At 45.6% G+C, this 144,179-nt stretch overlaps 1 protein-coding gene and 1 pseudogene across 1 annotated transcript; both read right to left on the bottom strand.

The window, feature by feature from the left end:
* Positions 1–53,164: 53,164 nt before the first annotated feature.
* On the bottom strand, positions 53,165–130,938 carry LOC126452319 (collagen alpha-1(I) chain-like). Its single transcript, XM_050091062.1, has 5 exons — positions 130,363–130,938; positions 115,313–115,482; positions 83,253–83,422; positions 54,088–57,580; positions 53,165–53,795 (listed from the first exon to the last, which is right to left on the bottom strand). Exons 1-5 carry the CDS (start codon positions 130,936–130,938, stop codon positions 53,165–53,167), a joined length of 5,040 nt encoding a protein of 1,679 aa, XP_049947019.1.
* Positions 130,939–143,564: 12,626 nt separating this feature from the next.
* Positions 143,565–143,682, bottom strand: LOC126452324 (5S ribosomal RNA; annotated as a pseudogene).
* Positions 143,683–144,179: the final 497 nt, after the last annotated feature.

Below are 144,179 nucleotides of genomic sequence, written 5' to 3'. Positions count from 1 at the left end.
GTTCCAGACTAAAGACTTCCTAGCAATACAAATGCGCCTCTGAGGGAGACGAAGAAGGCTTGCCACACAATCACTGACTGTACAGTGATTGATTTTAACAAGTGAAGTCACACTGTAACTCCGATACAGTCAACTTGAGCCAAAACTGCTCAAGACAGACAACTTATGCCACTTGTACACAGAACGCTCAATTGCCATCTGTACTCGGGAAAGCAGGCTGTCCAGAGCAGCGAGAGCTCAGTCTTGTAACCTACTCCGACCGAAAGGCGAGAGCCGACTACCCTAGAGCATCCGTACATGCCGAACACAGAACATTCCCTCCCCCACGACAGTGGCCATGGATAAACGTTCCAATCAGCAACTCGAAAACGGGCAGAAAATTCCACTCTATTGCCGGAGCACTACCATTCCACCAATGGGGATTCTTGGCGCCAATTTCTGCGCCGATATTGCTACGTCACGGAGCTATGCCCTGACCAAGCCAATCACAGTTACTATACGGGAGAAAACGCGGGAATTTGCGCGCCAAGGCTGCTTGGGAACACAAGTCATTCCCACGCCTCACTGGTAGCCCGCCAGAAAGTGTTTTCGCTAAGTTTCTGCGAAGTAACGGAACCTCTAGCCCAGCCGCTACTTCAGGCCCCTCCGGGCGTGTCTTTTGACAATGTCGGCGTCTGGAAAGCATTCACTCGACTCCCTCACACCCGTCGGCTCACCCTTTCGAGATCGGCAGAGCCCGCCTATCACCGGACCACCTGGGTGATGAGAGACGCTGCGTGGGAAGTCCGCGTGTGAAGGAATAGCAGCTTTTCACCGCATGCAATTAGAGACGAAAATCGTAAGATATGATACATTGAGAGGTGGCATGAGCCCCCTCTCATATTTCTAAGTTTTTCTTGCGTGTGGTACCACTGTGTCGTAGAAAGAGAGGGTTAATCGTTTTACAAATCGCCAGAATTTAAAAAACCCGATCCCAACAACTGCTGTATGTTACTGCAACAAGCGGTCTTGGTTCTAGACGTGCACACAAGTATCCATGTTAAAAGTTATATCGACTTTATAAAACCACGTATGGTATTAACCACGAATTAAGTGGTTTTTCCAGACAAATACCGAGACGGTGATATATTATCAGACCAGCAGCCTGCTTACACGTAGCCCATGATGCAACCTCGTCGTAAATCGCTGAATTTTGAATGTGATTCGGCTAAGGAACGTGGTACGAAACGGCTATTTGCAATTCCCTTAAGCCGCCCCCACTAGACATTTCTACAGTATTTGTAACGTATTCTGTCTTGATACCATGTCAGAGGTTCTGCGATATATCCACTGAGTTATAGGTGGTAACTGATTGAGAAGGATCACAAACAGTAGCATATGGTGTGCTGATTGAGGGTGTAAGAAATGTACACTATGATTTGGAATAGAGATCTAGAAAGCTAGACATCGTTTCTAGTGGATAGTGTAGCACTTAAGTCTCTCCATTCAACTACATACCTGTGTTCGATCCTGTGGAGACGTCTTAATGATTACAGCCACAAGTGAATCATGTTTATGGCACTCCCATATCTTGAAACGAGTTACCTATCTGCTACAATAAAATTCCCGCCTCGTTTTAGGTAGCCTCTCCGCATCATGCAATACCCCTCTGACTCGTGCGCAAAACTGCAGGGATGGTAGCGCAGTATTTCGTTCCAATGTAAGTCGGAACTGCGTAGAAGTTGGAGGAAACTATATCTACCACCTTTCGAAACCCATGTAGAATAGGCGAAGCTGAGTTACTGCGACAGAACTGTTTTTTCACCATTCGACGGAAACTGGAACTGGGAGATTCGTGGATTTTGCTACTGCAGTGTGGCGCTTCTCCAAACTACAAGCAGGTACTATAGAGCCACGAATCTCGGGGCCCATTTACGTCTGTCACCCCAACATTCTATCATCGTAATTTTTCCATCGTGAATGGAATAGAATAACGAACTATAAAAACTCCACTAACTTCATCCGATAGAAAACTCGATAAGACTTCTACTGCATCTCTCTCCTCCCACATATCTAAAACAAGTGCCTCATGTGTGCGTATTGATCCACTACATGGACCAGTTTATTCATCACCTGTACTGTAGGAGGATGACTGTATCCCACAGACAATACTGTAATTCGCAAGAGATACTCCCTGTGACCCTGTGTCGTAATTTAACACTTTGTACACGGCCAATGTTTCAAAGTAGTGGCGAAAAAACAAAACGTATGGTTAGAATCTGCCACAGATCTCATAGCAGAAACAAACTGACCATATCACGTCATGATCCATTGCCTCTTGCAGAAAGCTAGACGTCGCACAGTGTAAATCACTGGAAAAGCTGTGACTTGGACAGAAAAATCTCAATCTCAATTTCAGTTTGTAAGAGCTGATGGTAGCGCAAAGGTGTGGCACAGACTCTACTGAACGATAGACCCAATTGGTGAACAAGCCACTGTTAAGCCGGTGGTGGCTCCACAATGGTGTGGGCCGTGTTTACATGGTAGGAACTAAGTCCTCTGGTACAAATGAACCGAATATTGACTGGCTGGAAATGGTTGTATTCGCCACATGGAGATCATTTGCAGTCTTTCATGGACTTCATTTTCCCAAACAACGTTGAAATTGTTTTGGATGTCAAAGCGGCACATTACTGAGCCACAATTTTTCGCAGTTGGTTTGAAGAACCTTCTGGACAGTTTGAGCGAGTGGTTTAGGTACCCAAATGACCCGACATAAATCCCATCGAAGATTTATAGGACTTAGAAGGGTCAGTTCGTGCACAAAATCCTGTACCGAATTCTTTCGCAATTATGGTCGACCGTAGAGGCAGCATGGATCAATACTTTTGCACAGACCTTGCATTGGTTTCTGAGTCCATGCCACGTCGAGATGCTGGAACAGGGCAAAAGGAAGTCCGACACGATATTACGAGATATCGCAAGAGTTTTGTCACCTCGGCGTGTTAGTAACGTAAGATTTATGGGTTTTACAAAGAACTGTGATTCCGCCTCAGTTAATGAAGAATGAAATGGGAACAGAAGATTCTGTTTAGCTTTCAGGAAGAACTCAGTCTTTGGTGATGTCTGAAAAATGCGTTATGGAAATGACGTCCTTTGAAGAAATAGTTCACCTCAATAATGCTGTACTGTCTTTAATTTTTTACAGTAAGAATTTAACGAATGTAAGTAAGTGAAGTTCAAACTTCGCGCTTCCCATCTGACACACAGACAGGCTTATGATAAACTAAGTACCTCCTCTTGGCAGGGAATACTGTAGGATGCTAAACCCTGTTTACATTTTATAGTTGTTACACTTGATCACACACTGACTTACAAGTAGGATGGACACATTACAAGGCTGACAGGAGAAGTTACAAAAATTTGGGAATCCAGGGGACAACGTGGGTTACCTTCAATCAGAAAATTCCCAACAATTAGTAATAAAATGACTTTTATTGAATATGAGGGACTTGTAGTAATTTCAAATTGTGTTGGACACTTAATAATAAGCAGCATTAAAGTACTGTGCCTCTGAGTGATGCCTACGTAGTCCAGAGCTGCGCAACGAAGCCTGAGTCGCGGAGACGACGGACGAACACTGCAGCTTGTAGACTGAGCGGTAACTGGAGACTGTACACGACTCGGCGCACTCAAGAGAACTTTCCGAAGTAGCTCAGTGTTCCGTTATTTAGCGAGGCATCGACAAATCGCTAACTACACAAGTGATGCCCATGGGTTGGCAGCTGCGGCCTCTGGAGAACCTCAGTATTGTTTGTACTAACACTCGGCGGACAGCTCTCTTCAGTGCGCAGCTGTTGTGTTTCAAGCGCTGCTTATCGAATGCGGTTCATTACTCTCTTGAGTAATGATTACCGTCACCACAGAAATATCATCCAAAGCAAGATAATCCGCAGTTTGATACACGTCAGCACACACCAAAAAAGGCACTAAATCAGATGTACCGGCTTATAATTGGTTGCGTAAGGTCCACATCACCTGCGACGTTGAAGTAGTTGGCAGGCGTTGTTTCCTGAGACATCCATAGTCAGGATGGCGATAGTGTTGGCAGGACAAACATCGTGACCACACTACGTATCCACTGACTGACTATATACATCAACTGGCCAGAGACTGAGGGTTTATGAACATCAGTAACATACTGCAAATCCACCCGAAGCAAGAGTGGAATTATGGAAGTTAGAACCTCTAAACTATCCAAATTATCAGTCGGCCAGTGTGGCCGAGCGGTTCTAGGTGCTTCAGTCTGGAACAGTGCAACCGCTACGGTCGCAGGTTCGAATCCTGCCTCTGGCATGGATCTGTGTTAAACCTAAGTTCTAGGGGACTGATGACCCCAGATGTTAAGTAGTTCTAACTAACTTAAGGACATAAGTCCCATAGTGCTCAGAGCTATTTTCAACATTACCCTCAATCATCTAAAAAATTTTCCCCCTCGTTACTAAGAGAAATGGACTACGTCGAGTTTTATTCACCATAGGGTCGGAAGTTACGGATCAAATGTAAAAAAAAAAAAACGAGGATTTTCCACAGTCAGTATCCACTTCGGAGAAGAGCAGACTATAGATCTCTCTCTTTGCGTCCCTTGTGCTGAAACTTGGAAAATAAAAGTAACCCTCAAAAGCTCTTAAAGTGGTCTGTTTTCCCATAGCGTAATATTCCATGGACGAGTCACTCCAAAAGAAATTTGGTCTCGCTGGAGATCTGCCCACCGTCCTCGCAATACCGATACCAGTGTTAACAGAGTGGTGAAATTTTGTTAACTGTCAGGCCTCATCCCTAAACTGGTGGGGAAGGGATGCAGACTTTATAATAAACTGTTCTCCATGTGGCGACAGCCTTCGTCCCCTCCCATGAAATTTCATGTTGACTTTTCGTCTGGGCGCTGATGACCGTTATGTCGAGCGCCCCCTCAACCCCTCATCATCATCATGATCATCATCATCCAAAAGAAATGTAAGTTGTTTCTTTTTTAAAACATCCAGATTCTTTTCCACACTTTCGACATTTTTGCAGTATGACCTTGCACTCCGTGGGGAAAATGCCGTTTTGTCTCTTAAATCTTTTTTGATCCTAAATCCTGTTGTTGAAGAGCCGGTGCAAATGGTAACGGTAACAGCACGTTAACCATTTGTCAAAGACAATTGTGTTGATTTAACTACTTCATAAAAAAGATCGTACAAGTTTTATTTGCGAGAAACTCTCGGTGGTTTTGAATGAAATCTATATTCACTACCGGCTCTGGTCTTTTGATTACCTTAAAGTGCAATAAAATAATTTACAGCGCCCTGTATGGGAAAGTTACTATTTTACTTTTGATGTCACAGTAAGAAATTACTTTATACAATCAGCATTGCAATGCACTGACATAGTTAACCAATTTTCATATAGTGTCAAAATCAGGTTCCACTTTCTCGTGTGGATCCAAGTGTGGAGAGACCCCTGCACGCATGCGCGCTCACAAAAAGGATTGATAGAGTAATTGGTGCGACACAGAAACAAATTTACAAGGAAATGTTAACTGGATAGAAAACCAAAACCTCTCTGCTGATGAAATAGATGAAATAGTGAAGATAGTGCCAACCTGAACCAGCAATAATGTGTTTGACTTTTGGCATTCACTTACTCTCCACGCTACATGTTTCGGAAGGTACCGGTATCTTTCATGTTCAGGGAGGCTTAGGTGAAATACTTACTCTCTTTCGCTGAATGCACTGTCGAGATACAACATTAATTATATGAAAAATTAAATGTTTCAGAGTTGACTCATACCCACATGTGAACCCACCACCTCGATCGCCACACTGCTACTGATGGCACCACTTCATCCTCCTAATCACAACACATCGTCTCCCAGTGCAGGTACTACTGCTTTCGGTGCAGTGCAGTGATGTTCTGGAATCTTCTCTCTGCTGTTCCTCATAACAAATTAACATACCGTTTTTAACATAATTTCTGCTTGTATTTCCTATTTTTAATAATTATAAACAAATATTTTATTATTGACATACTTCACTACTATAAAAATAAAAATTGTAAATATATTTGGGTGACATATTTGTTGCTTCTAGACAGGACAAGGGAATTAACTCAAAAGATGGAAAAAATTAATAACTCAGTCCGGTTGGGGTTGAGGCACCGAACTCATGTCCTGTCTTTTCTTGCAGAGCCTTCAGAGTACATCTGCCAGGCCTCGAGAGTTTGTTCACACACAAGTAGTCGTCAACTAGCCGTAAACTGAAAAGGGAAATAACAAAATTACTTCGCCGGTTCTTATCCTAAACACCACTACAGAGACTGCTGCTGAAGTTTTTCTTAAGCACTTAAATTCACCTTCATATTCTTTCATTATTCGACCAGGACCTTTCGAAAGTTGGATTTACGGTGGAGATAGACAAGATGTTACAATGTGCGAAGCCTTTCTTCACGGTATCGTCCACTCGCAACGAGAGCGTTGGACATTTAGATGAATATCTTTCACAAACCAAGAGAACTTAAATCCTTCTCGTTGGTAGGGAACGCAAAACGAACATTTAGTGGCAAACTTAACGGTATCAACAAATACATATTGAAAGGTAAACACGGCAATTTTGAGGATGTGCAAAACAATCTTAGTCGAATGGTAGTGATGTCTAATCTAAGTATCGAAGCCAGGTCTTCACGACTTGTAAGTTGTTCTTCATCTCGTTTTATAGGTAAAAGTGACTGGGACTTCAGAATGGTATAGACTGAACTAACATACCGTTATTGCGGAGCCATTTGAATTTTGCATCCGAAGTCGAAAGCCGCCTTGAGAGTCGCAGAAACCAAGTACGCAAGCAGACATGCGAACCTAGAAGTGACTTCATAAATGAAGACCGTTAGCAGCCTCAGAGTTCACCATCAGGTGATCTCTTAAAGCGTGTCTCTTTCTCTCTTTCTCTCTCTCTCTCTCTCTCTCTCTCTCTCTCTCTCTTTCTCTCTGTCTTTCTCTCTCTCTCTCTCTCTTTCTTTCTCTCTCTTTCTCTCTGTCTTTCTCTCTCTCTCTCTCTCTTTCTTTCTCTCTCTTTCTCTCTCTCTCTCTCTCTCTCTCTCTCTCTCTCTCTCTCTCTTTCTCTTTCTCTTTCTCTCTCTCTCTCTTTCTGTTTCACGCCCAGTGACTATATCCAACAATCCGAAAACGTTACAATAATTTCAAGCCAAAGGCGTAACTGTTCAGTTGTTGCAAAATCTTACACCAGATGCTGAGAAAAACGACATCACCAATGTGCTGGCTTCCCTAGAAATCATAGACTCAAATACCACGTCATTCTTGCGGCACGAAATCTAAGCCGAAACTGCGTTTTTTAGGACAACCAGCCCTGTTTTCTCCGACCGTGGTAAAGAAAAATACTTCTGTTCGCTGCGCCAAAAATTGCAGGAAGAGTTAGGTACACTTCAGTGTGGGTGGGAGACGTTTGACTTCTCTTAGGACAACGTCCGGTTCTCAGATGTCCGTCTTACCGAGACCTCCTGTTTGCATGCAAACCTGTGTGTTCAGCTACTATAGATAGCTCTAAAACATCAGCCAGAGAATATTACCCATACAACAATTCACTTGACTGATTAAGATTCAAAAGGGAGAAAGAAATGATATCGCCTCAACAATCACTGTTACCGGTTTGTTACTTGAGTCGAAAAGGGTTTATTCGCTGTGTGTGACTTGAACAAAGGTTACATCAGATGTGCCTATCAAAAGTGAATGGGAAGTAAAAAATAAAAATGGCTTGCCGCATATCAAAGGCACCAGTTCTGACACTAAGCTCGAAAACGGAAGCAAAACATTTAAAAATTCAACTTATAGGATTCAAAAGATTTGTCAATTTAGAAGAAGCGTTCCGCAATGTAAAATGATGAAAGATGTTCTAAATTCAGGTAACACAATGGGAATGGAAGATGAAGATCAAAGTGCACGGGTTAAAAGGTGTCAGCTCTTCGATGTACGTTGCACAGTAGGTGCAGAAACTATAGCCGTCTATGACAGATATAAAATAAAGGTTAAGGAGTGTATTTAAAGGTAAAAAGGTGTCAATGGTAATAGTCGCTGATGACACTACTGCCTTCAGTGGTAGTGAAGAAAAATTACAGGACACGTTGAATGGAATGAATACACTACTTTCTTCAGTTTATTGTCATTCTACAATCGTTAGAGGAATAGCGACGCACTTACCATAAAAATTGGAGACTACGAAGTAAGTCAAGAGAAGAAATTTTTTTCAACCCTTATGTGTTATTTTTATTCAATGTGAAAAGAATCAGACATAAAACGCAGATTAGCACAGATAATGAGAATGATACTACTTGATTTCAGTCGGCCAGGAATAAATACAGAGCTTAATTAGAAAAAAATCTGAGAATGTACGTTCGGAGGCCAGCAATGTGTGGAAGTGAACCGTGGACGGTGGGGAAACCGTATAATAAGAGATTCGAAGCTCTTGAGATGTGATGCTGGAGAATCTTGTAAATTGGGTGATGTAACAAGGACGAAGGAAGTTAGAATTCAACGTCATTCGAGACGGAGCGAAGACTCTGATTATTTCAAGAACGGGGAAGGAAATCGGCCACGCCATTTCAGAGGAACCAACCCGGCGTTTATCTGGAGCGATTTAGGGAAACCACAGGAGATGTAAATGTGAATGGTCGGATGCGGATTTGAACTCCTGTCCAGCCGAATTCCAGTCCAATGTGCTAACCACTGCGCCACCTCACCCGGCGCTAAGAAACGGACGATGAAAGACACAAGAAAAAGAGACAGACTAATGAGATATCAGGGACAACTTCCATGGCACTAGAGGGACGGGTAGAGCGTAAACACTACAGAGAAAGACATAATTGTAGGTAGGGTGTATTTAGTTTCTATGTTGGATGTAAGTGTTAGTGAGATGATGAGGTTGGACCAAGTGAGAATTCCTCTTGGGTCTCATAAGACCAGATGACTGTCTGATCAAATACATGAATACTTTAGTGAGTACATGTTTTTCTTTGAGTTTCTTATCCTCTTGGTTGCAACCACGAATAGGAAGAACGATGTGCCTCCATTCTGAAGAATTATCCAATTCAGTAAATGGTAAGAGTAGTTTCTGAACTCGATTGGACAGACAAGCAAGTCTGTCCATGTTACCGTTTTGCCCGATGAACAAACTAAGTGGAAATATGGGAGCTGCATTTGAATGCAAAAAGTGAAATAGTTGTATGACACTGATATCTGGGACACTCTGAGGTAAAGTTTCAGTCACTTAGCCAGAAATATTTTCTTTCCTCCACTATCAATGACCCCTATTCGTATGGTATGTGAGACTACTGTCTCTTTAATTTACGTGACAATAATAAATGTATGTGTAATGTGGTTTCCTGCATATATTGTGTGGTAATGAGAGAACGGAGAGGGTGAAACACGGTGCTGGTACGTTACATAGCCTTCTAGATTGGTACCAAAAGAAGTAACAGACTCATTAAACGATGTACGGATCCACATCCACATCCACATCAACAGCGTCGCGTTACCTCCCTACTGTAGACGTTAAGTGCAGGTTTGTAACAGAATACTGGCGCAAAACGTGGCGGTGAGGAACCTTACGCTGCTACGTCCCCTCCTCTGTCCAGCTAGAGCACTGGTGCCGAAAATTTCTTACACCACCTGAATCGAACCAGGTATCTGAGTCAAAAACCACCGCCCATGCTACATTTTTTAGAACTGTTTTATACAATGGGCAGTAGAAGGAAAGAGGCGGAGGGATGAAAAGTAAGTAAAATGTTTATTATTTCGAGGGTGTCGCCCTGGTCTGTTAAGATTTATCCGACCTTCATGGAGAAATGTTTGCGGATGCGTACGGAACCATGGTTATACCCAGGCGCGAACCTTTTCATCCAAAGGAAATCGACGGCCACGAGTGTCCTCCTTCAGTGTTCCATAAATATGGATATCAATCCGGGATAGATAGAGACTGTTGAGGATACGTAAACGCTTCCCAGTGAAACTTACGCAGCGTAGTCAAAACATACCTTCTCCTATCTTGTAGAGGATTGTCCTGCAGCGGAATAATGCCGTCCGTCAGTATTCATGGGCGGTTCGACTTCATGGCGCACCCATTAGTACGTGACAACTGTGTAAAATTTCAAGCGTGGCGTCAGGTCCAAAGCCCAGGAATATTGACGGACGGAAACATTCTGATGCAGCAAGATGCCCGCCCACAAGTTGCCACAGTCGCTTTGATTGCACTCCATTAATGTTCGCTGGAAAGTGTGCTGACGCTTTTTTCTATCCCAACTTCCGTATCTTGCATGAAAGTAGGAATGTTAATTTATCTATACATTGACTGGTATTGAGGGGTTTTTGTTTTATCCCGGCTAGTTCCTTAATTAACCCCAGTGAGTCACTACACGTATTGTCTTCCCAGTTCTGAAGGAAAAAAAACCATATGTAAATTAATACTAGTGTTTTCAATAGATTCTCGTTCACTTGTTTCAGTTACTAGTCTGCAGTTTATTCTTGGTGAAAATCACGTAACCTAATTATTTATGGACCTAAGTCGAAGTAAAGTTCAAGACGAATGGTCAGTTTCAAATTAACCCGTTATTTTATTTAACAATAATTATTAATAAATCAGTTCATTCACACGATCGCATTAAAAGGGGTTCTTTGAATAAGTATCTGATATTGACGGGATTCCAGATTAGAGATACTAAACAATGTTCTGTCACTTTCGATAAAAAGATAGTTCGTGACAGTTTATGGATATTAAACGGGAACAATGTATTGTGATAGTGGAAAAGCTTTACTTCACGCGACTAGTAATCAAAGTCCGAATCTGTCCAAAAATCGTTAATCCCGTAAAATATTTAAATCTTCACACGAAGTGACGTTGAAGTCAGAGAGATTATTGATCACCTCCCCGTTCCTCTAATATTACAAAAGTACTAATTCTGATCTGAAATTAATGCTTCGCAAAAAAGAATCTCGTCGAAATTTATTCTTGCGCCATGGTTTAATAAAGCTATTGTTGCTCCCTAAAGCTGTACGTCCTAATTGACTTCGAACAGACTAGAGGATAGAGACTGGAGTATCATAATTGCATTGTATGTCTATTAATACTTTAGTAAACGCTTTCTTTGGTGTTCAACACCTACGTTCTGTGACTATAATATTGATTTTCATATATATAAGAATAACTACTAAGTTAACCGTTTCCATCGTTCATCGTTCCTCTCCCCCCCCCCCCCCCCCACCCATGCTTCCAAAATTTATGATTAAAATTCTTTTCTTGTTCTATTATTTTTCTACTATAGATTTCCCTCTATTTGTCTCTTATTTCTATTTCGTAAATTACTACGTGTAGAGGGGCTTGGGACATTTTCTGAATTTATATTTCGAGGGCATGGGAGCTAATTTGGGAGCTATTTTGGTTTATTAACACCGAGAGGGGTTGTAGGTGTTACAGAAGCCCTGGGCATCCTCCACACGGTCCGGATCTCTCTCTGTCTTCAGCGCCCCTGAAAATTAAAATCGCATAGACATTTGTGGCCGTCAGTTTTCTTTGGACGATGCAATCACCATCCTCGCATTGCTCTTCAACAGTGGGAAGCAAGAAGGTGCTTAAAACATCAGTGTAGGCCTGTGCTGTGATAGTGCCATACATAACAACGAGTGCAAGCCCTCTCCATGAAAAACACGACCACACCGTAACACCACTGCCTCAGAGTTTTACTGTTGGCACTACACAGTATGGCAGAGGACGTTCACTGGGCATTCGCCATACCCACATCCTGCCATCGGATAGCCACATTGTGTACGGTAATTCACCACTCCACCCAACGTTTTTCCACTGTTCAATCGTGCAATGTTCACACTCCTTACACCAAGCAAGGTATCATTTGGAATTTATCGGTGTGATGTGTGGCTTATGAGCAGCCACTCGTCCTTGAAATCCAAGTTTTATCACCTTCCGCTTAACTGACATAGTACTTGCAGTGGATCCCGATGCAGTTTGGAATTCCTGTGTGATGGTATGGGTAGATGTCTGCCTATTACACATTACGACCGTCTCCAAGTGTCGGCTGTCTGTCTGTCTGTCTCTCTGTCTGTCAACAGACGAGGTCGGCCCGTGCAATTTAGTGCTGTCCCTTCACGTTTCCACTTCATTATTGCAACGGAAACAGTGGATCTAGGGATGTTCAGGAGTGTGGAAGTCTCACTTACAGTTGTATGACGCAAGTGACACACAACCACTTGACAACGTTCGAAGTCCGTGAGTTCCGCGGAGCTCCCCATTCTGCTCTCTAACGATGTCTAATGACTACTCATGTCACTGATATGGAGTACCTGGCAGTAGGTGGCAGCACAATGCACCTAATACGAAAAATTTATGTTTTTGGGTAAATCCGGATACTTTTGACCACATAGTGTATCAGTTTCCTATGATATACGCCCATCTACTGCGGTCCAGGCTTCGATTCATGTCTTGACGACATTGTCTTATGTTTTCATTAGCTACACATTTCTTGAGGAACATCAGCTGTTTTTCTTCCACGATTATTTCGCTGATTCGTGTACTTTGGTTGGTCATCAGATATTGGGGTGAAGATTCCTCTGTTTGCGTCGACCGTTGTGTTGGTTCTTCCTGCTGTGTTGGTTCTTCTGTCTGCGTATGCTGTGATGAAGTTGATGTTGCCGTCTTCTCTTGCTTATTTGCAATCGGTACGTCGTTTGCACCTTTCTCCTTTATTTGCCGTTAGTGCGACGCGCATAGCAGGAGGCAGGCAGTCTCCATTCCGAAATGGAGCGCCATCCTCAAGTGGTTTTCGGCCTCCTGTGCGCCGGTCTCTTTTCCTGTTGAGCGCTATTGCGCCACTGTGGCATCTTGCACGTATTGGCTGACTGGTGCTGACAGACTCCCCTTCATTTTTCGCAGTCGGCCTGCGTCTCCCCATTCCCACTGGTGGATGGGTGGGCGGGAGGCTGTGCCAGTCAAAGTGGGGGGAGGAGGGAGAAGGGGCTTGCCAGCCCGTTCCTGGTCATTTCCGACGGCGAAGCCGCGGTCTCGTCGCGTGTTGGTCTCCTGCGGCGTTTTCACGGCGTTATCAGCAGTTAGTGAGGTCCCCTAGTTTCTCAACCTCTGCTTCACCCTGCAGTTTCCGTGACCTGAGATGGCCGAAGAGCTGCACCAGTTTGGGGAAACAAGTTAGGAAGCTGCGTGGCGGTGGCCGCATGTCGCGGAGTGCAGGTTTCTCTTGCGTGTTTGGTAGTTGATTCACTTCGCCTCATTGCAGCAATAATTTGTCGAGTCCACAGTGGAAGAGCCTCAACTCGTTTCTAGCGTTCAATGTTCAGGTAAAGCTCAAAGACTTTTTCAGCTTCCCTCGTTCACAGCTAGGTTGAAAGCGGCAGTTTCTTTTTGTTTCTTTTTGTTTGTTTCTTTTTGTTTGTTTGTTTGTTTGGTTGGTTGGTTGATTGGTTATGCAGCATCAGAGCCACATCCCCGAGCCCAGCAAACAGTCTCTTGTGGACGGTTTCTTCATTACACATCCGAGGTAACGCCATAAAGAGCCAGGTGCCAGGTGCCAGGATGATACACGATACAAAGTCTATGAAGCTCTCAAGACTGTTTAAGGAGCGAACTGAATGCTTGTTTTGTCGAAGACAGTGTGTTGTTACCAAGGCACTTGACGCTTATATCGCCGTGTGTGGGGGCCTCCGAATGAGCATGGGAATTTCGTCCAGTCTTCATGCATGCATCTGATGTAGAATGGTGGAACTGGTTCTCATAGATGGAGCTGTCGAACTACAATGGACGCATGATTCCAGCATCATTGAGCACGTCTTCAGTGCGAGTGTATCGGCAGGTATCGTTCTTGCCGGAGGCTGCATCCTCAGCAGAGCTACCCAGATCCTCCTCCATGTTTCGTCTGTCCGGACGACGACCAACGACTGCCTGATGACATTCTGTCATTCTGTTCACTCAACCGACGGAATGCCCTTCGGCGACTTTGCCTACTTAGACGTCCTCCCTTTTCTGCGACTGACTTGTGGCAAACGCCACCACGACAACTTTTCTTACCGCTGCTATACCGGTAACACGGCAGTTTAGCTAGGCGTGCGCGCCCCACTGGACACTCTCTCCTCAGGCTCCAGCAGTGGTGGAGCGCTCAAAAACAGCGGTCCGATCGCTACTGCTGTCCAAGCGGAAGTGAGAGGCCACCCATGTGGTCCGTAGCGGCATTCGCCTTCGGCCGAGAGATAAGCTAGCCGGCTGACTGTGAACTGGCTAGGTCTGGCGTATCGGAAAGTGCTGCGCTCTTCGGGATGTCGTGCAGCCCAAGGGACCACTGGAGATGCCTTAAAGCTACCACATACCAGGGCAACGACAACGCAGCAGACAACTGTTTCCGAATAGTGGCCAATTCCAACCATACCTTGCGCAGCAGACGCAGTCCTATGCACACAGATTCGTTATGGTCACTCCATGGGTTTTAGTACACTTTCTGCTAAGTACTTCTGTTACACTACTCCTGACTACTAAATTTTTTGGTTATCCAGGACTGATCTGACAAAATATAGTGACAAACAAGCAAATAAACACCACTAAGCCTGATAAAGGCAGATGGTGTTGGTTTCTTGAGTTAGATCCACACTACTTAGGTTGTCGGTGTGTACGAACTAGGTTCAGTTGCTGCTCTGGTCGTTGCCTGAGAGCTATGGAGAACACATTACTTGCTGTTAACGTGCAATACGGGTTCGCATTAATCTCTCAGTATATCACGATACTATGACTTAGGGAGCTGTAAGGCTACCTGCTAAATAATTCATCAGCAACCTCCCAACGACAAGTGCAATGAGAAAATGTTCTTGTGAGACTCGGATCAGCAGATCCAGTGTTCAAAGAAATTTACGCCCCCCCCCCCCCCTTGTAAGGGCCGCACAACAGGACAAGGACGGCCCCGTAAATCACAGAGCCACTTGTCGCAGGCGCGCTCGTTAAAACTGCTGTCTGCTCCGTTCTCCCTCAGTGCAGCTCACTGCCGAAGAATACTTTGCTGCCATGCTACACAGGAATTTCTTCTACTGGCTGCATCACTGAAAAGTGCCGATTTAAAACGTATCGTTCCACTCGTACGTGAATTCTTCGAGAGCTTGTGCTAAGTCCAGGCAAGCTGAGTCGTTAGAAAAAAAGTAATTCGCAATGATGAAACATAGTTTTCATTCCCTCTTTACAGATGACTTCTTCACTAACATGCAGGGGAATTCTAGAAATGCTTTTGACTCCGGTGTACTACGCACAAACCATCTTTGGTCAACACCTCTGCTTTCAATTAGTGAATGCACTTTCCATCGCGTTTTCCGCTGCTCCCTACACCCCCGCCAACCCCCCCCCTCCCTACAGGGTCCACAACTCTTTTGAGGATATGTGCGTGGCGAACGAGGGACCCTGAGCTAGTGCAGCTCTTTCCTTTCTGGGCTGCATACCTTCCCTTTCCACATCCACCCCTGTCCGCGATCCTTCTCTCCTCACCCCCCCCCCCCCACCTTCCCTTCCCCTTCCCCTTCTCCCTCTCTTTGGGATTATGTTTTGTGCCTACATCCGGAGACGAACTCTTGTGACTGTAAGACGTGGTTTCACTGTACTGGAAAGTCTTTGTCCATACATTGTCCTACTCTTTATCTTCATTCTTCTCTTTACCTTCTTCTCTGCTGCGGCGTTTGAGAATTCTTCTCTTCTTTCCTTTTCCTTGTTCCCCTTTCTCTTTCTTTTCTCCCTGTGCATATCTGAAGGCCAACCCATGCACTGACACGTATAGCCGGTGACAGGGTAACGCGTTATTCCCTGCCCCAGGTAGACAAGTAGGGCACATCCGTACCCACTGGTAAAAGCCAGGCTCAGGGAGGAGTGATGACCCGAGCTGGTACCTTCCAAACGTGTCGATTGGTCCCTCCATCTCTCAGGAGGTTTGGACAATCACCGGAGGCGGGAGTGCCCTCAGCGCTCCTACCTAGTGCGGTCCCTCTCTACGTCGGAGACGCCGGTAATCATGGGGGATACTTTCGCAATGGTTTCTTCTACTTCAACAACTTCTGCCCACAAGGGAAAGCTAAATGAATGTCAGCCATGGACAATTCTTCCGTCAGTGCCAAAGTTTCTAGTTGTTTCTCAGTCTAACGAAGGTCAAGACTTCTCCACAGTCAACCCTTTCATTATTCAGAAAGGTGTAGACGCAATTGCAGGTCCTGTAAAGTCTTGTTCCTGATTACGAAATGGCACCTTGTTGTTCGAAGCAATTTGTGTGCCTGGAGGGCACTGTCTGTTCCTAACTGCACTGCTACACAGCTTGACTGTCTGAGTGGAAGCGCACTGTACTTTAAATTCATTGTGTGGAGCGGTTTATACAAGATCACTCGACGGATTATCCAATGAGGACATTCAAAATTACCTGTGTGATCGGGGCATAACGGCTGTACACAGATTCATGAGTAGGGTTCAAAAGGAATTGCTTTCGACCGACAGTCTCTTCTTGACATTTTAAAGAGTTTAACTTCCATCGAGCAATAAAGCAGGATATGAAACAATTTCAGTTCGTCCTTAGATCCCCAACCCTACATATTGCTATTGGTGTCAGCTGTTTAATCATACCATTCACTCGTGTTCCAATACAGCCAAATGCGTTACCTGTGGCAGGGATGCGCATGATGGTGATCGTCCACATCCATCACCTCGTTGCATAAACTGTATGGGCGACCAAGCTCCTTCCTGTAGAGATTGCCCTATTTTAAAGGATGAACGAATTACTCAGGAAATTCGAGTGAAAGGGAAAGGTGTCCACCGTTGCTGCTCGTAAGTTATTCCCCAGTAGAAAGCCCACAGTGCTCCCAGCGGCTAAATATAGCACTGTCCTCGCCTCGTCTCTACCTACTAAGGAGGTAGCCACGCAGACCTGAGATCTCACCTTTAGCGCCATGGTTGTCGGACCGGACAGACCAAAGATCGTCCATTCCACCTCCCCACTATCACCTGCTCACTCTAAGGCTCAACCTTCATTGTTTTCTGAAGTCCTGGCATCCGATTTTGAGGCCAGTGATTTAGCAGTAGCCAGTCTACTCTAGAATAGTTTTTACATACCCAGACCTCACAGCCTTCGGCTCCTCCCTCATCACAACGTTCTGCTTCCAAGAAGGCTCATAAGAAACAAAGTTTCTCTTCTCCTCAGCCACGGCGTGTCTCTTCTACAGTGCCACATGGTGTTAGCCACCCTCAACAGTCTTCCGTATCACCTAGACGCACTGCTGACGATCAACCAGCCGATCAGAAGCCGCCCCTAAACAACCTATGGATCAAGATCTTCTGCCTTTGGCTGAATGCCATTCCACACCGTCAGCCGCCGGCCTTCAGCGGTCGTTTGGTTGACAGTAACCAAGGTGAGATTTGTCCCTTTTCTTTCCATCCTACGTGAATTATCCATTCGACAATCTGCGGAAATCGCTCCAATCGGGATGAATTGTCGATCCTTTTAAGATCCCACTTCCCAGTCGTCTTCTGTCTTCAGGAAACAAAGGTATGTCCCAATGATCACTTTGTCTTCCCTCATTTCCAATCAGTCATGTTTGACCTTCCCTCTATTGATGGCGCTCCAGCACACGGGGGATTTATGATTCTTCTCCATGATACCATCCACTATCACCTAATCAACTTAAACAGTTCCTCCCAAGCTGTTTGTGTTTCCCTTTGTGGATACACCTTCTCTCTTTGTACCATTTACATTCCGTCGTCCACATCAATGGCAAGAGCAGATGCCCTTCATCTTCTTGGTCAGCTCCTAGCCCCCTGTTTGATGGTTGTGGACTTAAACACCCACCATCCGATTTGGGGATATCCACATCCTTGTCCGAGAGGCTCCCTATTGATTGACATCTTCCACCAAGCGAATCTTGTTTCCCTCTACACGGGGGAACCTATGGTTTTGTCTGCATCCACGTAAACCTTCTCTCATTTGGACCTTTCGGTCGGTACTGTTTAGCTAGCTCGGCGCAGTGAATGGTTTGCTCTTGCTGATACACGAGTGACCATTCTCCATATGTCCTTAGATTACAATCACCACTGCCATCTATGTGCCCAAGACGCTGGCAGTTTTCCCAAGCCAATTGGACACTTCTCTCCTATCTAGAAACATTTGATGACCGTCAATTTCCTTGCATCGATGATCAGACCACTCATGTTACGGAAGTTATTCTTACAGCCAGTTCAATATCTCGTACCTCCCCTTTGCTCCGCCCCCCTCCCCCCCGCCCCAGTTCCTTGGTGGAATGAGGCGTGCCGTGACGCAATGCGCGATTCTGTTGCATCATCCGCTATAGCAAGATGGCAAGCTGGGACTTCTTTAATAGCTCATTTAACACCTTTACTCCCTCATCTGTAGTTCGGAGTCGAATTCGACGGTTATCCGGCACGTCCAGTTTCTCCCCGATCTCTGGGCTTACTGTCGCACGAGATACCTTAGTGGACCCTGCCGCAATTTCTAACTCATTGGGTCAACAGTTCGTTGCGATATCCAGCTCTTCAAACTACTCACGCAGACTTTCTCCTCTCAAAATCGCGAAAGCTGTAATACCGTTTTTTCTATGCGGGAACCTCCAATACTCTCTTCCTCTCGGTCTTCCACCCCAGGACTGGATGGCATCCACGTCCAAATGTTGCTGCATTTATCACACCGTAGTCTGTGTTACCTCCTTCTCCTTTATAATCGAATTTGGATCGCCACTACCTTTCCCAGAAGATGTCGGGAAGCTATTGTCATTCCTGATTCGAAACCTGAAAAGGACAAACATCTCCCCTCTAGCTATCGCCCCATCTCTCGGACGAGTAGTGTACACTCCTGGAAATGGAAAAAAGAACACATTGACACCGGTGTGTCAGACCCACCATACTTGCTCCGGACACTGCGAGAGGGCTGTACAAGCAATGATCACACGCACGGCACAGCGGACACACCAGGAACCGCGGTGTTGGCCGTCGAATGGCGCTAGCTGCGCAGCATTTGTGCACCGCCGCCGTCAGTGTCAGCCAGTTTGCCGTGGCATACGGAGCTCCATCGCAGTCTTTAACACTGGTAGCATGCCGCGACAGCGTGGACGTGAACCGTATGTACAGTTGACGGACTTTGAGCGAGGGCGTATAGTGGGCATGCGGGAGGCCGGGTGGACGTACCGCCGAATTGCTCAACACGTGGGGCGTGAGGTCTCCACAGTACATCGATGTTGTCGCCAGTGGTCGGCGGAAGGTGCACGTGCCCGTCGACCTGGGACCGGACCGCAGCGACGCACGGATGCACGCCAAGACCGTAGGATCCTACGCAGTGCCGTAGGGGACCGCACCGCCACTTCCCAGCAAATTAGGGACACTGTTGCTCCTGGGGTATCGGCGAGGACCATTCGCAACCGTCTCCATGAAGCTGGACTACGGTCCCGCACACCGTTAGGCCGTCTTCCGCTCACGCCCCAACATCGTGCAGCCCGCCTCCAGTGGTGTCGCGACAGGCGTGAATGGAGGGACGAATGGAGACGTGTCGTCTTCAGCGATGAGAGTCGCTTCTGCCTTGGTGCCAATGATGGTCGTATGCGTGTTTGGCGCCGTGCAGGTGAGTGCCACAATCAGGACTGCATACGACCGAGGCACACAGGGCCAACACCCGGCATCATGGAGTAAGGAGCGATCTCCTACACTGGCCGTACACCACTGGTGATCGTCGAGGGGACACTGAATAGTGCACGGTACATCCAAACCGTCATCGAACCCATCGTTCTACCATTCCTAGACCGGCAAGGGAACGTGCTGTTCCAACAGGACAATGCACGTCCGCATGTATCCCGTGCCACCCAACGTGCTCTAGAAGGTGTAAGTCAACTACCCTGGCCAGCAAGATCTCCGGATCTGTCCCCCATTGAGCATGTTTGGGACTGGATGAAGCGTCGTCTCACGCGGTCTGCACGTCCAGCACGAACGCTGGTCCAACTGAGGCGCCAGGTGGAAATGGCATGGCAAGCCGATCCACAGGACTACATCCAGCATCTCTACGATCGTCTCCATGGGAGAATAGCAGCCTGCATTGCTGCGAAAGGTGGATATACACTGTACTAGTGCCGACATTGTGCATGCTCTGTTGCCTGTGCCTATGTGCCTGTGGTTCTGTCAGTGTGATCATGTGATGTATCTGACCCCAGGAATGTGTCAATAAAGTTTCCCCTTCCTGGGACAATGAATTCACGGTGTTCTTAATTCAATTTCCAGGAGTGTATATAATGTTTTGTAGCGTATGGTCAACTACCAGCCTAAATGGCAATTTGAGTCTTGAAAACTTTTAACACCTGCCCAATGCGGCTTCCGAAAGCATCGTTTCGAAGTTGACCATCTTGCTGCTCTCTCTCCACTTATATCAAGGATAATTTTCTCAGGAAACGCCAAACGGTGGCTACATTTTTTGATCTTTATGAACGACGTCTTCAAGGATGTCTCGATCGCCTCCACTCATGGAGCATCGAAGCCGACTTCCGATTTTCTCCCAGTAACACCTACCTTCACCGTGGCCTTTGCCAGATTCCCAAGAATAGTCCCCCTCCCCCCAACCCCTATAGTTTGACATCCTCCATTTGTGCACACAGAGCAGCAAATGCCAGACGATAGATTTATTTAAACAGCTCAAAGACCCGTCCACTCTCTGGTCCACCGGATTCAGGACTGGCTCCACTTGCTCCACATGGGGTGAGGGGGGGGGGGGTGTCTCTGTGGCATTCCTCTGGATCCCATGGAATGTTTGTATCCACGGACGGAAGCGACGCAGCCAATATAGTGGCAAAGGCTGCCGTCTCTCTTCCTCGGCCCACTGTTCGCATGGTTCCCTTTGCCAATCTACAGAGCGTTTTATGTCGTCGTGTTGCTCTTTCATGGCTCACACATTGAGCTGCACATCCCGATAATAACTTACGGGACATAAAACTTCTTCCCTGTGCTTCGATATCTTCCTCCCGGCGTCGTCGTCGGGAGGAGTTAAAATTAACTCCGTATAGGGCACTGTTTTTTATCCATCGACATGTTTTAAGTGGCGGTCCTCCCCCACTTTGTCCCCATTGCTCTCAACTGTGGACGGCGAGACACCTTTTACTTCGGTGCCCCTATTTCAATCCGCTACGTGCCCGTTTACAATGTCACCTGATATGTCTTCCCTTATAACGGATGACACGCGCTCAGCCGATTGCGTCCTTGATCTTTATCAGTGTCAGTGAGATGACATCGGTCTTTTGAAGCTCTTACCGAGGGAAACAAGGCCCCCTTCAGTAGCAGTTTTCATTCCGTTTTCAGTTTTCCTCCTCCTTGAGTTTGGCTCCCATTGCTGCTTATTTAAATTTCTGTTTTTTACCCTTTACTAAGCCACGAAACGAGCGCTTATGACACTGGCAGTTTTGTATTATGGTTTTAGGGCGCAAAAGTCCACTGCTCTCTAAAGGCATATTGCAAACTTCATTCAATACAACATTCGGGTAAAGTCTCTTTCACGCAACGTGCAGAGGTACCTTCAAGCGTCTTGATCTTTTGCAACGTCGAGCACAAACCAAATCCAGCAGCATAAGAATCGGTTAATAATTATGTTACATGGATATAACTTACTCTTATTATCTTATTGCTTTGTTGAGTAGTAACAATCGTTCATATTCCTAACCAACTATACAACAGGTTTCATTTACGCCGCAAGCGATGTTCAGCTTTGCACTGGAGCTAAGGGCAGGAGGCAGGCCCCTGTCATTATATGTGGTCGGGCTCATTTTTCGGGATCTGGCAGAGGTTGACATAGCGTCTTACGTAAAATGTAAACTCCCATGGTCAGAAACGTGACAATAATTAATTAAACACAGTGTTTTGAGATTGTGACTTTTATGCAGAGTGACACTGGTGTGGTATTTTGGCGTGGAGTGTCTATTTTGTCAGAAGGCTGTGTGGTTCAGGTGTGAGGCTTGATGGCAGGCCGACGAGGCTCAGGAAGAAGCGTCACTAAAAATAGACAATTTCCATTCCGTGCATCGGTTGTGCAGTGTGGTGGGGAGGCGTTCACGCCACCACCTCACAGAAGTGCGCCGGCAGTCGGTCAGGCGGTGGCTGTCGTCTTGAAACGTCCCCTTCGAAAAATTATAAATGACTGTGCTTAAACTGACACACTATATTTTTAGCGCAACGCAATCTGACTTTCAAAAATCCCTGCAAAGGAATGGTCCTGACTAACATTACCCTATACCTTTCACAAATCACTTACCTCACAAAAATCTTCGTTACTTGAAATACTGCAATACAGCGAGCGCCACTACTGCCAGCTAAATGAAAGATTCAAACTACTGAAGGCACTAACTACTGATAGGCATAGTTAGCAAATGAAAGGTTTTGATAAAGAACAAACAATTTATTTACCTTAATAGTGTTCAAAAGTCGTAATATATATAGCAGTCCATGGCATCCACTCTTACAAATTTACTGCCTCTGATGGACACACGTCCAGATCATCCGCTCTCAAAACTCCGCCATTTCTCTCCCCACATCCACCACTGCTGGCGGCTCACCTCCAACTGCGCAACGCTACACGCTGTTAACAGCCAAATGCCCAACAATAGCAAATTGCAACTATGCCAACCAGCCACGACTTCACACAGCACAGCCAGTGATTTTCATGCAGAGCGCTACGTGGCGTTACCAACATAAAAAACCTAAACAGCCTACTTACAGTCTCTCCAGCTGTCTGCGACGCGCCCCGTTCAGCTGACCTCCACGCACGGCGCAGGCTCTTCGGATATGTTGCGTGAGCCACAGCTGTGACGTCAGCGGGGTGTGCTGCAATATAGTGGACGTAGCCCCTCATCAACCCGGCGACACACGCGAGCAGCAAGAGTTGTCTGTGAGCTTTTGGAAGCAGACAACAGGGCCTGGGATACGACCCTCCTGTCTCCGGGCAGGAGTCTGGCTGCTGCTGGAGTGGACCGGCGGGGTCGCTGCGCTGTGGCACGGAGCCCAGTCTGCAGACGTAGTGCTGGAAACAGGGACTCGAACCTGCAGGTGCAGCTGGAGGCGACACGTTGTCTTCTCGTCTGGCAAAGCCCCTGTGTTCTGGAGGCGTCGCTGGACTAAAAGTTGCATCTCTTGCAACATCAGCGGTTATTTATACCCGATAACAGCGCAGTTGTTGTGCCAATACGCCACTCTTGTAAACGTAAGAACAATACCACTGAAACACCGATATCGGAGACATCGCCTTGCCTTCACCATGCAGTACTGCTGCACTGGAAAGCTACGCTGAGTGAGGCTAGCCTGTTTCGCAACACTTTCACATGCTTGATCCTTTAACCCAAATCTCAACAAGCCCTTCTGACCTGGCAACGGGCGCCTAATGAAATGTTCCACCACGTCCTATCGCAAATTTTACTCTTAACCTGCTAGTGGCACTACAGTGGAGATAATACTTCATATGGTTTCTTGCTTTCAGATTCGTTGACTTAGCAAATAAGGTGGCAGTGGATTATGAATTGGCGAGGTTACAGATCAGTCTGTCAGCACAGCCAGGTTGCTTTGACAGTTTGGAATGTGTGAGTTAACTTTGCTAAGCTGGACTTCAACTTAGGTTGGAATCTCACATTTGTTAGCTTACAGATCATTCACCACAACCCTCTTTTATTTCTTTCACATTTGCAACCAAGTTATCTTTTAGCCTAACCTTGACTTAGGGTAATCTGTAGCTTAACCCGATCACCAAAACCGTCTGCAGGAAACCACTCTTTCCAGCAAGAGAAGTGACTGAGTTTGGAAGAGTTGTGTGCAAAGTTTAGTTTCCATCTGCAGACGGCATTTTCAAGGCTGGTGGTAGCTTCTATGGAAATTCAGTTAAAAACCTGGATTGCTGTTGACTACTTACAGAACTTTGCACAAACTCAAGTGGCGGTGGAAATTTATCAACTGGTCAATTCACATGCTGATGTTACCTTAAATACGTTGTGTTTATTAAGTCACTAACGGTTTCGTTCTAGTGGACATCATCAACTCGCACTGAACAGTGTATGAGAATCGGACACGAAGATTTTTGCAGTGTCTACCGTCAACTGGCACAAGGCGCCCTCTCTTTCGTATTTCGCGAAAGTCAAAAACCATACTAGCACTGGTATCTCATTTTTAGTATTTATATATACTTTAAGAATAATACTGCAGATTAACATAAAGGTAAACACATAGAGCGTGATGAATGTATCCACATAGATGACTGTCAATCAAACAATAAAAAGACCAGTTTGAGATAGCAGTCGCCAACAACTCGGTATGTGGGAAACAGGAAAACGGTATCTGACAAGTTTCCTACAGTATCCACGACAGTCGTTACTGTTTGGAGGCGTCCAGCTGTTCTTGACGCAAATCACCATTACTATTCCTCAGGGACAGTGCTGCCAGCAGAGGGTAGTTCTCTAAATGAAATTGCCATAATTTGTTTTCCTTTTCAGCTGTGATAAACCTACGAGTCTGTTTACCTTTGCAATATGAACATGACTTACCTCCTTACTGAGCCGTGGAGCCACATACCGTGCTCCAGCTTTCATCGGAGTTTGATATCTTGCGTTAAATCGCCGCTCAGTTATTAGAGAAACTGTGGCGCGGCAAGTCTTAAAAGGGATCGCGCGACGGCGCTAGATAGAAGAGAGAAGGCCACACTGACAGAGGAAGGGCGGGCGCCAGAGCCAGAGCGAGAGCGCGCGCGTGCGTGTGTGTGTGTGTGTGTGTGTGTGTGTGTGTGTGTGTGTGTGTGTGTGTGTGTGTGTGTGTGTGTGTGTGTGTGTGTGTGTGTGTGTGGGGGGGGGGGGGGGGAGGGGAGGGGAATGTTAGTCCTGCCAAGCTGAGTACGTAAGCATTTATCCTGCTCAAGAAATTCTTGCTAAAGCAGACCTGTGTGAAGTTCACCATACTGTTCACTATGTGTACAATTCCAAAATCGATGTGCTGGTGCACTACACTTTTTACACTTTTTAAATTAAACGAGGTCTTCCCATCATTTTACTAAGCAGTTCAGGTGCTGGTTATTCATATTTCAGCTTTTCAGTTAAGCTTGCCCAGCTTCTTTCTTTGTTCCGTAATTTTTGGGCAATTCAAATTCCCTTCTTTAAACTGTACCAAGTAATTGAGGTGCTGCGTTTGTTTTTAGTATTTACATTTGTCAGTTGGTTTCCCAATTAACTTGTCTACCTCCTTCTCGTAATTTACCGAAAAAATGTTACATCAAGTCCTGTATTTAAATATGCTAACTCCGCCAAGCTCTGATGTTATCTAGGGCCAAGATATTTTATTCACGTTGCTCGGTTATTTTAAGAAATGGTTCAAATGGCTCTGAGCACTATGGGACTTAGCATTTGAGGTCATCAGTCCCCTAGAACTTAGAACTACTTAAACCTAACCAACCTAAGGACATCACACACATCCATGCCCGAGGCAGGATTCAAACCAGCGACCGTAGCGGTGGCACGGTTCCAGACTGAAGCGCCTAGAACCGCTCGGCCATTCCGTCAGGCGGTTATTTTAAGAGCTTAAGAGTTGCATTCCAGGAACTACTATTATTATGTGCAGAAGTTGTTGTTGTAAGAAAAAACAACGAGCCATAGGCATTATCAAGTGGTATTAGGCGACCGCATAATCTAAAGTTAATCTGACGTGTAAACGGATTTCTTTTGGAAACGAGGAGCTTGACCTTCACTTATTGTAAAAAGGATTAACCTACTAGTCGTTTCGTTGCTTATCTTTCAAGTGATTTAATTTGTTGATAACTGTTACTATTTGTCTTATATTTTAAATTTTCACTAAATAATTTTAAAACTGATGAGAAACTTAGTTTCAAAGCTGATGTCTTAATCTAATATAAAATTTTTAGATTTGGCTCTCATTGACAATCTTGCGTAGATACAAATTTCAAAAGTCTTGGTCTCCCAAGTAGAAGAAAGCTTTGCCTATTGTCCATCACTTATAAGTAATTGTGCTTCGACAAGAAATGTTAAGCACTGTTACAAAATAATTTGCTTTACGAAATACCCAAAAGCGTGTAATTTCAAATCGTCGCATCTCCTACTCCACAAGCGAGGGACCACCCATTTGGTCCAAAATTAATTCGTATTTTTCTGATTAAAATACTGTGGAATAATTAAATTTTTTCCTAAGATATGGGACCATTTAATAGCTTAAATACTCGTATAACACTGACATTCACGCCTCTGCTGTAGCTACAGCTTTGGTTGCGGTGCTTCGTTTTCATCTAGAAATTTTTTATTTTTTCTCTGGGCTATTTTGGACAGTTTTCAAACAGTATATTCCTGATTAATTCCTATAATCCGCCTTCTACGTGTTGCTTAAATATAAATTCCAAAGCGTAAACAAAAGTTTGGAATTACTTTATATAAAAATTGGTCCACAAATAGTATGTAGGGTGTATAATAATTACGTGTGATAATTTCTTATGTATTTTTCTGCATTGAACAACCATAAATAACAAGTGAAGTGAACATTTTAGAGACTTTGACAAGTCAAGCCACAATATTCGGAAACGGCAGCAGTCGAACAGGGAAAGCCAGCACGTGTGTGACATTGGTCACGTTTCTGCCCAACGTGAGAAGCATAGATAAAAGACCGAATAATGAGTCACCGCCCTAGAAACTTCTAAACAGTGGCAGAAACACCGAATAAATACCTCCGACAGACGGTGCGTGAAGTGGTCCTTCAATAGGAGAAAGAAGAGACGAAGAAACGTCGCCTGGATGGACGGGTCGATGGTTAGGCAGAGGATGTGATACTTCCCTACAATTATTCTGGGACGGACATCTCCGTGTCACGCCGTAGCCCCTTGCTAGGGGCTACCGCATTGAGTCACGGGAACGATACCGAGTGGAAGAATACGCCGTTGCCGCTGCAGCACGAGCCGTCACCGCATCAGCTGTCACCTAAGATAAATGGTAGAAGACTTTGGGTCTTTATGTAACGATTATTCTATAGGGGACCATGTAGTGACAGTGGATGAGGCGGGAAATAGTTCGGACAGGGATGGTGGATGTGAAATAGGCGGTGAGCTGGATAAGGCAGTGTTGTGTCGGTAGCTGGGCCGACACCGTGACGTTGAGATTGCTGAAAATGAACTCTAGACTAACGCTGTAGCCGATAGTGCACGCAAGGCTACTGCAGACGGGCGTGAAGTCTGGAACATGAGAACTTATAAATGAATAAGAAGAAAAGTATGTAGATGCTTTTTACTTATCTTTTTATTAGTCCTTGGAATACATCTCTCTTGAATACTCGTAAGCTAGAGGCACTGATACAAATGACGCCTTGCTAGTTCGTAGCCATTAACTTAGCTGATGGCTATTCTGTCTCTCGGCTAATGAGAGAGAAAGGCTTCGTACAACTGGGCGGTAGCTAGGTTCTCGTACAACTGGGGCGAGTCCACTCTCGTATCACGAGACCTGCCTTGGTGGTGGCGCTAGGTCTGCGATCACAGTGGCGACACGCGGGTCCGACATGTACTACATGGACCGCGGCCGATTTAAGCTACCACCTAGCAAGTGTGGTGTCTGGCGGTGACACCACATTCCTCCCCCGCAAATCGGCGAACGGTCGTGAGATAAGGCTTCCGCCCGCCGTGGGGAGGACCACATGTTGACGTATGCGATGAGGTGGGGAGCCTAACAACAGGCGAGGCTGTGCCACCCGCACCCGGCCATACGGTCCGAGGGAAGCTAGGAAACGCCTGAAAAACTAGTCCAGGGTGCACGTCAACATGCGGTGTATGCGCCCGTAAAGAGACAGGAGTGACCGAAGGATCAACCTCCATTGCGTCGGGGTAGCCGACGCGCGATGACGTCATGTGGTCCGGAGCGGGCGGGAGTTCCATGGCGGAGGACAGCTGGTCACGGGAAGCGATCGGCGGCGCGTGACCCTGGGAGGCGCTTGGCGGCGGCAACGAAGCGTCGAATGCGGGCGGCGCCGGCGGGAGAACAAGCGGCGAGCCAGTAGATGGGTCCCCAGGGCGCTGACCGGACGGCACCGTCGCTGAAAGCAGACGGGGAGCGGCAGAACCCGAGCGACGACAGAGGCGCCGCTGATTGAGATGCCGACGCACCTCACCAGAGGCCCCCAAAACCAAATACATCGCGCGGCCGAGGCAGCGAAGAATGCGCCCTGCGAGCCAACGCCGTGAACCTCGATAGTTGCGATAAAATACAACGTCGCCTGGAGCAAAAGCAGGAGTCTGCCGCTGCACAGGAACCTGATGCGGCGGATGCAGCAAAGACATCAAGGTACGATGAGGACGACCGTGGAGCAACTCAGCCGGCGAGCGACCATCTCGGGGCTGAGAGCGATACGAAGACAAAAAGAGCAACAATGCGTCCTCCCGAGAATGCGACTCTTTCAATTTCAACATCTGTGACTTGAAAGTCCGGACCAATCGTTCAGCGGCACCGTTTGACTGAGGCGAAAACGGCGCGGATGTCAGATGTTGAATACCATTGGCCTGGCAGAATGACTGAAATTCTGCGGACATGAATTGTGGGCCATTGTCGGAAACAATAGTCTGCGGAAGACCTTCAATGCAAAAGATAGCAGACAACGCTTGGATGGTGGCGGAGGACGTCGTGGAAGACATCCGGACAACAAAAGGAAAATTACTGAAGGCATCGACCAGAACCAACCATCGAGCATTCCAAAATGGACCAGCAAAATCAATGTGCAAGCGTTGCCAAGGGGAAGTGGCTTTTGGCCACGCAAAGACTTTCCGCGGCGGTGCGGACTGTTGTTCGGCACACGCCGGGCACGAAGAACACATATTCGTAATCGCAGCATCGATTCCGAACCAAGTACAGTGCTGACGAGCAAGTTGTTTCGTTCGCACTATACCCCAATGTCCTTGGTGAAGAAGCCGTAAAACAGAGGACTGTAACGAACGTGGGACCACGACTCTGGACTGATCATTATCAGAACGCAACAACAAAACACCACGTCGAACAAAAAGTCTCTCCTTGTGAGCAAAAAATCGGCGAACCAACGGATCCTCAATCCGAGACTTTGACAAAGGCCATTGCGTAGCAACAAAACGTAAAACAGTAGCAAGGACAGGGTCAGCAGCTGTGGCTGTAGCGACACGACGAAAATCAATCGGAAACGATTCGACCACTTCATCGGTTTCCGAATCAATGAACATGCAAGCAAGTTCGGAAGAATCGAATGCTTTATCCTCAGCAACAGGCAAACGGGACAACGCATCGGCGTTTCCGTGCTTAGCAGTGGACCGATACAAGATATCGTAGCGGTACTGCGAGAGGAAAATAGACCAGCGAATGAATTTCTGCGCTGTACGTGGAGGTACAGGCTTGGTCGGATGAAAAAGCGATGTCAAAGGTTTGTGGTCTGTGATGATGGTAAAGTGACGACCATACAAGAAATCATGGAACTTAGTAACACCAAACACGAGAGCCAAAGCTTCTTTCTCTATCTGTGAATAATTTCTTTGCGCAGACGAGAGCAATTTGGACGCAAAGGCAATAGGACGATCATGGGAGCCAACTTTGTGCGCAAGCACAGCACCGATCCCGAAATCCGATGCATCTACCATCAACAAAAGCTGTTTCTGGGGATCGAATGGCGTAAGGCAAGTATTAGAAAGCAACGCCGATTTCAACTGGCGAAAGGCGCGTTCGCATTCCGTCGTCCAGAGAAACGGAACACCTGTACGGCGTAAGCGATGAAGCGGAGCTGAAATGAAAGAGGCATTGCGCACATTCACTCACACCTTGTGATTCTACATTGTTCAATGTTCTTGCGACCTCATCACGCAATGCGTGGGGAACATTGCGCGCTCTGAAAAATTTCGGTTGCGCGTTTACCTTCAGTTCTAAATGTGCTTCATAGTTTTTAGCGCAACCTAAGCCCAGCGCAAAAATGTCTGCAAATTCGTCACACAGCCGAGAAACACTGTCTGTAGGCACAGTCTGATTCACTGATAGGACCTGATTTACAATAGACATGTTAAACAACTGAACTAAGTCTAGACCAAACAAATTCACTGCAGAAGAAGAACGAAGAACGTAAAATGACACAAGTTTTGTTTGTCCCTTGTATGTTGCAAGAAGGCTGCACTGTCCTAACACAGGAATTGTCTGTCCGGAATATGTAGTTAGCTTAACATTTGCGGAACGCAAGGGAGGTTTGCCCAGTTGTTTGTACGTGTCGTGATTGAGCAATGAAACTGCAGCTCCGGTATCGAGCTGGAATGGTATCACTTTGCCTTCAAAGTCCAAGTCCACAAAAAGTTTATTGTTCTGCTGACAAGAGCGACTGTTTTGTGCAATTGGAACAGACACTGGTACAGAATCACTTGCTAATTGACGTGATTTCCGGCGACGTCGACGCACAGTTTTTGTGGGACGAACACAGTTACTGTTAGAGAAAGTGTCACTGGACGAAGCGGAATTAACGACATGAATGTCCATAGGCGAAGGTCCACGAGCCTGAGTGTCCTGGGTTCGATTCCGGCGCGAAGCAAAGGGCCTGGAATGATTGTGATTGTCTGATCTGAGCTTTTTCTGGCAAACACTTTGAACATGTCCTTTCTTATTGCAGAAAAAGCAAATAGCTTGGCGTGACGGGCAATGTTCACGCGAATGTCTAGTAGCACACCGCGGGCATGATTTCACTGCATTTGTGGGCTGGCGCGGCACACCTGGCTTAGCACGCGGCGGCCGCCGTGTCGACGTGCGCAAGGCCCGGTTACCGGGCCGCGCAGCGCGTCCAGCGGGCCGGTTAATGTTACACACGGCTGGCGAAGTTTCAAAAGATTCCTGAGCACAGTCAAGTGTGTCCTGTCTATCCAATATGTCTATCACTTGTTGAAGGGAGGGATTAACTAGTTTCAAAATTTGCTCCCGTATGCGAACATCAGAAACGTTCTGTGCAATTGCATCACGCACCATTGTATCTGAATAAGAAAGACCACAGTCACATTCAAAGGCACAGTCCCTAGTAAGTCCTTGCAATGTTGCTACCCACTCCCTATTAGTTTGACCAGCCGTACGTTTTGTACGAAAGAACGTATACCGTTTTGCAACCACATTAACTGTTTCTTTGAAATAGGCATCTAATGCAGACAAAATTTCCTCGTAGGACAGAGTTGCTACGTCGCGTCGGGGAAACAATTTCACTATCACACGGTATGTGGACACACCGACACAAGAAAGCAAAAACGGCTGCCGCTCATTACCTTGAATTCTGTAGGCAGCGAGGTGAAAGTTGAACTGGCAAGACCACTCGTGCCAGGTCTCATCGGCTGCCACGTATGGTCGAAAGGGAGGTGCAACAGCGTTTAGTGGCAGCGGTAGCGAAGAAGCGGCGGCGGCCGCATCGGTTTGAATGGTACGTTGACCCTGGACGAGCCGTCCAAGGGCATCCAGTAACGCCTGCGTCTGCTGATTCTGCAAGCGATAAAACTCGGACAGTACATCTGGAGAATGTGGCGAAGCCATTACACAATTAAATGTAAGCTATCAGAAAACACTTTAAACCGTCGCCAATGTTGTAAACGAATTAATACAAACTCTTTTGCTCGTCGCCAATAAATGTTGTGTCGGTAGCTGGGCCGACACCGTGACGTTGAGATTGCTGAAAATGAACTCTAGACTAACGCTGTAGCCGATAGTGCACGCAAGGCTACTGCAGACGGGCGTGAAGTCTGGAACATGAGAACTTATAAATGAATAAGAAGAAAAGTATGTAGATGCTTATTACTTATCTTTTTATTAGTCCTTGGAATACATCTCTCTTGAATACTCGTAAGCTAGAGGCACTGATACAAATGACGCCTTGCTAGTTCGTAGCCATTAACTTAGCTGATGGCTATTCTGTCTCTCGGCTAATGAGAGAGAAAGGCTTCGTACAACTGGGCGGTAGCTAGGTTCTCGTACAACTGGGCGGTAGCTAGGTTCTCGTACAACTGGGGCGAGTCCACTCTCGTATCACGAGACCTGCCTTGGTGGTGGCGCTAGGTCTGCGATCACAGTGGCGACACGCGGGTCCGACATGTACTACATGGACCGCGGCCGATTTAAGCTACCACCTAGCAAGTGTGGTGTCTGGCGGTGACACCACAGGCAGCTTCCCTGATTTTCGGCACCAATGTACATTCTGCTGGGCTGCTGGAATCTCATGATCAGCCACACGTTAATGGATCTGAGAGGCGGATGAAGTGAGGTTAGAGACGGCAGTTGCACTACTTGCTCTGTTGCGCATGGTCTCTGTGAGACTGTCAATAGATGATCTTTCACCAAGTATGACCGACAGGCAACAGGATTAGGAGGGGAAGATTGGTACAAATGATTCATGATATCGGGAATGGATGTCAGTCCACGCATGGTCAAATACCTCTTGTCAAGGGTGAGAGGAAAACATCTCTTTTAGGATAAATCCAGACAACAGATACCCTTGGCTAAAGAGTATCTGTAGCAGTTTGCAAACTTCTAAAATATTCTCAAAATAGATTCTAAAATACCAAATGGCATACAGACTACATCCATGAAGAACAAGAAATAGCTGCGTGGTCTGAGTCGTCTTGTCATGGTCCGCGCGGCTCCCTCCGTCGGAAGTTCGAGTCCTCCCGCGGGCTTGAGTGTGTGTGTGTGTGTGTGTGTGTGTGTGTGTGTGTGTGTGTGTGTGTGTGTGTGTGTGTGTGTTGTCCTTAGCGTAAGTTTTAGATTCAGTAGTGGGGTAAGGTTAGGGATCGATGACCTCAGCAGTTTGGCCCCATAATACCTTACCACGAATTTACAAAAATGAACCAATGGAGAAAGCAACATCGAACATTCCACAGACTTACCCGTTATCATAACATGCAATCAGTGAAAAATAAAATACAATGCTCTGAGGTTGAGCTCCTACCTTTGAACTGCGCAGGAGTTTGTGACTGAGCGCTAGTGTAAAGGCACAGAAATCCAACATGTAGCATTATCATCATACTAAAGGACAGACCCTTATTGTAATATTATTTGAACGGGCAGCGGATGATGGATTACCAGTCATGATCATCTTAACCGCCGATACATGTGCTACTGGCCTGCTGACAGCTCCGTTGGCTTCGTCAGGTGGAACTTCAGCGTCCATGGACTGCAAACGTCTGCCGTGGAATAGCGAATCATCTGCTCATATGTCCTACGGTTGCTAGAAGGTGTTTCTCTGCAGGAAGGAACATGTGGTGCCAACATGATGGCTGTCCAGCCCATAGTGCACAAAGTACTACATCATGTTTCCAGAATGAGATTTAATCTTCCAAGAAGTTTCATATCGGCACAGAGTGAAGAACACTGAGCCGGACCGAGCACTTGCCCGCGGAAGGCAGAGGTCCCGAGTTCGAGTCTCGGTCCGGCACACAGTTTTAATCTGCCAGGAAGTTTCATCACGTCAGGTCTTAACGAATTGTTTCAAATTGTTGGACTTGACGTAGAAGACCTGTACATGGCCGGCTCGTTTCCCGGATTCGACGCGTGTACACATTTTCTGTGGGGAACGCTAAAAGACGGCATCTACAACGACATATCAGTACAACTGATGATAAGGGACCGAGACTTTCGGATAATAGAAATAACTGATGACACGTGTTACTAGTGTTCCTGTTGTCTGGGAAAAATCATCAGTCCCGAAGAAACAACGAAACAAAATAAAAGTAGAATCAGTTAAAGTAGAATCGTTATTGGTCGACTAGTTCCACGCAGTAACGATCAAAAGAATTTTTACAAATGGAAAATACTGCAAAGTAAGTAGTGAAATTTCAGATAATGGAGTTACATATTTTTTAGTTTAGATTGCAATGGTCATGGAAACCGGTCACCAACTCACGGTGTTAGCGAACAATACTGTATGATTTGTCTTGGAAAAATATTTACGTAATAATTAATGCAATCAGGCGGGAACGGGCACAATAAGCTAACTTGCGTTGGAGTTCAAAATCTCGTTTTGCCATATCAAATAAATCTAATTGTAAAATCAGTAAAGCAAACTACACTAAGCAAATGCTCATGATTGCTAATTGTGAGTCACTCAATTTGCGTAATAAATAGCTTTGCGTAGCCAATTACAATGCCTACTGCTAAAATTTCTGCTATTTTAATTGTTCTTAAATAAATATTTTCTGTTAACCAAAATATGTCTTGTGTTGTGGTTGGCAGGAGAGCTAACACCGTGTTACTAGAGGAGGCCGAAAGGCACGCGTTTTAGCTCACGCAGGCTGGCGTGAGGTCTGGAACAGGACAAGGAAATTAGAATTTAGAAAAACGGACGTAGCTGGTGGAATACTTAACTTTAATACATTAATGATGAACGTCGCTCTTGAAGGTACATGATTCACAATATCAATAGTAACTGAATATGGCGCCTTGCTAGGTCGTAGCAAATGACGTAGCTGAAGGCTATGCTAAACTATCGTCTCGGCAAATGAGAGCGTATTTTGTCAGTGAACCATCGCTAGCAAAGTCGGTTGTACAGCTGGGGCGAGTGCTAGGAAGTCTCTAGACCTGCCGTGTGGCGGCGCTCGGTCTGCAATTACTGATAGTGGCGACACGCGGATCCGACGTATACTACCGGACCGCGGTCGATTTAAAGGCTACCACCTAGCAAGTGTGGTGTCTGGCTGTGACACCACATCTTATTTAATGAAACTCATGCAAAAGTTAATCAGCAGTTATGTACTAACCACACTTTACATGTGTTGGAAATGAGAGCACAGATTATTGATCTCACGAAGAAATTAATCGTTCTGATCTACAGTGATCTTAACAAAACCAGTATTAATATTCAGTGATTATGAAACAGTAATTTCAGTGAGGATTTAAAGTGAAGATTTCGTTGAGTAACAAAAAATAATTGAGACTGATAGTTAAAGATAATGGAGTTTAAGTTTTCATAACTTTCACTAAACGAATTATCAAAATTAAATTAGCCCTGAAATTTTGTCTTTTTATCGCGAACAATTACATTCGCTTTTAATTAATAATGGCAGGGTAGGACCCTACTTGGGAACTGTTCAAGTTTCAGCACTTGTAACACAGGTTTAACGTTAATTTGGTAATTATTCCAAAATGAAACTACTAGGCTAGCTAGCCTTGATACAGTTCTAAAAGATAAAGTTGGTTTGGTCTTGCTGCAGTGAGTGGCTGCTGGTGCTGCGTAATATAATAATCGCTGAAAATTCCTGGCAATAGGCTCTTCATTAGCGTTGTTTTGCAATAAACTATTTTGGGTCCATGGTACACTTCTTTCATGTTAATTCCTCTTTAACTATTTGTACAGTGTAATTACGCCTAGCCATAACATACAGTTCTTCCTGTTTGGTACCTTATAAGGTGCCGCTAGCAACGACTGCGCATGGGCGCTTTTACCAGACTCCACTGCATACAAGAGCTCGCGCCAGACTCGGCTGCATTGTGCGTCCAGCAGCAGCGTTCCCTACTTCAGTACCCTGACCGTTCAGAACAGAAAATCGCACTTACCAGACCAGCGTGTTTACTACGTGTTATTAGATAATTCTTTTATTGATACTACAATTAAACTACATAATCATATACATTCGTAAGAAAATGTTTACAAAATAGTGGCAAAAGTATTATATAAAAATAACTACCTTGCAACATTAATACTACGAAAATTTCTGATGCTAGACATGATGGTCAGTTGTTTCGTTACTGATCAGATTCCACATAGCTAGTGAATATCCTTGTGTTACTCTTTAGTATGTCCTAAGACAGGTCCTGTACAAGTGCCTGTGTAGGAGTTTTTCAAAATGCAATATCTCAAAACAACTTACTAGAATCCTGCAACAAACAGTAGACATCCTAATTTACCATACTGTTGGTCTGTTAACGTCAATAGGCATTGCTACATTAAAAAAATTAACAATACTTAAAAGAGTATTTTAGTGGAAAATTAATTTCTTTATATTCTCTAACAGTTCGAGCTCTTGACTACGAATCCATTCTGTGAAAACAGCACATAAATAGCACTTTCCATTTCCAGAATAATTGCGGTGCAAGTTTTATGTGACTCACCCTGCATATGTTGGACGGATGCACTATTTCTGCTGTTCTGACCATCTCTCCGTTACACTTTTTTGATCTGCCAGTATCTCTGTTGGTGTCAGTTATTTGTTATTCATTCTCCTGCACAAGTGAGTATAGTATATTGCCCATCTTCACATGCAGATTATACCCAGTCTTCTGAGAGCATTATATTTCTTCCTTTTACGTACGTTGTCGAATGCTTTATCTAGGACAAATAATTCTACTAACGTGACTTCCGGCGGGTTGTACAGCCTATTTAGAACATGAGACAGCTGCACTTAACAACAAAGAGCGGCCGCACATCCTGTGAAGCAGCTGCTAGTGGCAGGCGGCCAGCGTTGCCGCGAACCGACGTGTCTGTGCTCTCAATGTGTGTGTGTGTGTGTGTGTGTGTGTGTGTGTGTGTGTGTGTGTGTGTGTGTGTGTGGGTGGTCTGCTCCAACCGGCTAATAACGGTGCTTAGCGCTCAAACTCTCAGGTAGCTTACCGCAGCGCACCCAGAGTCCCATTCGCTTCCTCTGGTAGTTTATTAAGTCTCGATAAGGGAAGCGGATTTGGACTGCGAACGACCAATATTTGAGAATTAACTGAGGTTACTGCCGGAAATTTCAGCAAGCCTAAGCGGATATCCACAAACAGCAACAGTGCCCCACAATAGGTTCGAGAAATGTGATTATGTGCAAGCTGCTGCTGTTCTCAAACTACAGGTTTTCCATCTGCATTGATTTCTTCGTGTATTTCGTTTCGGTGGTTTCCACCTCAGGTGTTAAAAATTTATTTTGCATAGGTAACTGTAAAGATAGCGTGCAGACTATAGTGTTGTGCGACGTTCGCTGAGGAAAGGAAGAGTGAAGACAGGCAGCAGGACACAACATCCTGCTCTCTAACAGATATGAATGAATTATATGCGTTCTCGATAGTTACAAGAGTGTAGACACAGAGTAATTAATCATGTACAGATTCAACTAACGTTTTGCTGTTGGTGAAAAAACGTTTCAGAATGGACAAATACCTGATTTATGGCGACGACCTTTGTAATAAACTGTTCTACTGCGTACCTCGGCGCCGGAAGGAATCATTCAAGTTTTGGTGGCGGGAACGGAGTCCAGCGTATTCTGCCCGTTCCAGCATTTTTCAGTATTCCACTACTCAGTACTTTGGGTTGATCGTGTATAATTTGTGCCATAAACACCAAAGAAACTGATAGTCTAAGACACGTGCGTCACTTTTAAACATTGTGGACATGTTCATCAAATAATAAGCACTAAAAGTTCAATTCTCATTTCATTCTCAACAGGTATTCATTAGGAACATCAGCATGAGGTCTGACCACCGGACAGGAATAAGCTCCGACTTTTGTCTTGAGAAATTCATTGCCATTCCAAAAACACTAGTTGTATCAGTTCATGATTATTGCTGGCTAGCAGTTAGTACGAAGGCACAAGGCCTTCCATCACATCCCAGACATGCTCTATGAATGACATATCTGTTGACTGGGCAGTCCAGTCAAGCATCAGAACATACCTCAAGGCGTCTGTGGCGGGATCTTTCGTGTGGGGTCTGTCCTGTCGGAACATACCACTTGTTATCCAGGCCATGAAACAAATAACGCCAATTTTCACCATTCATGTTGCTTACTGGCTAGCATTCAATCTCCCTTCAACAATACCAGCTCGGTCCAGCTGTCAGGTGCAAAGCGTGATTCCAGTAGTTGTAGGATCTCGAGGCTCGCTGTTTCCAGCGGCATTTCGCGTAGTCTCCGCAGAGATGATGGCGTCGTTGTAACCACTAGAAACAGCAGCGCGACTCACTGCTGAACACCGCAGAACGCCGCCCAGTACCCCAGCCGGCTCTGACTCTGCACCACGAAAGTCTCCGTGGTCTGTGCCATAGTCTGATGCTCTCATGTCTTTCATGACAATCTTTCAACCTTTCTTAAAATCTGAAACTTGGAGATAAGCCGCACTTGCAAGTCCACTGGAAACGCTGTGTTGCGATATCCACCTGAAAAGTTCCCACAACTTTAGACACAACGGATAACCACCGCGTACCCACACTATTTTTCATCTATAGCAATGGCTTGTTCCTGAGTTGATAATAAGCTCGCATAATGATGACGTTGTACATAACATATCCCATTGGTAGGGAATGCTATAAGATCAGTTTGGCAGCGTTCGGTGGAGGTATTTACGGTGTAACAGTTCCACCTTTCTTCTGTCTCCTTCCCGTATCGCTTGTTGGCTGAATTCGACCTTACTGATGATTACCCCATCACCTCTTCAGCTGCGACGTCGGTCGTGTATACTCACTTCGCAACGTAAAACCACGTTCGTGTTACGTATATTACGTCACTCATTTTTCATAAGGACTGGAATTTTCATAATGAGGTAAAAAAATACTGTTGAACAGTGGTGTGAATAAACCAACCCGTGTTCTAACCAATGTGGAAATCTGCAGACTCTGTAAGGACATACCATGTACCTTGCCGTGGTTGGATATATTTTGTGGTTCAAACATACAGAGACTCGTACTGGAAGTATAAACTTCAGAAGTATATAAGAGGGATTGATGGACTAACGTACAATACCTAAAGAGAGGCAGCAACCTTTCCAGAAGTTGCACGAGCAGCAGTCTGGAAGATTGAGGGAGCTGGCTTTGTAACATTCGCCAGGACAGCCTTGTTATCTTGCGTCTCGGAACGGCTCATACAAGGGGAACAGCTGTTAGATTTTCCGAGGAAATCGAACTCTTCAGTTTATTTTAACCAAGAGAACGACATCATCCTTAAAAAATATGGGAGGTGAAACAGTGCTCCTTTCCGGATGGAAGATTTTCTGGAGGACGTCATAAGGAAAAACACAAGTACCGTTCTACAAGTCGGGGCTTGGAATGGTAGATCCATTAACCGAGTCTGTAAACTAGAGCATTTGAAAATATAAATGGATAATTCAGAAGAGTACAGAGATAGCAACAAAAAAGAAAATAGGAGTTAAGTAAAAGCAGTAGTAATAATGAATAATAACTGTCGGAATGCAAGAAGCCGCTATGACTAGCATAGTGAACGCATTGTTCTGGCCGAGATACAAAAATAATCAACACTCAAGACAATAGCACAATGTAAGTGCGTATTAGCTCAGTAGACGATGAAAATATTGGAAAAACTATAAAGAAACGAAAGAAATTATTGAGATATAGACTTCAATGACAAGTTTTCGAATCTCTAATTCAGTAGTAGGAAAAGCAAGAGAAAGAAATACAGTATAAGGGGCGATCAAAAAGTTTCCGTTCGATGGCCGTACAGTCCAGAATAGATTTGCCAATCAGGCAAAATCGCCGTGTGCATTGGGGCAATTATCCCACCGACGCACCAGGTTGATGGAGTCCGTTCGGCAAAACATCGTGTCACGCTGTGTGAGGACGTCCGTAGCTGCCTGCTGCACATCCTCGTCCGACAGGAATCGTCGACCCCCACAAGGCATTTTCTAGGGTACCGAAGTAGCAACAATAGTATGGGAGAGATCAGGACCAAAGGGACTGATGCAGAAGCACCCCTTATCGCAGTTTTCCAGTACGTTTCGAATTAACTGCGCGCTTTAATTTCCCCAGCGTTGCGCCGTACCGTTCTCCAGTGATGGTGACACCAGGTCCTCGGAACAAATGAGCAATTGACCATGGTAAAGAACAGGGTGAGCATCACCTTCCTATCAGATGGCTGGCTCTTGAACTTCTTGTGATGAGGGCGTGATGGATGACACAACTGCATCGTGGACACCTTCGACTCCAGTTTGCTATGGTGGCATCAGCTCTCTTCGCTTGCAACAACGCGTTCAAGAAGCGTATTGCCTTTAACGCAGCGGGTGCTTCAGATAAACAGGCTACACTAAGTTCTGCAGCCGGTTAATACCCCGGCCACTGAATGCCGAACAGAAAGCAAACTGGGTAGCTGGATACTGCTGGATAATGTGTTGCACGATATCGAAGTAGATATCGAGATACTTTAATGTCCGCGAATGGTTGTGTTCTGGTCCGTCCTAATCGCATCACCACCACGCGCGTTGTCCTTAATGGATGAGACTGGCCTCCCATATCGACCGCCGTCTTGGGTCGAATTTCCACCAGTACGAAACTTGTGTGTAGCAAACCACAGGTGTGGAATGCTGCACCATGCCGCTCCATAAACATTCTCCATTCTCCGATGGATGCCTACGGCTTTTCGTCCTTCGGCAGCAAGCAAAGAATAACAACACGTTCCTCCTGTTTACACGCAGCTTTGTTGGGCGGCAATAATGGTATCGAGCAGCTTAGAGAGACGGACACTAATTGCTCAAGCGATAATTTTATAATCGAGTTAAGGAGAGTAATAGGATGAAGGGAGTCAATCGCAGGGTGACCTAAGGATTTCGGGAGGAGGACCACTTTACCTTCCTGAAAAGTAGCAGCCGGCCGCTGTGGCCGAGCGGTTCTAGGCGCTTCAGTCCGGAACCGCGCTGCTGCTGTCTCAGGTTAGTTAGGTTTAAGTAGTTCTAAGTCTAGGGGACTGATGACCTCAGATGATAAGTCCCATAGTGCTCAGAGCCATTTGAACCGTTTTGAAATGGGGCAGGAAGTGAGACTCCCTGCATCAACTCATTTATGATTGACGTTAAGGTGTCACCAATGAGTGACCAAGAGTGAACATAAAACTCCTTAGGAATATCGCCTAATCCAGGCGACTTGCGGGACTGAGATCCTGTAACTACATCATATATGTTAAAAGAACGTTGGCTTCTGCGGCCGGTGTCATAGTGATTAAAATTCTTCTGGTTATGTCGTTCCCTGAGGAAGGCCGTTGTAATTCGGAAGATACGTCGGTTTTAGTTTATTATTGTAGTGATTAAAATTCTTCTGGGTATTATGCCGCGTCATTGCTAAAAACTACCATCATATATATCATCCTTATGAAAGGGACGCAGAAAGGCGTCATTTAATTGAGGAGTGACGACTCGATGCAGCAAGGATGAAATGTCGTCGAGAGAGTTGTTAGCCCGTACATGGGTATCGTACAGACCTGTAAAATAGGTGTAAATAAATTCGGAAATGTCACGGTGAGAGGTGAACTTGCGGCCGTCAGCGATTGTGAGGGAGGCTAGACACGCACGTTTCCGGCGCGCCCGTAAACGGACTAGATGGTATAGTGACTATTCGTCTTGTTAAAGGGAACGTAGTTGAGACCTCGTCTGCAATCCCTCCATTTGAATGCGTTTGAGCTGCATCTGTTTAGCTTTGATGGGCTGTATATAAGTAACCCGTAGGGCAGCATGCATAGCACTATCATACAGTTGATGTAAGACTGAATAGTAAAATTCTTGATTTCGTCGATCGTCTGCCACCTTCGCAGCTCCAAAACGCTTGAGAGCCCTACGGATTTGTGGTTTAGCATGCAGTGTCCACCACGCCACGATAGAAGAGTACCGGTCCATAGTACAAGTCCTCCAGGACGACACCAAGAGAGGTATCTTGCATGTAGGCTACATTGAGCATCCAGGGAGGGCGAAACAATTTTACCGTTTGCTGCTCGTACTTAAACGTGACGGCTACGGTGCAATGATCAGTAAAACAAAATGATCAGAAGTTGCCCACACAAGGAATCGGAAAGGTAAAAGCGATCGAGGCGACTGCTAGACGTGGGAGTCGCACAAGTGTAGGAAAGCGAGAAACCCACACGTCACACAGGCGCATGGAGCACACCAGGTCGTAGAGTTCTTTACTGAAATTATCTTAGGTGGGGACTTCAATTGTGTTCTACGGCCAGTGGATCAGTCTCCTAATTTTAATCTTTGTCGGGGATTCACCTTCTTCTTGATAGAAACTCGAACTTGCGGTAGTACAACCTGTGCCTAAAGGGGCATTATAGAAGGAGTAAACTGAGATCACAAAACGTGCACCCGATCCCCCTTCCACTGTCGCGTACTTCGAAATCCATCACCGGAATGAACAAGGCAGTGCCCGTAGAAAATTTGGAAGGTACATTAAAAAAAGGTTGAGAACCCAGGAATGGAAAACTGGTCTAACAAGAATTCCTGTAAAAGAATATCATCTGCCCCATATTGATATATAAACTGTCGCAAAGCGGCGAGCCGAAGCTCAGAACATATTCTGTTAATATTCAGAGTATGAAATGTGAATGCTTGCATGGAACTTCAACCCAGAAAGAAGAACAAAGAACGGTAGAGATCCGTCAGTTGCGGAGCAACATACAAGTAATCCTACCAGAATGAATGCTGAACCCGAGAGAGAAGATCTACGGAACAGAACCCTCATCCTCCCACCGCTTTTTCGTCGGCCGTGACGCGGCTCTCTGTGGCTGTTTACGGATTCTACTAGAGCTGTGCGGCGCCGACGCTGCCGCGTTCGGTCGCGTGGGGGCATCATGTAGGTATTCCGTTTCAGATTGCGAGGGAGAGACCTCTACATCCCACTCATCCACAGACATGAGTTCACAGAGGGACGTGGACCACGTTGTTAATCAGTTGTTTCGTGGGAAAAGGCTGCGACGCAGAGGGGGCGATAGAAGTTTCAGAAGGGGGATGGGATACAGAGTCAACAGGAGAAGTGTCCGAGAGAATGGGAGAAGACACGTGGGAACCGGAAGTAGGTTCCTTCACAGGCGTCTCCGAAGGGGTGACCTCGACAACAGGAACAACGCCAGATTAGGTGTCAAGGACCTTTTGCACAGGCGTAAAAGCACCTGTGGCGCCCTCATGCACGATTTCAGACTGAGAAAGGGGGTGCGTTACTGGAGGCCCATCGGAGGGGCGAGCCAACAGGGAAGGTTCATCAGCCGCATCATCCTGTGTTCGGCGACGCTTGTTGTGTCCGCCATGATTTCTCACATCTGGAGTAACGGCGTCAACAGCCCTACGCAAGGACAGCGGGGGCAAATCACGGGAGTTGTCGGTTAACGGATCACTGCGTCCCTCAGTAACAGGGAGCGATTCAGTCTGAGATCCCTGCGGGAGAAGATCAGCTAAAGTCAATTTTTTACGCTCTTCGTATGTAGCTTTTAACACCATCACACGCCGCGGGCAATTAGTACGGAAATGACCGGTTTGATTACAATATCTTCCTTCTTGGCCACTGTACGTATTACGGACCATATAACCACATAAACGTAGATGAGAAGGAATATGTTTTTTGACCACCATTTCCACCGATCGAATACCACTATAAACCTGTAAGCAGTGCTGAGCAGACCAGAGTTCCTTTCGAAAATGACGCATTTCCCCATAAGGAAGCAAAACGGGCCTCAGAAAACAGTCGTCTACCTCGAGCGGAAGGTTAAACACCCGGACGTTCGTATATATCACTTCTGCATTTGCCAAGAGAACCATACTAGTGGAACCATCACGGTGCGTAAAGGGTACCTGAGAACCGTGACGAGAAAATATCGTATCAACGTTGTGCGGATCAAGAAAATTCATAAAAAAACACATATAATTCGCTGTCAAAATATGCAGCGTGCACTTGATCAGTAGTGGCTTTAATTGTATCGACTAACCAGTCATGTATCTCCAAAGAACCGGGCTGGACGTGGCGCGTGGATTTGTCGAAGGTGAAGCTGACAGTACCTGTACGCGGAATTTTCGTGGGAACCATGGTGGACATCACGGCGCGAGACGACGCCGCGACAGGAAGGTCCGCACGAACACGAGATGACAACCACCGATGCGACGCGCACGGACTTCAACACGACATTAAACGGACACGAGGAAAACACGCAGCGCTGCGGTAGAGGCGTAACTAATAGCACAACCTAGTCGCCCGACGCGCGAAACGGGATTGACACCAGACCATGAGCTTCGGACTGACAATATGACCAGTGAACTACCCAAGCACGACTCACGACTCACGACTCGTCCTCACAGTTCCAATTCTGCGAACAGCAGAAGAACTCCTTTGAAGTTTGGAAGGTAGGAAACGAGGTACCGGCATAATTGAAACTGTGAAGACGGGTGTGGATCGTGCTTGGGAAGCTCAGTTGGTTGAGCCCTTGCCCGCTATACGCAATGTTCCCGAGTTCGAGTCTCGGTGTGGTACACAGTTTTAATGTGCCAGGAAGTTTCATATCAGACCACACTCCGCTGCAGAGTGAATATCTCATTCTAATGCTCCCCGGTTCGTGCAGTGTGAATATGACGTATTCCTCGCTCGGAAAATTTCCAAAGATCAAAAGTAGATGAAATTAAACTTAGTAGGTTGTTTGTGTTCCAAGTTTATTTGTTCAAAGAAACAGTTTCTGAAGCAGTACAACAAAAGAAAACAACCGTTCTCTAGAAATTCTCCTTACTAATGTGAAAGAAAACTTCGTCTAAAACAATTGTTCTTCAACGAAACGAAAATTGCTTTGGTCAAGAGAACGTAATCTATGTTCTATCAAATCTAAGTACCCCACCTTGCTCCAGCAAACTACGACAAACTGCTGCTAGAAGGGGGCAAGTTTTTTCGAATAGTGTCTGTAGCTCTTACAGGTATCTCATCTGGTCCTCGTATCTTTCGGCTACAAGGCGATTGCAGTTGCTTTTCTACTCTGTTCGAACGTCGAAATGACAGACGTTGAGAACCGATCCGATGGCTGAAAGGGGGATCATAATAAAATTTTCCGCGGTGAAAGAATTTCGGAAGACCTAATTCGGTATTTAGGCCTTATTATACAGGCACCAAAACAGAAGGTAACAATGAGTGAGTTTGTCGATCGATCAGACTGAAAACCCTACGAGGTCTTTTTATTGCCGGTCTGAGTGGCCGAGCGGTTCTAGGCGCTACAGTCTGGAACCGCGCGACCGCTACGGTCGCAGGTTGGAATCCTGCCTCGAGCATGGATGTGATAACTTCTGAGGTCATCAGTCCCCTAGAACGTAGGACTACTTAAACCTAACTAACCTAAGGTCAAGTCCCATAGTGCTCAGAGCCATTTGAACCATTTTTTTGAATCTGTGGTGAAGCTATGTTCGTTTAGGCATGAGTGTTGAAACACGGCTATTAAACGACGGCTGGTCTTTGCCATCACTTGAGACCTTGCTCAGAACAGCTTGTCTAAGGCGTATTGAACGATGGTTTGAAATGTTTTCCATTTGTGCTCCACATCTTCGTCATCGTTACTAAATATCTGTTTTTGGTTACCCACGTAGTCTACAGTTTTATCCAGTCACTCCTGCTAAGCAAAAGTGTTTTCCTACCTTTCATAACTAAGGTTACGGGTATCAAAATTACGTTGTCATGCCATCGTTACCATCACTGATATCGACTCAGTTAACGTAGAGGAAGCTAAGTTTAGATCTGTTTGTAGGTAGGAGGTCGCAGACGTATCCTTCTCTTGTTGGTTCTCTAGTTATCTACTCAAAGTAATTTTCGGATAAGACATTCAGAATAATGTCACACAAATCTCTGGCACCAGATGGTTATACGGGCAGGTTCTGGTTTCCGGACATATGCATAACGGAGTGTACATCGTATAAATATTATCGATTAATTTTCCCATTCCATTCGATCACTGAACGAGGCATAAATCGCTTCCTACGTTTCTCTATTCGCGTCCTAATCTATCTGATAATATTTTGGTGACAACTACGCCGGACCGACGATGGTAGCAGCTGAGATCGCATGCACTGCTTCGAATGCAGATTCTCTAAACTGAAATTTTTAAAGTTTTTATTGGGTGAATTTCAGCAACCGTGCGTTAACTTAATTACAGAATGTACGTATAGCCACCTCGGCTGCATAAAATTATTGTCAAATTGACCATGGTTTCGACAGCTCTAAGGAGGTCTTCATCAGAATAAAAATTACATAGGGTTACCTAGAAAATATGACATGGCTCAAAATATACTTAACAGCATAACTTCCATAAAATGTACAAACAGTGTACTTACATGTAATCACACCATAGGTGAAAAACATCTGAGCAAAAATGCTCTTGTCAAATTGAAATTATATTTTTATAGTTTAATTTTTATTCATGTGATGTTTGTCAATTGGAACAAAATGTTCCATCGAAATACAGTGGCAGCCACGAGATCGCTTAGGGCCAAACAACTGCATCAAACCGCCGCTGTCGTCAGACTAGACGGCTAACAGGCCAAGGCAGCCGCGAGTTGCACACGAGAAGAGATTCGCGCCTTCTAGCAAAAAGTAGTTTCGCTCATATTAAGTAAGTTTATTTTCTCCTTGTTGAAATAAACTAAGATTAAAATATGATTTTGATCACAGATGACTTATCTTCGTACACATAAAAAGAATAGGTTTCCATATGTTACCAAGTGCGCCGCCCGCCCGATTGTGTTACGAAAAACGGCGGGCCCGCTCAAGGGTTAAACAAGATATACTGTGCCACGAAAGTGCGGTAGGCGCGAAACAATATACCTGAAAAACGTGCCGTGACAGGAAAGCCACAAGGAGCGCTTAACTCGGCCGGTACCTTGACGACGAAATACGAGGTTCAACATACTAGGGACTAAAATGCGATACTGTTGCAGGCGCTCACACATCAAATGTGCATTGGCTATATACTGGCGGAAGGGGAGTTGTCTGTATCGCTCCCTTCATCTACAATGTAATGAGCATAGTAGCCCAACAGCCATGCAATTTAATTTTATCTATGTCGTCGGGAAGTGGGAGGAGCCTGAACGCAAGAGGATAGCAGGCAAAAAGGTACTCTCTACTGATCGAGTTAGATTTAACTGTCATGCTTACGAAGCATACTGAAGACACAATTAGCGTTTCTATGTTGTGACGGGCCTATGGCGGGACAACGACTGTATTGACACCAGATCCCATACGAAACAGGCGCTCATTGGTCGGTAACAGGTCGTGCAGCACTTGATATCACGAGGACGCCAGCGCCGCTGGCGGAATAGTATGGCTAAGTTGAAACCACGCCGTCTTCCAAGAAGTTTGTGGGGATGCCCGTTCAACCGGCGCCGTAGAGGCAGTCCTTCCACCGCCCATTAACAAAATTTTGGTACTAACTGACAGCAATATAAAATTCACAGTAATGGTTTAACTGAAAACGTAGTTGACTGTCACCGACAGGCAGACCAAGGCTGCCCGGCCATGGACAGTAAAACTACTGAAACGTGAATATGTGGATTCCGTGGGAGATAGTCAGCACTGTTCGCCAACCATGGGGCTCGCCGCTTTTTTTTGGGGGGGGGGGGGGGGGCGCGCGCCTTAGCAGCATTTTTTCCCTTCCATGTTGCATGTTGCATGTCTACCCTCTTGCTGTTCTTTTCCCCCCTCCCCTGGGAAACATATCTGTTCTGATTTTGAAAATCTATTCTGATTTTTAGGTAATATCAGAACACTCCCTGTTTTCCATTCATTTTCTCTGAGAGAGGAAAAGTAATTCTCTAATAATTTTCTGTATGCGAAAAATAGGTTGTAATGACATCTTTCATCTCACGCACCTTGAGCGAGACTCTAGAAAGTTAACGACCTGAGCAAATGTTGATGGAGCCTGGTAGGGCGCAAAAAGAATGAGATATTTTTATTGTTTTTAGCTCGTAGCTTGTTGGGAGTTGAAAGAAATTGGCGCCGAGCCCATCCCTTAGTAAATCTTGCCGGGCAGACCCACAGACATACAGGGCAGACAGGTCAGTCCCTCATCGAGACATTGTTATACTGGAGTCCTATCTGCTGCGGCGCCAGCGGAACCCTAGGGTGGGGCGACGGTCTGAAGGAATGCGTCTACACAGTGGAGTTGTATACCGGGGATTGTGTGCAGAGCCACGCGTAATAATAATTCACCTGATTTCGTGTTCGTGGATAGTGCAAATAGGCCAGTGAACCACATCCCCCAGCCGCCTTGGTTGTATAAGAAAAATCTGGCATATGAGAAACGTTGGGAGAATCTTTATTACACCTCACAGCTAGGACTAACAAGTTCCAAGGCACAGGCGATCTAGATAAAGATTTTTGATATTGTATCTGTTCTGTTCACTTGTTGCAATGGGAAGAGATACGACTTCCGATAAAAAATCTCCCCCCTCTGCAAAACCTTAAAACAAGCCAATGATTGGCGGTTTCTTTTTTTCCCAGAGATGCAGGTTTCTTCTACTTGCCTGGTTCGTCATGAGTTTATGCTGTCGTTTGGAAGGAGAGATTTAGCGCCTCTAGAACCCTGTGATTGGCTCAAGATGGGGTGAAGGCGGTGTCGCTCGTGCACTTTGGGGGAAATCGGAATTTCTCTTCTGAGAGAGGTGAGAAGCACTCGGGTGCGTGACTTTGGTCTGGTCCTTACCTTTCTTGTCGAAACTCTGGCATGTGTGGTTGATACTTGGGACCTGTCCTGAGACTGACTTCACCACAGGCTCCCCAGCCTAAACTACTCGCAGGTGAAGTTCTTACTGTACCTACAGGGTAACTTCAAACGTCTCGGCCTACTCGTTTGCTGAGGGCACACTTATTCGATTATGGTTTACCAGCCTTGACGTTTGGTATCCTTGTGCTCTCTGCCGTTTAAGTGAGCCAAATTGATTCTTGGTACGCCCAGCGAACGGATGTGTCATCCACGTAAGCCTACCGTGATTTCAGGGCTCTGGTTGAGAGTAAATTGCGATCCGTCTGCGTGATCGCTAGACCGTGAGGTTTTTACATTTCTTTCGCGGCCACTATCGATTCACAGGAGCCGCCTCCACGTCTCACCTCCGCCGCACACATCTCGCCAGCTGCAAGTTAAATCGTCGCACGAAGCAAACAGGGTAACGTACTGCCGCTCAGGCACTGACAGGGCGTACAGATCTCAATTGCCACTTGCTCTCAGCTACACCAATGTAGGGAAACTCCAGTAGATTTGATCAAATTCTGCTCAGCGTCAGATCAATTCAGCTTGCGTTATCGACATTTTTAGGGTCAGGGTATCTGACTCACTGTTCACCTGTCTCTGCCACCCAGGATCCATCCAGTGGATTAGTAAATAACCTGTTAGTTGTTTAGAAATTTGAATCTATAACTTGTTTATTATAATTTATAAATTGTCTTGGAAAAATAAATGATGATAGTACACCGACCTTTATCTACAATCTCAATCATTTAAAATAGTCCCACCAGTGTTACCTTTCATCTCTTTCTTTCCACCTTCTCCTATCCTTCCTCCGCTGCGGTGTTAGGGGTTCCTATTTTCCTTCTTCCTCCGTATGCGCTCCTGATGGCCATACCACGTGTTTGAAGCGTAATAGGTGACAGGGTAATATATAATTCTCAGCCCCCAGGTCGACAGGAAAGGTTCGCACGTATGTCCTGGGACGGGCCACCAGCAACCCGCCCCCCTCCTCCCAGGCTAGAGGTGCTATCTTCCCAAGTTGTCTATCTGTCTCCCTGTCAGGTGTTTGGGAGGTGTGACCTGAGGTGTGAACGATAACATAAGGCGGCTGCACCTCCTACTGTAGGGGATCCCCAGCTGGAAGGAACACACCATCAGAGGTGCTGGCACTCATGGAGATTTTCTCGCAATGACTCAATCATCTTCACAGTCAACGGCTATGAGATGTAAACAGGATGAGGCTAACGATTCAAAGACCCTCCCAACTGCACCAGGGTTCCTCGTGGTTTGACGTACTGAGGACGGTCAGTCCTTTGCTACGGTAAATCCGTTTATTATTCAAATATGTGTTGGCGCAATTGATGGTCCTGTGAAATCCTGCTCTCCTTTATGCAATGGAACTTCGCTTTAGGAGACTACTTCTGAGTCTCAAGCACAACAACTGCTTGCAGCTTCGCTCCTCCATGGGTACAGTGTTCGTGTTGAGGCCCGTCTAACGCTGAATTCTTCCCATGGTGTTATTTGCATTAGGCTCTTCGATGGTCTGACCAAGGCAAAAATCCAAACGTACCTCTCTGATCAGGATGACATTGCAGTCCATTGGGTGATGAAAAAAGTAGAAGCCTCCTTAGTGTCCATACGCACTATGACAGAAGAACGACTCTCTCAAAAATGAGAAACAAAGATCAAAGCAGGTTATGAGGTTATCAGTCAGACCGTATATTCTGAATCCGGTGCACTGCTACCAGTGTCATAGTTACAACCACACTCGACAGTCCTGTCGACACCCAGCCAAATGTGTGCCTTGTGGTAGCAATGCTCATAAGAGCAATTGGCCTTCTCCTTCTGCCCACTTCATCAGCTGCAATGGCGACGATACTGCCTCCTCCTGTGTGATTGTCCCAGGTATCTCGATGAGCAGGCCGTCTGGGAGATCCAAGTAATGCAAAACGTCCCTCACCTGGTCGCTCGCAAGTTGTCAGGCACTCGTAAACATTGCGTTCTACCATCTGGCACTTACAGTACTGTTCTTGCCACATCTCGCTCAAGAGGACATGACCATGCATACATGCGACCTACAATTTAACACCACAGTTGTGAAATCGCCCAGCATCATGGTAGCGTCCCTGTCTCCTTCTCGAGCTGTGCAAATAGCCACCAAACTTTGGCCTCATGGGGCGAAGTCATCAGCTAGGCAACTGGCAGGCCAAACACAACAGAAGGAACACTCTCGTGAAGACTTCCTATGTCCCTCCAGCCAACTCGGATCTGAGTCTTCTCCTCCCAACCAGAAAAGCTCCAAGAAGTCAAACAGAGGCAAAAGGTCTTCTCCTTCGCCAACTCGAAGATACTATTTGACAGTACTGCCACGTGTTAAGAAATGTACCATTACATCTTTTCTGCGTAATTGTTGCGGTGTTGAATTAATTTAGCTATTCCGCGTAAGTCAGTGCAGACCGTCGCCTGCTCTCGTATTCCGAACCGCATGTAGCAGTCGCAATGTACAGCGATGATAACGTGACATAGCAATTCAAATTCTGAATATTGTTTTTGGAACGCCACGTATATTTTGAGCGCGAGTGAATGCGTTTTAAATATTGGTAGTGCGACTTAATCTCAATACAAAGGAAAAAACTTATTTATTATTAATGGAAATGTTAGGCTTTCAATGAATGAAATGTAACGTAACCTGCAACTGACCCAGCGATAATATAGAGAATGAAACGATTTCTTTTCCCACCAAATTAATCTAATGTTACACAGAAAGAGAGAATGGTACAAACACCTGCGTATTTTTTGAAATAATTGCAAATAGTTCCTGTAACTTTATCTCTTTAAGAATTGAGTTAACTTTTAATCCTTTGAATTACCTAAAAATATTTGAAACCAGAGCTGAAGCCTCACCTAAGCCTTGCAGTGTTAAATCTCTGAATAAGTTTCGTAATCAAAAATATTAACTAACTTTAATGTTGAAAACTGACTATAAAAATACATAAAACCACTTACAATTATTTTCCTTTGCGAATGAAACTCGCGAACAGTGAAATATTTTTTAGTCCACGTAATGGCGCTCTCAGCTCCACCGAAACAGTTGAAGCCAGATGCGCAACTCACAGCAATAATAGTATTATCTTTAAATAAATTTCACATGGAGGGAGAGGTATGTTTGAAAGGAAGCATAAGAGACTTTCAATTAGCAATATATTGTAACCTTAAAGCTCATACAGATAGCTAGTTATACATACATCGATCCATAGGGGGGAGAGAGAGAGAGAGAGAGAGATAGACAGATAGAGAGAAAGTGAAAAACAGAACAAACAGTAGTGAACAACATTGATCTTGTGTGTATATGTATTACATATGAACTTCCATGCTTTCATGGAAGGTATTAAACTGCAGTATTCTTTATCTTCGTAAATGTTTTCAATTAATTGCAATCTTTGTCACAGAATATTATCACACTCGACAAAATGATTTTAATATTACAAGCATATTTTCTCTTTTTACGTTTCATTCATATCAGTTGAATAAATCGCGTCATACATTAGATAGGCTTCCAGGTGACGCCACAACGCCCCTTAGAAAGTTTAAAACATGTTAAGTGACACAACCAGCTTCAAACTTTCCACTGAACTTAGGTTACACACAACAGTTGGCAGGTACATCCATTCATCATTTGAGTGTTTACTCAGGGCTGAAGGCCACTTGTTACTACTGAGGAAACACAGTACCAAAGAGATCCGGGCACTACAGTTACAACTGTTTCCTCTGGATAATCCAGATTAAAAGATAATATTACCATTGATCATTAACTCGCTTCTCCATTCGACGAAACCCAAGGGAAACTGCAGGTGAAAACCCGTGCAGAATGCTTCGGCGTATCTTTATCTGACCTTCACAATGACCTAGTTCCAGCCACATTCATAGCCAAAATCACATTACAATTTACTAGTTCACAAATTTACCAGATGGAATCATACATTAGAAAACTTCAATTAAATATTGCCATACAGAACAATTTTCTATGATATTTGTTTCGAACATGTGCCTTTTCACACACATCATTGTCACACTGCAAAGTAGTATGTTCCTTAAAAGGTAATATAACATCAAGTTTGTTTAAATGTAATGTTTACACCGAAATACTTAATACTAAACATGGAAGATGACCCTCCATGATCATCGATGTAGGCGGACGCTCGTAGGTCGGTGTGCTAGAGATTAGTATATAAATATCGTCATCAAATAACAGAAAATTGTTAAACCAGCCTGTATGGTACGAGTCTTACGGCGACGTGAATAATAAAAAAGGATAAAATGTGGAATGCTCTCTGCACACCAGAGGGGAGCATTAGAAATGGGCATGTACTAAGACAACTCACTTGTTTGAATGCATTTTCCCCTTGATGATAGTGACAAGTGAATTTTTATAAATCATTTTTGTTGTTGAGGAAGCTGTATGTGTGGTACTATACAGGCAGCTATAACAATTGTATGTTGCCTGATGAGCATCCTTTCAATCGAAACTGTGTAATATCGCTCGAGTTAAATCTCGAAACGTTGTCACAGTAGTAATCTCTGCCATATTTACAGTAATAATCCAAAGACTTTATGCACACGGTATTTGAATATTTATCATCCTTCTTTCTTGTATCACTTCCTTCTCGTGTCACTTCCTTCTCGTGTCACTTCCTTCTCGGGTCACTTCCTACTCGGGTCACTTCCTTCTCGGGCCGCGTCCTTCTCGGGCCGCGTCCTTCTCGGGCCGCGTCCTTCTCGGGCCGCGTCCTTCTCGGGCCGCGTCCTTCTCGGGCCGCGTCCTTCTCGGGCCGCGTCCATCTCGGGCCGCGTCCTTCTCGGGCCGCGTCCTTCTCGGGCCGCGTCCTTCTCGGGCCCCGTCCTTCTCGGGCCCCGTCCTTCTCGGGCCCCGTCCTTCTCGGGCCCCGTCCTTCTCGGGCCCCGTCCTTCTCGGGCCGCGTCCTTCTCGGGCCGCGTCCTTCTCGGGCCGCGTCCTTCTCGGGCCGCGTCCTTCTCGGGCCGCGTCCTTCTCGGGCCGCGTCCTTCTCGGGCCGCGTCCTTCTCGGGCCGCGTCCTTCTCGGGCCGCGTCCTTCTCGGGCCGCGTCCTTCTCGGGCCGCGTCCTTCTCGGGCCGCGTCCTTCTCGGGCCGCGTCCTTCTCGGGCCGCGTCCTTCTCGGGCCGCGTCCTTCTCGGGCCGCGTCCTTCTCGGGCCGCGTCCTTCTCGGGCCGCGTCCTTCTCGGGCCGCGTCCTACTCGGGCCGCGTCCTACTCGGGCCGCGTCCTTCTCGGGCCGCGTCCTACTCGGGCCGCGTCCTACTCGGGCCGCGTCCTACTCGGGCCGCGTCCTACTCGGGCCGCGTCCTACTCGGGCCGCGTCCTACTCGGGCCGCGTCCTACTCGGGCCGCGTCCTACTCGGGCCGCGTCCTACTCGGGCCGCGTCCTACTCGGGCCGCGTCCTACTCGGGCCGCGTCCTACTCGGGCCGCGTCCTACTCGGGCCGCGTCCTACTCGGGCCGCGTCCTACTCGGGCCCCGTCCTACTCGGGCCCCGTCCTACTCGGGCCCCGTCCTACTCGGGCCCCGTCCTACTCGGGCCCCGTCCTTCTCGGGCCGCGTCCTTCTCGGGCCGCGTCCTTCTCGGGCCGCGTCCTTCTCGGGCCGCGTCCTTCTCGGGCCGCGTCCTTCTCGGGCCGCGTCCTTCTCGGGCCGCGTCCTTCTCGGGCCGCGTCCCTCTCGGGCCGCGTCCCTCTCGGGCCGCGTCCCTCTCGGGCCGCGTCCCTCTCGGGCCGCGTCCCTCTCGGGCCGCGTCCCTCTCGGGCCGCGTCCCTCTCGGGCCGCGTCCCTCTCGGGCCGCGTCCCTCTCGGGCCGCGTCCCTCTCGGGCCGCGTCCCTCTCGGGCCGCGTCCCTCTCGGGCCGCGTCCCTCTCGGGCCGCGTCCCTCTCGGGCCGCGTCCCTCTCGGGCCGCGTCCCTCTCGGGCCGCGTCCCTCTCGGGCCGCGTCCCTCTCGGGCCGCGTCCCTCTCGGGCCGCGTCCCTCTCGGGCCGCGTCCCTCTCGGGCCGCGTCCCTCTCGGGCCGCGACCCTCTCGGGCCGCGACCCTCTCGGGCCGCGACCCTCTCGGGCCGCGACCCTCTCGGGCCGCGTCCCTCTCGGGCCGCGTCCCTCTCGGGCCGCGTCCCTCTCGGGCCGCGTCCCTCTCGGGCCGCGACCCTCTCGGGCCGCGACCCTCTCGGGCCGCGACCCTCTCGGGCCGCGACCCTCTCGGGCCGCGTCCCTCTCGGGCCGCGACCCTCTCGGGCCGCGTCCCTCTCGGGCCGCGTCCCTCTCGGGCCGCGTCCCTCTCGGGCCGCGTCCCTCTCGGGCCGCGTCCCTCTCGGGCCACGTCCCTCTCGGGCCACGTCCCTCTCGGGCCACGTCCCTCTCGGGCCACGTCCCTCTCGGGCCACGTCCCTCTCGGGCCACGTCCCTCTCGGGCCACGTCCCTCTCGGGCCACGTCCCTCTCGGGCCACGTCCCTCTCGGGCCACGTCCCTCTCGGGCCACGTCCCTCTCGGGCCACGTCCCTCTCGGGCCACGTCCCTCTCGGGCCACGTCCCTCTCGGGCCACGTCCCTCTCGGGCCACGTCCCTCTCGGGCCACGTCCCTCTCGGGCCACGTCCCTCTCGGGCCACGTCCCTCTCGGGCCACGTCCCTCTCGGGCCACGTCCCTCTCGGGCCACGTCCCTCTCGGGCCACGTCCCTCTCGGGCCACGTCCCTCTCGGGCCACGTCCCTCTCGGGCCACGTCCCTCTCGGGCCACGTCCCTCTCGGGCCACGTCCCTCTCGGGCCACGTCCCTCTCGGGCCACGTCCCTCTCGGGCCACGTCCCTCTCGGGCCACGTCCCTCTCGGGCCACGTCCCTCTCGGGCCACGTCCCTCTCGGGCCACGTCCCTCTCGGGCCACGTCCCTCTCGGGCCACGTCCCTCTCGGGCCACGTCCCTCTCGGGCCACGTCCCTCTCGGGCCACGTCCCTCTCGGGCCACGTCCCTCTCGGGCCACGTCCCTCTCGGGCCACGTCCCTCTCGGGCCACGTCCCTCTCGGGCCACGTCCCTCTCGGGCCACGTCCCTCTCGGGCCACGTCCCTCTCGGGCCACGTCCCTCTCGGGCCACGTCCCTCTCGGGCCACGTCCCTCTCGGGCCACGTCCCTCTCGGGCCACGTCCCTCTCGGGCCACGTCCCTCTCGGGCCACGTCCCTCTCGGGCCACGTCCCTCTCGGGCCACGTCCCTCTCGGGCCACGTCCCTCTCGGGCCACGTCCCTCTCGGGCCACGTCCCTCTCGGGCCACGTCCCTCTCGGGCCACGTCCCTCTCGGGCCACGTCCCTCTCGGGCCACGTCCCTCTCGGGCCACGTCCCTCTCGGGCCACGTCCCTCTCGGGGGCCACGTCCCTCTCGGGGGCCACGTCCCTCTCGGGGGCCACGTCCCTCTCGGGGGCCACGTCCCTCTCGGGGGCGACGTCCCTCTCGGGGGCGACGTCCCTCTCGGGGGCGACGTCCCTCTCGGGGGCCACGTCCCTCTCGGGGGCCACGTCCCTCTCGGGGGCCACGTCCCTCTCGGGGGCCACGTCCCTCTCGGGGGCCACGTCCCTCTCGGGCCACGTCCCTCTCGGGCCACGTCCCTCTCGGGCCACGTCCCTCTCGGGCCACGTCCCTCTCGGGCCACGTCCCTCTCGGGCCACGTCCCTCTCGGGCCACGTCCCTCTCGGGCCACGTCCCTCTCGGGCCACGTCCCTCTCGGGCCACGTCCCTCTCGGGCCACGTCCCTCTCGGGCCACGTCCCTCTCGGGCCACGTCCCTCTCGGGCCACGTCCCTCTCGGGCCACGTCCCTCTCGGGCCACGTCCCTCTCGGGCCACGTCCCTCTCGGGCCACGTCCCTCTCGGGCCACGTCCCTCTCGGGCCACGTCCCTCTCGGGCCACGTCCCTCTCGGGCCACGTCCCTCTCGGGCCACGTCCCTCTCGGGCCACGTCCCTCGCGGGCCACGTCCCTCGCGGGCCACGTCCCTCGCGGGCCACGTCCCTCGCGGGCCACGTCCCTCGCGGGCCACGTCCCTCGCGGGCCACGTCCCTCGCGGGCCACGTCCCTCGCGGGCCACGTCCCTCGCGGGCCACGTCCCTCGCGGGCCACGTCCCTCGCGGGCCACGTCCCTCGCGGGCCACGTCCCTCGCGGGCCACGTCCCTCGCGGGCCACGTCCCTCGCGGGCCACGTCCCTCGCGGGCCACGTCCCTCGCGGGCCACGTCCCTCGCGGGCCACGTCCCTCGCGGGCCACGTCCCTCGCGGGCCACGTCCCTCGCGGGCCACGTCCCTCGCGGGCCACGTCCCTCGCGGGCCACGTCCCTCGCGGGCCACGTCCCTCGCGGGCCACGTCCCTCGCGGGCCACGTCCCTCGCGGGCCACGTCCCTCGCGGGCCACGTCCCTCGCGGGCCACGTCCCTCGCGGGCCACGTCCCTCGCGGGCCACGTCCCTCGCGGGCCACGTCCCTCGCGGGCCACGTCCCTCGCGGGCCACGTCCCTCGCGGGCCACGTCCCTCGCGGGCCACGTCCCTCGCGGGCCACGTCCCTCGCGGGCCACGTCCCTCGCGGGCCACGTCCCTCGCGGGCCACGTCCCTCGCGGGCCACGTCCCTCGCGGGCCACGTCCCCCGCGGGCCACGTCCCCCGCGGGCCACGTCCCCCGCGGGCCACGTCCTCCGCGGGCCACGTCCTCCGCGGGCCACGTCCTCCGCGGGCCACGTCCTCCGCGGGCCACGTCCTCCGCGGGCCACGTCCTCCGCGGGCCACGTCCTCCGCGGGCCACGTCCTCCGCGGGCCACGTCCTCCGCGGGCCACGTCCTCCGCGGGCCACGTCCTCCGCGGGCCACGTCCTCCGCGGGCCACGTCCTCCGCGGGCCACGTCCTCCGCGGGCCACGTCCTCCGCGGGCCACGTCCTCCGCGGGCCACGTCCTCCGCGGGCCACGTCCTCCGCGGGCCACGTCCTCCGCGGGCCACGTCCTTGTCGGGTCACTTCTTTGTGAGATCCAATCAGAAATCAGACTTGTCTCTTTGGGGGTGTTTCGGCTTCTGCAGTACTTGTTAGCAGCAGACAGAGTGGCTGTTCCAAAGACTGAGACGGCGTGTAGTTTTACAATTATTTATTGAACTTTCTTTACAATATCTCCCTAGTCGTCGCTGCCCAGCCCAGCGGATCCCTCCGCCTGGCTGCTGCTGTGTAGATTCTCCGACAACGCGCGCGACGCGCGCCACCAGTGCTCCGCTGAAGCCAGGATGCCCTGTGGTTGAGATGAACTCGTCGCTGTGAGATCAGCGGCCGACGCGTGCTGCACCGGCGGCTGGAAAGCCGTCAGTGGCGATGTTCACGAGGTTCCGTCATTGACGGAGCACGCGCCGTGGGGCCAGCTTGCCGTGAAGTCCGGGCGTCAGTCCCCGGCGGCGCCTGTGACCGCTGCGGCCGGTCCTGCTAGAAGTTCTCACTGTAGTTAGTCAGCCATGGTGCCGACCGAACTCGGGCCGATCCCCAGAGCTGAAGATGACACCTGGCGGCGAACGGATGACTCCTGCGAGCTGGAACAGACTTCTGGAATCGTCACCTACGAAGATTGAACATTCGGACACGGGCCACGTCCGTCCTCAGATCCGAACAGCTTCCTAATTGCTTCTGTCTGTTGCTGGCTGCGCTCCACTATTTATATGCGGCAGGAGGACGCTTTTTACCATTGGTGGTAGCTTATTGTTATTACTCCCGCAGTATATTGCAGCGTAACTTAGCGTGCTGGCCTCACTTCTCCTTACTCAGTACTCTCCAGGCTTCACTCGGCGCTCGGTATGTGTGCGTCCTTGTGTCAGCTTGTTGGTAGACTGCTGCTGTCAGCAAGGCTGTGTGTGCCGCACTTACTTCGCTACGCCTCAGTCGTTGGCGTGTCTCTGTTTTGCCATTCTCCACTGATTGAAGCAACACTTACTACATGTGGCTGCCACAGGGGTAAGAGATTATAGATGTGTATTGGCCGGTATCTACGTCGTATTTTAAAGTGCAATACTCCAAGAAATCACTCAGTTTGGTCGGTGATTTATAATTTAATCATTTTTGTCATCACATTGGCCAGATAAAATGGATGTTAATGTATGTTTCTTCCTTTCTTTCACGGTCGATATAGCAAGTATTAGTGTCGTGTATTAGTTGTGTATCTATCTGACGATAAAATCAATAGAGACATTGAACTACTACTCATTTATTCTTCATTTACTCATATTTACAAACCTGCATTTTCACGAGAGACAAAACGAAAGTAACCCTTGGTAAACTGACTTCTAGGAAACTGAGGTGGCTAGTAATAATTCAGATGATTAGAACATTCTGCGTGAGTAATACTTTATTAATTACAACTGCCCTCTCCTTGTTTGCCAGGCTCAGCTGCAGCCATAAAGTTACGCACGTGGACCTGCGTTCAGAACACACGAAATGACCCACGATTACTGAGTGGCAAGTTATAAATGTAGTGAAGCCATAGTATGGCCGGTATGAACAGTCAATAGTGAACATAAGTTCTCTTACACTTGTTGACACAGTTCTGATAGTTCAAGATTCGGACCAACTAGTTGTACGGGGCCTGCAACGAACTTTTGACGTCACGCTAGTCGGCTGGCCCGCCATAAGTCGCGAACGCTCGGCTCCTTGCAACGCTCACGGGAAACAAATATCTAACTGAAACGATAGCCACTAAAGGTCTTGATTTCGTCGTGTGCTAAAGAGAGCTTACATGAATTGAAACAGGCTGTCAAGAATTATTAAGCTCGTCTGAAATAGTTACTCTCTCCCCACCCGGGACAGCTGCTGGCTCTCATAAGACCTGCAGTGTCACGTGCTGTGCTGTGCGCGCCACGGGCTGTCTTTCTCGTGGGCCTCACGCTTAGGCACAGTTCACAGGAGACGGAAGACTCCCTCCCCGAAGGTTGACACGAGCTGTGTCACTGCGAGTCTGCGAGTAGGCAGCACGACGACGTTACTTCTAAAGGAAATTCTTACAAGTGGGCGGGATCCAACCACCCGGCGTCTGGCGACACTATTTTAGGTTAGAGGCGCGGTGGTGGCTCATCAGGTCTACGGGAGGCCCGACTTCTTCCTGGCATCTCATGGGCGCCTCGTGATACTTGCATTGAAATCACGATGGCTACGATTTCCACTTTGTGGGAATATGTGGCTACAACAGTAGTACCGTCATCTGTGCTCTACAAATACTGTGATGTAAGGGAACTAACATACGAACAATCAGCTGCCACCGTAGGCAGGCGACCGCAGCAAGCCGCCACCCCCCCCCCCCCCTCGTCATTCCCCTGCACCACAACCATAACTCACGGGAGAGAGCGCCTTCTGGCGAGACTGGCCGGAAAATACCGGCTGTTTCCCTGTTTCCGCCGCAGTGGATAAATCTCCAGGGGGAGAAAAGGAAAGTCTGCTGACAGGTGGGCAAGGAAGTTGAATTTTTCGCGGCTCATATTTTGAAGTTATCTTTCCTCTGTGTCACGCAAGTAGCTGCTGCAGAGCAGCCTAAGAAGAATTAGCTGAGATGGTCATAAGCATCTAGCTTATGCATAGGCACGTATGAAAATCGATACTGCTCTGTTATCTTTTTGTCTTCCTAATCAAAACTGTAACAAACAATGTTCGCCATCTCTCTGAACGCTTCTCGTGGCATTAGTATTAAAGTCTAGGTTTATTTAGCACGTACACTGCTATCGGGTTCAGAGAAATTGCAGAATATCCTCGTCTGAGTATTGGCCATTACTAGGAAATAATGACATCGTAATCCACGAATTCTGTTGAGTAATGTAATGCTGCTTAGTCCAAGGATATTCGGACCCTGCATTCCAAAATAAAGGAAGCTGGTACTGTCGATACAGTTTTTCGTTATTTTACTTTGGTTTGGTTCAAAGCTAGCTCCACTTCCAAAGTAAAAAAATGTAATAAAGCTGTTTTGAAAATTTCAAAGGCTAAATTAATAAAAAGAAACAGAAAATTATCCTGGTTAACTTCGTTATCATTGCAGTGGGGAAGCGGCACAAAATGGTAACACTGTTATTGTATGTTACAACTTACTGTAATCGTAAATATATGCAGCTGGAGGGCATCAGATGTAATATGGAAGTAACGACATACAGCAAAATTGCGTCACAGGTACTCTTGATTCTAATCTAAGTTTCTGCAGAGAACAAAATACTACACAGTATGAAAGGCTGGACTTCAGTACCAAGTTCTTTTTCATCATCTTCGTAGGTTCCCTCTGAACCAAAATTTTGCCTTGTTGCGCTTTCTGATACCTGTTGGCTGCCGATATATTTTGAAGCCACTGTTTTTGGACTACGATAAGGCGTTTGAACTAATCATTATTGGGTAACTGATGCGACTGTCAGATGTTGTTCATATTGAAATGAAATTCTGTATAAGAATTTCTGAAATCGGGAAGGAGAGTGGTTTTTGAATACTTTTACTGGAGAGGTGAAACGCGATATATCTATTGAACCAAGATTTTGTTTTTGAAGTGATCATTAGAGGGCCACGATGATGAAACAGGCTGCCCGACCACAGAAGTGAAGCGGCCAAAGGGGAAGACTGTAATTTCGTGGGCTGAGGAAGTATGTAATACGAGGGTTGACTGAAAAGTACTGCCTCCTCCTTCATAACTCTTAAACAGTCGGCAGCGTTGGTATGACACAGGTACTGGTTTGTTCCGTAGCCTCTTCTCTACAGCTCCAGTTGGCGGGAAGCCTTAGCATTGAACCGTTGTGTTGTCACAGTGACCGTCTGAGCAGGGTTCCATACTTTACAGTCAATGCGATTTAAGCAATGTACAGTCATTGAATTATTGACAGCAGAAGGTCTCACCACAAAGGAGATCCATCAGAGAATGAATGCAGTTTATGGTGATTGTGTTGATGTCAGTACTGTGCGTCGTTGGGTCCGAAGGGAAAAGGGAAATGTTTTCCTGCTGCATGACAGTGCCAAACCACACACTTAATGTGCCACCACAGCAGAACTTCAGAGACTGAATCTCACCACCGTACAGCATCCTCCATACAGTCCAGATTTAGCTCCGTCGGACTTCCATCTGTTCCCAATAATGAAAGACGATCTGCGGGGACATCATTATGTTTCTGATGAAGACTTTGAGAGAACTAAGAGAGTGTGGTTGCGGAAAGAGAGTGTCGACTTCTTCCCTGACGGCTTCAGAAAACTTGTTCCTCGTTGGTAGAAATGTATCCAGTAGGCTGGTGATTATGTGGAAAAGTGAATATTGGTAATTAAAGATAACATTGTAGGGATTATTTCTGCTTTTGATTTATTAAAATATTTCCATCCAAATCCAATTAACGAAAGTGGAGGCATTATTTTCCATTCAGACCTCGTATCAGAAATTACAAAAACTGCTCAAAGTTACAAAGCACTTAACAGTGTGAACCCACTTACCAGTGCAGATCCGCTGATCTCGATGCGAGCACAGTTTGGCTGCGGAGGTTGTCATAAGGCCGTTGATCCTCTTCTGAGTCAGCCTGGCCCACCACTGTTGCAACTGGTCTATGATACGCCCGATACTGGCATTGGACGGGAATTGACGTCCGAGCTGTCTGAAACGTGTTTTATAGAAGAGACATCTCTGGACCTCGCTAGCCACAGGAGTACCCCAACATCACACATACAGTTCATGGAGACTCGTGCCATGTGCTGACAAACATTGTCCTGCTGAAAAATGTCATCACGAGAGGTAATATACGAGTATTTCTGAGCTCTCATTCCCTGGTGTCCAGAATCGGCTACTGTCGCTTACGTACGCCCCAAAAATCAGGATATTGCATTGTTTGACCAGATGGTGAAACACAGACCATAATCAGGTCCATTTCAAACACTGTCAGGTATTTATAACGTTGCAACACAGGAATACGGGTCGCCACAGTGATCACTGAAAATATGACACTTGTTCACGCTTTTTACATGAAGTACGAGTAACAACAGTAAACACGAGGAGCACTAATGCGCTCTGGTAGACCGTCTGCCTGTCGTACATTATTGCAACTCTACACATTTACATACCCACCAACGGCTGTGTACGTTTAGGAAACTACATTGACGTCCGACAGTGTTTTCTGGGTGCTTCACGTCTTTTTGGTCAGGGAATGTAGAATTTTTGTGGAGCGCTTCGTGCAATACAGGTAATGAATCTAAAGCAGCCAGTCGGATTGTTTTAGGGCTCAAAAACAGCTAGGGTCATACGCGCCCTTGTCAAAACAATAGAACACGAACACGAAGACAAAGAGATGACATAAAAACGACTACTCCTTAATCCTAATACACGGAAGAGAAGACAGTTAAAAATAGGGACGTGGAAAAAGGGCTATAAACACGGCATAGAGATACGGGGTTCCAGAACTAAAAATTAAATGTCCTTCGCCATATTGCTACAACGGATAAAAAGTAAATCGCGGTCGACAGCCCGCGCGTTTATCCCTAAAACAGCCTATAATTCTGACGGTCCGCCATTCCCTTACGGAATGCTTTTTTTTTTTTTTTTTTTTTTTTTTTTTTTTTTTTTTTTTTTTACTCGCGTTCTCGTTTGTGTTTTCCATCTAAGATTGGGCACAAAGTGGTGGAGGAGCACCACTTAAAAAGTGGCAATGGGTGAAAATACAGTGCCCAATAAGAGATCTCGTTAAAATGGTCTCCTCACGGGGTGAGGGAGAAGAAGAGGTCGTCCAAGCCTCTGAGAGAGGCTTAATAACCCAGAGCTCCGATGAAGGGAGGACCAGTAGTGATGCCAAGGTGACACCTCCTGCTGACAGACGGCAACACACCATCGGAGGGTATGGAAGAACCAGCGGTCTGAGGTACGCGGACTGCAGTCTCGACAGCACCATCAGCAGCCTCGTTTCCTGTCAGACCGTTGTGACCAGGAACCCACAGAAACATCCCAGAGGCTCCATAAAGAGTGAGCAAGTGACAGCGTTCCTGGACGCGTTGGACTAAAGGATGGATGGTGTACAGCTCACACAGACTTTAAAGGCCACTGTGTCCTCGGAAGTATGGGGTGGCCTGATACAGGGTCCAGAGCTCTGCTGTAAATACTGGGCAGTGTTTTGGAGGCCGATACCGATAAACGTCGGCGGCTATGACAAAGGCACACCCGACACAACGGTCAGTCCGACAGCGCGATAGTACCTTTGTGTACACTGATTGAAGTTCCGTGTGAAGGCCGTGGAACTGACGGGGATAGAGCGAGAATGGAGTAGTGTCCTTAGGAAGCAAATGAAGGCCAAAGTGAATACGGGCCGCTGCACGAAGCCAAGGTGGTAAAGGGTTCACAACCATCGGGAAAGTTTCAGATAGCTTGAAGTCAATCTGCCGAAGGTAGAGCCGAAAGCGAACTCATCGAAGCGAGTCATCGAAAAAGGAGGAATAGGATGGGTGGCCACGCATGGGAGACAAACGGCATGCATATCTGCTGAGGAGAAAGTCATGGCCGTAAGGCAGCGCTAGTTCAATAGCTTCTGCATACAGACACTCAACTGGGCTAGTGTAAAAGGATCCAGTTGCAAATGGATGACACGATGGTGGATAGTATTAAGACAGCATAAGGAGAACGGACGTGCAGATGCATAAACGAAACATGCATAGTCTAGTTTAGAACAGACAAGGGACTAGTAGAAGTGAAGGGGGGTGGTTCCATCCGTTACCCAGGACGTACTACTGCGGACACATAGGGCACTGTAAGTCCGCGAACAGCGGGCTGCCAGGTAAGACACGTGGGAGGACAAAGAAAGCTTCCTATAGAGCATTAGCCCCAGGAATTTCGTAGTTTCGAGGAACGGAAGAGCAACAATCCCAAGATGTAAAGGCGGTGGAAGAAACCAATTCCGCCACCAGAAATTCATAGAAAAGGTTTTTTTCGTTGAAAAACCAAAGCCATTGTTGATGCTCTATGAGTGAAGACGATAGAGACATCGCTGAAAATGCCGCGCAATGAGACAAGTCCTTGGGGAACTGCAGTAGATGGCAAAATCGACAACGAAAATGGAGCCACAGATGCCTGCTGGGCGGCAGGCCATTGTAGGCTTAATGGCGACAGCAAAGAGGACGAGGCTCAAGACAGAACCTTGAGGCACATCGTTTTCCTAGATAAAGGTCTCTGACAAGGCAGAACCCACGCGTACCTTGAACATAGGGTCTTTTAAAAATTCCCGAAGGTGACACGGAATGCGGCCATGGAAGCCCCACGTGTAGAGAGTACAGAGGATACCAGTCCTCCAGCAGGTGTTCTAACTTTCTCCAAATAGAAAAACACGGCCACAGTTGGGGATTTCTGAAGAAAACCATTCACGACATGGGTGGGCAAAGTGACGAGATGATAAACTGCAGAACAGCACGCTCGAAATCCACATTGCGCAGCGTTTACTAAATTGTGGGACTCGAGCCAGCATACCAGATGGGTATGAATCATACGTTCCATCACCTTGCAAACACAGCTGGTGAGAGAAATGGGGCGGTAGCTAGAAGAAAGTTGTTTGTCCTTACTTGGCTTAGATATGGGTATGACAGTAGTTTCACGCCAGCGTCTGAGAGACGTGCCCTCGGCCCAGATGCGGTTGTACGTATGAAGTTTCCCCGATAGAGAAAGGTGCTGCAAGATCTGAATGTTTACGTCGTCTGGCCCTGGGGTGGAGGATCGGGATGAGCAGAGAACATGATCTATCGAAATCTCAGCAAGATGGCAGCCCAATGTGTTGGAGATAGCAATACCTTCCAGTATGACATCGTCTACTACGGTCATGCCGGAAATTGGGGAATGGATCGTGCTCCGAGAGAGCCGTCGGAGGTTGGTCCACATGTCAGAAAAGGGAATGGAACTGTTAAAAGAACTAGTGAATGAAATCCAGCTAGCTTCTTGCTATTCCGAAAAACACGACGACACTGCAATCATTATAAACAGTTGCGTGCAGATTTGCCATGGGAACGGAAAGTATTACGCAAGATATGTCGGGCATTGTCCGAAAACAGTGCTTAGGGAATTAGGACCAATGCAGAGCTGCATGAACTCAATAAAAATTCTCCAGTCACCACTTATGTAAAGGCACGAAGGTTACCGTAGTTAGGGCATACGCGGACAATGGAAGAACAGCGAGTGCCGAAGAAGGTGCTAACTGAAAAAAGCTAGATTGTTGTTGCTCAGTGAGGAGAAAATATTGGAATGGTTGGATGATGTAGAGACAGATCTGAGAAAGTTTAGGAGTACCGAAGTAGAGAAGGCTGACGAATTCGAGAGAGGATTGGAGGCGACAGGTGATAGGCAAGACCCGGGCCTTTCTCGGGATGTAGCGCTGGGAAAGAAGAATAAGAGGAAGACACACACGCATTTTTCCTTACTTAAGGCTGTAGGAATAAGGTGACCGCAAAAAAAAAAAAAAAAAAAAAGCAGAAAGAAAATTTAGAAACAAGTTGCTGTCATAGTTGTGGAACTAGCTGCATATAGCTGTAATGAAAGCTGGACTTGTTCTCTCTAAGGTTTTGTCAAGTCTCTTCAAGTCAACTCGCTGCGCGATATCTTCACGATCGTAAACACCTGTGAATGAACTGCAGGTAACTTCGTCTTTGCAGTGCTCACAGCCGCTCCCAGGATGAGACAGCCGATAAGTGCTTGCCTCTTGCGGAAGAAGAATAAAATACCTCCACATTAGTTGAAGAAACTGCTTCGGAGACCCGCTAAACGCGCTTACGGAGCCAAATAAAGGCTCGCCGTACGGTATACGTCAGAGCGGCTGCGCCCGTATGGCGTACGGGCACCGTACTGTAAGTGTTAATAGTATTTCCCGTGCACTGTCCACGAGAATCAACCATTTCAAATAAAATAGCACATGCGAGAACACTGTGCAGAATATCAGCTCTCAACAACACACCTGAAAATAAGACTTAATCTAAGGCATTTGTTTTAAAATAAAGGGAAACTAATCACTGGACCTGTGCGTAAGGAAACGCGTTGGATGTGCTAACAGGAAAGCTACGAGGTGAGTGTCTTAGGTGCAAAAACGTAACCTCGGACTGCAAGAGAAAATTTTGGATAACATCATTTATTTGTAAGACATGGATGTGAGGCATGTACACAATTCCTGATAACATTGAAGAAAAGCGTCGATACGTTGCATGGGGGCTTAATTTTTTAGTAGCTGTATGTCCGGCTACGAAGTCTCGTAAACGGTTGGCTCTGACTAGTATTACTCCGCAATCTGACTGCATAGAATAACAACAAAGAATGAAAGAAAATTTCCGTTAATACACTTAATTAATTAAGTCCCCAGCAACTACACTCCTGGAAATTGAAATAAGAACACCGTGAATTCATTGTCCCAGGAAGGGGAAACTTTATTGACACATTCCTGGGGTCAGATACATCACATGATCACACTGACAGAACCACAGGCACATAGACACAGGCAACAGAGCATGCAAAATGTTGGCACTAGTACAGTGTATATCCACCTTTCGCAGCAATGCAGGCTGCTATTCTCCCATGCAGACGATCGTAGAGATGCTGGATGTAGTCCTGTGGAACGGCTTGCCATGCCATTTCCACCTGGCGCCTCAGTTGGACCAGTGTTCGTGCTGGACGTGCAGACCGCGTGAGACGACGCTTCATTCAGTCCCAAACATGCTCAATGGGGCACAGATCCGGAGATCTTGCTGGCCAGGGTAGTTGACTTACACCTTCTAGAGCACGTTGGGTGGCACGGGATCCATGCGGACGTGCATTGTCCTGTTGGAACAGCAAGTTCCCTTGAAGGTCTAGGAATGGTAGAACGATGGGTTCGATGACGGTTTGGATGTACCGTGCACTATTCAGTGTCCCCTCGACGATCACCAGTGGTGTACGGCCAGTGTAGGAGATCGCTCCCCACACCATGATGCCGGGTGTTGGCCCTGTGTGCCTCGGTCGTATGCAGTCCTGAATGTGGCGCTCACCTGCACTGCGCCAAACACGCATACGACCATCATTGGCACCAAGGCAGAAGCGACTGTCATCGCTGAAGACGACACGTCTCCATTCGTCCCTCCATTCACGCCTCTCGCGACACCACTGGAGGCGGGCTGCACGATGTTGGGGCGTGAGCGGAAGACGGCCTAACGGTGTGCGGGACCGTAGCCCAGCTTCATGGAGACGGTTGCGAATGGTCCTCGCCGATACCCCAGGAGCAACAGTGTCCCTAATTTGCTGGGAAGTGGCGGTGCGGTCCCCTACGGCACTGCGTAGGATCCTACGGTCTTGGCGTGCATCCGTGCGTCGCTGCGGTCCGGTCCCAGGTCGACGGGCACGTGCACCTTCCGCCGACCACTGGCGACAACATCGATGTACTGTGGAGACCTCACGCCCCACGTGTTGAGCAATTCGGCGGTACGTCCACCCGGCCTCCCGCATGCCCACTATACGCCCTCGCTCAAAGTCCGTCAGCTGCACATACGGTTCACGTCCACGCTGTCGCGGCATGCTACCAGTGTTAAAGACTGCGATGGAGCTCCGTATGCCACGGCAAACTGGATGACACTGACGGCGGCGGTGCACAAATGCTGCGCAGCTAGCGCCTTTCGACGGCCAACACTGCGGTTCCTGGTGTGTCCGCTGTGCCGTGCGTGTGATCATTGCTTGTACAGCCCTCTCGCAGTGTCCGGAGCAAGTATGGTGGGTCTGACACACCGGTGTCAATGTGTTCTTTTTTCCATTTCCAGGAGTGTATAAGACCTACGAAACCAAAGCACAAGTGTAACTGTTCTGTGTGTGGAAGTGTGATTCAACGTACACATCTGGCACGGTTCTTCCTCAATAAGACAAGGTATTTTAAATACCATTTATACTGAAGAAATTAAAAAAAATAAACAGATATACTATAATTGCACATCGAAACCAGAAATACAGTCTAATACAAGAACACGAGCCAAATGCTTCGTTGACTGAACCTGTGACCAAAGGGCATTATTGTTTAACACATTTGAAATAAAAAAATAAGAATTTTCTTTTACCTTTATATATCTTGACGAAAAGTACTCTGATCATTACAATATCTCCATTCGAACAGCATTTGGTGTCTAGCCCATCAAAACATCTGCACACAACATGGCCTCAAATAGTACAGGTATCAACATCCTCTCTCCAAAGCACTAACTACTACCACATCTCAACAACGACTGACTACTGCTACTTCTCAACAAGCACTGCCAGTGGAGGCGGCGGAATAAAACTCTTTGGCGCAATCTCTGGCGCTGTGGCTCAGTGTAGCCACCTTTCAACGTTCACCGCTATAATCTACACCTAAAATCATTGGTGTGACTCATTCATACAACTGCTGTTGCCTGATAGCTGATCGCAATAACTCGTGAAACTGTACACGTTTCGCAGTACACCCGCGTGTCCACGTGGTTTGTGGAGACACAATTTCTAGGTGTAGCCCAACAACTATAATGTTCTACCACGTGGTTGGCTCCCCACGGACGAAAGACACATAAAGCAAGGAAAATTTATGAGAAGGCAAAGCTATAAATGTTTAGAAAGGTGAAAGCTTATACAGGCACAGCTGAAGGCAGACAGACATTCATACAGAAGCGAGTGCTCACTTCTTATCGACACCTTTGTGTGGCGCTCTTCCGGTGGATCCAAGCCTGGCAGATTTTTCCTTTAGTAAATTTCTATAGCAAAGTTTAGCATTCCTTGCTGCGACAAGGCATAGCAATCTTTCAGAGCTAAAAAGCGAGACCAAAAGCTAACAGCTCTCCCCTCGCCAAGTAACAACGCGCCACCCGGTCAGTCTAAAACTCACCCTTCTTCGTCTGGAGCACAGCTGTGGACGCTTCCCGAACCTGCGGCAGACTGCCTCCCGCTTCTTCTCCAGCCTCTTCCACGCTCCGCGTGGCCCGGAAATCCCAAAGATGCCATTTCCGCCACCAACCTAACGCAGGTGGATTTCTCACCAGTAGCGCAAACCTCTTTGCCTACTTGACCACTACGAGAGTTGGCTATTCTGTACAACTGCTGCTGAATCTGTACGACTATCGCAGACTTTCTGCAGCAGACTACGCCAACGTCTAGCAACGTGACACACAACCACATTCATTCAGCCACACCACTATGATAATTATGAGAAAATAGAAACAAGGAAGGAAAGAAAGAGAAATACTAGCGAAAATGGGCTACCGGACTAATGAAAGGTGGCTACAGGACCCTTTCAATGTTAAATGAGTTTTCATGTAAAATAGTTATAAACAATAGCGGAGAATTCTTAATTCGTGTGATGAAGTCAGTGACCTATTGAGATTGAGAGTGAATCGTTAAATGTGTTGTCTTGCTTCGGTGTGTAGTTGAGAGCATACTGTAAAGCCGTGTAGATGTGTTGTAGTTACTAGTGGTGAATTAATGAGAGACCAGAAAATTACTGTATCTCACTCACTATTAAATCGTAATGATAGACTGCTTAAATCTGTTCCTTTCAGGAACTGCTGGCACTTAAAATGTGGGCTGCACTAAGTGTAGCCACTTACTGTACACCCACAGTACATCTGACAAGGAGGGTGTCAATATTTCTGGTGCAGAATTAAATATGATCAGCCCTATTCCGACCCCAATTTGCTGCAATATACTGTAAGACAAGGGAAAGAAACGACGCACCAGAAATGAATTATCCGATTGAGACGGAAATTGGTTGATGTTATGTGCCAGTACTGAGAAACAAATGATAATATTTTCACAAAACTGGATGACTGATTCAAGATACAGAGCTTCACAAACTGAGCAAACCATTAAAGCATTGATCGACCTCTAATGCAAGCGCTTATTCAGCTTGGTATTGATTAAGTGAATTGTTGGATGTCGTCCTGAGGGATATAGTGCCAAATTCCGTCCAGTCGGCGCGCTAGATCGTTAAAGTCTCTAGCTGTTTGGAGGGTCCTGCCCATAATACTCCAAACGGTTCACATTGTGTACCGTGATTCGTCACTCCAAACAAAGTTTTTCCACTGTCCAAGGCGTCTCCAGAAAACGTCGTCGCTGTTCTTCGGGGGTTAGGTGGAAACTGAGTTCACCACGGAAGACAATTATACTCCAGCCAATGATATGTTAGACCGAATGGGCCTGACACGATTGTAAACGGGCTTGATGGTGATGGTCAATGGTAGTCGGCAAAAGGGGCGCTCTGAGGTCAGCGCCCTTTCTGTGAACCGTCTATTAATGGTCCTTGTTGTTACTGAAGCACCAGTTGCGCGTCGGATCTATTATGTGGATGAAATCGGGGCGCTGAGTGCCTCTCTGGCGATTGCTCGGCCCTCACGTTCTGTTGTCTCTCTAGGTCGACCGCTTCCTTCTTAACGCTGCGTTCGGTCATGGTTCGCCAATTCCTGCCAACATCGTTGTATAGTGGTATTATCCCAAGTCAGATGTCCAGCGGTTCGTCGATTACTCGGACCGGCTTCTTTGTGTCGAACTACACGTCCATTACCAATTGCCGATATCTGTGTGTTTATTTCACGCACCTGTTTGCGAGGTATAGTTACGGTCCTACTAAGTAGATGGAAATTCCTCCACTCTTGGCAAGAAAACCAGTGATCATGCTGTTTTGGCAGTTAGATAAATCGGTTCGTTTCAACATCACGACAACTACCGAACTTTTTTTCCGTGTCCTCCCGAGACGCTTTACATATCCCGCAACGCCAGTCTTGTCGCCTGCCCTCTGTGTGTCGTCATGGCACGTTGACGTCGAACGTACACGATGGCCACATGAATGTGACTGATCGCGGCATATAAAGAAAGCAAACTTCAGCGTAAAATTAAAATAAACGTTAATGACGTAGTACCATCTCATTTCATGGTAAGACGACGAGAGACAGAGTGAAAAATGAAGATGTTAGGGAGGAAATTGGACTGGAGAAGTTGACTGAGAAAATTGAAAAGAATAGATGAAAATGGTTTGGGCATGTGAAGGGGATGGGAGAGGTAAGAATACCAAGAAGAATGATGGAGTTCAAGACTGAGGGCAAGAGGCCAAGAGGAAAACCGGGAACAAGATGTATTCATAGAATAAAGATGAGTTTAAGCAGGAGAAAGCTACTATGGAACCAAATTCTGGAAGAAGAATGGTGGAAAGAGCGAGTAAAATGGTGAAGAACCATTGATACCCCAACCAGACCAGATGTTGAATAGAGGGGAAACGAAGACGATGATGAATGACGAAGTGTTTTTGCAAACTAACTGTATGTACCTGCACAAAACTCATATTAGCGTGCCAGGGTAGACGAGAGCACTAATACGCTGGACTCAGGTAGGCGCCCTTCTTCTCCGATTCTGCGTAGAACCTCCTCATTCCTTACCTTATCAGTCCACCTAATTTTCAACATTCGTCCATAGCATCACATCTCAAATGCTTCGATTATCTTCTCCTCCGGTTTTCCCACTGTCCATGTTTCACTCCCATACAATGCTGTACTCCAGACGTACATCCTCAGAAATTTCTTCCTCAAATTAAGGCCGGTATTTGATATTAGTAGACCTCTTGGCCAGAAATACCTTTTTTGCCATAGCGAGTCTGCTTTTGATGTCCTCCTTGCTCCGTCCGTCATTGGTTATTTTACTGCCTAGGTAGCAGAATTCCTTAACTTCATTGACTTCGTGACCATCAATCCTGATGTTAAGTTTCTCGCTGTTCTCATTTCTACTACTTCTCATTACCTTCGTCTTTCTACGATTTACTCTCAAACCATACTGTGTACTCATTAGACTGTTCATTCCGTTCAGCAGATCATTTAATTCTTCTTCACTTTCACTCAGGATAGCAATGTCATCAGCGAATCGTATCATTGATATCCTTTCACCTTGTATTTTAATTCCACTCCTGAAACTTTCTTTTATTTCCACCATTGCTTCCTCGATGTACTGTTTCAAGAGTAGGGGCGAAAGACTACAGCCTTGTCTTACACCCTTCTTAATACCAGCACTACGTTCCTGATCGTCCACTCTTATTATTCCCTCTTGGTTGTTGTACATATTGTATATGACCCGTCTCTCCCTATACCTTACCCCTACTTTTTTCAGAATCTAGAACAGCTTGCACCATTTTATATTGTCGAACGCTTTTTCCAGGTCGGCAAATCCTATGGAAGTGTCTTGATTTCTCTTTAGCCTTGCTTCCATTACTAGCCGTAACGTCAGAAATGCCTCTCTCGTCCCTTTACTTTTCCTAAAGCCAAACTGATCGTCACCTAGCGCATTCTCAATTTTCTTTTCCATTCTTCTGTATATTATTCTTGTAAGTAACTTCGATGCATGAGCTGTTAAGCTGATTGTGCGATAATTCTCGCACTTGTCAGCTCTTGTCGTCTTCAGAATTGTGTGGATGACGCTTTTCCGAAAGTCAGATGGTATATCGCCAGACTCATATATTCTACACATCAACGTGAATAGTCGTTTTGTTGCCACTTCCCCCAATGATTTTAGAAATTCTAATGGAATGTTATCTATCCCTTCTGCCTTATTTGACCGTAAGTCCTCCAAAGCTCTTTTAAATTCCGATTCTAATACTGGATCCCCTATCTCTTCTAAATAGACTCCTGTTTCTTCTTCTATCACATCAGACAAATCTTCACCCTCATAGAGGCTTTCAATATATTCTTTCCACCTATCTGCTCTCTCCTCTGCATTTAACAGTGGAATTCCCGTTGCACTCTTAATGTTACCACCGTTGCTTTTAATGTCACCAAAGGTTGTTTTGACTTTCCTGTATGCTGAATCTGTCCTTCCGACAATCATATCTTTCTCGATGTCTTCACATTTTTCCTGCCGCCATTTCTTCTTAGCTTCCCTGCACTTCCTATTTATCTCATTCCTCAGCGACTTGTACTTCTGTATTCCTATTTTCCCGGAACATGTTTCTACTTCCTCCTTTCATCAATCAACTGAAGTATTTCTTCTGTTACCCATGGTTTCTTCGCAGCTACCTTCTTTGTACCTATGTTTTCCTTCCCAACTTCTGTGATGGCCCTTTTTAGAGATGTCCATTCCTCTTCAACTGTACTGCCTACTGCGCTATTCCTTATTGCTGTATCTATAGCGTTAGAGAACTTCAGACGTATCTCGTCATTCCTTAGTACTTCCGTATCCCACTTCTTTGCTTATTGATTCTTCCTGACTAATGTCTTGAACTTCAGCCTACTCTTCATCACTACTATATTGTGATCTGAGTCTATATCTGCTCCTGGGTACGCCTTACAATCCAGTATCTGATTTCGGAATCTCTGTCTGACCATGATGTAATCTAATTGAAATCTTCCTGTATCTCCCGGCCTATTCCAAGTATACCTCCTCCTCTTGTGTTTCTTGAACAGGGTATTCGCTATTACTAGCTGAAACTTGTTACAGAACTCAGTTAGTCTATCTCCCCTTTCATTCCTTGTCCGAATCCCATATTCTCCTGCAACCTTTTCTTCTACTCCTTCCCCTACAACTGCATTCCAGTCGCCCATGACTATTAGACTTTCGTCCCCCTTTACATACTGCATTACCCTTTCAATATCCTCATACACTTTCTTTATCTGTTCATCTTCAGCTTGCAACGTCGGCATGTAGACCTGAACTATCGTTGTCGGTGTTGGTTTGCTGTCGATTCTGATTAGAACAACCCGGTCACTGAACTGTTCACAGTAACACACCCTCTGCCCTACCTTCCTATTCATAACGAATCTTACACCCGTTATACCATTTTCTGCTGCTGTTGATATTACCCGATACTCATCTGACCATAAATCCTTGTCTCCCTTCGACTTCACTTCACTTCACTAACACCTACTATATCTAGATTGAACCTTTGCATTTCCCTTTTCAGATTTTCTAGTTTCCCTACCACGTTCAAGCTTCTGACATTCCACGCCCCGACTCGTAGAACGTTATCCTTTCGTTGATTATTCAATCTTTTTCTCATTGTAACCTCCCCCTTGGCTGTCCCCTCCTGGAGATCCGAATGGGGGACTATTCCGGAATCTTTTGCCAATGGAGAGATCATCATGACACTTCTTCAATTACAGGCCACATGTCCTGTGGATACACGTTACGTGCCTTTGATGCAGTGGTTTCCATTGCCTTCTGCATCCTCATGTCGTTAATCATTGCTGATTCTTCCGCCATGTCCTGTGGATACACGTTACGTGTCTTTAATGCAGTGGTTTCCATTGCCTTCTGCATCCTCATGTCGTTGATCATTGCTGATACTTCCGCCTTTAGGGGCAATTTCCCACCGCTAGGACAAGAGAGTGCTCCTCCGCCCTCTTTGACAAGGCGTTGGCAGAATGAGGCGGACTTCTTATGCCGGAAGTCTTCGGCCGCCAATGCTGATTATTTATCAAAATTTAAGCAGTGGCAGGGATTGAACCCGGGACCGAAGACGCTTTAATTATGAATCAAAGACGCTACCCCTAGACCACGGCCTATAGAATATGGATTGAGAGAAAATCTAAGAATGATACAAGGAATGAGGAGTAACTGAAATGAGGACAGCGAGAAACTTAACTTCAGGATTGATGGTCACGAATTAGATGAAGTGAAGGAATTCAGCTACCAAGGCAGTTAAATAACCAATCACGGGCGGAGCAAGGAGGACATCAAAAGCAGACTAGCACTGGCCAAAACGGTGTTCGTAGACAAGGGAAGTCTCCTAGTATCAAACATAGGCCTTAATTTGGTGAACAAATTTCTGAGAACGTACGTCTGGAGTACAGCATTGTGTGGTATTGAAACATGGACTGTGGGAAAACCGGAACAGAAGAGAATAGAATAGAAGCATTTGAAATGTGGTGCTACAGACGTACGTTGAAAATTAGGTGGACAGATAAGCTAAGGAATGAGGAGGTTCTGCATAGAATCGGAGAGGAAAGGAACATGTGGAAGACACTGATAAGAAGAAGGGACAGGATGAATCACATATGTTAAGACATGCGGGAATGACTTCAATGGTACTAGACGGAAGTGTAGATGGCAAGAGCTGTAGAGATTAGAATACATCCAGCAACTAATTGAGGACGTAGGTTGTAAGTCCTACTCTGAGAGCAAAATGTTGGCACAAGAGAGGGATTCGTGGCGGGCCGCATCAAACCAGTCAGAAGACTGTTAATTTTCATAGATGCTGATGATCTTTTTTTTTTTGGGGGGGGTCATCAAAGTACAGGTGATTGACGTCGACACCCAGCCATAGCTGACGCACCATCGCCCACTGTCAACAGAAAGCATTCACTGGGAGTTGAGTAAAATCAACGAGAATCATTCGAGAATCGTGAAACACGTCAGCTGTCGCATGTGGTGAATCCTACAGGGAATTTAATTATCTGACTGGCTGAAGATTTAGTAGACATGATTCAGCTAAAGGCAGTGAATTTTTACACTAGGGGAGAAGGGGAAGGTAATGACCCTATATTTTCCAAATTATACCTGCGAATCTGTCTTACGAATGTACTGTGTAATTTCGTTGTCTAATACTAATAAAACCCTGCGGCATGTTAAACCACGTCCAGTACGGGTACATATAACGAAAATATACAGAAGATACAAGGAAAAAAGATAATATACACTATTGGCCATTAAAATTGTTACACCACGAAGATGGCGTGCTACAGACGCGAAATTTAACCGACAGGAAGAAGATGCTGTGATATGTCAATGATTAGCTTTTCAGAGCATTCACGCAAGGTTGGCGCCGGTGGCGACACCTACAACGTGCTGACATGAGGAAAGTTTCCAACCCATTTCTCATACACAAACAGCAGTTCACCGGCGTTGCCTGGTGAAACGCTGTTGTGATGCCTCGTGTAAGGAGGAGAAATGCGTACCATCATGTTTCAGACTTCGATGAAGGTGGGATTGTAGCCTATCACGATTGCGGTTTATCGTATCGCGACATTGCTGTTCGCGTTGGTCGAGATCCAATGACTGTTAGCAGAGTATGAAATTGGTGGGTTCAGGAGGGTAATACGGAACGCCGCGCTGGATCCCAACGGCCTCGTATAACTAGCAGTCGAGATGACAGGCATCATATCCGCATGGCTGTAACGGATTGGGTAGCCCCGTCTAGATCCCTGAGTCAACAGATGGGGACGTTTGCAAGACAACAACCATCTGCTCGAACAGTTCGACGTCGTTTGCAGCAGCATGGACTATCAGCTCTAAGACCATGGCTGCGGTTACCCTTGACGCTGCATCACAGACAGGAGCACCTTCGATGGTATACTCAACGACGAACCTGGGTGCACGAATGGCAAAACGTCATTTTTTCTGATGAATCCAGGTTCTGTTTACAGCATCATGATGGTCGCATACGTGTTTGGTGACATAGCGGTGAACGGACATTGGAAGCGTGTATTCGTCATCGCTATACTGGCCTATCACCCTGCGTGATGGTATGGGGTGCCATTGATTACACGTCTCGGTCACCTCTTGTTCGTATTGACGGCACTTTGAACAGTGGACCTTACATTTAAGATGTGTTAGCCCACGTGGCTCTACCCTTCATTCGATGCCTACGAAACCCTACATTTCAGCAGGATAATGCACGACCCCATGTTGCAGGTCCTGTACGGGCCTTTCTGGATACAGAAAATGTTCGGCTGCTGCCCTGGCCAGCACATTCTCCAGGTCTCTCACCAATTGAAAACGTCTGGTCAGTGGTGGCCGAGCAACTGGCTCGTCACAATGCGCCAGTCACGACTCTTGATGAACTGTGGTACCGTGCTGAAGCTGCATGGGCAGCTGTACCTGTACACGCCATCCAAGCTCTGTTTGACTCAATGCCCAGGCGTATCAAGGCCGTTATTAGGGCCAGAGCTGGTTGTTCTGGGTACTGGTTTCTCAGGATCTAAATTTTCAAGCAATTTGGGTGCATACTCACATTTCAGCTCTAGTATAATATATTTGTCCAATGAATACCCGTTTATCATCTGCATTTCTTCTTGGTGTAGCAATTTTAATGGCCAGTAGTGTATATCGACTACATATTCTGCACCTCTATAATAATGCCTGACATTTCGGGAACGTTTCATGAGTTACAACGGCCTTCATTCTTTAGAAGATTAAAAGAGAGATGATGCCCGAGAACGTGGTAGTCTGATTTAGAATACCGTAGAGATTGGTAGGTTACATACGCCAACAGCAGTTGCCAGACGTGTGACGAAAGGATACTATCATGGGTCTATAATGGTTCCGAATTCTAGGATGTTAATGTAACCACTGCTGGAAGGTGACCACTGGCTACTTCTTCTGCACGCAGAAAATGGAATCCGCCAAAGAACTTCCTTCGTAAATTTAGCATTCACCAAGGTTTTTCCTATATCTTCCATTAGTTCTCATCATGCATCTGTCCGTTGCTCGCCGCCCAGCCGTGACATCATAGCATGCTGTGTATATTCACCAGTATACCAACATTTATTGAATGACTGCCGTCTTTCTTAACGACTCTTCGTACATAATTTGTTAACTCACGTTAAAATCTTCGACAGAACACATGAATATCCGACAAACTGGTAAATACTTCCCACTGCTCATTTCTGTAATTTCTTTCCAGTGTTTCAAGTCACGCATTTGCTATATCGACTGCTCGCTCCGCAAACGTCTTCTCTTACAGTCGGTGAATATCTTGCATATTATTGAGAATACCCTAACAAGCCGATATTTTATTTTTATATTTTGTTAGGATACGTTTAGGTGACATCTCTGTCTTCATAGCTCGAAATACTGTAAAACCCTCGTCTACTATTACTTCTCTACTGTCATCACACTTCGCCTTTACGTGTATTTCATTTTTTAACGAGCGGTCTATTGCTTTTAGAATGTGTTCTTATTGTTAAATTTTGTTTTGTTAGTTTAGGAGTCCACTTCTTAGAAACTGATGAAATTTGGTGAACAGCGATAATGTCTATATATTCGCACATGGCGCCAGGTCCTTAGACAGACCTACCCACGGTACACTAGCCAGCTGGGGACAGATGGGTTTGGCGGGGCTCGGGAACAGTGCTAAACACGCGCTGAGCTGCGCTCGTAGCAGTCTCTTTCCAGACGCGAGGGCTTCCGAACCTCAGAGCATGCGAGCAACACGGTCAGTGCCCACCCTGAGCACCCGCCAGCGGAGACCTCATGTCACAAAGTGTTGTTTTGCTGCCCCTTGGTTATTTTGTCACCCACAAAAAGAAATGGTTCGGTGGTAGTACACTGGCCTCCCATTCAAAAGGTATTCGAGCATTTCCTTTCGTGATGTTTCCTTTCGAAATGGACGAAGCCTGTTTCCTTACCCAACGTTTCCTAAGTCCTCGTCGTGAGCGGTACGTTAAACCCTGATCTTCTTCCTTCCTTTTCAGTCATCGATAATACCTTTAGCGGAGAGCGTGGGAGACTTGTACTCACTTCACTGCTTCCATTGTGGCGAGGTGAGAGTGTCCCATCCACAGTCCACTTTATTATGCGTACAGCGATCCATAAAGCTACTTCGTTATGGATACTGTAAACTGCGTACCAGTATTTACTACGAGAATTACACGAAATTTGTGGGGGGGGGGGGGGAATTAACTAGTACAGGAACTCAAGCCAGCTTATCGCATTTGCCTCTAAAAACGACCACGTATGTCAAACAAAAACTATCGCGTTTGAAATTTCAAAGAAAACTTCCTAAAGTTTCCAATTTTCACTAGTTTTTTTTATCATCAGTACTTCAAACAAGTCACACGAGCTGATTTTTGTAATCGTGTTTCAATATTTTATTCAAATAAGTCTTTTGCAGGAGATGTGGAGTCCGCAGTATTTTTAAAATAGACGTAGATGAATTCGATGTCCTAAATAAACCTATCGCGGTCTCAGGGTTGTGTTATAATTGTTTAAAGCTTCCTGAAAAATTATTTTTATTATCGTTAGGTACATTAGCTATAATCTTAGTGAAATCTAGTAAATTCCATTCCTAGGCAAATGATTGAGATATTCCACACTCTTCAATATTGCGAAAATGTCGTAAACTAAATGCTCGTCAGAATTCCTATCTCTCCACAGCATTCGCGTTGGTGTTAAAACATGTGCTGTAAGACTTTAGCACCGTAGCACCATGCAGTGCCGTTCTGAGCAACGAAAATGTTCAGACACAAGGCAACCGAGCGGCAGACTAAACATAACTAAAACAAAAAAAAATAAACAAAAAAAGAAATACAGGAAGAACAAGGTATATCACCCTGGGTTACAGCGTACGCAATACGCTTAATCGGTTGATGGACCACAAACGTATATGCTGGACACTGATCTGTTCTGATTGGTTCCATTAATTATCGCTGAGGTGCGACTATAGAATCTTCCCGGGTTATTACAAGCGGTGTGAATGATCTCGGATGCTCAGAATCGCACGAAAACGTCGTCGCAACATAAATCGATCCGGCCGCCCTGTGTGGCAGAGCGGTTCTAGGCGCTTCAGTCTGGAACCGCGCGACCGCTACGGTCGCAGGTTCGAATCCTGCCTCGGGTAATAACGTGTGTGATGTCCTTAGGTGAGTTAGGTTTAAGTAGATCTAAGTTCTAGGGGACTGATGACCTGAGATGTTAAGTCCCATAGTGCTCAGAGCCATTTGAACCATACATCGGTCATCTTGGAAACAGTAGTATGTGACATTCTCACGCAAATCTGCGAGTCTTACCACTAGAGACATTCGATTTATCGCTCATTCAATGTCTGAGAGAGGAACTTCGGTGATGCGAAGAAACAAAATATCGACAAAACAGGGCAAAACGCATTGAAGGCAACGTGATAGTGCCAACTTCTTGATTTGCATTCATTTAGCTAACATAAAGTCTAATTTGGAAGGACTGTTGATTTTGTAGGATTACATTCACCGTTCGGCACCGAAGTACCGGGTGATCAAATAGTCAGTATCAATTTGAAAACTTAATAAGCCACGGAATAATGTAGATAGAGCGGTAAAAATTGACACACATGCTTCGAATGACGTGGGGTTTTATTAGAACAAAAAAAAGTATTGCTAGACGCGTGAAAGGTCTCTTGTGCGCGTCGTTTGGTGATGATCGTGTGCTCAGCCGCTACTTTCGTCATGCTTGGCCTCCCAGGTCCCCAGACCTCAGTCCGTGCGATTATTGGCTTTGGGGTTACCTGAAATCGCAAGTGTATCGTGATCGAGCGACATCTCTAGGGATGCTGAAAGACAACATCCGACACCAATGTCTCACCATAACTCCGGACATGCTTTACAGTCCTGTTCACAACATTATTCCTCGACTATAGCTATTGTTGAGGAATGCTGGTGGACATATTGAGCATTTCCTGTAAGGAACATCATTTTTGCTTTTATTGAAACTGATGGGTTCCTACGGATATATTGTACGCTAGCGTTAGTTTGTTACGTTAATTATTGCTATTCTGATCAGATGAAGCGCCATCTGTCGGACATTTTTTTGATCTTTTGTATTTTTTTTGTTCTAATAAAACCCCATGTCATTCCAAGCATGTGTGTCAATTTGTACCTCTCTATCTTCATTATTCCGTGATTTATTCATTCAAATCTATACTGATTTTTGATCACCCGGTATATACAAGCCTAAAGTACAATAAAGTTGATAAAACACAGGTTATCACATTGACATAACAACATCATCGTTTCAAAACGTAATTAGTGGTGCGTCTGGTATTGGACTGCTTGAATGCAGAAGTGACGTAGAATGTGAAAAAGTGGCTTTAATCCGATATGCCTATTGTTCCACTTTGCTTTAAGCACTTTCCTGAAACTGATAGGTTAATATCGATATATTGCACGCTAGCGTCGGCGCCATGACTTGTGGTGCCTGGAGCTTCCTTCGCACTCCATGGCGAGGGGCGCGGTTCGCATGCGCCTGTTTTATACCGAAGAGCCAAAGAAAGGTACACCTGTCTAATATCGTGTGATGCCCCCGCGAGCAAGCAGAAGTGCCGCAGCACGACGTGGCATGGACTCAAATAAAGTCTGAAGTACTGCTGGAGGGAACTGACCCCATGAATCTTACAGGGCTGGCCATGAATGCATAAGAGTAAGAGTGGGTTGAGAACTCTTCTGAACAGCAGGTTGCAAGGCATCCCAGATATGTGCTCAATAATGCTCCTGTCTGGGGAGTTTGATGGCCAGTGGAAGTGTTTAATCTCAGAAGAGCGTTGCTGGAGCCACTCTATAGCTATTCTGGGCATGTGTGGTGTCGCATTGTCCTGCTAAAATTGTCCAACTCCGTCGGACTGCACGATAGACATGAATGGTTGCAGGTGATAAGACAGGATGCTTACGTACGTGTCACCTGTCAGTGTCGTATCTAGACGTGTCAAGGGTCCCATATCATTCCAGCTGCACACGCCCCACACCATTACAGAGCCTCCACTACCTAGAACAGTCCCCTGCTGACACGCAGAGTCCATGGATTCATGAGGTTGACTCCATACCCGTACACGTCCATCGGCTCGATACAATTTGAAACGAGACTCGTTCGACCAGGCAACGTGTTTCCAGTCATCAACAGTCCAATGTCGGTGTTAACGGACCCAGGCAAGGTGTAAAGATTTTTGTCGTGCGATCACAAAGATTTCACGAATGTGCCTCCGGCTCCAAAAGCCCATATCGATGATGTTTCGTTGAATGGTTCGCACGCTGATGCTTCGTGATGGCCCAGCATTGAAATCTGCAGCAACTCGAGGAAGGATTGCACTTCTGTCACGTTGAACGGTTTTCAGTCGTCGTTGGCCCCGTTCTTGCAGGGTCTTTTTGCGGCTGTGGCGATGTCCGAGATTTGATGTCTTACCGGATTCTTGATATTCACGGTACTCTCGTGAAATGATCGTATGGAAAAATCCTAGCTTCATCGCTATCACGGAGATGCTGTGTCCCATTACGCGCCCACTATAACGCAACGTTCAGACTCACTTAACTCTTGATAACCGGCCATTGTAGCAGCAGTGACCGATCTAACTTCTGCGCCATACACTTGTTGTCTTCAGAACGCCACGCCAAGTGCTCTTCCGCCGCACCCAATTCATCTCGCCGCCAGTACGCTGAGGGCCGTTCCGCAGCAGCTGCTTCTTACAGGAGCGTGCTGTTGCATTCAAGAGTAAGCCTAAAACAGGTATTCAAAAATCTCATAACTACTCCTGTGCATAAAATCACTTTGCTCATTAAGTAGTAGGCCTGGGGTTTTTCTTTGATGAGCGTGTACTTCAATCTCTTCGAGATCGTTGAGATAGAGACTTTTTGTGCTTTATGTAGCACCTCCATTTGTTAATTTATATTACTCACTTCTTGTTTACTATATTTTGCATGTGCTCCAAATGCTGTCCGTTTGCTATGACTGCAATGTTCCCGTATCGAATTACAAAATTCCGCCCTGTCTGTCTTATATAAAAACTGTCGCATTCTGCACATTTGATCTTATATACTCCGGAATTGTTGTATTTCATTTGTTTTGTCATTGGTGGTTTATGTCTTAGTCTATGTACCATTTGCCCTTCATTCTGGAATGCCACAGCGGTGTTTTTTGGAAAGCATTTAGCAATTCTTTCCGACACACGCCCTTTGTATGTCAGGGTGACAAACTTCTTCTTAACTTTAATTTTCCTAGAATCGTAACGGATACCCGTGGATTCGTTTTTGATCTTGTTAAACATACGTGTAACATCTTGTGTCCTGTATCCATTAGCTGCTGCTACTTGTTTAATACTACCTAGTTCTTTCTGCAACTCATCGTCCTTTAGTGCCAATCTCAGGGCTCTGTTGCACATTGCATGAAAGTATGCTCTTTTATGCTGTGCCGGGTGGTGCGACGTCGCTTCTATGATGCTGTCGGAACAAGTGTCTTTTTCCATAGACGCCGAAAACGTGCCTGCCTCCCTCCTTTCTGACGGTCAAATGTAAATAGTTAATCGCCCCATTGTTCTCTATTTCTAGCGTGAATTGAGTATTTGGATGCTGCTCGTTTAAAACTTTAGTCACTTCTTCTACTTCTTCTGTTTTCCCTTTGAATAATAAAATAGTGTCGTCAACACTAACTTCCCCTTAATTTCTGGAAAAGAGCTGAAAACTTTGAGAACTAAGTCATTCATAAAAATTTCAGCTAAAATGCCTGATAGACTGTTTCCCATAGCTAAACCTTCATCTTGAATAAAAACTTTATCGTTAAAGATGAAACTATTAAAACTCAATGTGAACCCTAGCATATCCACGAGTTCGACGATTTCACCCACGCTCATTGACCTATTTTTTTATCAGGTTTTTCCTTATAATTTGCAAAGTTTCCGGTATTGGTATATTAGTGTAGAGGTTCACAACGTCCATTGAAGCTAGGACGGCGTCCTCTGGAATTGCAATGTCCTTCACTTCGTTCGCGAAACGCACACTATTTTCTACGTTATAAACTTGCTGGTATTTATACGCAAATTTTAACTTACGGTACAAAGCCTTATTCAAGAGCTCATTAACGGCTTCCTTTCCATTACAAATAACAAGCATTGGTTTGTTCTCCTTGTGCAACTTTATTCGCGCTCTTGCTTCTGGTGTTCTTGGATTCATCTTTACTAATGTACCTTTTTCACTTGGAGTGAATAAAAATTGTAATGCTTCTACTCTAGCCTTTAAATCTGCCTGAAACTTCTTTGTTAGATCTTTCTTGATTCCATTAATTCCATTTTCTTGAAAATACTGCACTGTCTTATCTACATAATCTTTTTCGTAAATCACAACTGAGATACTGCCCTTATCTTACTTAAAACTGGATTCTAACAACGCAATCGTGATTAAGTTAATTTCTTTCACTAACTTCAGCTCACTATATTTGTAATGTTTTCAGGCATTCAATTGCCTCTTTGGCTTTGATGGCGATACATTCTCCTGGAATTTAGTTAACTTAGCGTCCCTACATGCTACCTTTACTTCTGCGATCATTCTCTTGATGTCTCCATCTTGCAAGTTAGTTCGCGGATCATGCTTAATACCCTTATCCAAGAGCTTCTGCTCTTCATGAGAAAAGACAACATCTGTTAGGTTAACGGTTCTATCATAAAACTTTTGTACATACTGTATTTTATCTGTTTCCCTCTCTGCATTTGCTATTGTTCTACATAGATTAGTAATTTTCTTGTTATGTCTCTTTGATTTCGTCCCTATGTACCTGAATTCTTGCATCACTCTCATATTCAACTTGCGTAAACTGCAGTGGAGACAATAGGTTACCTAACATTATATGTAAATCGTACGCTAGCTCATTGAGATTCTTTCTCGATGTACCCTGGTTTGAACTCCTGAACTCCTATCTTATCCATGACCTATAAGATAATAACATATGCACAAATCTTATAGGTAGAGGGCCTTTTTTACTGTTACCAATCAGGTTTCTCTAAAACTGCGATAAAAGGTTTTAACAGTTTAAAATTCACTTTGGTTTTGACAGCGAACCGGTAGTTCTGCGCCGACAAGTTACTCTGTAACTGCTATATATTGTATGTTGGCATTTAATACGTTCCAAAATTTCTTTTTGTAAGCTCAGATATGTATATTACTAACTGTATCTCTCTTGTTAATTATATTTTTAACTATGTCTAACAGATCTGAAGATGGGCAGCTAGCCTAAAACCGGTCATTGAAAATGAAAAGTAGCGATCAAAGATTAAAATGCCATATTTTTATTTAATGAACGGTCGCGGAAATCCCATTAAGACAATCATGTCTAGTTTTGATAATTATCATATTACAGAAGTTAAGGATGGGCTTCCATCTGCTGAGTTACAACTTAATGGGGCTTCGTTCTACGAGAGCGAGTGAACATATTACTTGCCTGGGTATATCGGCTAGCACATCCTTCATGTGTGGATGAATATTCGTCCTGTGTCTGATGTTTAAAAATCGGGTGTCAATTATGGTGATTCCATATGTAAAACTTACGTATTCCTTTTGTTTAAGATTCCAAAGTTGGTACGAACAGTAAATTGTGGACGACAGTGATTTGATGAAATCTGTAAATATTGCACCCCTAAGTGCGATCTTGCCGCAGACTTCACTTTGATTTAAAGTGGCTGATGTGGCCTTTAACAGTGGTTATTTGCAGATATGGGTTGTCACTGGGTCTGCATTTATTTCACAAGACCAATTACGAGTAAGAGTTTCCTGGATATAGCTAGTACTCGGGTTAAATGTGTATGATCAGGCCAAAACGCAGCGTAAACAAGGGAGTTACTGGTACACTGATATGATAAATTGATTTGTACTGTTGATTTGCGGAAAGGTTGCAAGTGTGGTACATTCTCTAAAATTTTATGTAATTGTTTCAAAATATTATGAGATGAAGGTAATATCGTTTATTTCCTGTTTTAGATCTCTAAATCACAATTGTCTCACTACACCTGTCTAAAGCTGATGGTAAGGACTTTGAGACCTGTGTCGAAAGTAAATAATTATTGTACAAGTTTCTGAGTGAACTTTTTCCGGAGCGTTAGTGTGCCATTGGCCTACTGTTTTGGTATTGCACTTACGTTGTTTATTGTAAATTATTTTTCCATACTGGAACATTACTGGTTACTAGTTTTGCAAGGATCTCTATGCCTCAGTCTTCAGTAAATTCAAAAGACTGTATCGTGATGTTTAAAGTGCATGATTTAATTGTTGGTTATTTTAAACTGTTCAGTAATTACCTTAGGTGCGCTTAATTTAAAACTCAAGTGTGCTCAGTTTACCAGCTTATTTCTTACGTAAAATTGTTGTAAATTAAATTGTAACATTTTATTTTTCTGAGTGTTGGCTTGGCAGGATACCGTTAACTTCACAATTACAGAAATACCATATCTGAACTTTGAAGACTTAATAGCTGTACAGCACTACAGATGAGTAGAAAAAGTTGGTTGTTCAGATAGGGTAATTAATTTATGGAAAGGTAAGTATGGCAATGAGACACGATACTGAAATTGATTTGGATTCAGTCTAATTATACGGATACTTTGTATCTTCACATTACCGAAGGTGCTCTTCTACACTTCGAATAGGTGATTATTCAAGTGTATCTCGTGATAAGACATTCAGTTTAGGATGCGAATGGCTCATACAACAGTTTTTGGAATGAGCGGTTTATATTCCAAGCACATTTTCGTGAGGTTCTGAGCGTTCGAGATCACACACTTCCCTTGTTAGTAGAGTCACTTTGAGCAACCACGGTAATTACTTCCAATTGTATATTTGCTTCCTGGCTACCCTTTGTTCCTCATTTTTAAAAGCAAACGCTTCCACATTCACTTCGATGTAAGATGATTGTGTTTTTCAGTAATTAAAGCGCTTGTACGTCACAAACATTCAAATAGGCTAGGCGGAAAAAAAAATAATAATGGTGCGCAGCGGCCACAGCCCTCTTGCAGAGTACCGGCAAGAACTGCAGTCAAGGGCTCCGCTAATGAAACGGTCCGCTTTGTTGCCGGGAACTCGTGTGGCGGAAGCAGAACAAGTGTGCAGGTGCCAGATGAGGCTATTGGCCGTCGCCTCGCACTACTGCAACCTGCTATTTGGCGTAGGCGCCACCAAAGGGTGGCCAACTTAATTGCGGCTCCGCGCCGCCGCTCCCGTTAATTCACCCAGGGTTCGCTACTGGCCGTCTGCTCCACAGCTGGAGTTGAGGGTCCACACAGCGGAGTAAGTCCTCCCAGGCACCGCGCCTCGGCGACCAGCGGCTCAACTCAATCTGCCAAAAAGGCTGGCAACTCACTGTCTAGTGCAGGCAAGCAGGTAAGTATGCTGCCGGGTTTCGTGGTGTACTCGTCGTATTTTCGCCGTAGGCCACGATTTTCAGTTCGTTTTGCTGTGGAGAGACTTACAAGCTGGACGCTGCATATTTGATTTCGAATTGTACAAGTGGTAGGCAGATACATCGGCATCAGTAATGCATGTGTGCGTTCAGGAGATCGGTCCTTACAGCTACGAAATTTAATAGGTACCTTTCATTCGTTCAGTGTAGTACATATCAGTTATGGAACGCAGATGTCACAGTGATAATGACTATATCCTATTTTCTATGCAATATGCTCCTCAACTATCTGCATCTACACTACTGGCCATTAAAATCGCTCCACCAAGAAGAAATGCAGATGATAAACGGGTATTCATTGGACAAATATATTGTACTAGAACTGACATGTCATTACATTTTCACGCAATTTGGGTGCATAGATCCTGAGAAATCAGTACCCATAACAACCACCTCCGGCCGTAATAACGGCCTTGATACGCCTGGGCATTGAGTCAAACAGAGCTTGGATGGCGTGAACAGGTACAGCTGCCCATGCAGCTTCAACACGATACCACAGATCATCAAGAGTAGTGACTGGCGTTTGTGACGAGGCAGTTGCTCGTCCACCATTGGCCAGACGTTTTGAATTGGTGAGAGAGCTGGAGAATGTGCTGGCCAGGGCAACAGTCGAACATTTTCTGTTTCCAGAGAGGCTCGTGCGTTATCCTGCTGAATTGTAGGGTTTCGCAGGGACCGAATGAAGGTGATCGAGACGTGTAACAGATGGCAGCCCATACCATCACGCCGGGTGGTACGCCAGTATGGCGATGACGAATACACGCTTCCAATGTGCGTTCACCGCGATGTCGCCTAACGCGGATGCGACCTTCATGATGCTGTAAATAGAACCGGGATTCATCAGAAAAAATGACGTTTTGCCATTCGTGCACCCAGGTTCGTCGTTGAGTACACCATCGCAGGCGCTCCTGTCGGTGATGCAGCGTCAAGGGTAACCGCAGCCATGGTCTCAGAGCTGATAGTCCATGCTGCTGCAAACGTCGAACTGTTCGTGCAGGTGGTTGTTGTCTTGCAAACGTCGCCATCTGTTGACTCAGGGATCGAGACATGGCTGCACGATCCGTTACAGCCATGCGGATAAGATGCCTGTCATCTCGACTACTAATGATACGAGGCCGTTGGGATCCAGCACGGCGTTCCGTATTACCCTCCTGAACCCACCAATTCCATATTCTGCTAACAGTCATTGGATCTCGACCAACGCGAGCAGCAATGTCGCGATACGATAAACCGCAATCGCGATAGGCTACCAACCGACCTTTATCAAAGTCGGTAACGTGATGGTATGCATTTCTCCTCCATACACGAGGCATCACAACAGCGTTTCACCAGGCAACGCCGGTCAACTGGTGTTTGTGTATGTGAAATCGGTTGGGAACTTTCCTCATGTCAGCACGTTCTAGGTGTCGCCACCGGCGCCAACTTTGTGTGAATGCTCTGAAAAGCTAATCACAGCGTCTTCTTCCTGTCGGTTAAATTTCGCATCTGTACCTCGTTATCTTCGTGGTGTAGCAATTTTAATGGCCAGCAGTGTATATTCCTCGTGAACATTTTGTAATGTAATCTACCCAACGTTTGTTCGCCTTCATCTCGGTTTTTCGTAATAACTTCTCCAGAGCATGAATATAAACATACTTACAGTACTAATTTTGAATAATTACGGACTTATAGCGTCAGTTGTATGTTAACGTATTAATTTAACGAAGTTGACTCAACCACCATCAACCACGCTTCTTTGACTTTTGATGTTGCTGTAATACTTCCGCTACATAGAGTTTCAGGAATATTGTTGCCCCACTGATTATCTTCTTCCTCCAAATACCCAAGTTTCCATTTGCTCTTCTCAAGAGGTTCCATTAGTTCAAATGGCTCTGAGCACTATGGGACTTACATCTGAGGTCATCAGTCCCCTAGACTTAGAACTACTTAAACCTAACTAACCTAAGGACATCACACACATCCATGCCCGAGGCAGGATTCGAACCTGCGACCGTAGCAGTAACTCGGTTCCTGACTGAAGCGCCTAGAACCGATCGGCCACAGCGGCCGGTAGAGGTTCCATTGTCTGACAGTTTCGCTTCATTAGTAGTGCTTGTTGTTGCTGTACAAGTAATCAGGTTCCCTATTCTTTAAGTCCGAAGTGTTTCTGCTTTGTAAATGTGAACATGAACAATACAAGTGGTGCTCCTACGTAAACGCTATCTGGTGAAGTGAGTCACCGAGTTCATCTGAAAATGTGTACCGGTGTTGCAGTTACCTTTCACTAAAAGTAATTAAAAAATGTGAATCTGTACACTAAGGAAACTGTCCTGTTCAATTCTGTATCGTGTAGTGCATTGAACGGTTCGTGATGCCACAATGTGTGACTTGCAGTTCAAACAGACAAAATGAACGAATTAAAAATTTTAGCTAAAAGTACCTACCAAACTTTGAAAAAATAAGTATCCAAAATGCTTCTGTGAAAGTGTCCTGTAAGTTTCTGTACGCAACCTCAAGAGTATGTCTGCCTATGAAATGAGATCTGTATTGAACTTTACCTGAACTGCCCCTGAAGATTATTTTGAAATGCTGTGTTACCTGTGAGTAACTGTGTCCCGACTGATGTTAGACTGGGCCCAATATGTTTTCATGACTTACCTTTTGGCAACGGAAACTAGGTAGTGCTCGAAAGTGATAAATATTAAAATACAGCGCCGTGGAAAACTAGATAGAGAAAAATCTTGCCAAATGGAATGTAGCCAGAAGCAGTTGTGCTAAGCGCGTCAAATTTGTTTTGTGCAACTGTGCGATGACACATAATTAGAAAATTAAACTTCCGTGAGGAGATGGTGGAAGACACGGCTGATTAATGGTTGAAGAGAAACTAACATTTAACATTGCATTATGAACCCCATTCCCTAACAATGACAACCTAAAAATTACAACTCCAACAAAAAATTATACACACCAATACACACACACAAGCTGAAATTGTTTCCTTGACTGTCTTCCCTGCTGTTTGTATCGTGCACCAACTGGTTTGGTTATAAAGTGTTGCCAACAACTTTCTGTGAACCAGGAATGTACACGAGAGCAAAGTGAAATTCTTGTAGGTACAGAGCTCAACGTCTTATATAGTCTTGTGTTAATACAAATAACAACAAAAATTGAAGTGTTTGATACCCCAAAGAAACCCTAGTGTGCTTTCCAAATAAATAGAAAAGAAAGTCCATAAACGCGTATACAATAGGCAAAGCATCTAATTCAGTGGTGGAATAACTTCGTTCAGACTTGGATGAGACACGACTAGCAAAAGCTGTTCTTTTTTGTATGACGTCACCATCCTCTTCCACTTTTTCAAATAGAAGAGCATCAAGACAAATCTTTGAAGCAACCGTCGGAAAAAAAAACCACAGGATAGGTCTGGATGAGGCAATTTCGGTACAGCAGCGATTGCATCTTTTAAACATTGAAATTCTGTTTGATCTTGTTTATCCCAGTGCCACACAGTACTTTTTCCGATTTCACGCAATCTCGGACTCAAAACAATCTTAAAATTTAGAAACAGACGGTAGAAATTTAGTAAATCAAGAAAACAGTGACCATGACATTTCATGGTAGGAACAGCAATCATCCTACTCTTGTCTATCTTGCCTCGTTCAAGTTAGATACCTCTTGATGAAATGGTATACACGAGAAGTTCAATTCTTCGTCTACCAATCATTAATTCTCAAGGTTAGCTGTAATATCAGATTCTAGAAAAATTTATAATAGAGAGTTAAAAATACGATTGTGTTCCATGACCTTTCAGCAATCAATATGTCGTCAACATAAGATGTAATATGCTCTTTCAGGTAATCATGAAGGATGGTGTTTAAACCACAAACAAATGTGGATGAAGAAATGTAAAGACCAAAAGGCAATTTACAAAACTGGTGAATACTCCAGAAAATAGAAATACAGTGTGTTTCGACAATCCAAACGATACTCAGTATACCATAAACTTGTTCATAAGTCGACAGAGGACACCAAACAAATTTTGAAGAAAATGTTTAACGTTTGTGGTCTTTCAGTCTCGGGCAATATGACAGTTCTAATGTGTCTTGCGTGTAATACAAGTCTGATAGATCCATCATTCTTCTTTGCAATACGGAGGGCATTGTTCCACGAAACAGCTATGGTTTCAATAATTCCTTGATATAAAATTGTTTGAATTTCTGCCTTGATTTGTTCTTTGTCGTGTACTGAATCATGTATGGCGGCAAGCAATATTTGCGTCCCTTGACTCGAAATTTGTGCCGAAAACCTTTAAGACTGACTGCTCGATGAGTGAAAACAACGTACTGGGTTGGAATATGTAGGAGAGATCGTTTTTATCTTCAGAACAAACTTCGTTTAATTTCTCCTGTATCATGCTTTGTGTATCAACAACAACCTCTGCGTAGTGCCAAAAGTTGTGTACATGAATTACATCATTATGAAGAAAACTGTGTAGAAAATGCAATGTGTGCTGCATCAGAAAACATACTCAATTTACTATATTTTCCTGACTAGAACTCCAATTGCGCAACATACTGACTTACCTTCAACCTCTAACCCTATCTCATGACTATCAATATTCAATACAGCTTTATGCTGACTCAAAAAGTCTACTCCTAAAATTATATCAGTGGACAGAAAATGTACAGTCAGAAAATCCATAAAAAAGTTTGTTAGCTTCACACTAAAAATCTAAGCATGTCTCTTGTTTGACATCTACAATCTTTCCATAAATCACACATTAAATTCATGTCTTCCATAATGGTAACGTTGCTTTTGCTTTTCACATTCGCTAAATGCCGTATCACTAGCTACCGACACAAAATTACCTGAATCCAAATCAGCAAAAAGTGTAATATTTCCTACAGAATGCTGCTAACTGGGTGGGAAATAGAATGCCTTCTTAAACGAACAAAATTTAACATTTTGGAAGCGGTATTTTCTATGTGATCTAACACATCGTTTGCTGCTGCAGCTGACTCACTCTACCTTGTAATGCCATTTGGATCCTATCTGCAATTGCCTTGGTTGTTCTGAATAAACAGATTTTAGTTACCATAATTTCTGTTACGATACGATTTATATGTACTGCCTCAGTCGCGGAAGCTGCTTCTGTTATGAAGATTGTTTGTTTCATGCCAGTTTTGTGTGCCATATGGTTCGTGTTGAAACGATCCAAGTTTTCAAAATTTTTATGCGGGTGCCAACTGTTTGGGTTCGGGGAAATAACTTTGTCTATTGTAATGTTGTTTGTAGGTACCATGACTGTTTATTACCAAGCTATCATCATTATCTAGATCTAGTTCCTCCTGAAAACCTAGAAATTTTTCAAAATCGTCTTTGTATGTGGATGCATGTATAACGTGTCTTGAATATGTCTATAGTTTTGTCAAACAAATACACATGAACGCAGATGAACTATATTGATTCCGCCACACAATGTCTTCAAAATAACATGCGGGGATTGAAACAAGTTATTGATCCACGTCTTTAAGCGTAATAATTCCACGTGCTATTGTGTAGCCTGTGACAAATATGCGGATTAGAATGGGTGATAAAATTCTCCAAAATTAACCTTCTCTCTCTATAGAGCGCATCATTGTGGCTGGTTCACTTCCTAGGTATCGGCACATGAATTCCAATTCGTGACCAGGTTGCTGATTAGGTGTTAATAAAAATTCGAATTGGTTCACCCAAAGTTGTGAATGAATTCTACTGCCAGAATTTCGAAATACTTCACATTTTGTAACCGTCAGGAAACGATAGTAATCGAAACTGTCATTCTTCAGTGCTCTAGAATGTTCTTTCTTGCATCACACCAGCTGACCACTATGTTGTATTCGAAAGCAATTTTGTTTCCGAGATGGTCCACCTGAACGCCCTGAGTCTCCATGAATATCTAAGTTGTCTGAATACAACTGGATAAAATCACTACCGTCGCCGCTTCGAGCAAGTTTCCTTTCTATCTGGGATAGCTGATCACGTATCATATTTAACTCCTGTTCATTTTACCAAATATAAATCGTTTCAAAGCTTGGTATTCTTCTGTTTAAGAAAAATGAAAGTCCCATAAAAATTTCACACATACTAAGAAATATTTTACTGGTAAAGTATTGTCGGAATGCCTGTGTTGGTCAACAAACAAGTTACCTCTGTAGTTAGTTCGTCAACTTTCTAAGAAATAGTACCCAGTTGTCCTTTCCATACTCATGATTTTAATTACTGTGCTTCTGTTGTTGACCTATTACGCTAATCGTGGTATCAAGATGCTCGTTCTGTTCTTTTACTTGAGTGATCAAGGGACTCGGAGCTACACTATTTACCTTAACTAACAAATCCTCTTTATCCGAAGGGTGATTAGTTTCGTTATTTGAAATCATCTTATCTACCCTTTTATCTATTTGTAAGCTTGTTTCGTTCTGTGACCTCAGTTCTGTCTCAACATTACCCTAGTCATTCTATTATTTCTTTAGAGTTCATCACCAATCTCTTGCCTAATTTGAACTGACAAAATCTGTATCCGTGATTTTATTTCTTCCTGTGGCTTTTCCTGTTTCCTAGTATTTCCTGCCACTTTTCTCTTTACCTACATCTACATCTATATACATACTCCGCACAGTGCTTGGCGGAGGGTACCTGTACCACAACTAGTCGTTTACTTTCCCGATCCACTCGCAGATACAGAGAAGGGAAAACGACTATCTATATGCCTCCAGATGAGTCCTAATTTCTTCACAATCCCCATAAGAAATGTGTATTGGTGTCAGTAGGATCGTTATGCAGTTAGCCTCAAATGCCGGGTTCGTAAACTTTCTCAGTAATGTTCTCTCAAATGAATGTCTTTTTCCCTCCAGGGATTCCCACTTGAGCCCCCGAAGCACATCCGTAACACTTGCATGCTGATGCAACGTAACGGTAACAAATCTAATAGCTCGCCTCTAAACTGCTTCGATGTCTTCCTTCGATCCGACTTGATACAGATCCCAAACACTTTAGCAGTACTCAAGAACAGGTCGCACTTACGTCTTATATACGGTCTACTTTACAGATGAAGCACACTTTCCTAAAATTCTCCCAGTAAACCGAAGTTGACCATTCGCCTTGCCTACCACAATCCTCATAAACTCGTTCCATTTCATACCTTTGAAAGACATGACTGTCAAGAAGACCACTACTAATGCTGTATCCGAACATTTCATGTTTGTTTTTCCTACTCATACGCATTAACACACATTTTTCTACAGCTGCCATTTATCATACCAACTAGAAATTTTGTGTAGGTCATTTTGTGTCAGCCTACAGCCACTTATCTTAGACACTTTCCTCACTGGGTTCCACCACTTAAGAAGTCTTCGAGCCATTCACATATCTGGGGCCTATTCCGTATTCACGTACTTTCGTTAACAGTCTGCAGTGCGGCACCGTGTCGAATGCTTTTCGGAGATCAGCTAGTTGCCCTTCATCCACAGTTCGCAGTATACCGTGTGAGAAAAGAGCAAGGTAGATTTCGGACGAGCGATGCTTTTTAAAGCCGTGTAAATTTGTGAACATGAGCTTTTCTGTCTCTAGGAAATTCATTATATTCGAACTCAGAGTGTGCTCTAGAATTCTGCAGCAAATCGATGTTGTGGATATAGTTCTCTAATTTTGCGGGTCCGGTCTTTTACCCGTCTTATATACAGTTATCTGCGCTTTTTTCCGGTCGCTTGGCACTTTGCATTTATCGTGAACCTCTCGACCAGCGCAGATTGAGTAAGGGGCAATGACGTAGAGTACAGTTTACAAAACCGAATTGGTATTCAATCCGGACATGGCGACTTATTTGTTTTCACCTCTTTCAACTCTTTTCTAACTGTTCCTTCCATCGACAGCAACAGTCCTATAATACTGACATTCCCATATTCTACACTAGTGCCAACAAAAGGTGACACAGGTACAATTCGCGCAAAAGAACTTGACGCAAAAGAGGGAATCTACAGCTGGTGCCTGAGTTTGTTGTGAAATGCTTCTGTATTCTGGCGTCTCATTTTCCCACTCATTCTTCCTCAAATCCAAACCTCCAGTATCAGTGCCCAATCTATTACTTTGATTCATTAATGAAATAGTTTGAGCCTGCACTTCTATAAGGTTTTTGAAATTTTCAATGTCGTTACTGATTTGTGATACATGTTCGACAAAATTAATTTTACCCAGTGCATAATCCTCGTTTTGAACTTCCGTCATTCCTCTCACATGAGCACTGGATGTAGTGTTGCTAACTGTTAGTGTTTAGTGCCTTTATGTCACAAAAATGAAGTAAGATTTCTATTATTCACAAAAATGAAACTTTCAATCGCGAACTGTGTACTTAGGCTGTTTATGTTTTCTCTATGTAAGTAGGCTGTTTATGTTTTCTTATTGGCAACGTTACGTAGCGCTCAATATGAAAATCACTGGCTGTGCTGTGTGCAGTCTGTGGCTGCTTTGCATTGTTGTAATACTCGCCATTGTAGTGTTAGGCAGCTGGATGTGAACAGCGCGTAGCTTTGCGCAGTTGGAGGTGAGCCGCCAGCAGTGGTGGATGTGGGGAGAGAGATGGCGGAGATTTGTAATTTGTCATGAACTGCTATATTTATACATGATGATATCAAGGTAAATACATTGTTTGTTCTCTATTAATATCTTTCATTTGCTAACTATCCCTATCAGTAGTTAGTGCCTTCCATAGTTTGAATCTTTTATTTAGCTGGCAGTAGTGGCGCTCGCTGTATTGCAGTAGCTTGAGCAGCGAAGATTTTTGTGAGGTAAGTGATTTGTGAAAGGTATAGTTTAATGTTAGTCAGGGCCATTCTTTTGTAGGGAATTTTGAAAGTTAGATTGCGTTGCGCTAACAAAATATTGTGTGTCAGTTTAAGCACAGTCATGTATAATTGTTCAAAGGGGAAGTTTCATATGGCGACCCTGCCAGGATAAATGGCCTCCCTTTTTTTTTTTCTACCTGTCCCGCTGAAAGGCTAATGGCTTTTTTTCGGGCGGCTGTCACCCAGGTGGGTGCCCGCGACGCATTACGTGCAGGTGGGCACTTAACTTTCTTACGGAAATATTTACGACAGCGGTTTCCGCTACAGTGACAGTCTCACATAAAATTTTCACAGGTCGAAAATTTACGTTACAAATGTGTAGGAACAAAATCCTGTAAATATAACAGTGACCAAAAAATTTTCGTCGGCATTGTGGTACATTCACGCATTTACACACATTTCATAACTCTTAAAGTACGATTCTTGGTTTCCAACATCCTTTTCCACAAATGAAAGTCCCTAACCACTACTCATTATTCCTTACCTCATTATACATATACATATTCATCGACACTTCTTCAATATTTAATCATGAGCAATACGTAGCATAATAAACATTCCTCAACAACATAATACACATCGTCGTCATAATAATAACATCATAACACCTCAGTCAAATCTCAAAAACGTCGTAGGTTTCAGCTATAATGTCAAAACCTAAAGAAAATTCTCTGCTCATTTCAATAGTGTCATCTACCTCAAATGTACTTTAAAATCATGCTCCCTTACCAAGTACATCATTCAAAGCTCTCAGAGTATCACAATGGTTCCGAAAAAATATGAACAGTTCACAAAGTACAGACAAAATACAGTTTCATAAGTGTGAAGTTATCCAACTGTGTAATTGTGTAAACATGTATCACTGATGTAGTAAAAAAAAAGTTTATCTCTCAGTTAAATGATCAGATAGCTGTGTAATTTATGTGTTAGAGGAATATGGTACCGATGTGTAAAGTTGTATAAGCAAATACCATATTAGCTAGGGCTCCTTGTGCTTGCCAAACACATGGTACACAAAGTAGGCGTGTACCCCCCTGAGGATTAATGTAATTATACCCTCAGGTGTTACAGATTACAGCAATGGAATGAAATGTATCACTGAAAACTTTCTTTGTAATTCAAAAATCTTTAAAAATAAATGGTTTAAGTACAAAATTAATCACTGTGTCCTCTGGTATCTCACAGAAAGTACTTTAAACCCAGAATGTATTTTCAAGTAAACCAAAAGTTGCATTAAAATCTCATTAGCAGTATCAGTATGTGTCCTAAGTATGTAAGCCTGATAGTCGTTACGTAATCGTGCAACTAACAAGCAAGAATGTACAATTAACAACACTGTGTCGTCTGTTCATTATAACAATGCATTGGTAATTTCTGTTAAAATAAGTTCTCTTGGTTCTTGACTGGATATTTCACTTCAAACATTGTTACATGTTAACAGTTTCTTAAGTCTTTCAAAGCATACTAGAAATGTCCCCTTTGAACAATTTATACATGACTGTGCTTAAACTGACACACAATATTTTGTTAGCGCAACGCAATCTGACTTTCAAAATTCCCTACAAAAGAATGGCCCTGACTAACATTAAACTATACCTTTCACAAATCACTTACCTCACAAAAATCTTCGCTGCTCAAGCTACTGCAATACAGCAAGCGCCACTACTGCCAGCTATATAAAAGATTCAAACTATGGGAGGCACTAACTACTGATAGGGATAGTTAGCAAATGAAAGATATTAATAGAGAACAAACAATGTATTTACCTTGATATCATCATGTATAAATATAGCAGTTCATGACAAATTACAAATCTCCGCCATCTCTCTCCCCACATCCACCACTGCTGGCGGCTCACCTCCAACTGTGCAACGCTACGCGCTGTTCACATCCAGCTGCCTAACACTACAATGGCGAGTATTACAACAACGCAAAGCAGCCACAGACTGCACACAGCACAGCCAGTGATTTTCATATTGAGCGCTACGTAACGTTGCCAATAAGAAAACATAAACAGCCTACTTACATAGAGAAAACATAAACTGCCTACTTACATAGTAAGCTGCTGTTTGCCAGGCATAGTGTTACTGAATTTGACTTTGTGTTACTCTGCTAAGCCAGTTTTACTACTCATTTATTTTTTTTGTTGCTTCACATTGGCTCATATTAGTTGCAATGTTGCATTGCTTGGTAATGTAGATTTACTGTAGCTTGCTTTGCAATTTTCCAATTTTTTTGTCATTGCTGTTTGTGTTACTTATTTTGTGCTGCTGCATTGCCTCGTCCCTTAGTTTAGCATCTGAGCTCAGTAGATTTAAGTTAGCTTAAGAGGGGGTAGCCTCTAAGAGAATGAGTTTCGATGAATTGGAAGAAATGCATTGAGAAGTTATACAAAAAAAAAAGTACAGAAAACAGGTTTAGGTAGGATTTTCTTGGAAATAAATGTTGAGGTGAGAAATGTGTAAACATATAAATACAGAAAACATGCTTAGATAGAATTTTTTTGGTGGAAACAAAGGATGAAATAAGAGGAAAGATATATGAAGTTTTGGGTTGGACTGCAGTACCAAAATTTACACTGAAAACGAACCCTGTCCTATCCTATTGGTGTTATCCCACTAAGTGTGTGTGTACCCTTGTGTATTTGTTTTCTTCCTGTCTCTGTGTAGTTTCATAGAATTTTTTCTTCTTTTAATATTAAGCTACATTCACTATGATGAGGAATACTGTTATCCTCGAATATAATTGGTATTAATAATATGTTATTTACTTTGTAAAGATGTTAGACATTATTAATTCCGTTCTGTTTAATGCTCATGTGTGAAGTTGATGTTTCGAAAGTTATTCTGATCTTTTATGTATGTACTCATGTCATAATTCCTGTAACACTGACGTATATGTCTATTTGTATTCTTTTGTAACGCCTGTTTTACTACAAATGTTATCTGTATTGTTATGTTCTTTAATGATGTATTTTGTACCTTTGTAATTGTATTCTTATGTTATACAATTGTAATTGACACCAGTTATTCAAATTAAGTACCATTTCACTGCACACGTTTCTGTTGGTCATAGTAATGCACAATATGTGAGAAGTAGGGACTGTTAGTGTTTGCACGTGTGTTACTAATTCAGCAAGGGACTGGATAACAGCATTGCTGGTTCTAAGGACAATTCCGAAAACTTTGTGAGTGCACAAGTGGTGGTTATGGACTTGCTATATTATCCGCAAGACTCTTCAATGGTGATTGTGCACCTGCACAGTCACAACAGGTGGCTGCTGGCTATCTCTACAAGGACTACAGTGGGTCTACATCTTTGATGATCCATCAACGCCATTATTTCTACAAGGACTGTAGTGGGTCTGCACCTCTGGTGGCCCACCAATACCACAATCTCTACCAGGACTACAGTGGGTCTGCTCTGTGATGGCCTACCTACCAATATTCGTCAAAACTTCGAATGACTCTGCTGTGGGTTTGCTCCATTGTGGCCCATTACCTGTCAGCATGTCAAGAGTCAGCAATATCTTTCCGTTGGAAGGACAACACTACTTCTTCAAGACGGCATGGAAATCCACTACTTCTGTGTGCATTGTCTTTTACTGCTCAGACTTTGAGAAAAGAAACGGAAGTTTCACTGTGATGAATGATCAGGACTGTCTTTATAGACTGTGAGAAAATTTGAGCTTTTGACCAACATAATATCAATAAGTGTGTGCATTTGATTTCTTTGTTATTGTAATTACGAAAAATTTTATCAAATCATTATTGGCCACTGCCCAAAAAAAATTTGTAAAATTTTTTGTGGGGAGCATGGGGGCTATGTAAGTAGGCTGTTTATGTTTTCTCTATGTAAGTAGGCTGTTTATGTTTTCTTATTGGCAACGTTACGTAGCGCTCAATATGAAAATCACTGGCTGTGCTGTGTGCAGTCTGTGGCTGCTTTGCGTTGTTGTAATACTCGCCATTGTAGTGTTAGGCAGCTGGATGTGAACAGCGCGTAGCGTTGCGCAGTTGGAGGTGAGCCGCCAGCAGTGGTGGATGTGGGGAGAGAGATGGCGGAGATTTGTAATTTGTCATGAACTGCTATATTTATACATGATGATATCAAGGTAAATACATTGTTTGTTCTCTATTAATATCTTTCATTTGCTAACTATCCCTATCAGTAGTTAGTGCCTTCCATAGTTTGAATCTTTTATTTAGCTGGCAGTAGTGGCGCTCGCTGTATTGCAGTAGCTTGAGCAGCGAAGATTTTTGTGAGGTAAGTGATTTGTGAAAGGTATAGTTTAATGTTAGTCAGGGCCATTCTTTTGTAGGGAATTTTGAAAGTCAGATTGCGTTGCGCTAACAAAATATTGTGTGTCAGTTTAAGCACAGTCATGTATAATTGTTCAAAGGGGAAGTTTCAACTGTCCACACAAAGATAAATTGTTCCAGATAATGAATTACTAATAAGAAACCCGACAACTAATAAAAATCCTGCGTATTTGAAACAGAAATTCGTATGATCACCACTACAGTGACCTCACTCTACATAATTTCTTTTTACGAAATGTCACGTAAAAACCCATACAAATCTCAAAAATAGTACAAACTATGAAAATACAAATAATAATACATCAAGAGAAATGTACATAATTCTTACACTTACTATTAGGAAGCAAAGCAGAGTGCGTGCCTGTTGTTGTAAAAAGTGATTGTTTTAGCTTCACTATCGACACAATACCGTCAACTGATTACGATAATTACAGAAAATTCCTAAAACCTCTCATCCTAGGCAGACGGTTCGCCAAATGTAGCTGTTTTGTTTATATTTTTGTGTATGAAAACTGGTTTCTTACCCTTTACATTCGTGAGTATATGTGTTGTAATGTTGACTCTGAGTGATGTTGCTGGTTTTCTTACGTAAAGTGTGTCTGGTGAAATGAATCGCCGAACCCATCTCAAACGGTTTAACTGTATTGCGGTTAACAGTTATAAAAAGTAATTAGGAAACGTAAATCCGTATACTAAAGTAACTGTCCTGTGAAATTCTGTATCGTGCAGTACAGTGAACCGTGCTACATCGCGTGACGCCACACTAAGTGATTAACAATTCCAACACACCAAACCAACACAGAAAAAAATGCACATAAAATTACAAACTAAATTCTGAATGAATAATTATCCTAAACGATTCTGTGAAAATGCCCAGTAAATTTATGCAAGCAACCCCACTTAATAAAATTTTAAACGGTAAATAAATAGATCCGAATGTGAAACTGCGCAGTAAGAATAAGAATGACTGCATAATAAATGAGATCTAAACTGAACTTAACCTGGGCTGATCCTGAAGATAATTTTGAAATGCTGTGCTTGCCTGTGTAAGATCTGGCTGTTCCTGACTGATGTTAAACTCATTGTAATAAATTTTCATGATTTACCTGGTGACAGGGGAAACTCGGTACTGCCCGAAAATGACGATATTAAAATACAGAGAGACAGCAAATCAGCTAATGAAAGAACTTTACCAAGTGGAATGCAGCAAAAAACAACCATGCTATCCACATCATGTTCTGTGCAACTGTGTTCCGCTGAGTGCAGTGCGGCGACACACAAATAGAAAATTAAAAATTATTCCAGCCGATTGTGGCAGTGTGCTACAGCAACCAGTTTCGAATTATTGCAGAATACAAAACAGTCATGGTTGCGAAATTACTTAATTTCAATTACACGTTTCACTCCTTTGGGGCATCAACAGATTCTTTCTAATTGATTGGTTTCTCGTTTCATAGAGAAATAGAGGAAGAGGCATGGTGCTGTCTTTTACGACTACGGAGGTGACTGGATATATGACCGATCTGTCATTACAAATCCATTTTCCATTTCATATGGCCTTATCAGTCCGCCACAAAACGTATTAAATGCAACGTGCACCTAGATACATGAATAGGAAACGGTCAGTATAAGATCAGAAAGGTACAGGAAGGTGGCGGACAAATTTCAGCGACCATCCCATGTTACCTTGAGCACAACAACGGACTCTGACATTACAAAGCAAAATAGAGCCACGGTGACAAAAATAAACGCAGTATGAACCCCGCTAAGCACCGTCCCCGTTCGGCGTGCACACAAATAATTTTGTTACAGATCGATATGCTGACACCGCACATAGTGAGGAAAGAGTTACCCAGGTGACGAGCATGACCAGCGTAACGCACAATACAAAAACTATGTAAAACTAACAGTTTTCCGAATGGAGGCCACCACCATCTTGGTTGCCTGAAAAGGCAAATTCATATAAAAATTGTGACAGGCAGCAGCAGTAACCGGTTTTCAATTATTTCTGAATAAAAGTTCATATCCAGAGACTTTTACGTAAGTTTATAATACATTTAATACATTTCCCTTAAGTAGTCGTACAAGATACGGCCACTCTCCTTCCTTTGTTTGTTTCTAATTGATTGGTTTCTTGGTTTTATAGGCAGTCTGATCATGCCCCAAAGTGATGAAATGGGTCATAAAGACCAGGTGATTATAATTAAACTTTCCCTATTCGATACGTTATAACACGGAAACTAATTACCGTACGTGTACCAAACATGGTAGCGTTAATGTCAAGGATATTTCGAAGAGAAAGAATGTGGAATCTGTTCAACTGAAACACTTCGAATGTTGTAAAGAGATTGTCAAAGCTCTCTATTACATTAAAAACAATATAGCCAGCGTAACACTATTTTTTGCATTGTGTAAAATAGGAGATAAATAAGCACTCAGATGTCGAGAGTAAAAATCTGAGCGCAAAACATGGGAGCACGATTCTAACCATTGTTGTGAGACAAGGTCTGTCTGCGAGAGTGGAGGTAGTAGTGTCGGTCGAGAGCTCGGAGACAGCAGGCGTGCAGTGCTGCCCTCACGTCGGAGATGGCAGATCTTACCACACTAAAAGCCTCATTTCATTTATATAGCCAGGAGATACTTAGATGGCTTGAAGATGGAAAAATAGTTCAAGATGGCTGTGAGCGCTATTCGACTTAACATCTGAGGTCATCAGCCCCCTATAACTTAGAACTACTTAAACCTAATTAACCTAAATACATCACCCCACATCCATGCCCGAGGCACGATTCGAAACTGCGACCGTAGCAGTCGCGCGGTTCCAGACTGAAGCGCGTAGAACCACTCTGCCACCTTGAAGATGGAATTCAAGGTAAAGTTCGTGTGCTGTCCTTAGGTTAGTTAGGTTTAAGTAGTTCTAAGTTCTAGGGGACTGATGACCTCAGCAGTTAAGTCCAATAGTGCTCAGAGCCCAGGTAAAGTTCGCAAGCATAGCGTAAAGCGCAACTGCAGGATTAGCCGAGTTTGCAATAATCCCATGTTTTTCTTCTCAGTTAAAGAAGCCTCCTTATCCTCCAAATAATAGTAGTTACTCTCCACATCTAATTAATAAGTATGCTGTGGTTATTAATGTTGATGTAACTTTGAATTGAAGTAAGTTTGAAATTGAAATAATTTGCTATTATGGCACTCAGCCATTATTGGTAGCTATGTCACTGTCATTGTCTATTATTGGTCATGATGATTTCTAAAGTTTTAAATAGACTTATGTTACGAAATACCTTCTAACAAGTTATTTAGCAGTTAACATGACCCAAGGAAACTCCTTCTTATTAAATTTATTCATAGTAACAGTACACTTTAGCTGCATGCTGCTACGAATTCCTGTGAGCCACAAGGAAAAAGGCAGTCATCGAAAGAGGTGAGTGAGTCAGTGTCTCGGTTTTGGCCGTAAGTTTTGCAAAGACATCTCGTGTACTCTAATCCAGTAACTTCCGTTGCAGAACTCAGATTCTCTGTCACTTGTACAGTCTTATTCAAAAACGCAGTCAGATCGCTTAGGTATTCATTGTCATATGTTCGATTGTTCCCGTAGTTTTTCATATTCAAATACGCAATCACATAACTTATCGAAACGTTAGTTGTAAGTATTTCGTGTAATGATCTGTTGGCACCTTAAACGACACTGTGTGCGTGTTGCATGAATGTCAGATTCAGTGTCGCTTATCGAGTCTGCAGTCACAAATGAACGTAGGCATACAAGTTGTAGCTATGTCACATTGTGCTGCTACAGTATATCACACCATTACATACCGGTACCATTACTGCTACAAACGTTCCTCAATATGGCGCCCATCAGTGTCCAGAAGAATCTGAAAGTGCAGGACTGCATTCGACACAGCAGAATGAAGCATGTCCGTCGGTATGCTGGCTACCTCTCTGTATGCTGCACTTCAGATCAGTACATGTGTGAATGTTCCTGTGGTAAGCGCTGTACTTCAGGTAGCCCCACAACCCGTAATCACAGTGAGTGAGGTCAGCTAATCGTGCCAGACAAACATTTGGACACGATCGGCTAATAATTCGATCGTTTACTTATCTGTTTCAGAGAAGCAGAGGTAAACTTCACGAGTGATGTGCTGTGGGGCCCTATCTTGCATAAAAACAGTTGAGTTCAATGCGTCTTTGTCCTGCAGGGTGGGCATGAAATGCTGGCGAAGCATATCAAAGTAATGCTGGCCAGTGACACTGCACGTCTTTCGTCCATAAGTGCCAACCGTGAGGCAACGACATACGGTCACACGTTCACCACACAGAACAACTTCATGCACAGTGAATGGAGGTGATGATCCCCACACTTGTCAATTCTGTGTGTTCACCTCGCCCATATGAGAAAAATGAGCTTCGTCTGTCCATACGATGGTCCAGCGCCTGCCGTCGTCAACTTCAGTCCTTTCGAGAAAGTCAATAGCGAAGTCAACATGTCGTTGTGCGTTCTGTGGAGCAAGCTGCTGTAAGATATGGATCTTGTGCGGATACCACCTGAGAATTGGATGTTCAATGGTCGTGACACAGCAAGCACACTGTCTGATGAAATCGCTGTTGCTATGGTAGACAACGCTGCGCTCAATAAACGATCGTCAATCACCTGTGGTGCAACCGGTCGTCGGCCTCTTCCCGGAGCGACGCCCACTTCTCCACTTTATTGGAACTTCTTCATCACGCTCTGCACAGCAAGTGGAGAAAGAAGACCCTTCCGTAATCCTTTTATCCAGCGATATTCTCGAAAAGCAGCTGCAGTATTCCGTTGTTTTGATAATAGATCTTCACCAATAATGCCCAGCTCCTTTTGTCCAAGCTCATGTCGTCACGTCAACAAGTGCTCTGCGACAGGTCAGATGTATGAGACTATGACTCACGATGACTGATCACGGCATCTGGTGGCCATAGGTGGAACTGGACGGTGGCGCTGTGACGCATGGAAATCATGCACCCCATACTCTGGACATTAACGCTACCAAGTCTGGGACACGTAATTAGTTTGTGTTATAATGTGACCAATAGGCAAACTTTAATTACAACCACATGGTATTAACTAATTTCGCAACCAAGACTGTTTTTATTCTGAAATAGAAAATTAAACTTGCTTGAGGAGATGGTGGAAGGAACTCGATTTACTAAACGAATTCAAAGAGACTAGCGTTCAAGACTGTATTACGAACCTCGTTCCTTAAACGTTATAACCATCTTTACAAACATGGTCTTGCCATGAAATTAGTTAATGAACTAGTAAAGGAGTGATGAATATATAGGTATGAGTCCAAACTATGTGAGCAGATAACCTTGTCCAACCACGTATCGACGATAAAACTGACCCGAATGAATAAAGAAAAACTCGTGCTAAATATTTGCCTTTTTCAGTAATGATGAATTAGGTACGAGAAAGTAATGGAGCAAATCAATATTTACAAAATCATATTTCCAAAAAGCAACATCCTTTGCCTTTGCATCTCTGTGTTCTGCTAGTTATTTCCAAACCGCTCAGCCGCATCACCAACACCCGACTGTCTCGCATACTTCTCATTGAATTTTACACTAGCAACGACCTTGCTACTGACAACCAACGATTACATCGCTGGTACTCTGACGAGACGTATCACTTACAGAGGACTTCTGTTAGAATAATATCCTGTGTAGAAATACCAACTATGACACATCGAACGAAGACTGAACTCACGTTTAGTATTCAATGAAAGTGGCGTAAGGTAGTAACATTACAGTTTATTCCATGTAGTAAAATGCCTCAGAATCTATATCTAGTGATTCCTGAGGAAGTACCTGACTTTATCACATTGTATGATACCTACCTAGTGTGTACGGTCTTCACTGGTGAGAGATTCCCCCTTAATGCTTCATCTTGTAGCTGCCCTCGGTCGATCTGCAGCCGTAAACTTTTCTTACGTAAGATCTTGATGTTATCTACTGTATACGTCCGACTGTTCGTTATATCTGTGGTGTCACCGCCAGACACCACACTTGCTAGGTGGTAGCTTAAATCGGCCGCGGTCCTTTAGTACATGTCGGACCCGCGCGTCGCCACTGTGTAATCGCAGACCTAGCGCCACCACCAAGGCAGGTCTCGTGATACGAGAGAGCACTCGCCCCAGTTGTACGAGAACCTAGCTACCGACCAGATGTACGAAGCCTTTTCTCTCTCATTAGCCGAGAGACAGAATAGCCATCAGCTAAGTTAATGGCTACGAACTAGCAAGGCGCCATTTGTATCAGTGCCTATAGCTTACGAGTATTCAAGAGAGATGTATTCCAAGGACTAATTAAAAGATAAGTAATAAGCATCTACATACTTTTCTTCTTATTCATTTATAAGTTCTCATGTTCCAGACTTCACGCCCGTCTGCGGTAGCCTTGCGTGCCCTATCGGCTACAGCGTTAGTCTAGCGTTCATTTTCAGCCATCTCAACTTCACGGTGTCGGCCCAGCTACCGACACAAAAATATCTATACCTCAGATGGAGCAGTAATAAACATCTTCACTTTAACGGCGACCAAATTTCAGGTTTTAATACTAGTAATTAATGTTAACTTTTTGCTCGGTCGATCCAATTAATTTGTTGCTGCGTTACCGAAGACAACATAGTTAATAACGTCTTTGGATGTTACTTATAATTTTCTAATGCACGCGTAATTATGGAAATCACTTTAGTTTTTAATTAACAACATTCAATAATGATTAAATGATCATGAATGATTCCGTTTTGTATAGAGGGATAAGGTGGTTTCGTCCTAGAATTACTCTCAGCAATTACGACAGCTAAAATGTCCGTGATTTTTATAGTTGGTCACTCAAAGATATCATAGCAAGGACTATGGTCCATTACTATACATCTATACAGTCATTCAAACTTCGTACGCTTTTACTCTCACGAAGCTAAGTGTCCAGTTCCGTTCTTATACTCAGTTTAACATCCCATTGTATAGTCGGCACGTAATATACACTCCTGGAAATTGAAATAAGAACACCGTGAATTCATTGTCCCAGGAAGGGGAAACTTTATTGACACATTCCTGGGGTCAGATACATCACATGATCACACTGACAGAACCACAGGCACATAGAGACAGGCAACAGAGCATGCACAATGTCGGCACTAGTACAGTGTATATCCACCTTTCGCAGCAATGCAGGCTGCTATTCTCCCATGGAGACGATCGTAGAGATGCTGGATGTAGTCCTATGGAACGGGTGCCATGCCATTTCCACCTGGCGCCTCAGTTGGACCAGCGTTCGTGCTGGACGTGCAGACCGCGTGAGACGACGCTTCATCCAGTCCCAAACATGCTCAATGGGGGACAGATCCGGAGATCTTGCTGGCCAGGGTAGTTGACCTACACCTTCTAGAGCACGTTGGGTGGCACGGGATACATGCGGACGTGCATTGTCCTGTTGGAACAGCAAGTTCCCTTGCTGGTCTAGGAATGGTAGAACGATGGGTTTGATGACGGTTTGGATGTACCGTGCACTATTCAGTGTCCCCTCGACGATCACCAGTGGTGTACGGCCAGTGTAGGAGATCGCTCCCCACACCATGATGCCGAGTGTTGGCCCTGTGTGCCTCGGTCGTATGCAGTCCTGATTGTGGCGCTCACCTGCACGGCGCCAAACACGCATACGACCATCATTGGCACCAAGGCAGAAGCGACTCTCATCGCTGAAGACGACACGTCTCCATTCGTCCCTCCATTCACGCCTGTCGCGACACCACTGGAGGCGGGCTGCACGATGTTGGGGCGTGAGCGGAAGACGGCCTAACGGTGTGCGGGACCGTAGCCCAGCTTCATGGAGACGGTTGCGAATGGTCCTCGCCGATACCCCAGGAGCAACAGTGTCCATAATTTGCTGGGAAGTGGCGGTGCAGTCCCCTACGGCACTGCGTAGGATCCTACGGTCTTGGCGTGCATCCGTGCGTCGCTGCGGTCCGGTCCCAGGTCGACGGGCACGTGCACCTTCCGCCGACCACTGGCGACAACATCGATGTACTGTGGAGACCTCACGCCCCACGTGTTGAGCAATTCGGCGGTACGTCCACCCGGCCTCCCGCATGCCCACTATACGCCCTCGCTCAAAGTCCGTCAACTGCACATACGGTTCACGTCCACGCTGTCGCGGCATGCTACCAGTGTTAAAGACTGCGATGGAGCTCCGTATGCCACGGCAAACTGGCTGACACTGACGGCGGCGGTGCACAATTGCTGCGCAGCTAGCGCCATTCGACGGCCAACACCGCGGTTCCTGGTGTGTCCGCTGTGCCGTGCATGTGATCATTGCTTGTACAGCCCTCTCGCAGTGTCCGCAGCAAGTATGGTGGGTCTGACACACCGGTGTCAATGTGTTCTTTTTTCCACTTCCAGGAGTGTAATTTAATACTGAGCGCTACTTTCTCTCGCGCATACAGTTTCTCACATATTCTTAATCCGTGACCTTACGGCTAACGTTTGTACCGTAAAAGTTAACTATAGTCAACTATCTTGCAGTTTAACAGAAGTGCCCTGATCCCTTCCGTAGCATATCACACGGAAACGCCCGTTATATCGTACGCCGCAATTACGTAGTCATATTCAGAGCGTAGAAAGCAAGACAAGAGAGCTAACAATACCTGCACATGGTTTCTATATGGTAGGATTTAGAAACAAAAGTAGGCGCGTTGAACCCTCTTTGATTTCCCTGAAGCGCTACTTTGCTGTGGGCGTTATTCTGATGTGAGATTAAACATCGATAATTTTATTTAAAACTTTTTCAATGCTATTAATTACTACCGATGTTATCGATCACCGCCCCGCTATGTCAAAATATCCCTGACAATATTGTTCTTAATTAAAAGAGCGGTTATACTCTATGACATGTTGCAGCGTGGTTTTATTTCAGGCGTGGATAAATTGCATACTGATGGAAATGGGACACTCACGATGGCTAAAATTATGACTGAAATAAGTTAGTGCGATAAATTCAAAATTGGGGGTTAGGATGGCGTGATAAGAAACCTTTCCTATATGAAGAAAGTGGACACATCATTGCAGGATGAACTGCGTGAAACAGTGAAGGTCCCATAAGGACACAAAGAAACGAAATAAAACTTCACTGGCTAAGAGCGTATATGACGTTCTTCGGTGACTGCAAAGCGGGGTCAAAATTACAATGAACTTGGGGTTATGAGTTTTCACGTCCAACTCTCTCGCGGATTGTAAAATTGTTGCTCTTTGGTTTATTTATTCCCTTTGTAACAACACATTTACGAAAAGAGTTACGTGAAATACTTTTAGCAATGCTGTGCTTTGCTTTTCTTTATCATCATTACCTTTTAGCGGAATAAAATGTATATATGGAAGTCTTATTGTTCTGTATCTGGCCTACAATTTAAGGAACGATTTTTCATAACTGCAACTCATGCTAAGAATCAATATATCTTCCCTACTTCATAGTGATTAAAAGTTAAAATTACTTTGTTATGAACACTGATGTTACAGTTCGTGTGATCGTTCAAAAACACAAGTTCGCAGTGGATTTTATTTCTCGTTAAAATGCTATTTCATACCACGACTAGCCCAAGAACATGAGACTCTCATTAAAAGATACGTTGTCACTATAAAGTTTGCCAGATCAGAACGGAGCACAGCAAGATTACTATCAGATTCTGAAGGTACATTACATTATTTGCACTGTAAATTATATCCTATCAGCAGCCCGCGTCAATCTGCAACACATCATAAAATCTGCTGATCTTCACTGCCAGTCTGGGAGCTAAAAGAAATAATATTATTTTACTATTATTTTACCGCTTCCTTGCGGTATGCTCGACTATATTGTAAGTCGTTTAAATACGCCGCGGCAGCGGCTCTTCGTTCTCGACGCAGCTCAGCACCACAGATAATATTTATATAACTGAAAAATGTCTCAACAGGATGGGATAATATGCAAGCAAGCTTAACAATAAATAATATAGTTTTCATTTAAACACCTCTATTAAAACCTTTAAATATCTCAGTGATTACAGACCTTTGTGAATTCACACGTAATGGCGTACATTACTTAGTCTCGACAAAAGAATGCTACATTGGCGTTCTCTACGACAACAACAGGAGATCTTACTCGCACAACTTCCAAATTAAGACGACAAAGACATTCATATTCAACACGTATTATATACTAGTTCCTTTTTTAATCTCTGTTTAACATTTATCTTCTGTGTCGGTTTTATTACTCGCCGACGCAGACGTTTTCAGAAATAAATAATAAAAAAAATACATAATTTTATACAATGACACAATATGATACATCTAATTCTCTAATTAATACATAATATATTGTTTTTGTTTCTCTAGACGTTACAGAGTCCACTTATCAATATGACGTTGCATCCCTCTGGCCTGGATGCATGCAAAAATCCGATTCTGAATGATGTCATAATGCTTTTGTATTCTCTCTTGAGGCAAACTTTCCCACTATTGCTGTAACTGCTCCACAGTATCCTGGATGTAGGCACTTGCACGGAGCTGAAGTGTGAGTTGTCGCACATGTATTCTGTCAGCGACAGGTCTGGGTATGTTGCAGGCCTCGTGAGTGCCTCCATGTCACGCACACATCATAAGGGTCATTCATCAGCAGTACTTGTTTCCCCATCAGGGCACCACAGAAAATTGAGCCGTTCGTGTCTTTTGGAGTTCCCGGCAGCCAACACGTGTGACGGTGATTCCCTACTCAGGCTACTGCTAGCTCCCGACCAATGGTGTGGGACGCTACAGAATACTGCGGGGAGTCCGTTACTCGAAAGGTAGACGCGGGTTTGAAGGGGTTACAATGATGATGGTGTATGCATAGGTGGTGATTACTGCGCACTTGAGCGCCGCACAAAGCAGAGTCCCAATCCTTACACAATCCAGTCTCGCCGCGTTAAAGAATGATGATGAAATGATTTGGACGACACAAACACCCAGTCCGCTGGCAAAGAAATTCGCCGAACTCGGCGGGAGGGTTATGATGTGCATGGTGCACATTACAGTGTCCTGATCGGTTATGTTCGCCTGAAACCTTGACGATGATTATGAAGTCCAACGTGAGGCCCATGTCACATCCAAATTCCCCACGAATTGCACCAAGTGCATGATTAGACTAGTCGGCCAAATCAGCCGTCACATACCAGATTCAAGGAGACGGTAGAAACAGTATGAATACAGCCATGTAATCCATTACAGTACATAATTGTACCATCGCTTGCGGTGGTTATTGGTGGCTGAAATATTTACATTATTCTGGGAATGGCAGCTATCTTCACGTTAAATATTGAATTATGTCTCCATGCGCTTCATATGGGAGTTCATTGGGAAATATCGTGTAGAAAACTACAGCATACGTCGTAGCAGTAATGGGTAAAACGTTTTACGGCCTCCATTTTATGCGTGTGTAAACATTTGAATCTGATTCCCGTGCATATGGTTGGGAGTATCTTGATGAATGCTGCCGACGTGTAGCTATAGTCACTCGCCGAATCGACAATCAAAGGCTCTCGCACGTAGGAACACACACACACACACAAAGCGCGCACGCATATAGTAGAACCTACAAAGGCGACTCCGAATGGGGATGAAAACTCCTGTTTCTCCTTGTCCACAAAGAAATCAAAGCCTCAAGGCACAATAGAGCGAATGTGACAGCCCCTCGGAATCGCGCTGCAAATCCAAAGCTTTCTCGCGGATTGGCGGCCGCTTTCTACTTGTGCCACCTCGTTTCCCCTCACCGCATTCTCTCTACAACATAGAATTGCTTCCAGTACATTGGGGGGGGGGGGGGGGGAGAGGAGATTTGTAGCCTAATTTCTGTCACAGAACCAGCATGAGGCGGTTTGGAGCTGTTTATCAGTAAGTCCCTAGAGATTTATCCTTTTTTCATAGCTAGTCCTGGTTTCACTATGATATAGTACCGTCTTTTAAAAATTTTAGCACCGTTTGGAAACAGAAAGTATGATGTGTTTCATTTCCTTAAAGTTTGGATGCGTAAGCCAACTGTAAATAATACTTTACGCTAATCGCGTTACTCTAAGTAGTGCGTACTTTTACAGATAAGCGTAGATGTGTAGTGCGGCATTTGCAATATAGTATGGGTAGTAGTAGTAGTAGTAGTAGTAGTAGTAGTAGTAGTATTAGTAGTAGTCGACTTTATACGTCCACCTGTTGCACTCCGCAAAGCATTGAACATTGCAGAGCGAGGGGTACTTCGTACTGGCGTTACCGATTCTCTGCCCCACTGTCGTTGTGTACTGTTCGACTACAGTTACTGTTCTGTGTTCTGTACGCGGCCAAAATACTTTTATGCTATCGTCACGATTTCTGTGCGACGTATTATAACGCAGGAATTTTATGTGTTTAATTAAAAATTTGTCTGTAGATGTATGTTACTCTTTTGTTCTCTCGTTTCATTACATGGAGTATATTCTACGTCGAAACGTAATTTGTAACAAACTGTAAAATATTATCCTGGATGCTGTCTGTTTTCATGTAACATTTTATGAATATATGAAATGTACGGTGCAAAAACTGTGCTCTGTATTTTATGAAATGAACCGGCGAGGTTAGGCTTATTAATAACATTTGAAGCATGTATATTAAAACAAGAGTATCACTTTGTTAAAAACAAGAGTGTTTCAATTGACAGGCCAAAATGGGTACGCAGATATGAAGTGGAGAGCGTCAATGTCGGAAACTTCATCTAAGTTGCTCAAGAATTGGGAGTCAAGACTTGATTCTGTGAGTTCCCTTGACAGACAAAGAAAAGTGAATATCGTGGTGTTTTGTGAAACTGAGACGACTTGAAGGTTGTCGAAATATAACTTAGCCTGCCTCCTATTACGTAAATGGCGGACTGTTTCCTCAATGAAAGAGACGGCCTTTTGAAAACTACACTTACGGAACAGAAGTGAACGCGAGGAAGATTACATTACTGAGTCCAAAATTTAAACTATAATTTTGTGCTATAAATTAATCAAACATCCACTCTTAACCTGTCTAATAAGATTTCATCTTGTTTATTTGATTTTCCCTGTTAGATTACAAGGTAAAGGCCGTCCTCATGTGAGGACGCTGGAATCCGGTGTAAAGAATTTTAGGACTTTGAAAACATTGAACTTTTCACTGGTTCCAACATTTTTTCAGTTATTATTTTCAAATCTATTGAAAATAAAGACATAGCAACATTGAAGAAGACTCTTCTAATATATTTGCAATCGAAATAATTTTCTTACAGAAATATTTTAAATCAAAATTTTGCTTACATTTGCATATGTAATATGTGAAAACACACAACACAGAGCCTTCGGATTTACCATTATGTGCGTGATTTCGTTGTGCAATGTTTTATTTCGCGTCTTCTTCGTTTATCTCGTCTACACGTAAGGTGCACCTTCTCGTCGTGTATTATACTTCGCAGTAAAGTCATTTGAGTACCAACAACGTTGTTCAAATATGTGAAAGCAGTCTGTCTTCTCCACTCTTTCAAGGCTGTATAGTTCTGATTGTCTTCTGCCTTCTTTCATGGTTATGTAATTTTGACTTTACGATTATAAAGACTTCGTCTTTGATAAGCAAGCACCTTTACTAAACACTCATCTTTTTCATTCTCTTGCACACATGGCGGCACCTGTAACATAACCAACAAGAGCTGTTACCACCTCTTCATGACCAATCCCTTCGTCACCGACTGCATCTTGAGCATCGAGCGGTGGTACTAGTGCATCAGTATTAACTTCTTTATTCATAAGGCGTTAACCTGCTTATTCTAAAATCATAAATGATAACTGCTCATTTATGGACAGTCCCTTTCCCTCTGAGTGCAGGCTTTCTCGGCGGATTTCATACATGAAGTCTTCACAGGTTTTCAGCCTAGTAGCGTCGTCGTCTCGTAGCAACATTTCGATGGAATGCGTCTCCATCATCTTTAGGCGAAGTGTCGGGATATCGTCTCTCTGCTCCTTTTTGACTTTCCTCTCTGTGAGGAAGTTCAAGTGGAAGTTTGTGGCCTGTTGGCCTTTACTCCCTAAAAATCTTGATGAAACTTCTTCCTTGGTCTTTTTGATAATATCTGGAACTGGCAAGGAGTGCCGAATGGAAATGGAAATGAGCGTTTGGCGTCATCGGCCGGGAGGCCCCTCGCGGGGCAGGTCCGGCCGCCATATCGCAGGTCTTATTACATTCGGCGCCACATTGGGCGACCTGCACGCCGGATGGGGATGAAATGATGATGAACACAACACAACACCCAGTCCCTGAGCGGAGAAAATCTCCGACCCAGCCGGGAATCGAACCCGGGCCCAGAGGACGGCAATCCGTCACGCTGACCACTCAGCTACTGGGGCGGACGGAGTGCCGAATGATACGTAGCGTATTCTGTCTTCAGTTGTTCTCTGTAGACCAGAGAACAGATTAGACCCTTCATCTGCAGGGTAGTGCAGACAGGGTAGGAATAAATGAGCTCATAATCATCCCTGGAGAGTCCAATATGACCTTCTGGATAGGTAAGACCCTGATGTGGGAGTGGGGGTTTTGGGTGGTTTGGTGGGACAAAAGGATATCGATTTTCGTGGTGAGGGTATGTACCGTCGCGAAGCGAACTAGCAATTTTCTTCAGTACAGCACTTGCGCTGTACATGTCCGGAAGCGGGAAGAGTGGTGCTTCTTCCCACTCTTCTTCCTCTTGTGCAGCTGCTTCGGTGTCCTTGTCCTTGTGGTGTATCGCCTCCCCTTCGGCAGGTTCGTCAGTTTGCGTGGCCACCGTTCCGAACTCCTTCTCTCGTGCAGGAGTCGTCTTGTGGGGCGGCTGGTGGAATTTCATGTTGTTATTTAATAATGTAGAATTGTAATGTAGAAAAGATGCAATTCCCGGCCGATGCACCATATGTGGGGTGGCTGGTGGAAATTAATGTTGTTTATATAAATGTAGACTTGTTTGTAATGTAGAAATTATGCAATTCCCTGCCGTTTAACAACATATGTGGGGCGGCGGGTGGATATATTGTTGTTAAATGTTCCTATTATTTATGCTGTCTTTTGCCGTTCTCAACACTGGCTCTCTAACTACAATATTGGCAACCAGAAAGTGATTAGCAAAATGTGAAGCCTGTAATTAGAATTCCTAGTGCCCACTTCATCTGAGAAATACACTTATAGCTACAGCTTAAAGATCTAAGGAATTAGGAAATTGTCTGGGATTCATAATTAAAAAAACGATCGTATAAAAACGTTCCCTATATTCTGAAAGTCACAGATGAAAAAAAACTATCCACACAATCTGACTAACAGAGCAGTTCAGAGTCTAATGCGCTGATGCATCTATAACAGTCCAAATTAAATGTTTAAGTGAATGCTCGCCATAATTTGATGATAATGATCATCAAACGCCACGCTAAATAAATGATAGAATGTTTGTCCCGCGACGGCACGTGAAAATACGACATCCGCAAACTGAAGATAGATAATTAAAGTCATCCCAGAATTAACACTTCACTCGAAAATGATTTCATGGTTACGCGTATCCCGAGTAACATAATACGGCATCCGAGGCTGTTTATAGCAATGATACCGACGCGACGCGACTCGCGACACAGATGGTGTGCTATTCAGCGTCTGGAGAGAACTGGAGCCTTTCTTGCTGCTTTTTTTTTTCCTTTATTGAGTTTCGATTCCCACTAAAGGGAGCGGGCTGGCAGCAGCTTATTACGCCGCTCTTCAGCCTACAAAATTTGTTTTAAGAAGATGAAGATAATAAAAAATAATAACAGTTGGCGAGAAAATCGGTGACTTAAAGGTAAAAGGGCAGAAAATTCTGGAGCGTAAAACATTAAACACAGAGTGGATGATGCTAATAAAAATACACAGGAAGCAGAAAAATAATAGACAGGCAATTAAAAAACACGGCGACAGTCTGGGTTCTGTTCGCAAGAGATATAAAAAGCACACCCAGCGACAGCATGATTTCTGTTCGTAACACTGTGGAAGGACGCACAACACTGAACACTCACTTAAACACTGCGCTAAAAGTTGGCACAAATATGACATACCACACCCGAGTGCAGGTGGGGGGAAACTGGTCAGATGACTGGAAAAAAGGGGGGGAAGGAGAGTAAAAGTGAAGGGGGAGGAGGGGAAAGGAGCCAGTGGATGAGGAGGATCCATGAGAGGGGTGGGGGGTGCTGAGCAGACGTGCCAGGGAGTGGGGAAGGGAGAGGGGGACAGTACAAAATGATTCGGGGGGGGGGGAGGGAGGAAACGGCGAGAGGGAGAGGATAGGCAGGGAGAAAACACAGGATGGAAGGGAGGAGGAAGAGGGAGCCCAGGGAAAGGACGGAGGAAAGGAGGGGGGTGAGGATCTGAGTTGATAGGAAGGATAAATGGAGGGAGAGAGGGCATCATCTGGGAGGGGGAGTTGATGGAAGCCACCCTGGGAAAGGAGATGTAGGGTGTAGAGATGGAGGGTAGGGGGGACACAATGGTGAAGACGTGGCAGGGGGCGGGGATGGGAGAGGAACCCCCTCACCCCCTGGTTGCTCCTCTCAAGACGGCGGGAGGTGTAGAGGATGCAGACATGTCCGAGGAATAGGAGCAGATGGGGGAAAGGAATGAAATCATAGAGGATGCGTGTGGGGGATGGGAGGCGTATACGGAAGGCAAGGCGGAGTGCATGACGCTCAAGGATCTGGACGGACTTACAGAATTTGGGGGGGGGGCAGATATCCAGGCAGGACTGGCATAACAGAGGATGGGACAGATTAAGGATTTGTAGGTGAGGAGGATGGTAGAGGGGTGCAACACCCATGTCCAGCCAGAGAGGAGTTTGAGGAGTCGGAGGCGGTTGTGGGCTTTGGATAGGATGGAACGGAGATGAGGGATCCAGGTGAGGTGACGGTCAATGGTGAGGCCAAGGTAGGTGAGGGTGGGGGTGAGGCGGACAGGACAGGCGCAGACAGCAAGGGAGAAATCCAGGAGCCGGAAGGAGTGAGTGGTACGGCCTATGACGATTGCCTGGGTTTTGGATGGATTGAGTTTCAGGAGCCACTGGTTACACCATGCAGCAAAAAGGTCAAGGTGATTCTGGAGAAGGCGTTGGGACCGTTGGAGGGTAGGAGCGAGGGCGAGGAATGCGGTGTCATCAACATATTGCAAGAGGTGTAATGGAGGGGGGGGGGTTGGGGCATATCCGCCATGTTCAGGAGGTAGAAGAGAGGTGAGAGGACAGAGCCCTGGGGCACACCTGCAGAGGGGTAGAAGATGTGGGAATTGGCATTATGGATGGTAACATAGGAGTGGCGGTGGGAGAGGAAACAGGCCACCAGACGGATGTAGTTGATAGGAAGGGCGTAGGTTTGGAATTTAAGCAGGAGACCGGGATGCCAGACACGGTCGTAGGCCTATTCGAGGTCAAGGGAGACAAAAATGGCAGAGCGACGGGAGTTAAGTTGGAGGGAGAGGAGATGAGTGAGGCGGAGGAGTTGGTCATCAGCAGAGAAGGAAGGTCGAAAGCCATATTGGGTGTTTGGGAGGAGGTGGTTTTTGTGGAGGTGGTGATGGATGCGCTGGGAAAGGATGGATTCCAAGAGCTTGCTGATCACCGATGTGAGACAGATAGGACGATAGGAAGAGGCATCAGATGGAGGCTTGTTGGGTTTGGAGAACATCAGGATACGAGAGGTTTTCCACAGGTCGGGATAGAAGCCACTGGCAAGGATGACATTGTAGAGGGTGGCCAGGATTGAAAGGAAGGAGGGAGGGCAGTGTTTGAGGTGGCGGTAGGTAACACAGTCATGGCCGGGAGCAGTGTTGCGTTTAGTGTGGAGTGTGAGGCTGATGTCCTGTGTAGTGATGGGAGTGTTAAGTGCAGATGGTGGGATGGGGCCCAAGTACTGGAAGCTAGGAGCAAGGGGAGGAACAGAGGTATTCGTATGGTCCATGACATCAGGGAAGACGGAATAATCAAAGTGGGGATCATCTGGGATGGAAAAAACATCAGAGAGGTGGGAGGCAAAGTGGTTCGCCTTACTGAGGTTGTCAGGAAAGGGACGGTCATTAAGGCGGAGAGGCTACTGGGGGGCGGGGCGGTTCCCAGTAAGGCAGTGGAAAGCAGACCAATACTTGGAAGAGTTTATGGGGAGCATGGTGTTGAGTTGTGTACATGTCTGGCGCCAGGCACAGCGTTTCCTCGCAGTAAGCAGGTTGCGGATATGGCGTTGTAATTGCTGGTGGCAGGTAAGTGTATCCCGGTCATGAGTGCGGAGAAAAGAGCAGTAGAGGCGGCGGGATTCTCGAAGGAGAAGGACGGCGTGTGGAGGCAGGGCGGGGTGGTGAGGGTGGATGGCTTTGGTGGGGATATGGGTGGCGACAGCGTCAGACAGGGTCTTGTGCAGGAAGGCATCAGTGCGAGAGATGTCATCAGGAGATTGGAGGGTAAGGTCATGGCTGTGAACCTGGGTGTGAATGGAGTCCCGGTAGGCATCCCAGTTGGCACGAGAGTAATCATGGACAAGTTTAGGAGGGACGTCAGGGCAAGGAGCGTTGCGGGGATGGCGACCATTAGAGATAGTGCGGAGTACAGGAGCATGGTCACTGCCAATGAGGTCAAGGACATCTGTGGTGATGCGCCCAAGGAGGTTGGGAGAGGCAAGGACCACATCAGGAGTGCTGTAGGATTCGGGTCGGCTGTGCTGAGGCAGGGGAACCCGGTCTCCCTGGAGAGTGGTGAGAAACTGATGCCGCTGCTGGAGGTCGGCAGGATCACGGCTGTGGATATTGAGGTCAGCGACAGTCACATAGGTGGAGAAGGTGCGGTCAATGTGGGCCAAGAAATCGAATGGGATAGGGGTGCGATGGCGGACATAAATGGTGGCACAGGTGATGGTAAGGAGGGAAGGAAGAGGCTGAGGGTGAGATGCTCAGCAGGATTGTTAAGGAGAGGTTGGGGTCGGACAGGGAGGTGCTTTAGGTGGCCCATAGCATCTCCGCCACGCGCCAAAGGGTACAGGTTATCAGTGCGGTGGAGGGTGTGAGGAGGCGTGGAGACGGAGATACGTGGTTGAAGGAAGGTTTCATTTAGGACATAGGCATCCACGCGGTGCTGATGGAGGGTGTGGAGGAAGAGGAGTTTGTGGGTGGGCAGGGAGCGAATGCTGTGGTACAGGATATGGTAGGGTTGTTGTACCATGGGAGGGGAGAGTTAAACGAGGGTGGTGAGGGGGGTGAATGTGAAATGGGCCTGGTTGTGGGAGTATGTGGCATAGGTGGTAAGATGGAAGATGGAACGGGCAGCGAGGGTGATTTGGGAAGGAGTGTGTGAGCGCTGGAAGGGGTGGATGTTTTGGAGCACAATGGTGGTGAAACGGATGATGTCCTCGGCAGTAGTGGGAGGGCGGAGCGAGTTGTTGGGGTGGATGGGGTCATCAACAGGACGGACAGGGACGGTGAGCTCAGGGGTGACTGGTGGAGGTTTTGCTTTGCACTTCGAGAAGTAGGTTGGATGCGGTTCATTGCAAGTGTTGCAGGAGGGGGGAGAGGCTAGGTTGGGGCAATTCTTGACAAAGTGTGAAGCTTTGCAGTGGGGACAAGTAGGGGGGTTCTTGCAGGCAGAGGCAATGTGGTCGTTGTAGGTGAGGGATCCACCTTATGGCGTTGATTGTAGATGAGGGCTCCATCGGTGAGGAGACGGTCAATGGAGGAGGAGGAGGATTCAGTGAATATCCACATGAGAAAAGTCGGCCCGGCATCATTGAAGATGTGACGGGCCGAGCGGATTTCAATGTCGGGCTGGGAGATGAGTTCCGCCAACACCTCGGCCTCTGTGATCACGGGGCTAAGCTTTGTGATCACAGCGGTGAAGGTTGGCGAATGTCGTGGAGGTTGAGGCTGATGGGTAGACGACGGGGTGTGGTAGGGGGTGAGGGTAGCATGTTGGCCAAATTGGATATGGGGGATGCGGGAGAGGAGGTCGGTGTGGAAGGAAGCATTGGGGGATTTAATGAGGACTGAGTCCTTGCGAGTAATCAGAATGGAGATGGGGGCATTGGGGTAGTATTTCCGGATGGCGAGGGTGAGGGAGCGGGCATCAAGGAATTGAGGGTCAGGATTGGAGAGGACAAAGGTGTGGGTGGCAGGCACAGCAGGGTCGGGGGGCGGGGGGCGGGAGGCGGGGCCACGTCCATGCGGGTGGGTGGGTCACCGGGATTGGGGGTTTTTTTGGAGGAGACTTCGGGGGAAGGGTCAACATTCAGGCGCTTTGAAGGTTTTGTGGTCACGACCGGGTGGAGAGGGGGCAGGGGAACGGGTTGCAGGTGGAGATGGCGGGCGGGACCACCCTGAGCAGCGGAAGACACAGACAGAGGGGGCGTGGGTGTCACAGAGACAGTGGAACGTCGAGCCGAGATCCGCGCTGGCTTGGAGCCCGTCGGAGGCGGTGCAGGGAGCCGCGGAAAGTCAGTAGCTGTCGATGGGGCGACAGCGATAGGGGAGGAGGGGTTGGGGGTGGTTACAGCCGAAAGTGGCGCAGGGGTGGGGTGGACAGGGAGAGAAGGAAGGACGGGAAGTGGGGTGGAGGATGAGCTCCATGTGATGGTGGTTGGAGCAGTGGAGGGAGAGGTGAAAATGATAGTGGTGGTGGGTTGGGCCATGGTGGCGGCGCGCGAGAAGTGCAGTGGCGGCGAGCGCCGGCAGGTGGCGACCTGGTGGCGGCGGCGGCGACCAGGTGGCGGTGGCGGCGAGCACCGGCAGGCGGCGACCAGGCGGCGGCGAGGAGGACAGAAAGGCGAGCAGTAGTGACGGCGAGCAGACGACACAGCTAGGAAATGGTGGGGATTTTCCACGTCGAAGATGCACCCTGAGAGTAGACCAGGCAGTGAAAGTCTTCGATGGAGAAGAGATGGAATCCAACCCTCGAATGTGCCTTTCTTCCTCGCGCAGCGTTCTTATATATAAAGCCGCTGTGCGGACGGCTAAAGGAATGCCTGATCAAATCGGTTCTCCCGACTAGCCGCTGGGCTAGAAATGCACCACATTAAGTAATTGAATAATCATCGCTTCCTTTGCTGATGGCCGATGAAGCTCTCAATTTAAATGTGCATTCAGCACACAGGTAAGTAATCATAATAAAAGTCTGACGTGGCTAAGTCAAATATTTTGGGCGAGAGTATTAATTTAATTGCACTACACGCAGTAGACGAGCTCTGAACTTGCCCTTTGGTGATACGCTATCGCTATAGTTTTATAGTTATTAAATTGAAACTTCTCACATCTGTATGATTGTAGTGGATCTCCATTCTACTTAAATATAAACATCCTAGCCTTATTTATGAGCCCACTTAATCTATCTTGCTTCCCTAATTTTTAAGACAAAAACCAGAAAATATTGAATTTCAACTAAAATCTTAATTTGTGAGATCCAGAAGATTGTTTCTATTAAATTAGTATGAAATAGGAATCTAAATATAAATTTTTATGTCTCTAGCTCTTTTCTGTGGCGCCAATGATTTTTACAGAAAAACATCCAAATTTCGAAAATGGTTAAAGTTATTTAAATGAAATTCAACACATATTGATTGAGTATTATTCCTGACATGCTAGAAACGTTTCAGGTTATTTACTCGATTTTAAAAGTATTGCGCAACATTTATGACGTCAGAGCTAGTTACAGTGGACTAGGCTGGCACACAATGGAAAGACTGATGTGAATTTTATACGGAGTGAGTAGGCTGCTTCCCTACATCACCCCCTACTTAAATTTTTTTTGAATGTTAATGAACGAAAAAAAAATTAATTACAAAAAGGGAGGCAAGGGTACAGCTTAAGTCCCTATGAAAAATTAAAATTGAAATGTAAACATATAGAAATATTAAATGAAAACTTATTACCTACTTCAATTATTTAAATGGGTGATATGTTCACTGCCCCTTAAGCAATATTATCCCTCAAAATTTAACCAAATTCAGTGAAACACTTTGGCATACATATTGCCTTAGACAAACAACCACATAAAAATATGTAAAATTATGAAAATCTTAAATCCATTAAATACATTTTTACATACACAAATTCAAAGAAAATAACACAGTTATTCAAGATACATAAACACATGATTATATCTTAGCAGTCTTTTCTAAACCTGAAAGAAAATTTCGCAAATCATTTTTACACACGTGGTTGTAGCCACTTTGGCTGGCGTTCTACACTTCCATTCACAAGGGTAGAGGAGGGGAAGTTGCTATGGTGTGCGTCCTTCACGGTCACTCAAAATTACATGGGGAAAGGGGAGGGGTCATTGTGAGTTGTGTCGAAGTCACTCCACGCTTTCACGCAGCTACCAGGCTGCCATTATCTGGTTTGTCCTGTAGAACAAACAAAAAGAGTGCCTCAGACTCTTTTCACTTATTATCTAAGGGTAGGTCACAATGAAATGGGAATATATACATTTTATCCTTCAATATTTTGCTGGAACAAAGTTAACAGAACTTTTTCAATTTTACTCTCGTGGTTACTTAATTGTCATAAAATCGGTAAACAAATGGCTCAAAACGCCGTTAGTCACATACTAGAGATAATTTATGCTCAATGCATACAATCATGAATCCTATTTAATTTCAATTTATTTTTTCTGGGCCAGAACACTGAACCAATGCTCGGTACATTCCTGACAAATCTGTATTTTATTTACTTAGCTGACTCATCTTCAATTACCTTATTCTTAGAGATAGTATATTTGATTAGTAGTTGTATTCTCAGCTTCTTTGTACATGTAAGTAAGTTGTGGTAATAGTACAGTTCTGAGTGTTCAAAACACTCTACGTTTAGTTGACTACTAATTCCACTTATTGGTCCTCTGCTGCTGTGTCAGTTCCACATCTGCAATTATGTACTTACTTCGTCGAAGTGTATTTATGCAGAGCTATAAATAGTGTTTCACGTCTGCCATTATCTTATTCAATTATGTGGCTAGTGTATGTTCTTATTTAACACTCACTCTATTAACATTTTAAAGCATAGGATAGCACATTTATTTCATATCTATAGTGTATTGCAGCTGATCAGTTTGCTCACGTGGCAATCCATTTCCACTCGATCGGACGCTGAAACCACAGGTGGTCCCTCTCGACCTACCACTAAAGTGCATTAAGTAATTATGGACGAGCGTAATGCTAAATTCCTTAAACCTATAGGACACCATGAGCTGCTCTGTCTCATCTAACATAAGGGTACCTATGGTCGCATTCACGCCTCCAACTCATAACCTCAATACGTGTAGGTGTGTCCTGTCACACACTACACCAAATAACGGCCAGCTCCAACCTTATAAATATTTCAAAGGAGTGTCCTTCACGTCTCAACCACAAACACTGTTCAATTCTATTACACTGCCATTCCTTGCTACACAAGGTGAGTTTATTCTTACAACGTATCTGTATATTTTTCATAACACTAAGTAATCTATTTTACTATTAATTAATTAGCTCTACAGCATACAATAGGTTTCACTGCCACTGCAGATCCTGCTTGAACACGAATTTCTACATCTTTTTAAATTACTGTAGGTGGACCATTTCCAATAAACTTCGTACTTATAATATTACCAGGGTTCTATACATACTTGTTACTCAAATACATTGTATCTTAATTACATCATACTTCTCTGTTGTTTGTTAGGTTTGTTACATTAGGTATATTTCTTCACTAATCGGTGGATAGAATAGTTACAGAACTCATGGCGTGATAGTTATGACGGAACATTTTAGTATTTGAAAGTAACAGCCGAAATTTTGTTGGATAGGAAAGATGAAGAATGAGTGAGACCTGAAAAGGAAAGTAGATCTCACACAGCTGGGACTGCACAGCTGCCACACTGTGTAGAGGTTACAGAACAACCTCCTCGTTATAGAATTCATGGGTTTCAAAAAATTTTCATATTGGAAAGAAGGGGTCGAAATTTTTGTGGATAGGAAAGATGAAGAATGAGTGAGACCTGGAATGGAAAGAAGATCTCATACAGCTGGGACTGCACAGCTGCCACACTGTGTAGAGGTTACAGAACAACCTCCTCCCTACGGAATTCATTAGTTTCAGAAAATTTTCGTATTAGAAAGAAAGGGTCAACATTTTTATAAATAGGAAAGTTAATAGAATGAGTGAGACCTGAAATGGAAAGAAGATATCACACAGCTGGGACTGCACAGCTGCCACACTGTGTAGAGGTTACAGAACAACCTCTTCCCTACAGAATTCATTAGTTTAATGCTGGCTTGATAGTCATAACGGAAAATTTAATGTGTTGGAAAGAAGAGGTAGAAATTTTAGGTGGATAGAAAAGATGAAGAATGAGTGAGATCTGAAAAGGAAAGAAGATCTCACACAGCTGGGACTGCACAGCTGCCACACTGTGTAGAGGTTACAGAACAACCTCCTCCCTACAGAATTCATTCACTACCTATGAACTTCTTTGGGTCGATCACGTTCCTGAGACCTAATACCTTTTTACTTTTAGGGTACTCTAGCCTATATTCCTTGGCATGTGGTTTTACTATGATCCTGAAAAGTCCTTGGTATTTCCTAAGATTAACATCTTCGTCCCAATATCTCCCATATTTCAGAACTTGTATAGGCAGCTCCCAAGTTTCATCATTAGTTACTACATGTTTATCACTAAAAGATACTGTAATTACTCCAGTTATCGGTAAGACCATTTTTAACTGGCTTCTGTCAAAGTCAACAATACTCTCTTATTTCGACAAGAAATCTATTCCAATTAAACCTCAATACTGAGATTATTTACAATTAAGCATGGATGATCAATTGAATTACCATTAATGTTAAAGGGCAGCAAAGTTTCTTGTTTTACCGTTTTTGACACCTTGCCAGTAGCACCAATTATTCTTTGTCCTGATACCCTCATTACTGTAAGCTTGTCTTTACCAGGTAATGCATCAAAGAAGGACTGAGATATCGCACTCACCTCACTTCGAATGTCTAAGAGACAACGTACATTGATACCCAACATATTCACTATTATTATAGGGTGGCTTATTCTAGTTTGTACAGGTGGTTCCTCAAATTGATCCAATAGTTCCTTTTTGATTTGTCCCCAACTAAAGAGATCGACAACTGTCTTCATTACATTTAGGTCACAGTGTGTAGGGGTTTCCTGAATTACATTTTCAGCTGCCTTTTCCAGTCGATCTATTAATTTCAAATCGAAACACCGCACGACTTCATTCATTTAGTTTGCTGAACAAGACCCAAATTACTGTAGTCTGAGCGATTCTGCGCCTTCAGACCAGGCATAACACTAATTACAGCTAAACCACTTGTACTATTATCGTTGGGTTCCTTCTCCAGTGACAACTCATCACAGCTACTGGGTTCATCGACCCCCAACAGGCTACCCTCTACATTCTCACTTACCTCCTGTCCTAAATCTATTAGTACAGTATCAACATCCTGCACAGGCACTTTAGATAAGAGCACATCATCCTCATCGTAAATATAAGCATGAATTTCTTCTGCTTCTTCACCTGACAATTCAGTATTTTGTAGCTCTTCCCTACCATTACACAGCTGCGCCTTCTCTTTCTCTTCCCACTTAGAAAGTGTCTCTAACACGGTATCTGTCATATACTGCGAGTGATCTAAGATTTCTGCTGTATTCTTAGATGCTACCGACCCATCATCGACATGTTCAGTCTGAGTATTCTGATCTGTCTTACCAATTCCCGTAACTACTGGCTTAGGAAAAGTAACCACCTGGTGAGCGCCAGTGTCCTCATAGACGGGAACTAGTTCTCCTGCCTCGGTGTACTACTGTTTCCTTTATTTTCATTATAGTTAACTGGCACAGCATTGCTTTCCGTACTGTTGTTTACCTGCATAATTTTGTTCGGAACAAAATTACTATCATTTGGATTCCATTGTTGGTTCTGATAATTATTTCTCCAATTTCTACATCTCTTAGGATGGCGAAAACCTACTGTTCTGATGTTTACATTGCCATTCTGATCGTTCTTAAAATTACTACTAGTGTTATTAGCATTTCTGTTATTACGTGCTTGCTCCTCATTGGCAGCCACACGCTCTACACGTTCCAAATATTCAATAAAACGATCCAGATTGTCTCTAAGGGCAGATATAATTTTAGTTTGCCAATACAATGGCAGTTTGGCTTCAAGACCTAGTATTATCATTTCAGGTTTTAACTTTTCTGCCAAATGTGACAAACGTGAAATCCATGACCTAGCAAACTCTTTAATAGATTCCTTACCTGCATTGAAGCGTTTTCCACTCCAAAATTCTCTCAAAAGTTCATTTTGCTTATTACTATACCAATACTCATTAATGAAAGCTGTTTTTAAATTCCGCTAGTGTTTTACACTTCAACATAACATCAGCTGACCAACACATGGCGTCACCTGCTAAATGGCTTTTAATAAATGAGATTTTCTCTGGTTCAGACCAAGTTGGTGGAATCACATTTTCAAAATCGTTCCAGAAATCTAGCGGGTGGATATTTTTATCTGGATCGAACCGCAAGAACTGCCGACACCCGATAAAAGCGGCGTTTGCAGCTACAACTTGTTGTATACTACCATTACCAGAAGTTACTGAAGCTACTTTATTCTCAATGTTAGCAATGTTAGTACTAAATTTTCTACTCTCATTTCAACATTATTTACTCTTTGCACAATATGAGTAGTGTCAGTTTTGATTGCATTTACTTCTGCTTGACATAAGTTTACTTTTATATTAACATATTTAAACCTATCTGAGCACAGTTCAGATTTCGCCTCGATCTTTTCTGTTAACTTGTGCTCCAGCTTCGCATCTTCCATTTGGAAGTCTTTGCGAACCTCAGCATCTTCGGATTTCACTGTTTCATACATTTCAGAAAATTGTTGAGCAACCTTTTTCTTAATATCCTCATGATGTAATCAATTTTATAATTCAAACTGCCCAGATCCTCTTTCAACTTATTGCAACCAGCCTTGAAGGTATCGCCCGTTACCTCCAATTGTTTATTAAAATTAGTTTGGCTGGCCACAATCTCATACTTTAATTCAGCATTATTTGATTCTAATTTATTGTCCATTGCCTCAAACCGTTTATTAAAATTCGTTTGGATGGCCACAATCTCAGACTTTAATTCAGCATTACTGCTGTTGACCGGTTCACTTATTTCAGACTTTAATTCAGCTGTCATTCTAGCATTACTGGCAGCTATTGCTTGTAATATTACATTTAAATCCATAGCCTCAGTATCTCTGGGATGCTCACTAGCTGGCTTTTTATCACACTCAGGTGACGAAAAACTAGCTCCAATACCAGAATCATCAAAACTAAATGAAACTTCTGATTGATCAGTCATATCTAACTTATCTTTTTTAAACTCTACCATCTTTGTTGACTGTTTCGTTTTGAACTCACCAGGTAAACTATCATCCAATAAATTAACAATTTCTGATTTCTGCTTTACTACAGGGGTCTCTATTATTGAATAATTGCCCCTTTTCACACTACTGTCAGGAGACAATACTTCATATTTCACTTTAACATTACCACTTTCATGCATATTTACACTTGAACCTTTGTCTGGATTTACAGTTCCTTCAACAGACATAGGTTCTGATTTAACTTTAACCTTGGCAGGTTATTAAATTTTTAACAGCTTTTCACTTAACTTAGTTCTTTCTGCACGACTTATGGCGTTGCCGGCGTGGCGTACCAGGATTACTGATGCGACACAGTGCGTTGAACTACAGACGGCACTTCGACGGCTGCTGTGTGTTTGCGTGGCCCGCAACTACAGGCGCGGCTCCGGTTGCTCCAGCGGACGACTGCGGTGAGGCGAAACTGGCTTCTCGCGATGCCGGCAGCGCCGCTAGACTCAGTGCCAGCTCCGTCAATCCAGACGCGTTGTTAATCCAATTGCGTCGTCCACATGCACACGTAACACTTTCACTGTTCTATTACTCAGTTGCGCATCGCATTTCACTCGCGAATCCGAATATTTAAATATCACTTTCACTTTTACTCAGTTTTTTCCTGGGCGATGCACCATATGTGGGGCGGCTGGTGGAAATTAATGTTGTTATTTAATAATGTAGAATTGTAATGTAGAAAAGATGCAATTCCCGGCCGATGCACCATATGTGGGACGGCTGGTGGAAATTAATGTTGTTTATATAAATGTAGAGTTGTTTGTATTGTAGAAATTATGCAATTCCCTGCCGTTTAACAACATATGTGGGGCGGCGGGTGGGTATATTGTTGTTAAATGTTCCTATTATTTATGCTGTCTTTTGCCGTTCTTAACACCGGCTCTCTAACTACAATATTGGCAACCGGAAAGTGATTAGCAAAATGTGAAGCCTGTAATTAGAATTCCTAGTGCCCACTTCATCTGAGAAATACACTTATAGCTACAGCTTAATGATCTAAGGAATTAGGAAATTGTCTGGGATTCATAATCAAAAAACGATCGTAAAAAAACCTTTGCTATATTCTGAAAGTCACAGATGAAAAAAAAAGAATCCATACAATCTGACTAACAGAGCAGTTCAGAGCCTAATGCGCTGATGAAACAATAACTGTCCAAATTAAATGTTTAGGTAACGCTCGCCATAATTTGATGATAATGTTCTCAAACGCCACCCTAAATAAATGATAGAATGTTTGTCCCGCGACGGCACGTGAAAATACGACATACGCAAACTGAAGGTAGATAATTAAAGTCATCCCAGAATTAACACTTCACTCGAAAATGATTTCATGGTTACGCGTATCCCGAGTAACTTAATACGGCATCCGAGGCTGTTTATCGCAATGATAACGACGCGACGCGACTCGCGACACACATGGGGTGCTATTCATCGTCTGGAGAGAACTGGGGCCTTTGTTCCTCGCGCAGCGTTCTTATATATAAAGCCGCGGTGCGGATGGCTAAGGGAATGCCTGATCAAATCGGTTCTCCCGACTAGCCGCTGGGCTAGTAATGCACCACATTAAGTTATTGAATAAATCATCGCTTCCTTTGCTCATGGCTGATGAAGCTCTCAATTTAAATGTGCATTCAGCACACAGGGAAGTAATCATAATAAAAGTCTGATGTGGCTAAGGCAAATATTTTGGGCGAGAGAATTAATTTAATTACACTACACGCAGTAGACGTGCTCTGAACTTGCCCTTTGGAGATACACTATCACTATAGTTTTATAGTTATTCAATTGAAACTTCTCTCATCTTTATGATTATAACGGATCTCCATTCTACTTAAATATAAACATCCTAGCCTTATTTATTAGCCTACTTAATCTATCTTGCTTCTTTAATTTTTAAGACAAAAACCAGAAAATATTGAATTTCAACTAAAATCTTAATTTGTGAGATCCAGAAGATTGTTTCTATTAAATTATTATGAAAAAGGAATCTAAATATAAATTTTTAAGTCTCTAGCTCTTTTCTGTTGAGCCAATGATTTTTAGAGAGAAACATCCAAATTTCGAAAATGGTTAAAGTTATTTAACTGATATTCAACACATATTGATTGAGTATTATTCCTGACATGCTAGAAACGTTTCAGGTTATTTACTTGATTTTAAAAGTATTGCGCAACATCTATGACGTCGGAGCTAGTTACAGCGGACTAGACTGGCACACAATGGAAAGACTGATGTGAATTTTATACGGAGTGAGAAGGCTGCTTCCCTACAGTCTGGGTGGCGATGTCTTCTCTGGTGGAGGAGTCTTCTTTGGCTGAGCGAAGTGCCTGTGTCAGCACAGCAATCTGACGCCGAGCCTCGCCCAGTTCCGCCAACTTGGCCGCCCTCTCTTGCGCCATGGCGGATTTGAAGGCGGACATGGCTTCTTGTACAGCGTCCTTTAGACGCCTGGAGACGTCTTCTTCTGTACAAGAGACCCCCTCTTCATGTGTGGTGGTCACTTGCTTCTGCATCGTCTTCTTGTCCAGTCCGCGCCAAATCCTCTTGTAGGCGCAGGAACGGGCGTTCGTCACGTGTGGACCGCCACAGTCGACGCAGGTACAAGGAGTACTCTTCTCCTTCTTGCAGTTACGTGTGTCATGTGCTTGCGCACACTTCAGGCACGCGACTGAACCGCTGCTGTGCTTGGCGACGTGGCCCAGCTTTTGGCAGTGAAAGCACTGCGCTACGGACTTCATCTTCTGGTTGCCGGACGTTCCTGCTAGCGTGAGCTGCAACTCCGCCAGGGCTGCAGCTTTGCGTCCTCTTCCGCGTCCCGACATCTCGAGGAGCAACAGCGACAGCAGCGATCCGTGTCTCGAGCAGCAACAGCTCACCTCCGGAGCCTGAGCGGGAATGTTGGGATATCTGCTGCTCTCATCATTTACTTTCTCCTCTCTGGGGAAGAGTGAGGGGGAGTTTGTAGCCTTTCGGTTTCTACTCCCCTGTGTACGTGTGTGTGCTTATATCTGAAGTTATTATTATTTTTATTATTATTTGTGTCTGTGAAATGTGATGACTGTCCTGTCTGTTTGGTATTGGCGAGATGTTTGGTGTTATATGGGAAGGAGCAGGATTAGGGATTGGATATTGGGATTTTCTCTTCGACTTAATCGTCGAAGATCGTTATGGGGCGCTTGTGTTTGTCGCGAGACATGTCATACCGACCAAGGGCGTGGATGAGGGCGTTTCCTGATCTGGAAGAACCCTCATAGAAGGCCCTTCATAGATCTTGGAAACGCTCTATCAGGAGTTGGATTTTGGCTGTGGTCTGCAGATGATCTATGGGGAATCCAAGAAGTAAATGCAATGCCCTCCTGAGTGCGCGGTTCTGCAGCCTCTGGAGTTTGTCCAGGTGCTGCTTTGCCGCATATCCCCAGACAGGGCACGCATATTCCATTACTGGCCGGATCAGGGCCTGGTACACATTTACTCCTACTGGGCAGGGAAGGGAGCTGGTTGAGTTCAGGATTGGGTATTGGATGGACATTCTGGCGCAGACCTTCCTGTGTACCTCGTCTATGTGGGGTTTGTACGTAAGACGAGAGTCCATGGTTACGACAAGGTACTTGGCGGTTCTGCGCCAGGGGAGTTGGGTTCCGTTTAGGTGAAGGTGGAGGGGGGACGTTGAGGAGTTTCGCGCCTTCCAAGCCTGCGGGTAATCTGCATAGCCTGGTAATGCGCCAGCGACGGACCCAGGTTTCTGTATCGTCTAAAAACCTTTGTAGCCTACGAATGACCAGGTCCTTGTTCGCATTTCTCGTGTAGAAGGCTGAGTCGTCCGCATACTGTGCATTGTTCACCAGGGGGACCGTTGCTGTGTCCGGAGTGAACAGACTGTACAAGATGGGCCCCAGGATCGATCCCTGTGGCACCTCAGCACGAATACACCTTTTGGTGGAGATGGCTGTTTCTACTTTGACGGAGAAAGTTCTATTCGTGAGATAGCTTTTGATCAGCTGTACTCCTGGGAAACCCTTGTTGTACAACTAGTAGAGTAGCCCTGTATGCCATACTGAGTCAAAGGCTTTGGCTACATCTAGTAGCACAATCCCGCAGTAGCCTCTGTGGTTGAAGCCCTCTGTGGCTGATTCAACCATTCTCATGACCTGTTGTGGGGCAGAGTGGTTCTGCCGGAACCCGAATTAGTAATCCGGCAGAATTTGCTCTCTGGTAGTGTGTTCTTGTATGGGTCTTAGCAGGAGGCGCTGATAGATCTTGCTGAAAGTTGGCAAGAGGCTAATCGGCCTGTAGTGCTGTTGGGATAGAGGGTCTTTCCCTGGTTTGTGTATCGCGACCACTTCTGCATGTTTGCAGCAGGCCGGGAAGTCGCGGGAACGAGTAATCTCGTTCTGGACGTTTGCGAGGTGTGTGATCGCTGTGGGTGGGAGATTTTTGACTAACTGATTAGTGACACTGTAGTGCCCTGGCGCCTTTTTTGTAGGGAGGGGCCTAATTACTCTTGCCACGTCCTTGGGGGCAAAAAGTATGGGTTCGTCCGCTGGGTCCTCCTAAGTATTAACGAAGACAGCCAGTTGACGACTGACTACCTCTTCATACTCTTCATCCTCGGGTTCTGCCGCTTGAAACTGCTGCTCGAAGGTGTCGGCGAGGGCGTTGGCCTTCCCAGCATGGCTGTAGACCAGACACCGCTCGCCGTGCAGTGGCGGCATCCTAGCGCGTCTTTGTTTGAACTGTTTGCTTGCTTGCCATAGTGTATGATCGTCCACTTTGAGAGCTGTGAGGCGGTTTTGCCATTGCTGGTTTCTGTGCTCATTGAGCGGTACCTTCAGTTCTCTCTGTAGACGATTGAGCAGCCTCCTGGTGGCCTGATTTCTGGTGATCTTCCACTCTTATGCCACTCTGTTCTTATTTCGAATTTGAGCTGTACTTGCGGCGGTGAGCCATCCCTTTGTGGAGTGGTGGCCTCTTCCGCTGCCTGCAAGATGGTGCACTTGTTCTACTGTTTTGGCAGTAGGTGGCGGAGCGCAAGCGATATCAGAGACGACGGTTTCTTGGTATTGCTCCAAGTCTGTACGTTTGTAAGACGTTTGGTACCGTGGGAGTGCTACCCATTCTCCCACATCGACCCCTAGAATCGCTGGGTTGTTTTCGGAGGACATTCTGTTGGTTGTCCTTGCGGCCACAGACATAGCTGTCACTAGGAGGATCGCAGAGTTTAACACGTCGGGCCTGCCTCCATTTATTGGAAAATGTGTGGGCTCGACTGGACCCCATGTTTCGAAGCGGTGGGTGCGCGCTAGTTGTTGCAGTTTGGAGGGTACTCTAGAATTCCAATCAGGGTGTTTGGCATTGAAGTCTCCCCATATTACGATTTTGCTTTCAATTTGCCCTAGAGCAGCTATGTCTGCCTCATCTATTTGGTCATCTGGGGGTCGGTAGGTGGTGGTTCTGAGCACTATGGGACTTAACATCTGTGGTCATCAGTCCCCTAGAACTTAGAACTACTTAAACCTAAATAACCTAAGGACATCACACACATCCATGCCAGAGGCAGGATTCGAACCTGCGACCGTAGCAGTCGCGCGGTTCCGGACTGCGCGCCTAGAACCGCTAGACCACCGCGGCCGGCGCGTGGGGGGGGGGGGGTCGGTAGACTGCAACAATTGTTAGGGGTCAGGTGGCAGTGGTTCGATTTTATTGGTACCTGGTACGAATATCTGGTGGTGGGGTATCCCTCTTTTTATTTGTATAGCTACTCTTCCGCCTTGGGTTGGTCTGTCTTTGCGATAGTTAACATAGTTGAGGACTGTCGCTTTTATTCACGGTTTTAGGTGGGCTTCCCCCATCATGCATATGTCAATGGAGAACTCCTTCATGAGTTCCCTGAACTCGACCTCTTCATTAACAATGCCGTCTGCGTTAAAGACGCACATTGTCAGGCCTTGGATGTTTGGCTTTCAATTAATGATGGGGTTTTGAAACTACTGAGGAAGTCGCAGAGGGGAGCGACTGTTGGACTGCTGCCTGAAGGGCAACGAGGATCTGTGTGTTCTGCTTCTGGGCTTCCTTGAATTCCTACATCATTTCCATGACGAGATTCATGGTCTGCACCATTATGCCTAACACTTGATCTGAGGGTGTGGGCTGTATGTGGGGTTCGCTAGAGCTTTCTCTGTCATGCTGTACCTGGTCGTTGCTGCTGTGTGTTTGCCAGTGTTGTTCTTGTGATGGTGACTGGTGTTGTGGTGATGAGGCTACGTTTCCAAGGCTTCTCGAAGGAGATACCACTTCCGCGTAAGTTGTCGTTGGTGTGTCCGGTCTTGGTTTTACAGAGGCCTTGTCCGTGTGTGTTGTCGTGTTTTGTTTTCTTGTATGGCTGGATGGGTTGGTGGTGTTTTGTTTGCATGTATGGGAAGGTCGGCTTTGGCGCCCTTTGCCTGCTGTGAGTGTCTTTTGTGGACCTCACAACCTTGGTAACCCACTGTGTGGTTCTTACCACACAGCACGCACCTTACTTGTGGGTCCATGTGTTTTATTGTGCATGTCCTTGTGTCATGGGCGTCGACACATTCTCCACACCTTACTGCTGTGTAGCAGTGTGCTGCAATATGATTAAGACCCCGACACCTGAAGCACTGCACCATCTTGTTTTTGCGGCACAGTGGTTCAGTGGTAACAGGGAGAGCCAGGATCAGCTTTATTTCCCTTTTGTTTTGCGGGATATCTGGCAGTGTGACCTGGTACAGGGGTCATTTACTTCCTATGTTGCCCATCTGCTGGACCGCCTTGACGACGTACCCCTGGGCAGTCAAGTCTGTTTTGATCTAGGTCTGTGATCACAATGTTCTTGTTTCGTGCCTTCGTTGTGGGGAATGTGTAGTGGGGTATGTTTTTGATGTCGAGAAGTGTTTTGATTGATGTGTAGTGCTCAAGTGTGCGTACTTTAATTTTGATTGTATCACGACCAGCAGGTGGATATCGTCGGACTCGGGCTAATATTTCTGCTGGACCTCTCCCCGCTTCCCGCCGCCGGCCAATCACGCGCCCGCGGAATCGCCCGATGCGCCTGGAATGGAGAGTGGTGGGGTGCACGCGTGTGCGGGGTTCGTGTCCCAGCGTCCGTCTCTTTCTGCTCCGTCCGTAACCCTTGGTAGAACGGAACGTTCTTCTCTGATTGCAAGCCACTGTAGCGGTTGATTAGATTGTTGTGTAACCGTATTTCTATGGTCTCTTTCATTACGGAGTCCCAAAATCCGTTTGTCCTGCATATTTTCTTTGTGTCCCCGAAATCGAAGGTGTTCTTCTCGTCAATACTATGTCCCTGCACAGCAGATTTGTTGGTCTGACCCAAGTGTACATGTCTGATGTGTTCATTGCGGCGCTGTGAGATACAACGCTGCGTCTGTCCTATATATTGCATCCCACATTCGCAGATGCCATCAGACCTAGTGGATCCCTGGTTGAACCGAGAAGGTCTCTGACTTTTCCCGCTGCGCGGAACACGGTCTTTATGTTTCTTGAGAATTCTCGTGATCTTGGCCGTTGGAGGACCCGCTTATGGCAAGAACGTAGAGCCCATTGCTTCGTCTTCATCCGGTCTCTCTTCGTTCTTCTTGTTGTCGGTCTTCAGAGCTCTCCCTATCTTTGTTTCACTTTAGCCATTATTCTTGAAGGTGTCCTTGAGGTGTTGCAATTGTACTGGCAAATTTGCCTTATCGCAGATGGGCCTGGGCCTGAGCACTGAGGTGTTGAGTACAGCATTGCATTGTGCGGGGTGGTGGCAGCTGTTGGCATTAAGATAGAGGTCCGTGTGTGTTTTCTTTCTGTACACTGGGTGTCCCAGCGTGCCGTCCACGTTTCTTCTGATCACGATATGCAGAAAGGGTAAGCTTCTGTTCTCTTCCATCTCCATAGTAAATTTGATATTTTCATGTATACCATTGAGGTGTTAATTGATGGAACTCTAGCAGTTTGTCCCTGCCATGTGGCCAAACTACCAAAGTATCATCAACGTACCTGTAGAAGGCTGTACTGGTTGATAGGACAGCTTGGCTGTGGAAGTGGAAGGGTAGCTCACGATATAGACAGAAAACAGTGTTCACAATTACAAGCACCCAAGGTTTAATGATCTTCCAGCAATAAAGGCTCTTAACAAATCTCAATTAAGCAATGACATAAACTTGGTTATAAACATATGATAACCTTCAACCAGTGGATAACCCCAATATAGAATTACCAATCAATAAAACGTAGATAAAGGACTGCTTTACAAGAATGCTTAAATAAAATAAAATCATGAAAGCTAAGTTACAAATTTTGTGTTAAGCTTCAACAAGTGAATAACCCCAATAAAGAATTCTCATTTCAATAAAACATAGATAGGAAAATGCCTTACCAAAATGCTTGAACTGTGTAAAGTCATGAAAAGCTGAGTTACAACTTTTCTCACAAACTACTTAGGAATTTACAGCAAATAAACAGGTTTGATCTGTTTAACCAGAAGGTAACGGCCAAGTCCAAGCGACCGAAGCCACTCAGAGCGGACGACCGCCCCAACGCTGGTCATCAACCGACATCGTCACGGCCCACTGGCCACCGTGCTAAAATAGACTTACGTCTCGGTAAGCGACAGACAGCAACACAGGAGTAACAGTGACTGAAAGTCGGCGTACGCCTTACGAAACACGGCACACCCTGAAGCGGGAGCAGGAACAGCTGACTAGCGGCCATACAACCGCGAGCAAACAAATCTCACGCCGCCCGTACTAACGCGGGAAATGATAGCGAGTGACAAGACGCCACGTGCAAAGCAGCAACCGTGCCTACACCTCGACCACAGAATGTGCTCTGTCTCCTTTTCTATGGTATTACAATTTATAGCACACAAGAAACGATTTGATAAAGGCATTAGTTTAACGCAAGATCAGTTAACAGTTAGGTCCAGTAAAGATTTACCAACGGATTTACCTTCAAACCAACTTCCAGACCACAGGCGGAAATTAGTAAACTTGGCATAAGTTTTCACCAGACCGATAAACAAGAAATCAAATTAAACAGTTGCCAAAATACAGTCACGATACGCAAGCCCTTCAAGACCTTGCTATCTTACTCACAGTTATCATTAACGGCGAAACATACACAAATGAATGACAAGAAATTCACTATTGAAAGCAAAAAAAACAACACACCTCAAAGGTTAAATTAATTAATTTGCAGACGAGCCAGTCACTGAAAGCTCAGTTCCACAATATTAGGACTAACCTCACTCGGCAGCAATACATTTGTGTGCGTGATAACTAGGTTGCCCAAACAGGACTCCAAAACCCAAAACAACAGGTCACACGTTAGCTGTCTTGTTCTCGGATACTAGGCACCACCGGGCTAAGACAATCGCGACGAAAAAATAAACTCTGAAATTACAGCTGCCTGCAGCAAAACAAATGAGTCAGGGTGCATGAACGTAAAGCACAAACCACTGTTCCAGCCGGAGCGTAACATTTTCAATGCACATACGGACAGAACAACACACGGGGGCATAAAGGGAGCCGCAGATGCGTGCCAAGCAAACTACACTGCGCCAAAATACGACCCACGTCACGTCCAGAAGCTGGAGCACTGCTCCCGGAGCTGGTGTCTGCTCGCCTGACTGCCGCAACTCTCTGTCCCCCGGAAAGCGATGCTGACTGCCGCCTTGCTCAACGCTCCCTTCTCGGCCGTGCACAACTCTTCTCTTGTCGCCTCAGAGTGCGGCCGCAATGTCCGTTCTCCCCTGCTGTCCGCCCCAGACTCCCGTACTCGCACTCACTCCCCCGTTAGGAACCCCTCCGACAGGAGGCGCTCGCGATCGCACATAGTGCCAACCTCAACCAGAGGAGCAATCGATAGCGTCTTGCACCCGAGAACCGCGCCAGGGGTCCAAGGCTTTTGGCTTGTTTATAGCAGTGTCCAGTGCTAGCTTTTCGAAGTGCTCCATGCGTAGGTCGGCTATGCCTGGTGCTAGGGGGGGAGCCCATAGCTACACCATCTATCAGTTCGTACAACTTGCCACCACTTTTGCAATAGGTGATGGTTAGCACATGGCGGAAGTGCTTGATGATATCCTCTTCAGTGCGTTCTTTGAGTAGAGCCAGGGAGCCTTCTGTTGGTACTCATAAGAATAAGGATGTCATATCGAAGCTGACTAGTAGGTCTCCATTGTCCGGCTGCATGTCCTGTAGTGCCTTCTCGAACTCTGTCGCGTTTATGGCATAGTCTGGACCATAACCCACCAAGGGTTTTAGCATCTGTGATAAATGCTTAGCAGGCTTGGCAGCAGCCCCCTTTTCCGCTCTGGACATGGCGGAAGAACACTAAATGCTGTAATGCTGTAACACACAAAACGCTGACATCGACATACATTGTCAGTACTTGCGATCCCGCCCCTCCTCCCCTGGTCCTGAGTCCGCTTCTGCTTGCCAATGCCACCAATAACCTCCCAAATAACATAGCATCACTCAGTAAACACAAGAAGAAAACCCGTTAGGAGATTGAAATTCTCCCCAAACCCACCGCCACAACCCAGCTCTCCACCCAATCCTAATTCCTAAAATCCCACCCGCACAAATCCACCTCGCGGCTTTCAAGGAAGGTCTGAAAGGATAGGGACTCTAAGAAAAGGTCCACCACCCCAACCCCAACCACTCCCACACCCTTTGATGAGCCTACGCCCCCGGCAACATCTGTTGTCAACCTGGGATGGAATCAGGAAACCATCGCCCTGGACAGGAACTGCGTAACTGGGCAGGACTCGGAGGGCTTCGTGCTTTTGAGGAAAACCTTTCACCAGCTGAGGCTTCTGGTGGCCCAGGGAGTTGAACCTACACTGAACAGGTTTCAGGCAGTGGCTGATGAGCCAGAGACATCACAAAACACAACACAAACACAGAAACTCGTCACCCACCACCTCCCTCCGATTGTCGCAGAGTTCCCTCAGAATTACGAGGAGCTCTTCGAGTTATTAAAAACAGAAGACGAGGGACGCAGTTTTGAGGCCAAAGGTGACCAAATAAAAATAACAGTACACACACTAGAGGACTACACCACAGTCATAACACTTTTCAACAACAGAAACATACCCCACTAAACATTTCCCACAACAAAAACTCTAAACAGTAATACTGTAATCAGAGATCTACCAAGACACTGTCCCGCTAGGAAGTCAAAACAGACTTGACAGCCCAGAGGTACGTTGTCAAGGCGGTGCAGCAAATGGGAAACATGCATAGAAAGTGGCCCCTATTTCAGGCCACTCTGCCTGATATCTTGCAGAACAAACGGGAGATAAAAATGGTCTTAGATGTGCCTGTCACCACTGAGCCACTGCGCCGCAAAAACAGTGCAGTGTTTCATGTGTCAGGGCCTGAATCATATCACCGCACACTGCACCATGGTGATTAGATGCAGAAAGTGTGCCGAGGCCCATGACACAATATCCTGGGCACTGAAACACATTGACCCACAAATAATGTAGCGCTGTGTGGCAAACCACACAGTGGGTTACCAAGGTTGTGAGTTCCACAAAAGACACTCACAGCAGGCAAAGGGTGCAAAGGCCACCCCCCACACAAATGCAAACTAAACACCATCAACCCATCCAGTCACAAAGAAGTTAAACACTACAAAACACATGGACAAGGGCGACAGTTCCCAACTACGTTAGCTACCGCAAAGAGAGGCTAACCCAAGATGGAGGAGTGGCCATATAAATAAAAAGAGGGATCCCCCACCACCAAGTATTCTTACGAGCTACCAATAAAATCGAAGCAGTGGCGGTAGAAGTAACCACTGCCAACAAACCCCTAACAATTGTTGAAATATACCAACCCCCACAAGACCAGATAAATGTGGGAGACATAACCGCTTTAGGGCAAATTGAACGCAAACTCATAATAGGGGGCGACTTCAATGCCAAACATCCTGATAGGAATTCTAGAGTAACCTCCAGAGCAGGTGCCAAACTGCAACCACTACCGCGCATCCAACACTTCGAAATATGGGGTCAGGTCGAGCCCACACATTTTCCAAAAAATGGAGGCAGGCACAACGTGTTAGACACAGCTCTTGCTAGAAGGATCGTGGGGTTTGTGGCCGCAAGGAAAATCAACAGAATGTCCTCCGACCACAACCCAGTGATTTTAGAGGTCGATGTGGGAGAATGGGTGGCACTCCCATGGTACCAGACGTCTTACAACCGTACAGACTGGGAGCAATTCCGAGAAACTGTTGCCTCTGATAACGCTCGCGGTCCACCACTTACTGCCGAAACAGTAGAACAAGCGCTACAAGTCCTAACAGGTACCATCTTGGAGGCAGAAAGAGAAGCCATACAACCCCCCCCCCCCCCCCCACCAAAGGAATGGCCTGCCTCCGCAAATCCAGCTCCCGGAACATCTATTAGCTCAAATTCGCCTTAAGAACATAGTGGCAAAGGAGTGGAAGATCACCAATCACCAGAAATCAGGCCACCAGGAGGCTGCTCAATCGTCTGCAGGGAGGTGGCGCTCAGTGAGCACAGAAACGAACAATGACAAAATCGCCTCACAGCTCTCAAAGTGGACGATCACATACTATTGCAAGCAACCAAACAGTTCACAAAAAGACGCTCTAGGATGCCCCCACACCATGGCGAGTGGGGTCTGGCCTACAGCCATGCTGAAAAGGTTAACGCCCTCGCCGACTCCTTCGAGAAACAGTTTCAAGCGGCAGAACCCTAGGATGAAGAGCATGAAGTACTGGTCCATCGTCAGCTGTCTGTCTGCCTCAATGCTGAGGAGGACCCAGAAGATGAACCCACATTTTTCGCCCCGAAGACGTGGCAAAAGTAATTAGGTCCCTCCCCTCCAAGAAAGGTGCCTGGTCATGACAGTGTCACCAATCAGTTAGTCAAAAGCCTCCCACCTTCGGCGATCACACGCCTCGAGAGCGTCTTCAACGACATGACTCGTTCCCGTGAGTTCCCAGCTTGCTGGAAACATGCGGAAGTGGTCGCGATACACAAACCATGGAAAGACCCTCTATTCCCGCAACTCTACAGGCCGATTAGCCTCTTGCAAGATCTATGAGCGCCTCCTGCTAATGCCCATACAGGAAAACGTTACCAGAGAGCAACTTCTGCCTGCTTTCCAATTCGGATTCCGCCAGAATCCTTCTGCCCCACAAAAAATCATGAGAGTGATTGAAACAGCCACAGACGGCTACAACCACAGAGGCTACTGCGGAATAGTGCTACTTGCTGTAGCCAAAGCCTTCGACTCGGTGTGGCATAAAGGCTACTATACAAGTTATACATACAAGGGTTCCCTGGGAGCATAGTCAAATTAATCCAAAGCTATCTCACGAACACAACCTTCTCTGTCAAGGTAGAAACTGCCACCTCCACCAAAAGGCGTATCCGCGCTGGGGTGTCAGAGGGATCGGTCCTGGTGCCCATTTTGTACAGTCTGTACACTGCAGACACACCAACGGCCTTCCTGGTGTACACCGCACAGTACGCAGACGACACAGCCTTCTAAATGAGAAATGCAAACAGGGACCTGGTCATCCATAGGTTACAAAGGGTTTTAGATGACACAGAAACTTGGGCCCGTCGCTGGCGCATCACCATCAACTCTGAAAAGACGCAGGCTATGCTGATTACCCGAAGGCTCGTAAGCACAAACCTCCTCGCCGCCGCCACCCTCCCGTCCTCCTCCTCCACCTTCACCTAAACGGAACCCAACTCCCCTGGCGCAGAACCGCCAAGAACCTTGGCGTTCAACCAGCTCCCTTCCCTGCTCTGTAGGAGTGAACGTTTATTTGGCCCTGATCCAGCCAGTAATGGAATATGCATACCCTGACTGGGGATACGCGGCGAGGCAGCCCCTGGATAAACTCCAGAGGCTGCAGAATGGGGCCCTAAGGAGGGCACTGCATCTCCCTCTCCGATTCCCTACCTATGATCTACACGCCGCAGCTGAAATCCCACTCCTGAGAGAGAGTTTCCGAGATCTGGCAAGGGCCTTCTATGAAGGCTCTTCCAGATCAGGAAACGTCCTCATCCACTCCCTAGGTCGATATGACTTGTCCCACGATTAGCACAAACGCCCAATGACGATCTTCGACGATTAAGTCGAAGAGAAAATCCCAATATCCAATTCCTAATCCTGCTGCCTCCCACATACTACCAAACATCTCACCAACCTCAGGCAAGTACCAGACACATACAGAACATTCATCACATTTCACAGACACCAAACAACCACAGATAAAATCACACACTAGTACACAGAGGAGTAAAAGCCGAAAGGCTACAAACTCCCCCACACACTTCCCCAAAGAGGGCAAAGTATTAGATGAGAGTGAGTGAAGAGAGATATCAGCCCGCGACCGACGATATCCCTACACTTCGCCTGAAGGTGATGGAGATGCATTCCATCCAAACTTTGCTACGAGACGACGACGTTACTCGGCTGACAACCCTTGAAGATTTCATATAAGTCCCTTTCCCTGTCTATCTATATGATTTAACGAACCATGAAATTTTGAATAACTAGACCTAGCATCCTCATTTGAGGGCACTGTTTAGAAATTGCTGTTTTGAATAATAAAGAAATAAAACCTTAAGTATTGTTAATCCATTATGAAAGGAAATTTTACATTACAGTTATATAAATAATTAATGGACTTAAAAATTTGTATTAAAGACAGCATTAACATTAAATAAATGCTGCACACTGAACAGGAACAAACTAACTTCAACAGACACTTATGACGAATTGCAGTAATTTTTCAGGCTGCATTCTGTTAGCTTAGTACCCATTGCTTCACTCACACAGACTTTTTTGTTTTTACATTTTTCACAAACTGCAACGACTTCTAAGATTTTCACGCTTATTAAGTACAGAGAAGCATGGTGTTTTCCGACTGTATTTCTAATCAAAATCTGATTTTGGTAGCTGTAGTCTACGGTTTTTTTTAAGTATGTTTCTTGTGATCTTGTGGTGACATTTCCATAGAAAGCTTCATCTCATAATACATACCTATTTTCACAGATTCTGTTTTAAAATTATTTTAATGTAACGAAACATTTACTTAAAAATTTTGATCCCCTATTTCATCCCCTTAGGTGTCGAATTTACAAAAACTATTAAATATGTATTTTTTAATTTATGACAAAGAAGCCAAAGGTCCATAGATTTAGCATTGGAAATGCTTTCATAATGAAAAAGCACTCCGCCTTCAGGCCACGAGTGGCCTATTGGGACCATCCGACCGCCGTGTCATCCTCAGCGGTGGATGCGGACAGGAGGGGCGTGGGGTCAGCACACCACTCTCCTGGTCGTTATGATGGTATTCTTGACAGAAGCCGCTACTATTCGGTCGAGTAGCTCCTCAATTGGCATCACGAGGCCGAGTGCACCACGAAAACTGGCAACAGCGCAAGGCCCCCTGGGTGGTCACCCATCCAAGTGCCGACCACACCCGACAGCGCTTAACTTCAGTGGTCTCTCGGGAACCGGTGTATCCACCGCGGCAAGGCCGTTGCCTTTCATAATGAAATAATTTCATAAAACTTTTTATTTCGTATTTCAGTCCTTTATGGTCTCGAGTTTCCGAAAACAATGAAATGCATACATCTTAAATTTCCAACGCTAAAGTGAAATACTAGTTTTCATAAATATACCTTTAAAAATACTTAAGTAGTCCTTAACAACGATTTATTTTCAAGAAAACTTTCACCCACTAGTTTGCCCCTTACAGGCTGGATTTACATGTGCTGAAGTGTGTGATTTCTCTGTCAGACAAAAAAGAACACAAACAGATTGTCGTTGTTCTAGCGTCAAAATTGTCTTAACCGTGACATGTTTTCAAGCAGCCTTTCATCCCCTTCATCTCACCCTTTTAGGAGTGGTGTTTCGAACGGTCTTTCCCTAAACGATATCTACAATGAAAGATCATCATTCCTCCAAATTTCAAGTTTCTGTCCTCAGCAGTTTGGGCTGGGCGATGACGAGTCAATCGCCCAAGACGCTGCCTTTACGTA

The sequence above is a fragment of the Schistocerca serialis genome, unplaced genomic scaffold (genome assembly GCF_023864345.2).
Source record: "Schistocerca serialis cubense isolate TAMUIC-IGC-003099 unplaced genomic scaffold, iqSchSeri2.2 HiC_scaffold_849, whole genome shotgun sequence".
NCBI classification, from domain to species: Eukaryota; Metazoa; Arthropoda; class Insecta; order Orthoptera; family Acrididae; genus Schistocerca; species Schistocerca serialis.
Note: the sequence above shows the minus strand (reverse complement) of the source record. Positions and strands in the feature narration are given on the sequence as shown.

What these genes read in the sequence shown, in the direction of transcription:
- LOC126452319 (XM_050091062.1), bottom strand. Translation starts at nt 130,938, where the DNA reads ATGTCGGGACGCGGAAGAGGACGCAAAGCTGCAGCCCTGGCGGAGTTG. An exon ending in CAGGACACAAGATGTTACAC is followed by an intron (nt 57,581 to 83,252) that starts GTATGTTTAACA and finishes ACACCCCCAAAG; the next exon opens with AGACAAGTCTGATTTCTGAT. An exon ending in CCGAGAAGGACGGGGCCCGA is followed by an intron (nt 53,796 to 54,087) that starts GTAGGACGGGGC and finishes CGGCCCGAGTAG; the next exon opens with GACGCGGCCCGAGAAGGACG.